At 38.1% G+C, this 135,888-nt stretch overlaps 4 protein-coding genes and 1 long non-coding RNA gene across 6 annotated transcripts; 3 read left to right on the top strand and 2 right to left on the bottom strand.

The window, feature by feature from the left end:
- The first annotated feature begins 18,761 nt into the window (after positions 1-18,761).
- On the top strand, positions 18,762-72,555 carry crim1 (cysteine rich transmembrane BMP regulator 1 (chordin-like)). 2 transcript variants are annotated; one of them, XM_038291432.1, is made up of 15 exons: positions 18,762-19,392; positions 25,140-25,301; positions 25,561-25,734; positions 40,802-41,044; positions 52,527-52,706; positions 55,708-55,911; positions 56,701-56,829; positions 56,936-57,089; positions 63,052-63,173; positions 63,380-63,598; positions 65,948-66,163; positions 67,949-68,173; positions 69,942-70,064; positions 71,421-71,599; positions 72,314-72,555. In XM_038291432.1, exons 1-15 carry the CDS (start codon positions 19,095-19,097, stop codon positions 72,506-72,508), a joined length of 2,823 nt encoding a protein of 940 aa, XP_038147360.1. In that variant the 5' UTR covers positions 18,762-19,094; the 3' UTR covers positions 72,509-72,555. The 2 variants fall into 2 exon arrangements, with proteins under 2 accessions (XP_038147360.1, XP_038147361.1); XM_038291433.1 differs by having other exon boundaries at positions 18,763-19,392; positions 67,952-68,173.
- LOC119787524 lies at positions 24,331-25,538 on the bottom strand. The gene is made up of 3 exons (XR_005281328.1): positions 25,450-25,538; positions 25,053-25,337; positions 24,331-24,874 (listed from the first exon to the last, which is right to left on the bottom strand). It is a non-coding gene; the product is annotated as an uncharacterized LOC119787524 (long non-coding RNA).
- Positions 72,556-77,437: 4,882 nt separating the features above from the next.
- On the bottom strand, positions 77,438-111,215 carry eif2ak4 (eukaryotic translation initiation factor 2 alpha kinase 4). The gene is made up of 39 exons (XM_038291443.1): positions 110,855-111,215; positions 110,622-110,737; positions 107,031-107,133; positions 106,782-106,955; positions 106,441-106,521; positions 105,678-105,814; positions 105,500-105,600; positions 105,244-105,401; positions 102,201-102,739; positions 100,214-100,329; positions 99,783-99,937; positions 99,262-99,695; positions 99,088-99,160; positions 97,710-97,802; positions 96,742-96,864; positions 96,555-96,659; positions 96,408-96,471; positions 96,228-96,307; positions 96,016-96,117; positions 95,881-95,931; positions 95,551-95,787; positions 94,343-94,418; positions 93,919-94,040; positions 93,628-93,677; positions 92,386-92,554; positions 91,732-91,848; positions 90,322-90,387; positions 90,050-90,220; positions 89,824-89,958; positions 89,502-89,609; positions 89,019-89,147; positions 84,996-85,082; positions 84,723-84,835; positions 84,572-84,630; positions 84,330-84,433; positions 82,279-82,347; positions 81,203-81,247; positions 79,876-79,991; positions 77,438-77,862 (listed from the first exon to the last, which is right to left on the bottom strand). Exons 1-39 carry the CDS (start codon positions 110,981-110,983, stop codon positions 77,805-77,807), a joined length of 4,965 nt encoding a protein of 1,654 aa, XP_038147371.1. The 5' UTR covers positions 110,984-111,215; the 3' UTR covers positions 77,438-77,804.
- A 1,466-nt stretch (positions 111,216-112,681) lies between these two features.
- Positions 112,682-116,095, top strand: LOC119787488 (actin, alpha cardiac muscle). The gene is made up of 9 exons (XM_038291380.1): positions 112,682-112,835; positions 114,094-114,244; positions 114,332-114,460; positions 114,641-114,751; positions 114,835-114,919; positions 115,060-115,221; positions 115,295-115,486; positions 115,578-115,759; positions 115,851-116,095. Exons 2-9 carry the CDS (start codon positions 114,116-114,118, stop codon positions 115,992-115,994), a joined length of 1,134 nt encoding a protein of 377 aa, XP_038147308.1. The 5' UTR covers positions 112,682-112,835; positions 114,094-114,115; the 3' UTR covers positions 115,995-116,095.
- Positions 116,096-118,065: 1,970 nt separating this feature from the next.
- On the top strand, positions 118,066-131,975 carry arhgap11a (Rho GTPase activating protein 11A). Its single transcript, XM_038291381.1, has 12 exons — positions 118,066-118,699; positions 120,306-120,373; positions 120,471-120,567; positions 120,669-120,925; positions 121,036-121,199; positions 121,291-121,431; positions 124,252-124,326; positions 124,698-124,868; positions 124,950-125,079; positions 128,813-128,921; positions 129,880-129,994; positions 130,081-131,975. Exons 1-12 carry the CDS (start codon positions 118,574-118,576, stop codon positions 131,493-131,495), a joined length of 2,868 nt encoding a protein of 955 aa, XP_038147309.1. The 5' UTR covers positions 118,066-118,573; the 3' UTR covers positions 131,496-131,975.
- Positions 131,976-135,888: the final 3,913 nt, after the last annotated feature.

Consider the following 135,888-nt stretch of genomic DNA (forward strand, 5'->3'; position numbering starts at 1 on the left):
AACAAGTCGCATAATCACACTTGTGCGAACCCCGTGGAGATTTCAGGCCCTGGAACAGCCTCTAGCCCTTCTTAGTTCATTTCCTGTTCTTGACGGAGGCAATGAAGGATAATAAGCTCTACGCTTCACTTACCAGTTTTGATGATTTGGTCATGCAGCTTTTCTTATAAGGAAAGAGAGAGAATAGGAGAGAAAAACGCAAGACACAGAGCTGTCTCTATATCCCTTCGTTTATGATTGATGTGATGGATACACAGAGCTCCCTCCAGGGACAGGATTGTGATGAAAACATGTTATCAAGACCACAAACTGTGATTCGACTGTGGGGAGATTGCTCATCATCTTGTCTGAATTGATGACTGGAGTGAAACGCAGATCCTGAATGGTGTAGTGTGGTACAGAAGCATAGTTAGATATAAAAGCAGCTTTCCCTCCTGAGGGTTATTGGCAAGACAGGCACCTCTGGAAGCAAAAATGGAGGGATCATGTTCCAAACCGGTGGGGCTCCATGGTTCTATGACAGGACTGGGATTGTTTTTGAAGAGAAATGAGAAGAACAGTGCACTGCCACTCATTGATGACTAAAGTCCCTTTTATACCACTTCTTATTTTTAGGTTCTTCACTGCACTCATGCAGCACAATGCCTTGCAAAGTAGTAATAGCTCTTAATCTTTTTCACTTCTTCTGATGTTTTATCAAGTAAGCAATAGATAGATTTACATGAAACCAATTAATCGTAAAAAAAAAAAAAAATAAGTCACGTTAACAATCAGAATGGGAATATTCTGATTCTATTTGCTTGGTTAAGAATGAAACTATAATCTGTCTGAAAGGGGTTTATCGGTCAAACCCTTCAGCATAAATGTAAACACTTGTCTGAATCAAGTTACTATGATTGGGGAAAGCTGACCAGAGTCAACATCACATAAAGCTTTTTTCCAGCGGCTTGATGCTAGTCAGAATATTCTTCCTGCCATGTTTGCATGGCACATTTTTTGTCCAATGTGCCATTTTATTCTGAATACTTATGTCCATATAAATGGTAAAATCCAATTGATTTTATTTTCATTTTTGAGTCTCAATACCTTTCAGAGAGACATTTATCAGATCAATCAGATCATATCAGTTGATATTTTAGAAAAAGCACCGAAATTGTGAATCTTACAGTATAATGAGCAGGATTTTATTTCACACTTAATGTTTCTTTAATTGCTCTGTACCATGCACTGCATTTCTATAGACCCATCGTGGTTTGGAACTTTTATTGATTATTTATTCTCCAGATACAGAGTATTTATAGAGTAACAATACTGTACAGAACAGTATTTTATTTGTTTATTTTCTTAACACTGTCACTTATTCCGTTATTTTATACCCTTTTCTAAGGTCCACATTGTGTGACCACTTCTGCTATAACCTTTTGCTGCTGCTGTAACACCACAATTTCCCCAACGTGGGACAATAAAGGGATTTTCTATTATTTTCTCTTCTATTCTATTCTGTTCTAATATTTTGAGTCCAACAGAAGTTATTAGAGCTACTTTCAGGTGTTAAAGATCTAATTTGAAGTCTGACCATCTCTGCACTAGGGGGGTCTGACAAAGTCAACTTTTCCAGGATTTAAAATTGTTATTTGATATTTTGACGTAAACTTTTATTTATTTTCATCTGAAATTATATCATCATCTTAAATCAAATAACTTTTTTATAATTTTTGTCTGTAGCACTTTGAGATTACATGTGAAATGCGCTATAGATAATCATTACTATTTTCTTGTTTTAAATTATTTTCAAATATTACTTTTAACTCTGTGGCCCACTCCCAAACTGTTAGTAGCATGAAAAATTCTCATTTAAATCAGAACCACAATGGTTTTGCATCTGTTGTACATTGCCCATTTATTGTACATACAATGGGTTTTTTGCACAAAAAATGTGGAGCTAATTATTTGGGATCTTTGACTTAAACAGTGAACTGAAAGGTGGAAAGATAAGGAGGTGGACACCAAGGCAGCAACCTTAAACAAACACCTAGAAATATAATGCAATGTCCTAAATCAAAGCATATCCACGTGTTATATACAAGTCAAGGTTCAGATTAAATCCAATTTGGAATCTGTGAAAAGATTTCCTAATACAACACTTAACACTGTTAATCCAGTTCAGTTAAGCTGGACAACTTTTTCTATTTTTCCATTCTCTTTATGAATATACATCACTTGGTCTCAAGCAATAAATCTTAATGAAATACATTGAAGTTTTTACAGTAATTGTAACTAAAGTATGAGGGGAAAATTTAAGAAATATGGAAACTTTTTGGCAGTGCTCCATGTTAGGGTTTAAGTATACCCAATAAAGGGATTACACTAAAATAAATTCAGCAGGCAGGGGAAGTGATTCAATATTGATATAGACACGTGTCTCAATATAACTGCCTTCACTTTATCTCCAGTCTCCACTTTGCACCACTTTACTTCTAAATACTGAAAAAATCTGTTTTGTTTATTACAAACCGTGCCAACACCCAAGTCATATTCGCTCCAGACTGATACCCATGACCAACCTTTTTACACACTTCCCCGATTACCCTCTAGGATTTTGCAGCTGGGCAAAAATAATGGCGAGAATAACTCATTGCATACACATATGTACCAATGTAAGGTTAACTTGAGGCTGCAGGGGTCGTCAAGTGCACAGAGTGAAAGGATACTGCACTTGCCCTGGCCTCTTCCCAGCTGGTTTCAAGCCACAATGCAGGTGTCACACGTCCCTCTTTCCAAATCATTCTCCAGCTACACTGAGTTTCTAGAACAGGTGCATAAGGTTAGACTAAAGGACCCTATATGGCAGGAAACAACCCTTCAGTGCATTTACCCCCCACCCCCCCCATATGTATACTTTTTTAAATGTTTTCTTCTTTTCATACGTTCTCCTCCTTGCAGCCCCGGGGAGCAATCGAGAGCTTCAACCTGCAAATGTGTAATCTGAGCACCGCTCATGGGTGTTGTGCAAGGTTGTTGAAAAGGGAGGGGAAGAAGTGGAGGATACGTCCAACAGCTTGGCAGTGGGTGTATGTGTGAGTTGGTGGTGTATTTTGGAACCAGCAAATAAATCCACAAAATGATAGATTTCTGACTTACTGGAATATTATATTTACAATTAAGTGTGTTTGTTGACAAAAAGGTATTGATCAATGATACTATCCATTTGCTGTGATATTGTAAAAATGCTCAAATATGAAAATGGGGCTTTCTTTCTGCACTTTTGCATGCATGTACAAGTGAAAGGAGTTTTGAAGAAAACACATTGTGCTTATACCGGTGACTGACAATCAGTGATTATTCTTGACTGTATTTTGTGCACAGAGAAGACTCTGCAGCCTGCTGCATTTCATTATGTGAAATCCAGATGTTCTTTTTGGCTGCTGGTGAACGCTTTCAGCTGTGCATGACACTGTTGTCGGCCTCTCTGCACTGAGCCCAGACAGAGAAACAACGCCTCAGGGCAAGACTTTCTGCTCCCTCTCCCTGCCATCACTTCATCCACCTTCTTCTTTGTCTGTTTTGGTTGGTCCTATTCCTCTTAATCACACTTTGCACCCTCTTCCATGTCTCACCTCTCATCTCTCTTTCTTTATCTCTCTGTCTCTATCTCTCTGTCTCATTGCCAATCATTTTACATTGTCTGTACTGAGACACAAGTTTGCTCTCACCAGTCACAGGTAGTCAGAGGGCATGGAGGAGCTGGCTCCAGAAAGTCTACCCTCTACCTACTTTTGACACTGCTTCTCCCTCATTTACACACATATGCACACACGCACACACAAACACACTAGCTGTTCACACTAAATTTGCAGCCAGTGTGGTGCAGCAGTCAAGTCAAATGTCAGATTACAAATTACTCAAAGGAGTCTATGGAGTTCAAAGAAAGCAATGTGTTGCTCATATCTCCAAGGGCTCATACTCTTTGAACTTAGTCACTTTATAAGTAAATAACCCTCATAATTGACATTTTCTCTTAGTGAATGATTTGAGAATGTCATATCCACACCCTGAATACTCTGTCCTGGACGAATATATTAGAATTAGGGTATATTAGAATGAACTCTTAGACTGTAAAGAAAGATTTAGTTGCTTTTTTTTATCTAGTTTTCAAAAAGTACATCTTATTTTAAAATTACAAACTTGGAAAAAGTGTTAAGGACATTTTCACATTTAGTGATGCTATAACCACAATCTTCGGAATATTATTTGTGAGATTTAGTGAACAAGGGTTAGGGTTAATCAGTGCAAAGTAATGTATACAGGTGCTGGTCATAAAATTAGAATATCATGAAAAAGTAGATTGATTTCAGTAATTCCATTTAAAAAGTGAAACTTGTATATTATATTCATACATTACATACAAACTCATATATTTCAGATGTTTATTTTGTTTAATTTTGATGATTACAAATGACAACAAATGAAAATCTCAAATTCATCATATCAGAAAATTTGAATATTACTGAAGACCAATAAAAACAAAGGATTTATAGAAATGTTGGCCAACTGAAAAGTATGAACATGAAAAGTATGAGCATGTACAGCACTCAGTATTTAGTTGGGCCTCCTTTGGCCTGTATTACTGCAGCAATGCGGCGTGGTATGGAGTCGATCAGTCTGTGGCACTGCTCAGGTGTTATGATAGCCCAGGTTGCTCTAATAGTGGCTTTTAGCTCTTCTGAATTGTTGGGTCTGGTGTATTATTGCATCTTCTTCTTCACAATACCCCATAGATTTTCTATGGGGTTAAGGTCAGGAGAGTTTGCTGACCAATTAAGAACAGGGATACCATGGTCCTTCAACCAGGTACTGGTAGCTTTGGCACTGTGTGCAGGTGCCAAGTCCTGTTGGAAAATGAAATCTGCATCTCCAAAAAGTTGGTCAGCTGCAGGAAGCATGAAGTGCTCTAAAACTTCCTGGTATGTGGCTGCGTTGACCCTGGACCTCAGAAAACACAATGGACCAACACCAGCAGATGACATGGCACCCCAAACCATCACTGACTGTGGAAACTTTACACTGGACTTCAAGCAACGTGGATGAAGTGCCTCTCTTCTTTTCCTCCAGACTCTGGGACCTTGATTTCCAAAGGAAATGCAAAATTTACTTTCATCAGAGAACATGACTTTGGACCACTCACCAGCAGTCCAGTCCTGTTTCTCTTTAGCCCAGGCAAGACGCTTCTGACGCTGTCTGTGGTTCAAGAGTGGCTTGACACAAGGAATGCGACAGCAGAAACCCATGTCTTTCATACGTCTGTGTGTGGTGGTTCTTGAAGCACTCACTCCAGCTGCAGTCCACTCTTTGTGAATCTCCCCCACATTTTTGAATGGGTTTTGTTTCACAATCCTCTCCAGGGTGCGGTTATCTCTCTTGCTTGTACACTTTTTTCGACCACATCTTTTCCTTCCCTTCGCCTCTCTATTAATGTGCTTGGACACTGAGCTCTGTGAACAGCCAGCCTCTTTAGCGATGACCTTTTGTGTCTTGCCCTCCTTGTGCAAGGTGTCGATGGTCGTCTTTTGGACAACTGTCAAGTCAGCAGTCTTCCCCATGATTGTGTAGCCTATAGAACTAGACTGAAAGACCATTTAAAGGCTTTTGCAGGTGGTTTGAGTTAATTAGCTGATTAGAGTGTGGCACCAGGGGCCATCAATTTTGAACCTTTTCACAATATTCTAATTTTCTGATATGATGAATTTGAGATTTTCATTTGTTGTCATTTGTAATCATCAAAATTAAACAAAATAAACATCTGAAATATATGAGTTTGTATGTAATGTATGAATATAATATACAAGTTTCACTTTTTAAATGGAATTACTGAAATCAATCTACTTTTTCATGATATTCTAATTTTATGACCAGCACCTGTAATTGTGAAGTGGGTGGAGAGTCATATATCTGCACCCAAGTGAGTACTTTGGAGAAGGATTCTTTACTGCATCTACAGCGGCAAGTGTCTGGGGGATGTGTTTCTCCCAGCTTTTTACAACTGGAAGCTGAAGCTTTTGTCCCCTCCTCTTTGCAAAATATCTCAGCTTAAGCTAGAAGGAAATCCATGGTCATCTATTTAAAAATATAGTTCTGAACAAAAAACTCATTCATGGGCTTGAACAAAAAAAAAATTCTTCTGTTGCTCTGCCTCAATGTCTTAGGTTATTCTTCTGCCAGAAAGTAGTATACCTTCTACCCAGTCTCTGGTCTTAGGTAGTTTTTTCGTTTATTTGCTCCAACCATCTTTTCATCAACATTGTTTCTTCTCCTATCACTGCTCTCCTGAAAAGCTCTAAGCCACTGTTCTGGTTGTCTTACAGTTCCCTTTAGAGTAAAATATGTGTTTTGATCATTTGTAGTTTGTCTTAAATATGATACCTGTAACAGATAGTTTTTTAGATTAGTTTAAGTATCATTCTAATTGCTGTTTGCTGTGGAGGTCTGGATTTTTGTGTGATTTTGCCCTCTACTGATAAAAAAGAGCAATTACACAACAATTTCTTGTCAAATGATGTTTAGTAACTATATTGAAAGGAAAGTCATTTTTTGGTCTGTATAACATTTAGCACATAACAGTTAATAAATCCAAGCATTGGTTCTGTCTCATTCGGTGAGCACGCTGCTAACGAGCCAATCCTGAAGATCAAAAGTCAGAAACAGCTCTTCATTTACATTAACAGACTAATTAACTCCATTTAGACAAGTCATCTGTTAAAGTTTCTGTTTTAGTAACTTTACAGGTGGCAGAGCACTGTCTAGACAAAGAGTGGAACTCTTCCTACCATTGTTGTATTGGTCAGTGGTGGGAGAAAAACAGGAAAAGCATGTGAATACAACAGTAAAAGCCATGGGCCAGGAAGAGTAAAAGCTTCCTGCCTTTAGATGTTTCTTTTAATAAGACCTAACAGCCAGACAGACAGGTTTATGGTCTCAGATACTGATGTTGTACTTGATAAAATGTTTTGGGGTGAAGCAGATAACTGCAATTCTAACCTTTCACCACTCAGTGGAGGCACTGCATCAAAAAACTAGACAGTTATGTCCAAATTGTGGTCTTTCTCTTTTTATATTTAACATTTGTTGCTTTTGGTTTTCTAATTCATTGTTCATATGTCACCTTATTTTAAGCTTTATTTGAAACTAAGATCAAAAATTGAATGTCTTAATTAGTTGTTTTTTCTTTCTGTTAATATTCATCATAACTCAGCTATATCAGTGATTTTTTTTTTTTTTTTTTTTTTTTAATACATTGTGGATTCCTAAGCACTTTTCTTAAAAATTGTCATGCCTGATAAAATATTCATATTCCTGTGAAATAATTATTGTATTCCATTTATTTATATTTGCACCAATTCACAAGACATATCATCTCAAGGCACTTTACAGAGACAATTAATCCAGATCATACAGTCAGATTTGTTCAAAGTTTTCTATCTAAAGAAAACCAGTTGATTGCATTGATTTAATGACTCGACAGCAATCCCTCACACCAAGCATACTTGTAGCGACAGTGGAGAGGAAAACTCCCATTTAACAGGGTTTATTTATTGTGAATGGACCTATCAAAAATTTGGGATTGGTGCAGCTGCACATTTTCAAAATGTTTGACTCAATGACTCAAATGGTTCCCCTTAGCCTAAAGATAAAACAGTCAGAGTAACAAGGTCCCATGTTCCAATCTGCCATAAGCACTCTGCCATTTGTATATCGACATTGAGTGAGTAATAATGACATTGTAACTAAGAAAACAAAACAAAAAAAACGTGTGAAAACAATTGTAGTTTAAATGACAATGAGAATATATAGAGGTAAACATGAAGTAATTCCACAAATGTATTATTTAGATTTTAAATACCAACATGTGTGATTTACCAACTGAGTGCAAAGAACTGCATATTATGCAATGGAGGGAGAAAAAAAGATTAACATGAAAACTTCTAAAGTCTGGTATGCATTTTGCTGCAGTTACATCTGTAAGGGTTTCGAGTTGGTACATAATGAGATTTAAACCTTTGCCCATTTTTTGTAATCAATATATTTTAAACTCAGATTATCATTTGAATTGTGATCGGGATTTCCATTGGGCCATTCTGCCAAATAATCTTAACCTCTCCATTGTAGTTCTACTAATACTTTTAAGTATTGTTGACAGTCTGCAAGACAAAACCCCTCCTAATTCTCAATAGGTTTTCTTTTGATATTGCCCTATATGTTGCTCCATCCATATTCCAATCAAACATGAGGAGTGTCTTTATGCTGAAGAAATGCATCCCCATGTAAAGATGATGCCATAATCATGCATACTGTACAGTGTCAGTTTTTCTCAACATATTTCACATATAGGCCAAAGAGTTAACATTTTAGACATATCAGATTATAGCTCACTTTCACGTGTTTTCTGGGTTCCCTACATGGATTTACAAAAACTGCAAATTGGACTTTTCACTGTTTCAGTTCCACTGTTCCAGAAAAAGCGGAAATGTGAAGAAAATGGTTATTAGTCGTTCTGTTAACAGATCTTCCCACCTTAACTACTTCCTGTATCTCTGTAGCTGTTCTAAAGTTACCAAAGGCATCTTTTTAAACTTGGAAGTTTGAAATTGTGCCTGAATTAAAATATTTAGGGGTATAGCTTGATAATACGTTGACATTTAAAATGCAGATCAAAAAGAAATTTCACATTTAGCTGGTAAAACTTTAATTATATACAGTAACAACTATCCATACAAGCAGCCAAAGTTTTTATGCATGCAATGATTTTGTCACATATTAAATATTGTATTACTACCTGGTCCAATCCAAATGTAACAGCACTCAAGTCTCTATAGTCTCTGTATACAATACGCAAACTATTATAGTAGTGGATAGAAAAGCACATCAATACCACCTCTGTGGTGTTGTGCAAAATACTAACTTCTGAAATGGCAAAACATGAATAAATATATACATTTCTGGGGGGTTTTCAAAGTAGTAAATGGTCTGTCCTCTCCTTTCCTGGAACATTTTGTCAATCTTTTACATAATGTATTTGAATCTTATATTGTATGTATTTTAACTGAACACTTGTTTTTGGAATGAAGGTTAACATCTGTCTGTTGATAGCTGATGAAAAATAATTTAAGTCTAATTGTTATTACAAAAAGTTAATAAATGTACACTGTAGCTGTCAAATAAAGAAACAAATGAATAAAAATAAATAAATTTTGCTTTCCCCTGATTTATAATCTCCTTATCCAGCCGGTCAGTTTTGGTGAAAAGTTATGTGTTAGCAGGTTAGCAACTATATCCCTTTTCTGTCTTCTGAGCTTCTATATCTATATGATCCTTTTTTTTTCTCACTAATATATCACCAAAATACTGCTGTGCCTTTACAAAGTAGCTGGATTAACACTGAGATTGATTTACTGATTAAGTGACTTCTAAAAATATTCATCGCACAATATTTTATTAAGGAGCAAAAAAATGAAGGAGACTTTATAGAGCTTCTGGTCTAACAAACTGAGAAAATTCAAAGGTTTAAAAAGTTTTAATGCCGTCTTTTTGTAGAGACGATTTAATAAGAAGGTGCCATTCTTTAAAAACATTAAAACTAAACTTTATTTCACTATTTTTCATTTGTAAGTTCCTCTTTTATTTCACATCTTGAGATACATAAAATTTATCAGATTTGTTATTGCTACAGCATGTTCTTGTCATTCTCCAACTCATTTGACCTGTTTCAACTATCCTCTGGCCCATGTGACTTCAAGTATGCACATGCCCCCCTCTGCTAATGATGTCAACTTGTTGCTTCACCTTCGTGGAGGTCAGGGAACTAACACATTTCTTACATTCTTGCTCCCGCCACGAGCCTCAAAGGACAGGAGTAAATCTATGTCCCAGACATAATATTAGGCACTGATCATTTTCCCCTCAAGAGGTGGTTGTTTCACCTTTGTGCTTGAGTAAGTGCCACTGTAATTATGAGAATTTTATAGCTGAAACACAGGCTGCAACATTCCTCAGCCAGCTGGAGGTCTGCCTGTAAACCTGGCGCCTAAACCTGAGGATCTTCCCGTCGCTGAAAGTAGGTATAAACAGCTTCAACCGTCAACAGCATGAGAGGTCACAGGTGTATGTCTGTCATGTTTTAGTTAAGTGTTTAAGCAGCAGTTTTCTCTTCTAACTCATCTTTACTATTATATAAAAAGTGTAATGACAGCTTCAACAGGAAAAAGTTTCAACAATACCACTTGTTTGGGTACATTACTTACTTACTTAAACTTACAGAAGCAACATTAAAAAAGAATAAAAAAATATTTTTGTAATGATAAAGTACGTCAAATAACAGTTGAAAACTGGGCTTTAAGGCAAAAACATCTTGCAAAACTCCGTCACCGCCTAGCCCCTTACCTAATTTCTAAAACTCAAGACATTTGATATTTATTTGTTCCATTTTCTTTGTGATCTCATCTATAAAAATGGAGGATGACTCTAGACAGGTGTTGTGAGAATGAGTCACAAGGGCTCTTTCAGGCTCCAATCGACTGAGGAATTTAGCATTATCTGAAAGATTTACAGATTAAAACTCCTGAGAGGTCCACTTAAAGTTTGATGGTGTTGAGTAGGTAGGGACCACTTTTAGCTGTCAAACAAGCTGGTGGCAGTTTGCTCCGAGGTCAAAAGATAGCTCAGTGCAAAAGTGTGACAGTATAGGAGAGAGTGAGGCCCAGATTGGGCTCAGTCTGGAGCCAGAGTAGGTGAGCCATGGTTGGAGGGAGGGTCCAAGGAGCTGAGTCACAGTGGCTCAGTGTGCCAGTCGAACCCAGAAACCTCATGTTGTCATTGCAGTTCTTTTAGGAAGTCTTGAGGTAATTACTTTATGTGTGCTGCAGACTTTAGGAACTTAGTAAAGTGCTACTGGCCATTTCTGTAGGCTCATTGTCTCTTTCCTGGAGTTGATTTCATTTATGGTGCTGTGAAAACGAATTTGACTACTCAGAGATCATTTTATTCCTAATTTGATTTGTCACATCTAATTATTTTAGATCATCAAAAACATTTTAGCATCAGTTAACCTGAGTACAAACAAAATGCAGTTTGAAGTCCTAATTGAATCAATTTGGAGAAAAACCCCTGATGCAAACCAAAATATAAAGTGAAGGTTAAACATAACGCCTGGCTATCCCATCAATAAGAGGTTTTAGGTTTCTCACACTGTTGTGTAAAAGCTCCTCCTCAGCTACGTTAAAGGGTTCTTAAGCATGAATCATCTTTATAATACCAAACAGCAGGATCTTAATAGAATCAAAGTCTACGCTTTAACTAGACCTCTCAAAACTTTCAACCTTTTCCGCTTTGATTGTAAACCATTCAAAATTCTTGATTTGCTTGTTATCTTTGGGTCATTGTTCTGCTGCATATTACAAATCTACATGGACTCAAGGTCACAAACAGCTGCCCTGATATGCTCCTTCAGGATTATCTAGTTGAAAACATATCTCATGGTACCATCAATCATTGCAAGTCTAAACAACCAAAGTCTGGTAAGAAGTTTTTCATTTTATGTGAGATGGGCCTTTTCTGGGTATTGCTTTTGGTCAGCAGGGCTTTTTGCCTTGGATTCTCCAACTGTTGTCATTTTTGCTCAGTTCTTTTCTTTTTTTTCATTACAAACACTTAACCCGACACAAGATTTGGTGACATCCTGGAGCAATTTTGGTACACTAGCATATCTGCACAACGTTCGATGTTTCTTCCATTTGTGAATTATGACTCTTGTGCATCTGCCCCTTAGACAGGCCATCAGCAAATTATGAGAATGAGTTTAAAGTGAAAGAAGCTGAAATTATGTTTCAGCTTCTAAATTAGCAAAGGAGGAAACACTTCCAATCTTGTTAAGATAGTGAACCTAAGCCTTGCTCCACAGAAGATGTGAATGATACTCCACCTGTTGGGAGCTGGAGAAATCCCATCTTTCTCCAGCAGAGTCCGCCGTGGATCCTCTGAGGGAGCCCTCTGCACAGCTGCAGCTCGTCAAGATCATCAGAGGATCCACTACTTAAGCTGTCTTCAGACCTTGCCTCAACGCCGCAGTGTTGTTCCAGTTGGTCAGCGCTAAAGCCTAGATCCTCTGAGTATCTCCATGACTTTGAATCCAGTCTGGATTCTAACTATTATCTCTGTCTTCCAGGAAACCTGTGCCTCCTCTGAGAAAGCTCTGGAAGAGCTAACCTGCCGAGCCGACCCTCTGAGCCAAACCCTGAAGATCCCTCAGAGAAACCTCAAGCAGCTCAGGACTGAGCTGGGACTTCCAAGCCTAGGTCTGTTCTAACAAGACGTGAGACGCTGAAGCAGCTAACGGACTCTGCTGATGAACCCTTCTCCAGAACCAACAGTGACTCTCCCAAAGTTAACTTCAAGAACCCTCAAGGTACAATCAGTGAACTTCTGGAAGTAAAACCCTGCCAGCAAACCGCTAACTGTGCTGTCTCTCACGCAGACTCCGGTGAACCAGTATCCAGGCCCCTAACCAGAATCAGTACATTCTGTGTGTTTGTGCTTTAATAAACTGTTGAACTCTTCATCCTTGTGTCTGTCAGTGGTGTTCTGCATAACTGGGTCGCTTTCAGTGAACCCATCATGACACCACCCAGTCTGAGTGGTCTATCCTGCTTTAATGTAGTGCTGCTGTACATGCCTGCCTGGCTTCCCACTGTTATTTTTGTATAGATATCAAACTCTGTTGCATCTTATTTTTTCATTAAACAGCATACAGCATAGTACCAAAAATTCAGCCAATGTTCCAGTATTTTGCATAGATTTTTTTTAAAATAAATGTTTTGTTGTTTAATCACAAAATAGGTACTTTGAAGCAAATAGCAAATAATTTCCTCATTAGAAGTTAGTAAAATCAGGAAACAGTGTTGATGCTAAATGGTATCTCAACATATATATAGTCATGCTATACATGGTAAGCATCTTGTACACTTTTTTTAGGGTTTTCCCAATTGCAATCATAAAGAAGTCTTTAGTTTTCATAAAAGCTACTCTTCAACTATGAGTAACGGAATCTAAAAGCGAAAATCCAGAACATCCTATTGTCATATTTATAAGCACTTGATTAGCAACTTAAAAACCAACAAACTTAGTATTTGGTATAAAACCTTTTTTTGCAATTACAGATATAAGATTTGTGTTGTAGTTCTTAATGAGGTTTGCCACAAAGCAGCAGAGATTTAATCCCACTCCTCCATACAGATTCTTAGTTTCAGTTGCCACTTTTGGGCAATATAGACTTCCTCCAAAGACTGGTTAGACCCCTTCAGGACTTTTAGATGCTCCTTATGGAGCCACTGATCTTCGGGTTGTTGTCATGCTGAAAGACCCAGTCAAAACCTTTCTGATGATTAGTGATGTACCATAATTTAAGATCTTAAATGGATGAAACAGGTGTTTTAAAGCAGAGGCATACCTAAAACATGAAGAGCAGTAAACCATATATAACATTTTTTGCACCTTTTTTATATTTTGGAGAACTGGTAAACCAACAAAAAACACAAATCTTCTAGAAAATGAGAAACATTATAAAGTGAAAAGACAACGTTTTAGATGCCTAACAAATAGCCACACCTGATTGATTAGTAATCCATTCTAATTTATTGTGATATCACATGAAATGTAATTGCTTAGGCCAGCATGTGATTTATTAAGAGGAGTTTTTATAGCTAACAGAAGTATTTGTGCTGTTACAAGAATATGAAAGTCAAGATTCTCCACTTTTAACAGTTTCACCTTTCGGTGCATAATGTAACGCTCTCTAAATGTATGTCCTCTTAACAGAAAGCAGCCATTTCACAGACTACAAAGCTAAAGGTCCGTAGCGAACCCTTAGCACTATGTGACCTCACTGAACCCTTTAAAGCTCAAGCAGCACCATTTAAAAAGCAAAACGAGAAGATTATGTATCTCTGTTGTGCAACATTGCTGCTTTGACTACTATGGGTGGGAGCCGACTGCAGGAGACCTCATGGTGTCAAGACTAGTCATTATAGGACTTGCAAGAAAAATAGCAATAGAAACAGACCTCACAGAGCAGAAAAGAAAACAAAAACAAAAGATGTTTACAAAATTAGACAATTATTCTTATTATTTAGTTATTTTGCTGGGAATATAACTGTGTTTCTCTTTATATAGACTGCCTTTATTAAATAAGGTAGTATTAAAAAAAAAATCTTCAGAATAGGAGAATCCAGTTGAGCTTTGGGTTTCCTAAATTTGAAAGATTTAAAATTGTAAAGATTGAATTTGGACAAGACTCCATTAAAAAAGACTGAAATTATCTTTAAGTTTGCATGGAAAAATTGTTGTTTGTTTTGCATCTACGACAGACTGGCGACCTGTCCAGGGTGTAGCATGTCATTTGCCTATTGAATGCTGCAGATAGGCACCAGCCCCACTGTGACCCGGATGGATGGATGGATGGATGGATGGATGGATGGATGGATGGATGGATGGATGGATGGATGGATGGATGGATGGATGGATGGATGGAGTTTCCCATTAAGTCTGATTGGACTAGGTTGCAATTCTCAGACAGCATATTTTTGTTCCATGTACCCAGTGTTGTTTTCATCAACGATGACGAAATTATTTCGTTGACACTTCTTTTTTCATGACGATAACAAAAACTAATGAGCTAAACATGGATCTATGATGACTAAAACATGAATAGTCATAGGATTGAGTTTTCGTCAACGAGATGAGACTAAATAAAAATTAGAGGGTGGTCAGTCAGACATTTAAAATGCATCATTGTGCTGTAATCTGCTAAGCAGCTGTGCTGCTGCATCTTGTTTGATCCTGCATGCGGTGCTACACATTCTGCATGACCACAGATTGATCATGGCAGCAGTGGCAGGGGAGAAAATAACCCAGAATGGTCCGGCACTGCATGCTGAACTCAGACAAATTGATCTTCTAGATGTGCTTGTGCTGAAATGCGTATTTGTGCACGCGTAGCCCAGAGTCTGCGCTTCGCACTCCACTCTGATGGTTCACTCTCAGCAATATGGCTCTTCCTGCTCTCGCTACTTAATAAACTATATGTGGCTGATCATCCTCTGCAAAGCGTAAAAAATCTCTTTGTCTAAATATCCCGATTTTATTTCTTCCAGCTCACAAGAGGTGATACTAAACATTGTTTAATTTCTGCCAAAAGGAATCCCTAAATTATATCCAAAGAAAACATTTCATTGCATACTGTTTATTGTAGGACAAAGTGCCAGTTGAAAAGGTACATAGTTCTATGAATATTCCTCTCTCATAGTTGAATATGATGTAAATGTTTTCTTGTATTTTCACAAACATTTTCTATGTTTCCTTTGAATATGTCAACATTTTAGTTAACATATTCATTCAATGTAGGTCTGGAATGCCATGGCATTACAAGGCAATTATGTAGGTTCTCTCTGTATTTTTTTTTTTTATATCAAAACCCTTTGAATTTAAATATACTTTGACCACTGAGCAGTGGTAACCAAGGGAGAAACTAAAGAAATAAAGCCAAAATTGAGACAGTAGAAAGAAGAATGTTTTTTTTTTTTTGCTTTTTTAGAAAAATTAAGATTAATGCATAATTTATAGTAGATCAGGAAGTATTTGCTTTGGGATGGAAACCTTGTATGTCAAAAACCATTCCTTTATTGTACATTTTGTTAGCTTGTCTGTATGCTATATTAACCAATATGATGTGTTAAAACTGATCCGCTAAGTCTAAGATGGCTGTCAAAAACAACACTGCATGGAGCATCCATCAATGATGCAACTCTCTTGGCAGAAAGCTATTTTTCACATTTGAAAACTCCCCACTGGATTCTAAGCAAATGAAGTCCCAAGTGTGAAAAACAAATATTGACACCTCTATCTAGAAATAGTATTGAAAAGCAAAAATAGCAATGATCATTGAATGATTTATTTACAATTTGTCATACAGCTTTTTGCAGAGACAACGCAGAGTTGCACTTATTATTACTTTGGACAAGTCTGTGACTTGTCTTTTTTTAATCCGATAACTGGTATGGTTTGAAATGTTTCGTTTTCTATTTGGATGGCTATTGCTTTTATAAAAAACAGATGATCTCCTCAGCAGTGACTTATAACCAGGCTATTCATTAGTGAGTGTGTTGCTTGGTCTCAGCAGTAAATTCTCCATACTTCCGCTATTTAGTAGACGTCCGAATTGCTTTGAAACCCTTTCAACTGTCACTATGCATTGCCATTATGGCACAAATCATCACCCGCAGCCCCACCTCCACCCGTTTCCCTGGATCAGGGAAGCATGGCTGAACCCTTGCACCATGTGCTCCTGCAGAGATAAGTTAAAGATGGCAGATAGCCAGCACAGTACTCTGGTACTGTGAAGGAAAAAAATTCAAGTGCAGGTCTTGTGGACTTGTAATCGGGTGTGCCTAACACTTCCCCCTGACATACATTCACCACTCCATCTCACACATTACATTCAGTCTTTTGTTACTATCAGTCAATCGTTGTAGCCAATAGTTAGTTCACTTCCACAACCATCATTGGCACATAGTAAAAACCCTGAAAACATATTCACACCTACACTTCTAATGCATCCGCCGAAAAATAGCTATAAGGAAAAAGAGAAGTGTGTTGCAGAAAAGAGATGTTGCCTGGAAAATAACCAACACCAATGAGTCAAAGATGTGGTCAGGGAGGATTAGACCACATTAAGCAACTGCCTGGATCTAAATCATCACAACATGGGCTCTGGTGTAGGAGAGCTGATGTCTTGTTTTTTCTCAGTGATCCTGTGATTCTGAATAGTGTTCACATACACACTACCACTATTCACGCCGTGCAAAACTCCCTTCAGAGCCTCATCTTTTCCTCTCTGATCAGCAAAGAGTTTATACTTGCACATGGTTTTGTGATTTGCTCTGTTTTAGGACACAATTGTGTTTAGAAACATGCAATTAGCCGGACCTTATGTGGCTTGGAGCTCACTGGTGAAAGTTTTAACAATGGGAAATATCATCCGAATGCCACATTCGTGAAATATTTGACACCCAATTCATGCTCAGAGAAAGTCTAATAATGGTGGAGGATCAGTAAGGGTCACCTGTAGGATAGAATAAAGTATTTGGGATGAGATATAGATACTTAGGTGCTGCTGTGACCTCTTCAGAAGCCGCCTTTATGAGCTTTCTTTAAGAGCTTGCATACGTTTTTATTGCATCTGTAAAAAATGTAAGGAGTTGGCTAGTAGTCTGCAGATCATCCCATTTGATGAGAGCTCCAAGCTGAGGATGCAGAAAAGGAGGGGCAGAGACAGAGGACAAGAGATGATCTGTGTTGCAAGGGCTGATTATGCGTGCTATGGGGCCAGTTTCCTGGTTGTTGTGTTTGTGTTGGAGCGGGTGGCTCCAGGCAGATGTTGCAAATGAAGGAGTTGCTGTTTTGCGCTGACTTAGTTGGGTAAAATAATTTATTGGACAGCTGATGAGTGTTTGGTGAGAAGAAACTTTGAGGATGACAGCAAACAATTAAAGATGTTCTTCCTCTGCATCATAGCTTCTTTGCTCCCGCAGTTCATTGAGGAAAGCATGCCATAACTGTTGGTTCACACCGTGGGGTGGGTACCAGCTTGTAGATCTTATTACACACCATATAATTTTCTCAGTTTGTTGATTTTACACGTAAAACTTCACTTGATGGACCAAAAATAAGATGTTCATAACTGGGGCAAGTGATACATTATTATAAATGATTTCTACAGATTTTTTTTTTTTTAAGTGTGGCATACATTTGTAAATTGCTTTTTTGTGTTTATTCCTTATAATGCTTTCAAGAATTTCCCATACAGAGGTGAACCTTCACTCTGGTCTTTTTATTGGATCTAACAGTTTGTTTTTTTCCCCTCTCATTGGGTTGGATTGCCATACAAAATTCTCATCTTCATTGTGGGGTTGATTCTAACCAGCTTCCCAGTGTATTATTTATAAAGAAGAGCATTGTTCTGGTGTTTTCTTGCATGTTAGGTGATGTTAAGTGTTGATCCAAAAATTCAGTTAGACCCTTCTGACCAGAGTTGACCTTTGACATGTTTGTTTTAAGACTGAATTGTTTTCTGCCTTCACTGAACATCTGTATTTATAAACGTTTACTTATCAGAGTAAAATTATAAACCTTTTTCGTTTCCTCTGCCATCTGCACATAAAATATTTATTAGACACCAAAAGCAATCACTCATTCTCATTAGACCAAGATGAAAAGGGTGTCAAAAATGAGACATATCCTCTGGAGAGGCTTTTATATCTGTAAATCATGTATAACAATTTGAAAAAGAAAAGGGCTTCAATGAGTTGAACATATTTATTTATTTATTTATTTTCCATGTCCATAATAGTACATTTTCCAGAAAATAAAACCAAAACAATAAACAGGTACTTTTTAACCCTATGAAACACTTTCAGGAGGTTTAAGTTGTATTGTAAAATGTTTTGTTGCATCTACTTAAATGGGAAGAAGATGAAAAAAGAAGACAAAAGCTACTCCAGTTGACTTTCACTTAAAACATTAAAGGTTACATTATTGCGCAACACAGAAGAAAGTTGTTTGGCAGGGAGCATCGGTTAAAATCCTCCCTCCTTTCTTTCCTTGTGACTGGTCGGTGCCTGTGTCAGTCAGGGGGGAGGGGTGCACCGCTAATTTCCACATGCCTGTATGTCAATTTAAGACCCAGACTGGATTTTTTAGTGTGTGGCTGACAGTAGCAGGGAACTCAAGCGTGCCTGCCTACATTCACTAAGCAACCGCTGTGTTGGATTTTTGCGCACAATCAGGTGAGGCGCCTGTTGGGACGCGCTTCTACCTGCGGACGCTGAGTTAGATATTTATGGTCATCTGGATGTTTGTGCCACCAAGAAAATCCATACCTTTCTATTCTCTTTCGGAGATTGTTGAAGTGTAAGAAAACTTTTTAGGAGCCCTAACAACTTTGGTGTAAATCGTTGGGAGTTTTATTGGTAGCGGATTATTCCGGAGGAAACATGTTTGAAAAACGCACCGTTATATTGGTGAATCTCCTCGTCCTGGTGCGTGCGCTCCTGGCTCACGAGTGCACGCCCTGTAACCTCCGGACTTGTCCACTCAAAGTCGCGCGCGGCTGTGAGGGTGGCCGCAGCGTGGCCAGGGATCCATGCGGGTGCTGCGACCACTGCGCGCGGCTGGAGTGGGAGCCCTGCGGCGGGAAGGACTGGGCGCACGGATACTGCGCCTTGGGGCTGACGTGCGCTACTGTCAACAGCACTGGAGCCGCCATCATACCTGAAATTGGAGTTTGTAAATGTGAGTTAAACTACTTTTAAGTGCAAACCTAGAGACTGGAGTAGAACATGTCATTGCTAAGCATAATTTCCACAGTTTGGCAATTACTCGGTTATTGTAAGCGGTTTGAAAGCATCACCGTTCATGTGTCAGTTTAGCCCAGGAAGCAGTGACCATGTCTGCTTTTGACTGCAGAAGAGAGAGGAGTCATGTTCAAACCCATATACTTTCTCTGATTAACAGACACTTATAATACCACCTAACTTTCCTAAATAACTTCATCTTTACTTTTTTTTTCTAAAGCTAAAAATTAGATAGAATTTTAGAATTTACTAGGATGCTGAAATTATTTTTCCAGTTCTACCTCTTCTAAAATAAAACAAGTTGAATAGGCTGATATTATCTGGTCTGATTTGTTAAGGTAGCCAGCCTTCTGTTGGCAGCATAGATTACTTACTAAATATATAAAACAGCTGTACTAAAATAAGAGAGCTGGGTGGTGCTTCTTCAGTTTTTATATTTGAACTGTTTTTGTTTCCAAACAGCAAAATTAATCTTTCTTACATGGAGGGAAGACTGTAACAGTTGTTTTCTTTCAGTCAACAAGAGGTGGGGAGGAATAACTCTGTGTTACTCAGTTTTTAGTGCCAGAGAAAATCCTTGGTCACTTTGGCAACTTCTCTGGCTTCTCATTAAATTCTCACTAAACTGTAGCTCCAGTATGATGTTTGTAGTTTAGATTTTTTTTTTCTTTGCACTTGTTGAAATCCACAATGCTCCTCTGTTCTGTCTACTCACCAAGCAAAGCCAAACTGTTATGAGGTGCTCATTTTATGCACCATTTGAGTTACTTTCTCTACCTCAAAGAAGCTTGTATTCCTATGAATGAAGTCAGAGGTTTTGGTCTTTCATTGAGGAACAAACAGCTCATGGACGGACCACCTCCAGCTGCACCACCTGCAATCTGTCCGGCCTGTTTGTGGATGATTGAAGGGGACTGGCAGGATTGTTTGAGAGCATAAGCAGCTCTCAGTAGGTGTTAGGATATCCCGCCCCTTCATCATCTGTAGGGGGATCCATGTCCGGCGTTTTCACAGTCCTTCATCCCCCCTGGTGTTCCCAGGAGACGCAGGTCCTGATTATGGCTCGTTTTAGGCATCTGGAGGACATCTCCTTCTGCTTCTTAACAGCTTTGGGACAATCTGGAGACCTAATGGCTCCTCTGACTTAGTCATACTGTACCTCTGTTGTTGCTTCTGACCTCTTAAATAAGATCGCTGTATGCATGCAGCCTTCATATCCCAAAGGGGTCTGGGTGGGGGTAAATCAACACCTCCCAGTGTGTTTTCAGGGGCCACAGTAGTAGGCAGACTGCTGAAGGCTGATCCCAGATTTCACTCCCTCAAGCTTGGAAGGGCCTTATGGTGATTAACCGCACAATCAAGAGTGGGGATAAATGTTTCCGCTTTTGTAAACCCCTGCTTTAGTGTTCCAAGTAAGTTTACTGGGTGGTCAAAATCTAGTTAGTGTGGAAGCTTAAAGATGACATGTTACATATTGTTTGAGTTAAACAATGGATCTGTTTTGTTTGGTTTTTCTTTTCGTTCTGCTCTCCTGCCCATTTAGATTTTAGGGAAATTGTAGTGATTTTCAATAGCTATAGTTAGACAGCTAAGCCTGGTGATTAGAGTTATACTATGAAGAAAAGCAACAGTAGAAAATGTCTATTAGAAATTATTTGGGTTTTTATTTAAGAAAAAGAGTAAAAAAATAGTAATAGAGCTTATATTTTTCTGTATATTTGGAAATTACTGCAGATACATAGTAAATGTTTATTCCCTACAGACTCCAGGCTTGGAATTTATGTCTTGTTGCAAATAACATTAAGGACATTGTCTACTAAATATGTTTATATGTTTGCATGTATAAAAACATTTGCATAATTGATGACATGAGTTACATGAGTTGTTCTACTATACAGGCGCATCGAGGATTGTGTCTCTAAAACAAGCAGAACAGCTGGCACTGTTAATTTGGTTTAACATCATTATTATACGGAACATATCCTTATCATCAAAAGATTTAAAATACTGGGTGAATGGTATATAAATATAATTAGCACTCAAAACGTGATTTATTCAACCTTGAAAGGATTTCAGATTCTGTTTCTACTTTTATACTAAACACATTTGAAATAAGGTTGCAAACTGGCAGATCATCATGCTGAAATGTCTGCAGTCATTGAGGCAAGAAGGAGCACAGAGCAGTCCTTTTTACCGGCTAGACAACCTGCTGGCTGATTTGAAGCCAGTCACAAATAGATGTGATGCCATGACTCCTAGGAATAAAGAATGCCTTGAAACTTTGTCGTTTCTTGCAGATGAATGGATCCTCCTTGCATATCATCACACTTAAGGCTTATTTATACTTCAAAACTAGGTCTTCTGCATAGGTGTTGCGGTAAACGCAGAGACGTCCCCGCCCCCTTCCACTGTCACTCTGCTGCACCTCTCCCAAATTGTAGGTGACCTCAGACAGTGCTGCAAACAGGAGACATCTGATTGGTCAGATCAACATCCGCTCTACACTTATGCATCTCCTGTTTTGTTTGTATGAGTACGATTGTGGAAAAACGACTCGTGAAGTTGGACCAGCTAGAAGAGCGAGTTGAGCAAGAACGCTGGGACCCTTTTTCCACCTGGATCCCTGCTCTTTTTCGCCTGTTGTTGGACAAACTTGCCCCCACTTCGGCCATATCTAGACCAACAGCTAGTTTGTGATTTTCCCCTTTTGCGTTGTGGCGTGAAATAAACATAGCACAGACCATGCCTCAATATTAAGCATAAATCAAAAATGTCTGCGTTATACCTGTGACAAGCTCACTGTGACACACTGCTGCAGGAGTATAACCAGCCGACTACCTTCACACTGCAGCCTGAAGTGTCCGCTTTTTTTGCTCGTATACTACCTGAATCTGATCTTTTTATGAGATCTGATTTTTTTCCAATGCAACCTAAGCCACTTGGCTACGTGGTCATGAATCTAAAATGCATCTGATCTTTTCTGTATTAATGAGTATTAGTGGCATACAGGTCAGATAAATGCAACCTGGCTGTTCAAACACAGGTTGCATTTATCCAGCCTGTAAACCATTAATATTCAACAAAGGTCCCTATTCCGCATTTAGCTACGCAGAAGCAGGAAGAAAAACAACAACCATTATTATCTGCATTATCGTCCACCATTGAAAATGCAGAGAGCTTTATTTATTTCCAACCTTCTTGAAAAGATTGTGTTGTTGATGCACTGGCTGAGGTTGGAAAAGAAATGTAAGATTTTAAGATGCGCTTCAGCACTACCATCCATGTCTACTTCCGTAAGGAAAGAGCAGGCCAGCTTGTGACGTCATTGCATCCTCTACTGCGCATGCCGGACACATTACGGTGTGTGAATGCAGTTCACACAGGAGATCACAAACAAGCTGCGTATATTTTAAAATGTGAACTATCATGCAAAAGAATTGGATTTCCCATGAAGGCCTGCATTAAGAACCTAGCCATTGTGGCGTCTACCAGAGCTGTTCTCCTGATGTGTTGTCTAGTAGTGTCAGATGGGGCTATTGTGTTTCCTTCCACTTGTCCATGTGTACTTTTTATACCGGTAACTGTCATTTGATCAAGTGGAAAAGTAGCTGGCAACAATTCTATCTTTTCACAATATTAATAGTATAGTATAATATTTTTGACGGGGCAGGGGTCAGCTACTGGAAAACCCACAGTTTTTAACTGGGAAGAGTATGCCTGCCTTTGTCAGCTATAGATATTGATTCAATTACCAAAAAACGAAAACAGACAATCTGTAATCATGCTTAAATCCCAAGAACCTAAGCTATCCCTGGTTTTTAATTTAAATGACACTCTTACTAAATCATATGTCCTTGCTCAAGAGACACTTGTCACCGCATGTCAACTGATCCCTGACATACAGGGACGCTATGTCCACTTCACTCCATCACATGCTTTTTACTTCCGCCTTCTCTGGTATTATCTAACATTTCAAAGACTTCCTTTTAAGCTTGGTATCAGCCTTAGGGCTTGGAGAGGTCAGCTTTCCCATCCTGATTCTGGGTGCCAAGACAAGCAGTCTCAGTAGCTAAGAGAGGAATACCCCTGCAATGAAGCCTTATAGTCTTTGGCAAGAGTTGTTCCAGACCGGAAAAGAGATAGCCAGAAGGGGCTATAACAGACCTGGGTTGAGCTGAACAGTCGTGGGTTGAGGCAACTAAAAACAAAAGGGCCTCAGTGGAGGGTCGAGCTAAAATTAGTGAAAACAATGTTTTAGTATCCAGCCTTTCATTGATTGTTTTGACTCCTACCTCATATCATACATGCCAGATTTAGCACCCCGCACAGACAAGCACTAAGGTTGCAGGAAAACCTCAGAATAGAAAAAAAAAATGTTTGGATCATGTTAGGGTGAAGGGGAAATTATTTCGGCTGCAGTTATTGGAAAAGCTGCATGTGCCCTGCAAGTTCACTGGCCATCTGGGAGAGCCATTAACAGAGCCGGCTGGATCAGGTTAAAGGTAATGTTACCTTCACCTCTGTCAAATGGCCAGATTTCACTATGGCTGGCACTCCTGGCATAGGAGTCATTCACATTTGTTTCTGCTGTTGTGACATTGATTCACTTAAGCTCTTTTTATTAAAGCAAGGGAGAGTTATACTCTTAGGGAAGCATATCTGGTAGTGCGGAATAATAAAATCAACATACATTGCCTTGAGAACGTATTCATACAGCTTGAACTTTTTCATTTTTTGATGTACTTTATTAGGATAGATCAACACAGTTGAATACACAGTTCTCTAAATATTGCATCATATCAAAATCTTAAACACTGGGCAGAAATACTTAATCCCCACCCCCCTCCACCCATGCTTTAACATGACACCACTAGATACAGTAAAATCCATTGCGATGGTGCAAAGAAGAGTTCGGTTACACCGAAGTGTTACATAATCAGAGAAGCAGCAAAGAAAACTCCAAGAGAGCTTCAGAAGATCCACAGCTCAGATGACTATCCCAATGGCAAAATTATAATACTTTCCTTCAGAAATCTGTTGATTTATAGATAACTCACCGTTTGTCTCACCATGTTTACCCAACAGCCATTGTTAGTATGTGATGCAATGAAGGATATATCTCTGCATGAGGTATATCTCTGCATCATTATTCATGCATGAAAGGTAAGGGAACACTAAGAGGTATGTGTACGGTGGGGCCCTTTAATCCCAAGATCCTGTTGGATATTCAGCTCACACATCTCTAACGTGACATTCCTTCATTGTTTTCTTTCCAAATGGGCCTATAAGCTGCATGGTGCCATCTTGGGGTGAGGCTCAATGAGAGACACGGCTGCAGGCAGTTGTTGTTGTGAGTGGCTTCCATTCAGAGGAGGCGTTGCTGCAGCCGCCAGAGATGCACACCCTGGGAGGGCCCCATACTGTGGAACAAAAGCAAACAAACGGGCTCAGTAGCTGTAGTAGTGTGGCACAAAGAGAAAGGAGGAGGGACTGAAACCCAGAAATACAGTGGTCACTTTAGTTAGGGCTGTGCCAAAGTACTGTCTTAAAACAAAGGGGGTGTAGATGCGTGCAATATTTATAGCTTAACCATTATACCTCTGTCCAGTCATTCTTTGTTCCTCTTACAAAATCTTGTCTGACAGTTAGTCTAATATTTTCTTTTCTCCTTGTTTTCTATGACAGTTCTCCCTGTCCAGCCAGATGCAGGCCTTGAAGATGAGCGCTGCCCTCAAATCACTGGCTGCGACAAAGCAGGAGATGAATGCGTGTGCAGTGCTCGTAACTCTTGCTTGGAAACCTTTACCTATCCAGACCAAGAGACCTGCATGAAGGCCAGCAAGTCAGGTGTGCCCTAATCTTACCAATCTCTCTTTCTGAACCCTACAAAGGGAATGGATCAGACAGTAGTATGTGAATTAGAGTGTAGAATGATCTCCACAGATAGAAGTAAATCCATAGCAGATGTTGCTTTAAGATGACTAAAGCTACTTACATTTCATAGTGATGACACACAAGTTCCGGCTTTCTGTGGTTATTCCCCATTCACTTCTAAGCTCTGCTGACATGTGTGACTCACTGATGACTTTGGTTTTATGTGTTACAGAGGGTCGAAGCCACGAGCATAGGGAGAGACGCAAAGAGAAATATGTGGGACCGTCCAATCCGACGTGCATGTTCTCAGGGTGCAACCTGACAGCCAACGGCTGCATGTGCAAGTCTCAGAGCTGCCACCACCACTTTGCATACATCAACCGCAGCCAGTGCGAGGAAGCAGCAGGTAAATCTCCAATGATCTGGTGCTGATTAATGCAAAATCCCTTCACCTCAGCTTTTTTTAAAATTATTTTTCAAAATGAATGCACAATTTTAGAGTTACATTCAAATTGTTTGGAATACTTTTACTTAGAAAAGCAAACTGAAATCTTTATAGATTCTGTTTTGCAAAATAGCTCAAGGTCAGTCACTTTAAATGCCATCTGTCATTATTACATTGTAGGTCTTGACACTAATTATCTGTTGTGTTTAACCACAGGCCTCTTGGCTGCTATCCTGGCTATTGCTCTTTTTGTATGTGGATGGCCTGTTCATGGTTGGCTTATAGTTCAGCTGTCTTTTCATATTTCTAGACAATGATCAATGCTTCATGAGTTGTTTAAATCTTTAAATATTGTTTCATAACCTCACCCTGCTTTGAGTTTCTCTGCAACCTCAGTGCTTAACCATCTGCTGTGTTCTTTGGCTAATGTGATAACGCCTGCCCACTGATGTTTTCCAACAAACCTCTGAGAGCTTTGCAGAACAGCTGTATTTATACTGAGATTAAACCACATACAGGTGGACTCTACCTCCTATGTATTTGGTTTTATGTGCTTGTTGCAGTGGATTTTATGCACCACTTTGTTTTGGTCTGTCAAAGGAAATAATAGAATTTGTTCAGGCTTTTAACTGGTTACAGTTTGAAAAAGGCAAAAAATGTTTTGCATAAAAATAAATAAATCAGAAAATAGCATTAACGTTTTTTGACAAATTTAGTGTTGGAGATCTACAGGTTGCAGCGTAAACTCACAAAGTTGGAGCATGTAAGCCAGCCTCTTCTGTACCATGGTTAAAAAGGAAAATCATCTGAATGAATCCAGGAATGTGTGTTTATCTTTGCTTATAATATCATCTTTCTTTGACTTACACAGGGAAAAGGTTTTGGCAAAGTGTCTGTAGATGACTCCTTCAGACTGTTAGTTGTTTGCTTAAACTGAGCAGCTAAGTGTTAGCTTCCTGCTGAGTGGCTTTAACAGAACAGAACTGCATCTGAACTTAAATGAATGATAAATAAATAGAATTATTCACTGCTTGAAAATTCTGTCATATCTGAATAAAAATAGTCAGGTGCCTATTTGAAGAATCTCAAATGAAAAGCAGCTCTTTCCTTGCACTGAGCCAGGAAGACACATTTGAGTTTATTTAGTCTACAGCTAATAGAGGGGTTATTACAGACATTCTCGGTTCTGTTTGTCTTGAGCCGTTTATGCAGTAAATCCCACAGGAAGCGTGTTCATCAAACATCATTTTGTGCACACATATCCAGCAGAATAACCTCTGCCTTATCTAAGAGCCCGAGCCGAATGGATAACTGTCTGATGGGACACCAAAACAACATTTTTTACCAGCTTATGGGTATTCATAGCACCACACATCTACCCCACTTTATGGCCTCTCATTAAGCTGAAAATTAGGGTTTGTGAATCTGCTAGGTTTAATGGTACATATGCTTCTGGTGCAATTTCATGTAATCTTTATATGTGTGATGAGCCTACATATATAAGCTTGAGAGCATGCATGCCTGCATGTGTTGGATGTGCAAGATAATTATCTTGTTTGTCTTGATTTTGCAGAGATTTTCCTTTGTCTGCCTGAATGGGATTCTGTGGTTAGGATCTGCACTCCCCTTTTGCTCCATGGTAACTCCCTAAATCACACCCTCTTTTTAGTATAAATGATACTCATTAAGATCAGTGTTTTTATGCTCTGCTATATACATGCTCTTAAGGTTTAAACTAAACTTGCTCTCAAGGCACAGGAGCTCCTTATAAAACCTTTTTAAACTAGGTGTTTATATAAAAGAAACTAGAGAAAGGCTTTGTGACATTTATTTATTTTTGGAGTGTCGGTAACAGTCTATACATGATTAAAAAAAAAAGAATTGTTATGTTTCAATATGTTCTTTTAAATCTTAACTTTAATATTAACAGTTTACTATTGCCTAAATTGACTTAAAACCTGTCAGCAAAATATGTTAAAATATGTATCTTTTATTATTCTGGTGCCTACAGTTTATACAACATACCTGAAAAACACTAACATCTACTTCCAGCCGCAAAGAACAGTAGCAGAAATCCCCAAGCTGCTGTTGGGGATTCTGAGTGACAACGCAAAATAATCGTAATCTTTATGAACTGACTGCACAGACAATGTTCCTGAAGTGAACTTTCTCGCTTAAAAATATATTTAAAACTACTTTTTACTAGCTTATCACAGCAAATATAGAAATGACACTCTCTACCATTGAATGCAGGAGCAGAAGAAGCATCAGATGCATCTTTACATACTTTGCTGGATGTGCTTCGGGGGTGTCAAAGATGATCCTGAAGCACGTCTCACCTTACCGTGTACAAGCTTAAAAAATGAAGCAACAGGCGCATTGTTGCTGCCCAAAGCATGTGTGATGTTACCTTAGCATTAGTTTTTTTCTACTGTTATGCTTAAGTTGGAAGTCAACCCAAATCTTCTCGACCCTCAAAAATGTATTCAGCAGTGATATGTAAAATTAATGTACACTCAATGATAAACTAAACTAAATAGATTAAAGTAGAGTGTAGCAACACCACAAAAGCTATAGAGCTTGTTTATCTAGAAACTAGCATTGACAAATATTTCTCTTTGAAATATATATATATATATATATATATATATATATATAGATATATATATATATATATATATAGATCAAGAATAGGGTTATGGATATGTTTACATCAGGTCTGGGCTATAAAACAGAAACCTGTTCGGAAGAGTGTCAAAAAAGAAAGCCAAAGGAAGTGAGCTGGTAGCAAACAACAAAGGGGCCACTAAAGATGTTGTGACTTTTTGTAAAACCCAATATGTGAAACATAGCAGTGGCAGAATCTTACTTTGGGTATACATTTCTATAGCAGACACGGGATAACTACAGGAACCTGGATGGTGCTAAATAAAGTTTAATACTTTAAGAGAATCTGTTAGAGGTTGTAAACACTGAAGACATGGATGGGGGTTCAGCTTAGAGCAGGCAAACAATCCTATAATCCTAACATACTGATGATACAGAAGTTATTCATCCGTGTAGAATCCAATCTGATATGCAAAGCTTGGGTAAAATCAGGCTAATATATAAGTATCGGTAAGATTAAACAAATTACTTGTGCCTTGAAGCATGCTTCTTTTTATGTGCTGAATTGACATGAACATTAGGTTTCAGAATTGTTTTACTAAAAATAAGGAAGTAATGTTCCTCATAGACATATGGTACTTCACATTTGATTTATCAGTCAGAGAAGTGGCGCCCGCCGTAATGTCCATGGCATCAACTGAACTTGCTCTCACAAAACTGCTAGCCTGCGTCTACCACCTCCATCCTGCCTGCTTGTGCCCTTTGAAATGACTGTTAGTTCTGCTTGGCTGCAGCCCCTTTGTGACTGAGCTATTACTGGCCAAGCCAGACCCACACAGGCTGGCGAGGGCACGAGACATCTCAGAGCTGATTGTCTATTTCCTGTCTGAGGAAGCTGTGGCCTCATCATTTCCCAGGCTTTGTTATAAAATTATATGCCTTGCAAATGTTCCTTCATTTTCATATCATGCTACAACCTTAAGTGCATTTCATTAGGAAGTTATGTGATATGCCAGAACAAAGAAGTACACAACAGAACTTTAAGGAAAATTGTACATATTTTTTTAAAAATTTTTACAAATATAAATATGAAAAGCATGCATTTAATTTGTATTCAGATGTAATTCTTTGTGACTAGTCTTCCGAACGATATATTTACACATCAAAAGATCTAAGTATTCTTTGAAAATACCCAGAGCTCAATCAGAATAGGAGATTAACTTCTGTGAACTTTAATTTCGAAGTCATCATTCCGGATTCTTTGTTTTATTCAGTCATTGCTATTTTCTGTTTTGATTTGTATACAAGTATTATGAAGATGGTCACGCACATTCAGTATTCAACATTTTTTTGTATATACCATTAGTTTGGCCTTCCCATTTCCCCATTATATACATTATTTAAAAGTTTGCCCTTTTTTCGTTTACTAGAGAATTGGGTTTGTTTTTCCATCTTCAATCATTCAGTAGTTTTGGTAAGTACCTTGGACACGGTGTTGTGATTTAATTGCCTAAGATTTGTCAGGGTTAGATAAGAGATGTGCAAGATTACAAGAAGAGACTCTATATATATCACAAACATCTATCATGATATCAAAATACAACTTTGAACTGTATTATAATCAAGCTGACACAAACAGAAATTTTGTGAATGATCTTAAGTGGAAACTTCCACCAGTTCACACCAAGAACCAATGTTATTTTATGCTTAAATGTTTTTGTTTACATGTGCCTGGGGTTATAATCACATGGCTAAGCAGGACAACAGATTTTATTTAAGTTGGTGACCTTTTTAAAAGACTCAGTCTTTAAAGTTTCTCCATGGCTGCCCAGCAGAAGGTGAGGGAAGTCAGAACTCCTTACTTGTAAATATCTAAAAACATTAAAAGGTGCAAGATTGAATTCAGGTCAATAAAAGAGCAAAAGATAATTTTTTGTTATAGAAATCTTTCAAACAATTCTTCCTTTTATCATACCAAAAGGAAAATGTGCAAACATTAAATACAGGTTTAAACACTGTATTTTTCAACAGTGGACTTAAAACAGTGAGAGCAATGAGTTTAAACAGTTTCCTAAATTGGAATCATATCTTCAGAGTTAGATTAACCACAGGCTTGCAGGTAAGGCCAGCTAAGGGATCAGACCAGCTGATAAAGCAGATAGGCCATCGTAGGTTTTCTCTAACTCTCTCATCTTGCCACCCAACAGAAAATGACTAATAATTGATTTAACTTTAAAAAAAACAAAACAGTTGGTAGCAATACTGGCAGACAATGAAACAGAAACCAGAAAATTGGCAGGACATTTATGTTTACAATTTTTACTGATTTAATCAAGGAAGGATGTAAAAAACCACATTGTTAAAAATCTGTTTTAATCTCAGCTAAAGAAAGAGGGAGCATTTAGAGTAGACAGACTTAAATGATTTGGCTGTGTTAACCCCAAGATACTTAAGCCTTTATATCCCTATATCCTCAAAAGGAGGCTGAATCTATGAAAGGAAGAAACAATGGAGGGACAGGCCTTCAATTTGATTAGTGACAGCAATATTTTAAATTTGTTGTGATTCCTAGTATTGCTATGAAAACTACAGGTGTCTCAAATCATAGACAAAGGCTCTATTCCAAGACCTAGCAACAAAGGCAGAAGGGGACAGCCCTGTGTGAAACCTCTTCTTAAGGAAAACAGCTAGTTTGAACTTTAATTGCGCTAATGCTGACACATCAAAATGTACAGAAAGGACATATGTGTGCTATAAAAGTTTAAGCAAATAGAAATTAAGCTAAAACCACAAAAATAAGAATCATTTACATGGTATTCAGGCATAAAAGTTTTTTCTTTTTTAGTATGTTATGAACATTATTATAGAACTGATGTCCCTTTTTAAAGCTGCTCTGTTTCTTAGAAATGATGGCCGGAAGAATATTCTTAGGTTGGCCTGCTAAGGACTTCGTAAGAATTTTGCATCTTTGTTAATTAAAAGAATAGTTTATAGGACGGACAAAGATTAAGACTCTTGTGCTTCTTTAGCAACACTCTGATTAAAACGTATCCAATCAAATCTTATTTGTTTAGCACATTAAAAAACAACCACAATTGAACAAAGTGCTATAAAGAAAAAATGAATAAAACAAAACATAGAACAGTACAGATAAGAAAAGCAAAACAACTTAAACATGGTTAAAAAAAACATTCACACAATCAAATCTATAAAATTGGGTAATAAATAGAAGGATTTACAGATAAAAAAATAAAAGATAAAAAATAGAATAAAGCCCACTATCCTGCTAGGTCTTAAAAGCAAAAGAGAAAAGGTGGGTTTGACAAGATATTTAAGAACAACCATTATTTCAATGTAGGAATAGAATATAATAATGATAGAATAGAATAGAATAGAACTTTGTTGATCTTACAATGGAGAAATTGACTTGTGACAAGTGAGAGAGGTTCATCATAAACTGCATAAAGTATTTGAATAAGTTTGGTATTAAATACTTAAAATATCCAACAGGAAATCCATGTTTTGTAAGACTGAGTGTAACAGATAATTAATTCTCGATTTTAAAGCGGTAAAAAAAGAAGTTAATCTAAAAACATGTGGCTGTCAGCTGTATCTGATGAGAGTTCACACTCATACAAGGACTTATAGAAACATGGAAACAGAAACAGAGTTTACAACATACAGGACCTCCTACAACTCAACCAACTGATCCTTAATGGAAGGAATTAAAGCCATCTGATGACACAGCTGGTAGGCTAGCAACCTATTACATTTGTTGCCATGTTTATAGCATCTACAGTAGAACAGGAGTGGAGTAACAGGTGTTCTGTCTCATTAGTTGTATAAAGTGGCTAAGTTTGCAAGACCACCTGACTCATCTATTGCCTCAGTTGCTCAGTAGAATTTGTATCTGGATATTGACTGGGTTGTTATGCTACCTGAACATGCTTAATTCTGAACTGTTGCCTGTTTTCTGTATGTTTAAATTGTGGTACAACTGAAAGGTAAAGCTCGCCTACAGGTTGAAGAATTAGCACATATAATCTATCATCCTGTCATCTCTGAATAACCATGTCTTGGCTCAGGGGTATGCACCCCTTATGATCCTTTACCAAGAGCCATTTTTGACCATTTTTACAGAAAAAAGGTAACTTAAATTCAATAAAAATCTACTGTATGAGATTTATTTTAAAGGGCAACAGTGTCATTTAGACTTTTAGGTTTTAAAATGAAGGAAAAAAACTTGAGTCAAGAGAATAAACGTATTTCAATGAGTTGTTTATGTTTTCGGAAAATTATGTTTGAAAAAACATGATTTCCCACTTAGACAACCTAAAAAAGATATATCTCTTCTATAATTAGTCAATTTAGACTGTGAATTGGAAAAAAAAAAAATGTATTTCACTTGAGCTTAAATAATAAAAGTCAATTAGATCAGTAACATTACATAACTCTTTTGAAAGAAGAAGAAGAAGAAAAAGATAACTAAAGGTCACGGGGGGTAGCCTATCCCAGGAATCAATTAACGAGATGGGGTACACCCTGGATAGTCCGCCAGTCCATCGCAGGGCCACACAATGACATGCAAAGATGAACAACCACACACAGTCAGTCTTAAGGGCAATTTGGACTGTCCAATTAACCTAACATGCAGGTTTTTGGACTGAGGGAGGTAGCTGTAGTAGGAGAACATCCAAGCTCCATGCAGCTAGAGCCTGGTTCACCACAGCAACTTGCCCCTCTGGAATCATAGTTTGCACACCCCTGTCCTATCTGAAGAAAAAAGCAGCCAGGCAGAATAAGGATACCAACACCATGTCTTGTAACAGGGATGTGTTATTCAGCTATTTGCAGTTTTTCACCTCACATAGTGTTTTAAATGCAGGTCTATAATATTTCAAAAAATCCCCAGCTGAGCTTCTACCATCCCATGTCACGCTCTAACCGAAATCTTTCGCCATCATTATTTTCCCTGTTTCACTACTAGGAAAAAAGATCCCATAGCCAAAATACGCACAACAAAACTGCCTCTTCCACAGTTTATCAAACAGCTGCCTGTGAGCCAAGGACTGTCTTGGAGTTGTTTTTCTACATTTGCAAAACAAAATGGAATAAGTCGGGAAAACAATGCATGTGATAGTTTTTGGTTTTGCTTTAAAGTGCTTGGTGTGCATCCTTATTGAGAAACAGTTTTGTTAATTAGATTATTTATTGAAAACACCAGCAAAATTTTGTTTTCTAAGCTATTGTTTTAAATGCTGCGCTATAGGAATAAATCAAGATTTCTGAGAGGATTTATGCTTTTTCCATCTGGAGATAGAAGAGCATGTCCTAAAATATCCTGGGTAATGGACCCTTTCCTCTTTCACACTCTTTTAAGCAGCCAAACCAAAGCTTTATGCCATACATTTTTTTGTCAGACAGAACCATACATGGAGCTGCACTTGTGTCAGGATGATGTGGTTGAAAAGTCATCACTGTGCTGATTTGTGCCATCTGACAACCAGGAGCTGTTTCTCTAGAATGTGTTCCAGGCACGCAGGTGCAAACCTTTATAAATACAGAAATGTCGAGATGTACTTCTTATTTCCATACACTCGTTTACTCAATTATTCATATTTAATGTGCTTTTATGAAAGTCTTGGCTAAGGTTAGGTTATTTTTCTGGATCAATCTTTATGTTAACTATTTGTGTATTAAATTAAAACTTTACAGGGCCTAAATAAACTGTATAAAGTAACTGTTTTCAGAATCATTTAATGCAAACAGCTTTTAAAACTAGAGCTGAAACAATTAATTGGATTAATATTGAATAGTGGATTATTAAAATAATTGTCAAATAATTTTGTAATCGATTAATCGTTAACTGGAATATAAATACTATAAGACATGCCTTTAGCTGGAAGAGCAACCCACTTAGACCATTAATTATATCAAAATTTGCATTTAAGATTTAAAAAAAAAACTGCACCAGTATGGTCTATCCAGAACTACACAAGTGGAAATGTATTAGTTTCACCTGGTTTAATTTAGTAAAAAATCTTCTTTAAGGAACATTCGGCCATTTGATTATTGATAAATTAATCGAAAAACTAATCGATTTACTGAATAATCATTGCAGCTCTAGTTGAAACATCCTTGTTTTCTAAGAAGCCAGTGTCTTTACACCAATGGTAGCTTGGTCCCCTTCTGTTACGATCCTTTATATTTGGCTCTAGGACAGGCTAATAAGGATTATATGAGGTCAGAATTCCAAGAAAATGTATATTGTGTATAAGATCTTAACTGTCTACAACCTTCATTCAGAAAGGAGGAATTTCTTTTTAAAGATGTGCTTCACATTTTGTGGTTATCCTCAACTATCAGTGTCTGTGTAATGTACCAAAGAAATCATATATGAGGCACATTAAGCGAAGCTGATACTTTTGACACATTTTAGACATGTTTTGCTGAGGTGTTTTGAGAAGAGATAGAATATTTGTTAGTTAAATGCTCTAAATGGGAGAGGTTCCAAAAATATGGCATGTTTGTCACCAACCAAATGCCATTGAGAACTGTTCTAAAGAAAACAACACCGGGAAATAGTTGATGCATTTCTTACCTTTATGCAATGCTTTTTATTCATAGACAAAATACTCCATTTATCTGGGGATCATGTATGTTTTCCATCAGCTTCAACTTTTTTTTTATTTGTGAAGCCTGTGTGTTGGAAAACCCTACACAACATTTGAGAGGTTAAAAGAAGCAGGCATAGATTTTTGGCTTGAAGGTGACTAAAGGTTATTCTAGCTGAACTTGTATTCAGGAGGCTCCCTACAAAACAACAGTGCTCTCATGCAATCAATTTAAAACTTGTGTAGGGTGTGCCCTGTCATTCTCTCATTGCCTACTAGAGACAGGCATCACGGCGCCACTGACACTGCAAATAGGTATACAGTTGCAGCCAAAAGTTTTAAGACTGATGAACTGACTGACAAATCTTTGAAGAGTTTTCAGATGAACTGTAATCTGTTGCAAAGTTGGTCAAAGTTAATCAAAAAATGGCAAAAATGTTCTCTTGCAGTGTTTTTTATTCCTGTCAGAAATTGAGCTTTTGGCATCATTTCCATTTACTCATGGTATAGTATTAATAAGGAGAGAGAAGTAGATGTCCTCTGAGTGGTTCCTGCACTGCAATAGCAGCATGCCAGTGTTTCCGCATGCACAGAAGTTGTGTGAAGAAGAGCAACAGAGACTCATCTTATCCCCAAGAAACACTTCAAGGACAGAATAACATTTTGCAAGACATAATTGGATTAGAGTGCTTAGGACTGGGTAAGGACATTTGTATACGGTAATACCACTCCTTATAGAGTGCTTGGGACATCTGGGGAATAGAATTTTTGTATAGGTAAATGCTACCATAAGTAGTCTCATGCCTGTGACATGGAAGCATCACATGATCATTAATGAGTGGGGTTTCCTTTGGTTAAAAAAGTTGGGTTCTCTCACTGTTTTCCCAAAACATTGCCATTATTAAATAATGGGATCAAGACATCTTCCAGGAGCAACTTTTCACGGTTGATCATAAGCAACATGGCTGTTAGCAATTTTTTTTTTACCAGTACAACTGATAACTAACACTCTGAAGTAATTTCCCTCTGGGATTATAAAAGTATGTCTGATTCTGATTCTGTCTGATACATTGCCCAAAACACTCGTAATTCACCTTTTCATAAACCTGATGTATTTCTAGATAGCAGTATTTGAACTTCATACATTATTCATGTTAAACTCTAGTGTACCACAGAAACATCAGAAAAGGAGTAAAGCAATGAAACAATAATAACTTCAAAAACTGTAATATTCAAATATAAAACTTCCAAAATCTATCATTTCGAACAGCAAAATAACTTCTTTGCAGGCCCTGAGAAGTCATGGAGGTGCTGAAAAGTCTTTCTGAAATTCAAACTGCTGAGTTTGCTGGGTGTGAAGTGACAACTATAAACACAAGTGGTACTAAAATAATGTAATTAATTTTGATAACTCAATTATTGCATCATCACTAACCATTAACCTTGCCATTAGTTCAGAAATGGCAAGGTTGTGTTGGAATATGCAGACTTTCAAAGAGGCAACCAGCTTAAAGAACAAGCCAGGTCAGTGATTTTGCCAAAAACTGCAAAAATACATGACTTAGATTTTGCATTAATGATGTAAAACCTTTGTCTTTAAAATGGCTTAATCTAGAATGGTATAGCAAAAGGTCCGTCTGCTTAAAATACTGTAAAGAAATATTCTATTAAACACATTTTGTGCAGTATTTCTTTATCCGTTAATCTGAAAATTAGTTATCAAATTTATCTTTAGTTGGAGCCCTACTAACAAGCACTTCTCTGTGCTACCCCAACATCTATAATCAGAAGTCATTAAAGAAGGAAATGCACAGTGGCAGCCTCTTAATGCATGCTACTGGTTTCTTTCAGCCTATCCTAGAGCTTTGAAGTCTTCACCAAGGTTTAACCTGGTAACCCTGCCCCCGCCTTTTTTTCCCCCAGCATCCCTCCAATGTTCCTCCTCGCACACCAACCAAAGCATGGGTTGAGGAAGCAGAATGTTTCAGTTTGAACTGTTGGTGGGCACCCTACAGTTTAATCTGAGAGACGGTCTGAACTGTCTCTTGTCGGGCAACTTTATAAAAAATAAAGACAGACCAGAGACCCATGGAGTGCAACTGGACTGAGAGCGGCTTTGTTCTCCATTGACTTGTTTTCAAAGTCAGAAGGTGAACAGAACTCACATTGTGCACTTTTTCCATGAGTAAATTCAGGCTGTCAACGAGGCCTCCTCTGCCCGATTGAGTTGCACTGCTTCAGGAAAATGCTTAGTTCCTTGTACCCCGAAAGAAGTAAAAGAAGCCATTGAAAGTGGAGAATTTTTGTTTCTTCAATGAGTTGTATAGATGCCAGAAATCAACCATGTTTACAGAAGATTGTTTTCCAATATTTTGTAGACTTTTGTTGCAGGTTACGTTTTCTTGCTCCCTATCCGAAAAAAGCTTTTCTTCCTAATATGCAGAGAGAAATTATTGAGCATACCTAATCTGTCCATTTACTTTTTTTGAAAGTTGGAGTTTTGCCACCATTGTAACACAAAGATTCATTATATGGTTGCTGGCTCTCTAATTACAGCCATTATGAATTGAGATAGAACACAAAAAGACTGCAGAGTAAAATCCATTTGCTGCTGACTCTTTATAACCTTTGTGTCTGCTTGTTGTGCATAAAAATGTTCCGGCTAAAAAAATATATTAATTAAACCTGCAAGGGTTGGAGCATTACCACAGAAGGATACAATTCTGTTCATTTAAATGACAATGGCATGTCTGCCAGCTGCTTTTCCCAGCGCTCTCTAACCCCGGCCATTATCACAATTGAAAGAGTAATCAGCCTCCTCTGACTCACACACTATACAGAGAAAGGTTTTTTTTTTTGTGGATTTTAAAAGCTTGGAGGTTTCTTTCTGATGTAAAGTGGTTCAACTGAGCAGCAGTGGGCTGTGTAGACTTTTTTAATGTAAAACACAGTTCCAAGTTTATTCATTTTCAGTTTAGAAAAAACCCTGTAAAGAGTTGTAGCCTAACGTTAATTCAGGGGTTTTTCCTCCATCGCTATGAAACTGTTCAGTAACAGGGTTCATCAATGAGAGCTTTGTGGGCCGCCACACTGTTCCCAGCTTGCTTGAGTAAACAGTACAGTAAAGATACTTTTCACTACTGCCATATTTATTCAGTGGCAAGAAAGCTGAATGTTTCGCCTTCTCTCAATTTCAACCGTCAGTTCCTTCTACCTACCAACCTGCGCCAATCAAAGCATCTCTTATGTATATTTACTCGAGGTCAGGCAGATAACCATGAGTATTATGTCAAATTATCTTTTTTTTTTTTATCTTTTATAGGCTTTATACATTTAGCAGATGCCAAAAAATACTGATGCTTTTAAACAATGTTTCAAAACTGCAAAAGCAAAATGTGTATTACATTTCTGCAGTTAAGAAGTTATTTAAAAGAGAGCCCAAGAAGGCCCCTCAATGATATGAGATTTGTCAGGCTGTAAGGAGAACACCTTCCCTCCACCTGTCTCTAGGCCCTGCTAGTCAGCTGGTACATTAAAGGTTCAGTGGAGGATGTTCTTTTTCTGGGTGGATCATCAAAATGAGTGGTCCACCGAGTTGTCATTCATTCTGGTCATATGTTTATTTAAGGTTGTCCTATATGCTCGTTCCTATTTTCAACTTACCACTGGTGAGTCTGACATAGTAGAAAAATTGCAAATCTTCTTTTGGAAAATAAGCTTGTATAAGTGATGCAAACAGCAACTTTTAAACAGCATGCACAAGGAGAAATGCATTTGCATACAGGCTTGTGCATGTGCATTTTTTTTTTAAATTGTGAGGGCATGTCTTTTCAAAAAAATTATGAAAATCCTCCACTATACCTTTAAGTCAAACTCCGTTTACCTATATTGAATGAAAATTACATTTGATTTAATGGTGATATGTCTAGTCTCACAAAGCTTAGAAGGACTATGATTGGAAAACAAAAGGAGCACCATTGATAACAGATACGAAAAGGTTAGTTGCAATTCATTGAGGAGACATTCAGTAACAGTTTCCTCACTTGTAGACAAATGTAAGGTTCCTGGAGTAACAAGTCAAAATAAAAAGTATATATGGGTGAATACTTAATGGTTACACTTTCACAAGATACCTTTGGTAGATGGGTTGCTGTTTGCCTTGCCAAAAAATGTTATATTGTTTGAGGCTGACACTGAAACTAACCTGTTTTATCATGTAAACAATATGATAATTGTGTCCTATCGAGCAACTGGTTGATTTAAAAATATACACTAAGATATTGCCTTCAATAAGGTTGCAGCAATGACAGCTTGTTGCAAAAAACAAAAGTTGAGTCAACGCTTGGTGGACTTTGAGCAACTCTTAGGGCTCAGCAATGCTGCTGGCAGCACTGCAGACATGCACATTTTACATTCTACAAAGGGAATGACACTGCTTTCAACAGCTTCAAAGATTACCAAACTCTATAAGATTTCTTTCGTTCCAGGTAAGAGAACTATTACTCTCTCTTGAAGTAATAAAATCCACTCGTCTTACAGTTCTCTAGGGTTTAAAGTCCCTTTTAAGAGATGCCAGAGAAAGATACTCGAGTTTTGGGCACAGATGAAGCATATCATTGGTTTACCTGTCTTTTAAAATACATCATAAAGACTTGTCTGCGAAGGGCAAACAACAAATCTCTGGAAAATTTACAGCACCAAAACCCCAAGCAGTATTACACAACCTCATGCCTGTTTAATTTCCTCTCCCCAAAAACCAGATGTATGCAAAGATTGTCAAGCATTTCACATAACAAAGTCATAAACAGTTTGTTTGGTTTTCTAATTTAACAGTGTCTTTTTTTTTTTGCAAGTTTCCCTTGACAATGTTATATACATTTTAAACAGCAGGTGCAGGAATTTGTTTATCATCATTCAACACCACAAGCCACAGGAATATTATTGGCTTTCAAGTTCCTCTGCTACTCTCCTATACTTACAGCGAATCTGGGGAGACAGAGAGTTTACAGTTGGAGCATCAGTTTGTATTCATCCACTCTTTGTGCTGTTTACATTGCAGTAATGGTGGGAACAAAAATAAGCACACCCTTTTTGGGTAAAGTAATCCCTTTTTTTGGAAGCATACAACTGTTCTTAAGCAAAATCTGAAGAAAGGATGCTCTACTTTTATTTTCTCGAAATTGCATCAACGCACACTACTGAGATTCCACCCATCCCCCCACAGGCAGATTGGGTGCTCGCCAATTTACACCCAGTTTCCAACCCAGTCCCCCAGCAAGGGCTATCAGAGCCATTTTATTGGCTCTGTAGATGGATAGACAAATGTGTCCTGGTATGCTAAGTGAAGTACAGTCTTTAAACTGGTATGAAGCAAAGCTCTGTTGAAGGTTGGCTGCTATTAATGACTAGGATATAGAGCATGAGAGGCTGTTTGGATTGCGGGCAAGACAAGCGGAGCAGAGTGGGATCAGAGTTGCGTCGACAGGATATGTGGAGGGCCATGTCCAGGGGGAGCTGCCTGCGCTCTCACTTTCCTGACAGGTTGTTGTAAAGCTGCCATGGACTGAAGTGAGGATCTGATGATTGCACGCAGAGTTTTGCAGCGGTGTTTCTCTTAAGTGACTCATCTGACACTACACGCAGGCAGCTGTCTCACAGACCTCCACTCTCACATGGGAGCGCCCTCCTAACTTTCATTTCTGAGAACAGTTTTTGCTCTGTCATACCTAAGAGCTTCATTTGATAATGTTACCCCCATTTCTAATGTTTACATAAACTAAGCGTGCATCCATGTCTTTGTTTTACAGAGGAACTGAGGTGCGCCGGCGTGATATGTCCTGCTCTACATCTGCCCTCTTGCCCCATAGGGTCTGTGCTGACCAAGAGCTACACTCCCCCTGCTGGCTGCTGCCCCTCAGTACCACCTCAGTGCACGTGCGACTTCCGATCCTGCAACAAAACCCACTGCCCAAGTGGCCAGCATGCTGTTCTGATTAAACAGGCCAGCGGCCGGCCAGGAGACTGCTGTGACGTCTTTGAGTGCCAGAAAGGTAATTGGACTTAAGTCTGTAAAACACTTGCTCTCCTTCACAGAAGCAGTTGTGCAGATGGTTGGAGGTACTTTATTGATCTAGGGGTAATATTTTTCCCATCAGGAAGCTTCCCCCTGCAGAACCAATGTAGCAGTTGCTGATTGGGTTGAAACTACTGGGAGTGCTGAGTCAATTACTCCCAAAGTTTAAAATAAAGGGTTTGCTTTTTTTGAAGTCAGGATCTTAGGTGATAAATAGTCAATAACTGCAGTAGATTAGTCATTTGACTTGTTAATTTTGTAAGAATGCAGATTTGACTGGTGTTTTCAAGCCCAACAACAGGACTGAGCGGGGCAAAGACTAAAAAGAGATTTCTGCTTTTTTTGAAATGACTTTAAACTAAAATGCAAAGGCAGTGCATTGCATTAATTCTCCTGTCTGAAACATATACTGAGAAAAGATCAGACTCGAGCATTTAGCTTGCATGTGACTTTAATGTCATCATCAGTCTCAGCCCACGAGGTTCCAACAAGACTCTGGGTGGATACCGGCGTGCAGTCCAGGTTTTACTCTGAACTTGTTGACTGTGCTTATCGACAGTGCCATGAATACTGTGTGATGCCAATACACAGCAGATTTACGTTCTACTCTTAATGACTATAAAAAGTAATTGAGTGTTAAAAGGAAGGAAAAAACATTGAGGCACTTAAAGTGAATGTGGTTTTACTGAGTTTTATGCTGTCTTGTTTTGCTTAATTCAAACTCTACTGTGCTCGATGCTGTGCATTTTCTGTTTCACACTGATGGGTCTTTGGTACCATACCACATTCTTCCTGTTTTTACAGTTTAAGACATGATTGAATGCTTTATAAATCAAATGCAAATATCTTTTTCTTTTCTTTGAGGGTGATGTTAAATGGTTCGTATGGCATAAAAAAATAAGTGAGGCTGCTGGACTTTTTTTTTTTAGTAAAGAAAAATATAAATAAGAAAAAAAGTTATTTGAGTTTAATAGCCAATAATTTCAAACTGGTCATGTTAGCAGCAGTGAGTGAGAGAGTGAGCATGAGGTAATTATCCACTAAAGGAGCTGAAAATGGACATCACGTGAGAAAATAGTTTGGACACAATATGAATAGCCTTGGACAAGAATTCATCGGAAGACTTGACAACATTGTCGCTATAATGCAAAACATCTCAGATTAAATCACATATATCCTATATGGAACAGGTGGATGAGATTGGCGTTAGGGGAACTGAGGCTTTCTGACTCCGTCTTTGGGAGCTGCGAGGTCTGCATTTCAGACTGACTTAGTGTCCTGATCCAGTCGAAACAAGATTCTCATCTTCAGCTTGCAGAAAAAGACGAGGGGAACTTCATTGAGAAGCTTATATGTTAAGAACTGCAACAACCACTTGATCTCAACCTAAAATTAACCTAAAAAAACAGCCTGGACAACAGGTCACTGGCACAGCTTTTTGGAAGCAAGTCGCAGTCCCAATCTGAGGAATTTGGCAGCAGCTTAGAGAGCAAGAGACAAGCTACAGCAGTACGGGTATCCACTAGGGCTGTTGCGCTAGTCTTTTGCTTTTTGCTACGGTACAGTATATTGACTGAGCCAATGGATCTGACGTTTTGATGCCAATGTTATAACAGAGTATCCCCCACATTGCTACCATCATCATCTTCAAAGGCGATTTCTCTTGTTGTTCACTTTAAGGGCACAGATTTTCCACACATGAGCTGTTTAGACTTTTAACTTCAGGTCTCCACTGTAGAGTGTCATTTGCAAAAAACAACCTCCACCCAGCCTACCTCTCTGAGAACAGCAAGCATCTTACAGCCTGAGTAGTCAGCTACATTGCTGTGAAACAAAATAAGCATATTTGCACTGGAGCTGAAAATAATAATCTAATTATTCGTGATTATTTAAATATTGAAATAATCAACTTATTCTGTGATGACATAATCAACAGCTGAATTATAGAGTCTAAAACATGCAAGTTACCAAAGTTAAACCCACTCAGATCAGTATTTAAGCCAAAATAAAAAATATATACATTTTGCATTTTCAGGGGACATATTATGAAAAACACTTTTTTAGCTATTAGATAACATTGTACTTTGAATCTCTGATACCCCTTTCCCACTGGCCAAAAACTTAGTTTCAACCCGGGAACGATCGGCTTTTGGTTGCAGTGGGACCAGGTCACTGACGCATGTCTACCCGGGTCAAACGATTCCGCATGCAAACAACATTAAATTCACCTTGGCTCTCCGTTGGCACGCTGTAGGAACACCTGAACCGGGTTGACCTGCTAATTTACATGATACCATTAAGTGCAATGTACAGACGTCAACACACCGCGCCAGTCGCTTCTGATCTAACAAGCCGAAACAAATCTTTTTACATTCGATAAACATGGTGCAGCTCTGGTGAGAGGGATTCGATATGAGGGGCCGTTTAGGACAGAAACTATTTTTCCTCTCACGTACACCAATAAAACCATGCACACACCTCAGTAGACACACACACACTCTCAAAAAAAACTATGTTTTCCTCTCAAACACACTAGTATGACATGCACACATCACAGTAGAAACACTCACACACTCTCAAAAAAACTGTTTTCCTCTCAAACACACTACTATGACATGCACACATCACAGTAGAAACACTCACACACAATCACAAAACTAAAATTGAATACATGTCTTATGTGTGTGTGTGCACTAATACTAGACTGTATGAGAGGGCATAAGTGTGTGTGTGTGCACTAATACTAAACTGTATGAGAGGGCATAAGTGTGTGTGTGTGCACTAATACTAAACTGTATGAGAGGGCATAAGTGTGTGTGTGTGCACTAATACTAGACTGTATGAGAGGGCATAAGTGTGTGTGTGTGCACTAATACTAGACTGTATGAGAGGGCATAAGTGTGTGTGTGTGCACTAATACTAGACTGTATGAGAGGGCATAAGTGTGTGTGTGTGTGTGCACTAATACTAAACTGTATGAGAGGGCATAAGTGTGTGTGTGTGCACTAATACTAGACTGTATGAGAGGGCATAAGTGTGTGTGTGTGCACTAATACTAGACTGTATGAGAGGGCATAAGTGTGTGTGTGTGTGTGCACTAATACTAGATTGTATGAGAGGGCATAAGTGTGTGTGTGTGCACTAATACTAAACTGTATGAGAGGGCATAAGTGTGTGTGTGTGCACTAATACTAGACTGTATGAGAGGGCATAAGTGTGTGTGTGTGTGTGCACTAATACTAAACTGTATGAGAGGGCATAAGTGTGTGTGTGTGCACTAATACTAAACTGTATGAGAGGGCATAAGTGTGTGTGTGTGCACTAATACTAAACTGTATGAGAGGGCATAAGTGTGTGTGTGTGCACTAATACTAAACTGTATGAGAGGGCATAAGTGTGTGTGTGTGCACTAATACTAGACTGTATGAGAGGGCATAAGTGTGTGTGTGTGCACTAATACTAGACTGTATGAGAGGGCATAAGTGTGTGTGTGTGAACTAATACTAGACTAAATGAGAGGATATACATATGTTTGTGTGTGCGCGCATATGTGTGTGTGTGTGTGTGTGTGTGTGTGTGTGGGTGTGAACTAATACTAGACTGAATGAGAGGCTATACATATGTGTGTGTGCGCGCGCGTGTGTGTATGTGACTGATATCGTAGCAGACTGAATGAGAGGCTTGTACTTGTGTGTGAGAGTTCAACCTGTCACGGAAGAGGCGGGGCAAATTGGCTAGCGCATGCGTGGAACCCAAACTGAGCAATATAATGTAAAACGGGGTGGGCAATAGGGGGCAGCACACAAGCCAGTTACCTGCTGAGCCAACAATAATGAGCTTCCATACAAAATTTATAACTAAACCCATCATATTTATTCTATATTGTGTCTGTTGAATTTCTATTCTGTTCTATATCTGGCCTGCTTTCTGAGTGACTATACTGCAAACTAATTAAAGATGAACTAGAATCTGAACATACACTATATTGCCAAAAGTATTTGCTCACCTGCCTTGACTCACATATGAGCTTAAGTGACATCCCGTTCCTAATCCATAGGGTTCAATATGACGTCGGTCCACCCTTTGCAGCTAGAACAGCTTCAACTCTTCTGGGAAGGCTGTCCACAAGGTTTAGGAGTGTGTTTATGGGAATTTTTGACCATTCTTCCAGAAGCGCATTTGTGAGGTCGCACACTGATGTTGGACGAGAAGGCCTGGCTCTCAGTCTCCGCTCTAATTCATCCCAAAGGTGTTCTATCGGGTTGAGGTCAGGACTCTGTGCAGGCCAGTCAAGTTCATCCACACCAGACTCTGTCATCCATGTCTTTATGGACCTTGCTTTGTGCACTGGTGCACAGTCATGTTGGAAGAGGAAGGGGCCAGCTCCAAACTGTTCCCACAAAGTTGGGAGCATGGAATTGTCCAAAATGTCTTGGTATGCTGAAGCATTCAGAGTTCCTTTCACTGGAACTAAGGGGCCAAGCCCAGCTCCTGAAAAACAACCCCACACCATAATCCCCCCTCCACCAAACTTTACACTTGGCACAATGCAGTCAGACAAGTACCGTTCTCCTGGCAACCGCCAAACCCAGACCCGTCCATCAGATTGCCAGATGGAGAAGCGCGATTCGTCACTCCAGAGAACGCGTCTCCACTGCTCTAGAGTCCAGTGGCGGCGTGCTTTACACCACCGCATCCAACGCTTTGCATTGCACTTGGTGATGTATGGCTTGGATGCAGCTGCTCGACCATGGAAACCCATTCCATGAAGCTCTCTCTGCGCACTGTTCTATAGCTAATCTGAAGGCCACATGAAGTTTGGAGGTCTGTAGTGATTGACTCTGCAGAAAGTTGGCGACCTCTTCGCACTATGCGCGTCAGCATCCGCTGACCCCGCTCCGTCAGTTTACGTGGCCTACCACTTCGTGGCTGAGTTGCTGTCGTTCCCAAACACTTCCATTTTCTTATAATACAGCTGACAGTTGACTGTGGAATATTTAGGAGCGAGGAAATTTCACGACTGGATTTGTTGCACAGGTGGCATCCTATCACAGTTCCACGCTGGAATTCACTGAGCTCCTGAGAGCGACCCATTCTTTCACAAATGTTTGTAAAAACAGTCTGCATGCCTAGGTGCTTGAATTTATACACCTGTGGCCATGGAAGTGATTGGAACACCTGATTCCAATAATTTGGATGGGTGAGCAAATACTTTTGGCAATATAGTGTATGACTGATCTTAATGGCTTAACTTCTTCCACCTATTGAACAGCTAATAATATTGCAATCATTTCTCCCGTATAAACTGAAAGTCCATCACTTATCCTTTTCCTAATTTTAACATTAAATTCTGGTACGATAAAGGCTACTCCTATTTGATTTGTTATATTTTTAGAGGCATCTGTATAAATTTACATACTAATAATAATGATTAATATAATCCTGTACTATATATGAGTTTAATATGAATTCCTTATCCTTTCTTCTTTCCAACAAAGTAAAATCTACCCTAGCATCTGTAATTATCCATGGTTGTATAACTGATAATGGAACTGTTTGGCTTATACTAATCTGATCTATTTTGAATTCTGTTATTTTTTCTTGCACAGTCCGACCAAAACTTATAATATCTTTTACTTCTTTTTCCCAACAGGGTTTTATTACTTGCAGAGTTGGGTGATCATTTCTATGACCTTTTAAATTAGCCCAATAGTTTAATGTTAATTGCTCTCTTCTAAATGCAAGTGGCATTTCTCCCATTTCTACTAACAATGCTGCTGTTGGAGTAGTTTTAATTGCTCCTGTACATAATCGCAATGCTTGATATTGAATCCAATCCAGTTTTCAAGATTTGTCTCTGCTGCTGAATTATACACAATACTATAGTCTATCACCGATCGAATTAATCCTGTATATATATTCTTTAGAGCTACTCTATCTGCTCCCCACTCCCTACCAATTAAGCATCTCATAATATTTATTACTTTCTTGCATTTGTCTAAAATTTTTTGAATGTGTATATTCCATGTTATTCTTTCGTCAAACCAAAACCCTAAAAATTTTAATTGCTTCACTCTTTCTATTTCTTGATTATATAATTTTAATTTACGATCATTAATTTTCCTCCTTGAAAAGAACATTGTTTTAGTCTTATCCACTGAGAATTTAAATCCCCATTTTAATGACCATTCTTCAACTTTAACAATTGCTTGTTGCATCTTTTTAGTAATAAATTCCAAATTCCTACCTCTCTTCCACATTGCTCCATCATCAGTAAAAAGAGAAAAACCCATTCCATTATCTATATTTTGAAATACATCATCTATCATTACCGAAAATAATAAAGGACTTATTATACTTCCCTGTGGAGTACCATTTTCAGCAATATATTTCTCAGAATGATATTTACCTATTTGAACTTATATTTGTCTTTCAGTTTGAAAATCTTTGATCCACCAATACATCCTACCAGTAATTTCCATCTTTAACATTTTTATTAATAAACCTTCTTTCCACAACATATCATTTGCCTTTTCAATATCAAAAAACACTGCTACAATACTTTCTTTACTAATTTGAGCTTTTCTGATTTCAAATTCCAAACTCAAAACTGCATCCATAGTATTCCTACCCCTCCTAAAACCACTTTGATATTTTGATAAATATCCATTAGATTCTATATAATAAATCATTCTTTCAAAATTCATTTTCTCCATTATTTTACAAATATTTGAGGTTAATCTAATTGGTCTATAATTTTCAGGTTTTGTATCAGCCATGCTACGTCTTCTTCTCGGAAGCTCATTATTGTTGGCTCAGCAGGTAACTGGCTTGTGTGCTGCCCCCTATTGCCCACCCCGTTTTACATTATATTGCTCAGTTTGGGTTCCACGCATGCGCTAGCCAATTTGCCCCGCCTCTTCCGTGACAGGTTGAACTCTCACACACAAGTACAAGCCTCTCATTCAGTCTGCTACGATATCAGTCACATACACACACGCGCGCGCGCGCGCACACACACATATGTATAGCCTCTCATTCAGTCTAGTATTAGTTCACACCCACACACACACACACCCACACACACACACACATATGCGCACACACACAAACATATGTATATCCTCTCATTTAGTCTAGTATTAGTTCACACACACACTTATGCCCTCTCATACAGTCTAGTATTAGTGCACACACACACACTTATGCCCTCTCATACAGTCTAGTATTAGTGCACACACACACACTTATGCCCTCTCATACAGTCTAGTATTAGTGCACACACACACACTTATGCCCTCTCATACAGTCTAGTATTAGTGCACACACACACACTTATGCCCTCTCATACAGTCTAGTATTAGTGCACACACACACACTTATGCCCTCTCATACAGTCTAGTATTAGTGCACACACACACATAAGACATGTATTCAATTTTAGTTTTGTGATTGTGTGTGAGTGTTTCTACTGTGATGTGTGCATGTCATAGTAGTGTGTTTGAGAGGAAAACATAGTTTTTTTTTAGAGTGTGTGTGTGTCTACTGAGGTGTGTGCATGGTTTTATTGGTGTACGTGAGAGGAAAAATAGTTTCTGTCCTAAACGGCCCCTCATAATTCGAACAATAAAGCACACTTACTACCTGACCTGGCTTCCTTCCGTTGCTCTCCATTGTTTACTTTTCTGATTTCTGTCGCACTGGTGACATGATCAACGCTTATTCAGCGTAATGTTTATAATGTAATCATCTAGTAATTAAGTGGATGATCAAAATGATAGTAAATAGATTATTAGATTAACAAAATGATAATTAGCTTTTTTTTTTACTTTTGTTGTGCAAAACAAACAAAATGTAAACATGCTGCTTGTTTATATATTCATACCAAACGTATCTATGCTGTAAGTGTGTAACAAAAGTCCAATTTCTTGATTGTGCCACAATTAAGACTAAACAAAACTGATTCAAAAATAAGACTTGTGTTTTTTACTTTAGAGAAATATGGATACACAAACAAAGAAGATATAACAACTAAAGTTGGTAAAACTTGAGTTCTGCAAAGCAGAGGGACCAGGGAGGGGACCTGTGGTACTAGCCTGTTTACTCTGCCCGCCCAACAAATATTCAGTGTTTTACCAACAGAACAAATTCCCATTCAGCCCCCTCCAGATGTATAAATGTGTGCTGTGTCCTGGAATTAATGGACTTAAAAAGCCTGGTGACCAGAAAAGTGCTTAGGCTATGAATTTTCTGAACAGGAGTGCAGTGTCAAAGGGTTCCCGTCTGGTCACACATCCAGAGGGAAAGAGGTTCAACAGTTCATTGATGGGAATGCTTTTTATGTCCTTCAGCCTGCCAATGCGAAGGGGTAATCGAGTCCAGCATACTGGCTGTCGGGGCCACAGGATCGGTGTTTTGATAACAAGTGTCCGTTGCTCTTTGGACCTGGGGCTTGATGCCTTTTGTGTTGCTTCTACTGTCTGTTAGATTCTGCATGACTGCCTGCAGGGTCAAAAAGCTCTACGGGGAAAAAACACGGGCAGGGCCCCTCTGTAGATTTTCTGAAACGATATTAAAAAAACATGTCCAAATCACTTTTAATACAAAATGAAAGACATTATAACACACCCTGTATTGTTTTTCAGTTACTTTTTAGACTGATTGGATCGGTTCCATGGCTGAGTCGAGGGGCTCCTTTTTTAGTCAGGGACAGAGTGGGCAGTTACAATATCGTCCACCTGTGCATTTTGGCTTCCATGAACTATGGAGAATGTTGTCCTATTGACTGAACAGCCAGCATGTATTTTGCAATGGCAATGCTTTTCTAAACCAAGGACAAATGATGCCACAGCTGATCCCGCTTAGATCCTGTTCTTGACACACAAGTCTACAAATATGTAGTAAATGTCTGATGATGTCAGACTTCACTGCTTTTTTATATTATGATAAGATGTAAGCTGATACAAAGCAATAAGAGATCACCGTAGATTCTTGAGTGAGATCTTAGCACCTTCTCTTAAAAGGTGCATTAGAGTTAGTTCTCAGTTAAATTTCCCATCCATTATGTATTTGTGAGAAAATCCTGTTTTCTGGCAGTCGGTTAGACTTTTCCTGTCTTTAAACTGAAGGGATATTAGTTGGAGAGCTCACTCTAACTGGTTTTGAACAAGCTTTGCTCATATATTTTTTAGAACCCATCGATCTCCACATCAAATCCTCAGCTTCATTTATGGAAGAACGAAAATCCCAAAGCATGTCTGGAATTTAAACTGTGCTACAAATTGTTCAAGGATTACCATTAACAAACGTAACAACCGCTCAGGAAATCACATGTGAACGTTCCATTGAAGCGATTTCCTATTGCTTTTGTGAGCATTAAAAAGCCACCGCCTCCTCTCTTGATTTAGCTGGACCAAAGCACGTATTGCATTTTCTCTGGTTGGTTTTGATGCACAGTAAGTGGGATAAGGGGAACAGAGAATGACAGAGGAGATAAGGGTGAAAAATGCACAGGGAGAGTAATAAAAGATGCCTTCCTTTAACTCCCACCTGCTTTATATTAGGAGCACAGCCGTGGTTCTCAGGAGGCATGGGGTCATTTGGCACGGATGCTTTTGAGTCTCTACCTAAAGGTATGGTGTACAGATGCAGGCATGACCTCTGATCTCATTTATGACTACCAAGGACCCCCACATAAGTTAAAGAAAAGCTGCCTTAGGACTACAGGCTTTCTTCTATCTGGGCATTTTTGTACATTCATGTGAATTTCAATAAATTTAAATATCTTTACAAAGTTTTAAAAGATTATTTAAATAATGCAATTCAAATTCATAGAGTCACTGCATAATATTATATATTTCAGGAATTTCTAAATTCCATTAAGGCTTAAATCTCTTAAAAACACAAAATTCACTTATTTCAAAATTGCATCCCATCAGCCTGATTTAAAAGAAGAACTTCTTATATAGCTAAATATAAACACCTGGCTTGATAATTAGCCAGCAAATAGCCAATGGCATCTAAAATAAGAAGGGTAAACTAAAACAGGCAATTTCCAAAGAAAGCTGACTGTTCACAGAATTGTATTCAGAAACAACAATTCAATGTTATTGTAAGTGGAAAGAAATAGTTCAATACAATTTTTATAGAAGAAACACAGATAACCCCAGCTTTAAAATGACCTTGAAGCAACCCCACACAAAGTATGCAGGAGATTGCATTTGTTGTACTGAGAAATTCTTTTGCTAGTGTCTTTGCTTTGAATCTGATAACTTCTCCACACCCCACAGGTTTAGGGCTGGCACCCCCAGGTGGATCAAAGACAAAAAAATGTCCTCTGCCCTGTCTGTGTCATGACCTGCGAATTGATGGGGAGCTGTAAAGAACACATGTAGCTTTTGGATTGAAAAGGATGATTTGAAAGAGGCTCAAGTTGCTTGTGACCCAGTGTTGGGTTTCTCCAGCTTTATTTAGAAGAATCACCTGCAGAATTTAGCACTCCCCCATACTGTTGCATGTACCAGTGAAACAGCATTTCTACCTGGGCCTAGGCTGCATAGCGATCTAAGTGTTTTTGCTTCCATTAAATATAAAAATTTTATGACAATATGAGTTGTCTTAATTTGCTATAGGTCAATAATCATGAAGTTTAACAAACCCCAAAGGCTTAAAATATATAATTTTTTTGTGTAATGATGACTCCTCACACCCCCACCATGGACTGTCACTGCACTCTGGGAAGAGGCTTCGCAGCATTCAATGCCGGTCCACCAGATTCCAAAACAGCTTCTTCCCCACCTCCATCAGACTGTTGAACTGTTGAGAAAACTCTAAATCATATCTTAGACTCTGCATCACACTGACAACATCAAACCAAAACAATGCATTATTGCATCATATATATTAAATGCTCTGAACTTCCATATCATTGTGGTTTTTTTGCACCATTTTTTTTCTCCCCCACTGTTTACATTTTATCACTGATGCACTTTAAAAAATGCAAATGTCATGAAAGCTGTACGAAACAAAATTTCGTTTTGTGCAAGCTTTGTGTACACAAAATAACAATAAAAGTGTAATAAATCTACATTTTGCACTTTTTATTTATTGAAATGCACTTGTACACTGATAAAAAAAAAAGCTTATGGTAAATGAACATATTGAAACCTGTTTACCGAAACAGAAGATCAGACCTTTGTTTTCCAAAGATTTTCACGTAAGATGATCATGTTTTGCAGCTAAGGGAATGCACTTATAAGAATCTCTAAATGCTTCAAATGTATTGGAGTGTTACAGACATAACCATTGATTTAGTTTCCCCGCCAACAGTAAACTCAGTTTTTTTTTTTTTTTAGTCATAACCTTGAAACATGAAGGACAATGCACTCAGTCCAAAACCCCAGCATGTTTTCATATTTGCCATTTCTACAAAAATTTCTTCTTGTGCTTCTTCTCTTTAGTTTCTCCAAAATGCGTCTTCAGTGGGAAGGAGTTCTCAGAGGGAGAGGTGTACCGCATGGACCCCTGCTGGCTGTGTCAGTGCCGTGGTGGAATCTCCTTCTGCACCAAGGCTGAGTGTGCTGAGCTGGACTGTGAAAGGTTTTACATTCCAGAGGGAGAGTGCTGCCCCGTCTGCATAGGTATACATACAAACCCTTCCTTTCCTAAAATGTGTCAACCCAGTTTATGATTTTACAGAACCCTTTCATTGTTCTACTGGACAAGTCAAAGGCCAACTTTGGTATTTTTTGCACAATAAAGATTTTCTACATTTCTGTCCAAATGCAAGCAGAGCCCTGAGATCTATAAAAAAAATTGTTTAATGTGGAGCAATATAGAATGGAATTGAATAGAACTGTAAAAAAAAAAATGAATAGAACTAGAAAGATGAAAACAATTTTGTTATTGTGCATATCACATTAATTCTGTTGGTTTTATAAATATATATAGATATTTTTATTAGTGCATATTATGGCACCTAACTCTGACTATGTTGTGACCTCAACAGTGTGAACTGTTGTTTCCTAGTTGTTACCATGTGTGGCATATAAGAGGAGCCAGTCAGAGATTCAATGACTCCCAGTAAGCAAGATCCTGTGCTGGTTTAATTTGGGAGGCATGTGCTCACAGCTAGGTAGGCAGCTTTGCTATGTCAATTTGGCTTTTGGAAAGAAAACTTCTTGCGGTGGATCTGGCAACCACATCATAGTCAGTCAGGAGCCTGTGGATGGAGATAGCAGCCAACCTTTGCCTCTGCCAGCATACCTGCTGCTAGTCAAATGCATGAGAAAGGATAGAGGACAAAGAGTTACTGTTGGAGGAAAACCTTAAAATATGGAGCCCTTTGACTGTTTTTAGTGATGCTCTAAGAGAAAAAAGATAGCATGCATCTTCCACTTAGTCAAGGTTTGTAAATAAGTAAATGATAAGAAAACAAATTGACTTATTTATCCAAGATCTTTCAGAAGTTCTTCTATGACTTTAGGCAGTGTTGTGCCTGCACGCGTTCATTGAACGAAAGTTCATGAACTCGTTCATATTTTGGGCGAACGTGAACTGAACGTACTGCATTATTGCCTGGTGAACGTTATTGTGAACTCGTTCATTCTGGCGTCTGTGAACGGCACGCTCTCTCAGTTCAAGTCCGTTTAACAGGTTGCCAGATTTCTATAAAGCCCTCCAGGCGAAACCCCGGCTAAATCACACCGTAAACAGGCCTTAATATGTAGCGGGAAAAACACCCAATCTGGCAACACCAGCTACCAGCGTCGTAGCCTACAGCCGCGTGCGTCATCAAAACAAAATGCAGCGTGGAAGCAACAGCAGCATGTAGGCGACTTAAAACAGGTTTATGACCAGGATGATGGCAACAAGTTTGCCCGCCGGCTTTCAGTAAAAAAATCCGCACTTCAGTAACCTTAAATTCCTACCTCAGCCTGGTCCCTCAGTTTGTGTTAGTAAAATGTTCTTGATCGGTCTTCAACGGGGGATCCGCGACCCCTAGGGGGTCTACGGAGGTACTGCATGAGCGTCTGCATGGTTAGTTGATATTTTTTATATTCCCCCCCTGCATTTCTTTCCCCCACTAATTGAAATGTCTTTAAATACTCATTAACATGAAATCAACACACTGTAGTAAACAGATAAATGGAGGCAGAAGATGTCTTTCAGTCATCAATGCTCACATTCAGCGACACACAGGAGCTCTTTCAAGCTGGGCACCGTTTCCTTCACAACACCTGTCCCATCAACCAGGAATCAGAATCAGAAAAACTTTTATAATCCCAGGGAGAAATTAATTTCTTTACATTACTCCATCTGTAATAGAGTACAGTATAGGACACAATTTCATACAATATATATAAATAGGGGGTCCCCGCTCCATCTCGCCATCAGTTTGGGGGTCCTTGGTCTGGAAAACATAGAAGACCCCTGTTCTTGAGGGTTTTACTATCCATGTAACTTGTTTGTTAAACCTGCCTGGTATAATTTTCCAGGATTCCTTTTTAGTATGTATTGAAATGGAATTTCAAATGGAAAAAATTATATAAAAAAAAAAAAAAAACATTTGCACCTTAAAGACTACTTTCCTATTTTTCTTTTAATAATTCCTCATAAAAAAGACCATTCAAGCAGCACATTTTTCCTGATGTTTTTGAGAATATACTGTAGGGTTGAAAGCTGCAGCTGCTACTAGTGTGAAGTGATGGACAGCAACAAAGCATTAAAGCAACAATGGGGAAATGCTGTCCCCTCAATGCTAATGTAAACCCTGGTTGGATAAGGATTCAAAACTGGATATGAAGATGAAATCTGACGCACAGTTTCAGAGTTACAACTGATAAAATAATTGCTGTCTGTGGTTCTACAGTAGGCTATGGTGTAATTGAGCAATATATGAAAAAAAAAAAAAAAAAAAGAACTATGAACTAGTTCGTTTTTTGGAATTGTGAACTATGAACTGAACTAGTTCATTTTAAAATGTGTGAACTGAACTTTGAACTAGTTCACGTAGAAAGAGAACTTTCCCAACACTGACTTTAGGGTCATAGCATTTAGGGTAAAACTATCTCATTAACATTTCTGCTGACCACATTTTTTAAAGGGTTGACATTTTAAACTCCTATTGGAAGACAGAATGGTTAGTCAGCTGCTAGTGTTGCAGCATTGCAGGGAAAATACTGGGGGGTTTCCACTCCTGGCATGGGGTCCCTCTGCATGGAGTTTGCATGTTCATGCTTGATTTCTCTCCCACTGTCTCAAATTAGATGTTAGGATAATTGTTTTCTTCTAAATTACCATCAGGGGTAACTGTATGGTTGTTTTTCTGTGTCTCTATTTGACCTGTGATAGAGTTGCAAAGCTAAGACCACAGCAGTACAGAAAACATTCATGTTTCAATTTATATTCGGCTGTCAAATTCAGCTCTGTTTTGTTCTTACCCTTGGTCAAATCAGTGGTGAAATCTTAATAACCTTTACGAGCACTATTGTTGTGCTTTTAATCTATCTCCGCTGCAGATAATAATGTGCAATTAACTCTAAAAAGGTTTGCATCTCAGACTACAACATATAATTTAACAAAATCTTATCTTAACATTTGCACCAGAATCCACAATGCATGTGTGATTTTCCTTCTCAGATGTTGAGTTGCAGTCAATGGACAGCACTAAGGCCAGTTGCTGGATGAATAACAAGTTGCGAATGCACGAGGAGCAGTGGAAAGAGGACGACTGTACATTCTGCCAGTGTGTGGATGGAGTACCACATTGCACAGCCATGGCCTGCAAACAGAGCTGCCAAAACCCTGTGAAGATTCCCGGAGAGTGCTGTCCCTTTTGTGAAGGTATCCAAGACCCTTTAAAGTAAAAACATCTTCATTTTTATTAAGTCTAATGTGAGCCGAAATCTGTAGGAGCTACCCATTAACCTGCATACCATACCATTAAGGCTCTCGTGGCCCTGCAGCTTTACTACAAAGAATATATCTGCATGAGCTCATTAAACGGGAGGCCACAAAGCATTCTTCAAGCTGTAGGGTTCTTTGTATTTCTTTATTACCCTTGCCCGCCAAAATGAGACCCACCTGTGTGGATGAGGTTACGGCATGCTTTCAAAGCAGGAGGCTACGTAATTGTAGTTGATCTTTCCTTTCTTCATAAAATTAGGTACTGCTCAATTATCTGCTCCTCCTACAGAAAGTGCTGAAAGCGGTTCAGTTCTATTCTTTTTAATAATGCAGTAAAATAAACATATACAGTAAAGTTGGCCTAAAAGCAATTAAGTCTGGAGCCATGTGTGAATCTGCTTAAAGCCAAGGTGTGTAATTGTTTATTTGATCTGTCAGCGTGGAGCTTCTGCACGTGCCATATACCTTAAAATTTTTAATGGGAGGCCATTAAGAAAATGGAGATCTACCATACTCTCTTAGAGTGCAACCCATATAATTGCCCTCCAGTTGTCCTCAATTGCTGTTTAGAGCATTGTAAATCTGTAAATAGGCAGGTATTGCAGATGAACACACAGAAGATTTTGCATCATAGTAGCTTTAAACAAATGCTGATCTATGTTTGATGAAGACATATTTTCATGCTATTATGCTACTTTTGTTTATCATCATTCTTTTGTTCTGCAGAGCCATCTTATGAAACTGTAAGTCCCTTGCTATGTCCACCGCTGGAAAACTGCTCCATCTCAGGGTTTGAATGTCCATATGGCTTCCAGCAAGACCAAAATGGGTGTCTCCTCTGCCAGTGCCTTAACAGTAAGTCTTACCTCATGAGAATGTTTTTTGTGACATGAAATTAGATGTATGTACTCTTTAGTTGTACCCATTTTAAGGTGACCTTTTTTTCTCTCCACTGTTTCAGATAACTCCTGCCCCGACTTGGGAAAATACTGTTCTCTTCAATGTCCTATGGGATATGAGAGGGACGATCTGGGCTGCGAGGTGTGTGAGTGCAGCATCCCTACTCCCAAGTGCCGACCCCTGACCTGCACAAAGACCTGCCCTTTTGGATACGTGTATGTTCACCCAATGATCCTTTGGGTTTCCTATCACCAAGCTCCAACTGCTCTCCTTTTTCGCTCACTTTTTCTGTCTGTTTCAAAAACGAGTGTTAATGTTGACTCTGTCGGACATCTTGCACCTCCGCTATTTTGTGATGTTGTAGTTTGCATTTTTTTCTACCTGAAAACCTCCATCCAACTATGCTTTTGTTTGAAGCCAGCAGAGTCCCTTTCAGCAGAGTCAATTTGCAGAAATTGTTTAAAGTAATCATCTGAATTTATTTGCAGTCTAATCTGACCAAATGCTGTTATCCGACTTTAATGAATAACATCTGTTATCAGTAGGTCACTTGGAGCTATTTTGGTCATATCTCAGAGGAGTAAACAGACCAAAAGAGGAATCAGACCAAACTTACAGAAAGTAAAACCTAAAGCTATTGGAATAAATTCTTCAAGTAAATCAAATTATACATTTGGGAATTTTTTAGATTATTTATCTCGAATATCATATGGATAAGCAAGGGTTTAAGTACAGAAATGTGAAACAATTTGACTTTAGGTATAAAGTGGAAGAAGGAGGGAGCAAACAGATGATATATGGGGGCACATTTTGCACTGCAAAAACAATCCAGAAATAAGTAAAAAATGGCTTAAATTAAGTATATTTAGCCTTAATTTGAGCAGGTAAATAAGATGATTTGCCAATGGAATGAGTATTTTTTCTCTTAAAATAAGATAGTTAGATAATATTTACTTGAAATAAGACGATAAAATAGTTTTTTCTTATTTTAAAAGGAAATTGTCTTGTTCCATTGGCAAAGTGTCTTACTTACCTGCTCAAATCAAGGAAAAACACACTTATTTTAGGAAAAAATAACTTATTGAGATTTCTATTTTTTGCAGTGTGGAAAGATGAATTGCCTACAGTGTTGCTGTGCAGGGGTCTTAAATTTTTTCTGTAGGTGTTTTTTTATTTTTATCATGCTTCTCATAAGGTCATGTTTTTTTTTGGCCTTGGTTCTGGTTTCAAGATTTTTTTCCCCAGGTTTTTCTGAAAGGGGCTTTTCTAAGGAAACTGTTGCCCCATTTGCACTACCCCTCTGAAACCGATCGGTGCCGAGTTTGGACCGAGCTTGGATCAATTAACGGTGCCGAGCTTGGTTCCTTTACGACCCTTTACACACCACACTAGCATGGTCCCTCCCCTCCTAGTGACGATCTACGGTACCACTGCTACAATTGAAGGAAGGAATATAGCAAATCAAAATGATGGTGCTCGAAACATTCAGGGAGTTATGTTTGGTTATAACTGTGACATTTTGGATTGTTGTTTCAGTTGTTGTTCTTCGTCTTCTGTTATATGGCAGTTGGCAGGGAACTTACCGATATGCATTACCGCCTACTACTCGAAGCTGACTGTAAGGAGATGACGCAGTCTGCTCATGTGCTCTTTGTTATCAGAGAACCGAGCCACAACTGAATCATGCTGAGCCCTACTGATGAACTAGTACTAGATTTAACCCGGTTCGGCTTTGTCTGGCATGGTCCAGTTCCATTTACACTCAATAGTTATCTCGCTTACTGTGCTCAGACCGCTCTCAGCCCACTTTCTAAAGGGTAGTGTAAATGGGACTAGTGTGTAACCATTAGCATCTAGGCATGCTAGACAGGTAGCCTCCAGGTTTAGTATCCCGGGAAGAATTTTGATTAAATATCAAAAAACCTTTAGAAATTACACAGAAGTCCAATTTAAGTCTTTGTAAAAATTTGTAAAAAAGAAAATCACTTTATGTTTTGGAAATTTTATAATTTTTTATAAATGCAAATTCAAAACCTTTAAGTGTTTTGGACCAAACTATCCATACCTGCTATATGCACAGCTAGTTGTTTTCATATGATAAGTTTAGTGACTGTGACATTACTTTAACATGCATTACCTTGCAGCCTGTGCCGTCTCATTAGTGAATATTAGTGAGTATATGAAAGGGCCCATCTCCCTTGGTGGTCCTTCCTGAGATACTGAATCTATGAATGAGTGTCTGTTTTTGAATTCAATTAAGTTTCAGTGAGGTCCGTATTAGCCTTCAGCTCTCTGCATCTCTTTATCCTCCTAATCCCATTTCGAAAAGATCAAACATCTGGGAATACTTTTTTCCATAATGCTTAGTCCCCAGCACCACTCTCATTCCAAAAATCGTCATGTGTCCCAATACAAAAATCAAACTTAAACCAGGATGCAGATAGAGGGTCAAATTAAACATACAGCCTTGATACATCTAGTATTCCTCCATGCTTTCTACAGTTATGGCTGAGAAAGGCTAATACAGCCGCAGAGGAGAGGATGAGGAGGATCCTGTGGGTAAGAAAGAACAGGAAGTCTTTGTTTTATCCTTCCTAAGCAGCTGTTTAGGGCTTACCTCAGAAGTCTGAGATCCATAGTTTGTGTCTCACAGTGCAGATTTGTCCTCTCACACTCCTGATTGTAGCTACCACGAATCAAAACAACAAGCTAGATATAATGATCACTTGATGATGAGAAAAATAAACCCAGGAAAAAAAATCAGAGCATGTGTTGAACATTCTGTTTTTTATTATCACTATATAGTTCTTTGCATAACCTTCATTCTCTTTGAACTCTTTCCACATTTAACCACATAAAGTAATTACCATGCACTTAAACTGATTTTATTGGGAAACACAAAGATGACAATGATGATAATGTTTCTTAAATTATAATTTTTTGAACAATCTTTGTACAATTTTTGAAATCCTTTCGCACTGACACACTTTGATCCATCCATTGTGTTCTGCTCATCCAAATAATGTTGTAAGAATTAAATAGTAGACCTCTCCCTGATGACACCTTTGGCCTTTTTTGGGATATTATTTTTACTCTTCCCAGGAGTGTCCTACATATTGTGCAAGCTTGGAAAACCTCTTAAGTGAGGTGTCCTGGAGGCGTCAGATCCACAAACCACTTCGAATGACTTCTCTCAATGCAAAGAAGCAATGGCACCTCTCTACGTTACCCATACGACAGAGCTTATAACCCTATCTTTGTGGCTGATTTTGCACTTGTATCTTGGATCTCACTCTTTATATCATATGTGATCCAAATCTCCTGACCACAGTTGAGGATTGGAACTTAGACTGGCCAAGCTCTTTCTTCACCAGAACAGACTGTAGCATTACTGCAGACAAAGCTGAAGCTAGTCTGTACACCTCCTATTGACTTCTAACATAACTCATGAATAAGACACAAAAGCCTTGGATAAATGCCGATTTTTTCAATGCCAGCTGCAGCACCAGACTTCTCTACTTCGCTAGGTTTGTCCCTACTTCAGACTGAACCAAACATTTGCATGTATCCACAGACGGCAGCAGCTGTGGCTTTAACCCCTGGCTCCTCTCGTCAGTACTGTGGCTGTGCCTTGATTAACCTTATTCTGAGACATTACCAAATTAAAGAAATCTATACCGAATAAAAGTAATAATAGTTCTGTAAATATCTGAATCACAGATCTGCCTGAACTAATAAAGTAAGCCACAGCTGCTGTCTGCTCGGTATGAAGGGGTGACAAACCCAGAGGGGGTAGAAGTGGTTCTGATCTGCTCCTTATTTTGCCAAAAGCAGTTGAAATTTAGGATTTTATGTGAAGGTTTTAGCTTTAGCCATGGCAGGACTTGATTGGATTTTACATATTTGCTTTGCTCTGGACACATTTGGTGGCAGTGTTTTGCTTACAGGGAGCGTTTCTCTGCCCGTCCACAGGGCTTTATATCGAGGTGGTAAATGCATTTTTGAACCAAACACTCTTTAGAAAACACAAATGGGAAGCTTTCAGTGTTTGTTACCCAGTGAAACAAAACTAATGTTGGATAATTGTACGAGAATATTGGAAACATCGTGTTTTATCTGATCTTTAGATCATGGCTCCCATGTGCAGGAGGAAGAGAGTGGCTGATAGCTGAATGATCAGCTGAATCTGTCAAGCCAATTTGCTAATTTTTTCCATGAGCTGATTTAGCAGATTTTGGTTATTGAATACAGTCAGCACCTGCATGTAATTCAGACAGTTTCTTTTCTTTTTTTTGTGGTTTGTAAATAGTAAAAAAATTATAGATCTGTTTCACCCGCTCCATCAATGGTGCTCCTTAATATTAATATAAATCATATAGGAATGCTGCATGCACAATCCAATATTTCTTGCACAAAGTAATATGTACAAAAGTAAACATAAAATTAAAGTGTGAGTTAATCCACTGCAAACATTTCACCTGCCTTAAAAATGTGTGGGAGCCACTTGAACTTTTTCCATTGACGGTACCAGTCTAGACCTAAAACGTATCTAAATAGGCAGAAATATGACTTCATTCAGTTTAAATTAACTTGAAGAGCAATGAGCTGTGGCTTGGGGGTTTTATCATAAAGATTCACAATTGTCTAATTGTCCTTTGCAAGAAAATGTTGTGTAATGTTTTTGTCAATTAATGTACTACGTTATGTGCCTATCGTATATATTTTTAAATGGATTAAAACTGTTAACAATACATTAATCTAATTAGGGTTTTTTTTAGAGAACATCCTCAGAGTCATAAGAGAGGCCAAAGTTGTGTGGGTTTTTTTCTGTTCTAGCTCTGAATCTAAACACTGGGATACAAACTTTGCCTTTTTTTCTTGACACCACAATGGACATTTTGCTGACCCAGCAGTTCATTAGTAGATCCCTCCATGAATTCCCAAGAGTCTATATCCCCCTAGAGCCCAAAGCACTGCTTGGCATTTCACATACCGTATCCAAACAAAGCATTGCTGTCAGGTTGCTGGACTCTCTCAGTATTTGTAGAGGGAGAGGCTGGTCAGCTGCTCACAGAGTTGTTTCCACCGCCATTATTGCTGCTTCAGCATACATTGATTCCTCACTGATTTTTCTAGACGTGAGTTTATTTTCCCTTCATTGGGCCAGATAATTGAGACAATTTTCAAATGGAATAAAATGTGTTACATTTAAAAGGAGAAAATAAAAACAACTCTTTTCTTATTTCAAGTATATTATTTTTAACCATCTCATTTCAAGGTTAATAAACTTAACCTAAAGTTAAATTATTTACTAGCTTAAATTAATGGCACATATACTTATTTTTACATATTTTAAGATCTGCATTTGCAGCGTATGTATTTGAGAGCTTGTTTACCATTGGCAGATACAGATTAGAGTGATTAATTGAATTTGATCAGGTATTAGCATGACTTTGAAATCATGGCGTAAAGGGAGATAACGGAAAAGATAAAGGCTGGGTCAATCATAAAGGTGGGGATTTTTTTAATGCTTTCATCTGCAATTCGACAGTTTCTCAACCCTTATGTTATCCATCTTTATTGAGCAGATAACTGAATCCAACTGGCCTCTGAATTTTATTCTGCTCCCTCTGCTTGAAGGCTGCACTTATAACTTTCCTCACAATATTTATATTCCTTCCTGTTTAAGTAAAACTGTCCACTTGACCACCAAAATGCTTCTTCTTGAGGCCATCTTTTTCTGCAATGTTAACAACAAATCTTTGTTAACTCTCACCAGTCCAGTGCTAACTCATCATTTTATACACCAACCTAAGACTTTTAGGAGGTAATAAAAATGGCAACAGGCAGAATTTAAAGCATGTGAATTGGCTTTAAATTGCCCCTTTCAGAGTCTTTAGGATCGGTATCATGTGCAAACCACAGGCAGCTCACATGTTGGCCTTTTATTTGACGTTCTTCAAAGGCAGCAAGTATAAAGAGAGAAAAGCTGGTCCAGATGTTGATTCTTTTTGACTATAGAATGCTTCTTTCTTGTCACAAGACCACATTTCTCTGAAGGTCTTAAAGAAATCCTCTTTGAAACAATGATAGGCTCTGTTGGTGACATCACAGCTTACACACACAGTGGAAATATCCGAAGTTTGCTTCAACATGCGTTTGTTTCTCACCCTGCAGGAGGAACAAGCATGGCTGTGAAATGTGTCGATGTGTCAAATGCCCCCCCTTTACCTGCGACAAGCACTGCAGCAATGGCTATCAACAAAACAGGAAGGGCTGCAACATATGCATGTGTAAAGGTAACAAAATTATGTTTTTGAATCGCAATCTTAGCACTGGAAAAACAGAACATCTTTGAGTCGGTGTAAACATCAGAAGGTCTACTTAAATGCAAATTAGAGGGTTGTTTATTTGTTTTCCCTTTCAAGACTGAATGCCTCGTATTCTATATATGAAATATGCATATGGTATTAGCATATGATATTATCCATATTTGCTTTTTTAGAAAGTGATCAAGTCCTAAGCACGACTGTCCCAGCCCCTACATCCAGTTTCTGCCTCACCTCCAATGGGCGGCAGTATGAGGAAGGAGATAGCTGGCATGATGGCTGCCGTGACTGCTACTGCCACTCTGGACGGGAGATGTGCGTGCTCATTTCATGCCCCATGCCCAGCTGCTCTCATCCTGTTGTCAAGTCTGACCAGTGTTGTCCTACATGTGAAGGTAAGACGTCCCAATGTGGGAGCACTGTAAGTCTAATGCTTGGAGCCTATACTGGTCGATTGTTGAGTTTGTAGTCCCATAATATTGCAATAATCAAAAAAAGATTTGACTTTTGAAAGATCTTATACTGTGTTTTAAAAGGTAAGAGATAGTTCAGGATTTAGAGAGGTTAGGAACTATTTTAATTTCTGGAATATAAACAGTTATTCAGATAAGACCTTGGCATTATTTAGCAACTTCTGCTAGGTTTAGATTTGCTTAGAAATGGCCTGTATAAGAGTTTGCAGCGGTGCCCATTTCCCTTGCAAATAATCAATAACATCGTCGTTGCAACCATCAGGTTGAACCATGAGCACCATTTTAAGATTCCTAAAACAGCTGTAGAATAAACCTCTATGGGACTTTTATAAATAGTAAATAGAGTTGCTTTCAGATTATAGAATTAAGGTTTAGTTTCAGCTGACAAGCTGTTAGCTCACTGTTACACTTTTACTTACAGCAGCAGTAGCTACCTGAACATTTTCTTCAGTAAGGATCATCATAATCTAGCTTTCACATGTTTAACTTCCTGGGCTCTCAGATATGCACAATCACACTCTTTATGCATTTCCTTAGAGCTGGAAGGCACACTGATCCCCACCCACTCTTTTGTCTCCAAAGTTCTCCCACTTGTAAGGGATATTTATGGTGGGGTGACTCAGCTGGCTGTTCAAATATTTAGAAATGAAAGACTGTCATCTACTTTCAGCTAAGCACTCTTTTCAGTCAGAGGACAAAAGTCTAACTCTTTGCAGATGTGTTCTACCCTGCTAGACACTAAAGATGTTTTCAGCTGAGTGTTTGAACAAACAGACTTTTGAATAGTTCCTGAGGCTTCCTTTTATTATAGTGCACTGCTCACTTAACTTTTGGCCCGTATTTGCTTTTTGAAAGAGGTATTTTACTTTATCCTGTCAAGATTAAATTTATTGTTAATACACTGAATGGATTGTGATTTCCAAAACAAAATACGATGAAATCTTCAATTAAAAATTTAGCTGCCAAGATGACTGCTTCCAGCGATGTTAATAGATATAAATAAGCATCATTTGTCAACATCTCTTGTTTTGTTTTTAGTTTTTTTATCCCTGAAGAGAAGTTTCCATTCCAAATCTAAAATTAGGTCTGGGAGGACATAGAAAAAAGGGGAAATTTAAAGGGGAGAGAGTCCCTGGGTTGGTCACCTTCTGACGTCAGAAATCCCACAATAGAACAGGGGCAGAGAGTTCCTACTTGGGTCAGATCAGGCCTGTCACTTCTCTTCCTCTCTTTTCTGAGCCTCCAGCTCTAACAGAAGTTATGTCTACCCAGAGTCGAGGGATAAGATCCCTCAGAGGGTTTCCTGGTCCGCATTCACATGTTGAATGACTCGGGTGCTTTCACACTGTGGATCACTCCTCATCTGAATGTGAAGTATGCTCTTCAGAAAGTCACTGAGTGATGCTAAGATGGGAAGGAAAGGCCAGACATAGTGACGTTTTTAGTATCTTCTCACAATATACAGACTTTCATCATATCAGAAATCCTGAAATTTATTCAGGTTTTAAATCCAGTTGGATTTTTGTTTTGCTGGTTTTGTTTCACCGCCTCACTGCACAAATCTAACAATGATCCACATGATCTGGATGGAGATTTGCCAATGAGTTATAGCGCTATATAGACCAGTAAGGAAACTGAAATCAAATGTTTTTCCTAGCAATAATTAGAAAATAGATTGAGAACTTCAAGAAACAATCAGCTGAACATTTTGTCCGGAAAATTCAGTCTTTAGACATTAGAAGCAAGGACCTCATTCATAAAAGTTTATTGTGGCTAACTGCTGCTGCATTAATTTTTCTGATTTTTTTTCCGCTTGTAAACGTGCTACCACATCCTACCCTTTTTCCTGAGCTGTCCAAAAGCATACATTTTTTTCAATGCAAGCTAGTTATTTTCCTCCAGCTTCTGCATAATATTGTCTTCATAAAAATCTACTAAAAAACATTTTTTTTTATTTGACACTAAGGGAGGATAAGAAGTTTCTGTTTTGTTTGCACCTGCAGACTGCTTTATACTATATCAAACTCATTCCAGAATCATGTTTTATTCAATTATGATTAGGATATCTGTGTTTTATAGTACCATTGAAAGGTCCTCAATCCATGTTAGCACCCTTCAGTTAATTGTGTGCATTAACAAATGTGTATGTTAAATGTAAATAAATTAACTGAGAGAGACTGAAGAGGTGGTTAAAGGTGTGGTAATGGTCAGTAAGGGATTTGTGAACTCTATAAAGGAAAATAAATAAATAATGTGTAATTTCTCCATCAGACGAGTCTGGCAGTGGCCAGCCTGAGGGGATGGACATGGTGGTGTGCCGAGCACCTGGAGGGGAACTTTATGTGGAGGGGGAGACTTGGAACCTGGATGAATGCACGCGTTGCACCTGCAGGAAGGGACGCGTCCTGTGTGACACTGAAGGTTGTCCACCAGCTCTCTGCCAAACCCCCATCAGAAACAAGGACACCTGTTGCCATGTGTGCCCAGGTAATAAAACAAAGGGAAAAGGATGGGTTCCCTTCAGGAAAATAACAAGGCCTGACAGCTTTAAGTGAGGCAATGTGACGTTGGAAAGGGTAGATCGCTGATGATTTGATGTGGTTTCAGAGGGGCTTTGCATGTTGCTTTTTGTGGGCAGTTTTGTATCAACTACAGAGGCTCATAAAGAAACCAACCAAGACCGGTTGAGTTTACGTAGAGCTCCCCCAGGCAGCCAGAGGGACATGTGGTCTGCTTTCACCCAGCAGTCCACATCAGAAACTCATCTAACTCTCTGATTGCTAAAGTGACAAGACTGTAATCATTCTGCATCTGTACACCACCACTGGAGAGCCAAACATAAAACCATACGCACACATTTTATTTACAACTGGAGCCAAACATTTCAGAATGTCGCACACGTTAATAAACATGCAAACATTTCCCATGCACTCCTTAGAATGGGAACCTCAAATCATCTGTGCATGACTGCGCCTGAGAACTGCTCCTTCAGAATGCCGGTCCGCCTTATCGCTGCATCACCCCACATAAACACGGACTGTCAGAGGCCACGCTTTGATATATGTAACGCCCTGGTCACCAGGAATGTAGGAATAATATACATCTCCCTGTACACATCCATCTTAATCTGTTATGGATGTGTAAAATGAAGCTTTGTAGTGTTTACATGCTGAACGAGTCCCACGGTCATTAAACGACCATTGATCTCAGCCCAAAGAAATCAGGTCAAAGATGCAGAACTAACTGACAGCTGCCCGATAGAGTTAGAAAGCTGCCTCTAATGCTAAGTTGACACTGAACGCGCTTTGCAAAGCGATAAAAAAAACGACTGCTACTAAATTTTTGTTGCTTGTCCACATTAAGGTCAGACGTGCATCAAGAGCATCCTTGATGCTCCTGAAGGGCGTCCAGTAAATTTTGTCCAGATGCATCTGATGCTTCTACTGCTCCTGTGTTCAATGGTAGAGAGCGGCTTTGCTATATTTGCTGTGATAAGCTGGTAAAAGGTAGTTTTAATACATTTATAAGCAATAAAGTCCACCTCAAAACATTGTCTGTGAAGTCAATTCATCAAGATTATGAACCTGCCTTCCAATATTATTTAAGAGCTGCTCAGATCCCATCATACCGGCGGCGCACCTTCACTGGGAATCCCCAGGAGCAGGTTGGGGGTTTGCGCTGCAAGTACCAGAATGATAAAAGCAAACATATTTTGCTGGCAGGTTTGGACATTTTAAGTTAATTTAGACATTGATTAACAATTCCAGAGGATTGATCATAGCGCTCTGCATCAGCAGCACTGTGTGTCTCCCTGCTCCGCTTCTCTGATTGGTTTATATGGCACGTTGAGCAAGAAAAATTCAGTTTTACAAACTCCCGCAGCTGCTTTTTGTGAAGTGCATCCTGCGCCTCAGATGCTCAGAAGCTCATGAGGCACTGCTTCAGCTGCTCAGATGCATCAAGATGCACTGCTCCTGCTGCTCAAGACACGTTGCAGGACCTTTTGATGCACCTTGATCAGCGTCAACCATTGACTTTGCATGTATACCAGCTGCTTCTTCTGCCTCAATCGTGTGCAGTGTGAATGTTGCGTAATGCTTACTAACACTTGTGGATTAAAATTCTCTGTATCACAAGTAACTTAGAAGCATTAATAGCATTCTGTGTTAGCTGTTCACACATTTCTGCCTTCACTTAAGCGATGTCATTGGATTTAATATTACGGGCTTCTATGGTTGTTCTTTACTGACCAGATTTACATGTCTCCACCAGCAGAAGAGACAGACATCAACTTGCTGCCAGTGAACCGCAACCAGCAGCAGTTCTGCATAACCATTGAAGGAGACATTCTTCAAGCTGGGGACTCGTGGAAGGCCAACGCTTGTACAAGCTGCACCTGCATCAACGGCACCATTCAGTGTTTCTCTCAGCGCTGTCCAGTAGCCAGCTGTAGGGTGCCAGTTTTACGCAAGGGCCAATGCTGCCCATATTGCCTCGGTACGTTTTTGGGTGGGTGAGAAATAGAGAAAAGAGAAAGCTGTCTTCTTTGTAGGAAAAATATTTTTAGTCTAAACCATCTTAATGTGTAAATTAAATGTACATTGCCTTGAAAATGTAATGGACCTTAATTATTTTTTCACACTTTCTCCTTGCAATTACAAATTCCATTCATTTTACTGGCCTTTTAATTGATAGAATGGTACTAAAAGGAATATAAATGTGAGATAGAAGAAAAAAAGATTTTAATTTTGCAATTAAAACTTTGAAATAAAATCTCCCTTACAACATCTTGCCCAAGTACATGGCTTATAAGAAGACATTTAAGATCAGGATAAACGTAGCTGTTGTAACAATCATGGACAGCTTTAAAAGTAGGGCGAGGATATAAAACCATACCTCAAGCTCCAGTTCATTCCATCAGATGAAAAAGCCATGAAAACGGCAATTTTTAACAGGGGAGCTAGTGCCCAGATTTACTTTTAACTCAGATTTACTCCTTAAACATTATCCTTTTAAACAAGGGTAAAGGAAGATTTGTTGACCAGGAAAAGCAGTGTCTTAAAGTATTCTAAAAGTCATGCAGATCATAATCTGGAAGAACATGCTCTGGAGGATCAGAGTATTTTGCATGAAGGCCCAGTTTTGAAAGCCAATTTGTTCAAAACATAACTCTTTGCATCCTTAAAAACACACCAATCTAACTGTGGAGGCAGCATCGTGCCTTCCAGATTATATTTTTGAGAAGGGACAGAGAAGCTGATCAGTCTTGCTAAATAAAAAGCAGTCCAGTCAAATCAAGTTTTTTTATTTGCCATTTGTGTGTAACTTGCAGTCAAGCACACTGGAGTACTTGTGCAATTCTTGCAGGATAAAAACCTGTTAGAGGCAGCAAAAGACCAGTTGTTGGGGCTGAGCTTTCAACATACTACAAAAGCCACTCTGATAGTTTAAATATTAAGTCACATTTATGTGCCAGACTTCCCTTGTCAAAGTACAGGCATATATCCAATTGCAAGCATTGACAGGATTTGAAAGTTTGCCATAAAAATTTAAGAAAAACATATCAGTCCCCATATGTGCAAAGCTGATTGATATTCCCATAAATGCATTCTTCATTTTTCAAGATACAAAGATGTTGGAAGGCAAGTTTGAATTTTCTTCCACTTTATAGTCACACACTACTTCATCACTTCTCTTTATGTCAGAATAATACATACTTAATGTTTTTAGGTGTAAAGTTACTAGTAGGGATGTAACATGTCTAAAAAAGGGAATAACAGATGGTTTGCCTCGGTTTAAACTAAGTGTGGGAGCATTTACTGGACCTAGCCACTTAAACAGTAAATAGGCAAACAGGATTGCTTAGAAAACAATCCATTTGCCCTACCAACACAGTCCCCTCAGAACGAAAACATTCCTTGAGCATCCGCACATTCACACGTGCTTCCTGTCCCCTGGCTGCAAGCGCCCAAAAAGCTTTCGCCTACTTTCACCACAGGAAAGCAAAGTCCCATGTCAGCTTTTCCTATAGAGGAAGAACTAAGCATGGTCCTCTATTGTTCCTGCCGATACGTTGGGTTTTGTTATTTGGCTGATGGAAAAAAGCTTTTTATGTAATATCCGCCGAAAGCTGCCCAGTTGAATTTGAGATGATAAATTCAATAAACACAGCTTATCAGCTGAAACACCAGGGAGTTTAAGCACCAACTGGCTTTAAGGAAGCTCTGCAGAATTTTAAATATGTTGGTATCCTGTTTCTGAACAGAATCAACCACATCAGCACCTGTCACTCTGTCAACCAGCAAACCAAAGGCAGGGGTCACCACCACAGGGCAGAGAGGACGTTGGATTACGACTGTGACCATCCCACTTGTCATCACTGATACAGGTAGCCGTTTGTCCATCATCATCCACCAGAACTGATCCGTCCTGTTGGAAATTTAGCATCTTGCCGAATTGTTCCTGTTGGCCCCTGCTAGTGTTTATACCATTATGGTCTTTTGGGAATGGTTTAATAAATGAATGAAATGTGTATTAAAACAATAGTGATAAATGGAGTAACTTGAGTAACTTTTCCTTATTATGGACTGGACCTGGTTATCTGCCCAGGGATATCTCATTAATACAAGATGTTTCCAATTTACATGTAGTAAAAGTTGCTGCTACAGTACTGAAAACATTTTCTGTGGGATAATACAGCTTAAAGGTATAGTGGCGGATGTTCTTTTTCTGGGTGGATCATCAAAATATGTGGTCCTCCTAATTGTCAATCATTTTAGTGAGATGTTTATGGAAGGCCATCCTACATACCAGAGATGGGGGATCTGGAGTCAACAAGTCATCTCTTTGTCATGTATTTGTTCTACCCAGCCACTGAACCAGGTGAGTCCAATCTGGTTTAACCTGTACAGATTGGACTCATCTGGTCAGAACAAATACATTACATAGAGATGACTTGATGACTCTAGATCCCCCATCTCTGCTACATACTCATGCCCATTTTCACTTACCGGTTTTGAGTCTGACATAGTGGAAAAATTGCAAATCTTCCTATGGAAAGTAAGCTTGTGTGAGTGATGCAAACAGCAACTTTTAAATGGAGCGTGCATGAGGAGAACTGGGCTTGTGCATGCGTTTAATAAGTGTTCCCTCTCGGGAGCGGGTGCAGGGTTGTGCATGTGCCTTTTTTTAAGTGGAGAGGTTGAGTCTTCAAAAATTTGTGAAAATCCTCCATTATACCTTTAAAAATGGATGTTATCAGTATTTCCAGGTCAGAATTAGTGTGGGGAAAAAAAGTATTTATAAATATTTGTAATTCCTGACATGTTTCTGTAATAAAATGTTGTCCATACGTATCCGGGATTGAAGTACGGAAAACTTAAATATTTAAAATAATTTGTATGTAGAGGTTTTGTTTTTTAAATAGTTTATTTAAGTCTGTCTGTTCATCTCTCTTTTCAGCCATACCTTACTCCATCCCTTTATCTATACGTTTTTTAAGTACATTTAAAAATTATCCTTCCGTTGCTATGATTATTTTTCATTCTATTAGTCTAAACCACATCCATCACCAAGCAATCTTTACATACTATCTTTGAATTCAAAGGACTACAGCAATATCTGCATTATTTTTACAGGGAATTTTGATATTAATAAAGAATTTGTGAAAATAGTCAGAATCCAGGATGTGAAATAATTAGAAGCTGGTATTAATAAAAACATTTTTAATTTCTGTCCTACGTAGACCAGCCGCGATTGGCTGAAAACAACCCGGGCCATATGGAGATGGCCCTTGTCTACCAATCAGCAGCATGGATCCTTGCAGGGCTGCTTTTGGCCATAGTCATCTTTCTCATTGTGGCTTTGATCATCAACATGAAAAAGAAATGGGTGCAGATGTCCTGCTACAGCGCACCAAAGAAGGTGAGCAGTTAACTATAATTCAAGAAAATACTTTAGATGTTCAGAGAAACCGGCTGGTCACTAGGGATTATTTTTAGATTGATTGGATTCAGTGGTTGACTCCCATCTATTCTCAGCCTGACAGCTACTTTATATCAAGCACAATCTGGGCGGTTGCTATTACTGAGGAAAGGAGACTCAGAAGCTATTTAAAATCAAAATTTTAATTTTAAAACATGTCTGGAGTTGATTTAGGCTACATCAGAACCAGAAAGAACAAGACGTAGCAGGGTTGTCAATATGCTCTCCAGAAATCCCAAAGTGGAAATGTTTTAGTTTCACCTGGTTTGATTTCGTAAAAAATGTTCTTTAATGAATTTTTTGCTATTCGTTTATTAATTAATTAATTGAAAAATTAATTAACAGATTTATTGATTTGCAAAATCATCCTTAGCTGCAGCCCTACTCTCAGCAGAGATTGTAATCATGAAATATTACTCTAAGACGGGTTAATTTTCCCTGATTTTTAAGTTTCTTGCTCAGTCCGTTGCTCAGACCTATTGATAAATGATCACTTTAAGATTGAAAAGGGTCATGTCACTCATAAATCTTTAAAAATTATCTTTTCTTTTTCCTTAGACAAACAAGTGCAAGCTAAAACAAATTATGATTCTGTCATTGAAGTTCTAACCAAATCAGAGCCTGAATGAGTCGTCTCCTTTCCTCTCCACACAGACCGTGATCCTGAAGAAACATGTGAACAAGAATTCTGTCATCTACATGGAGCCCTCAAAAGAGAACAAGTTTCAGAACAAGAGCAACTGTGGAATCATCCACTTTTCCCCTGAGATGAGCTCGCCTCCCTGCATGGAGAAGATGAACATCCCCAGGGCCAAGCTGAGCACGGGCAGTGACTGGATGCCACGCTAAAAAGGGATTTATAACACCATCTTATGCAAAAAATCCACAATGTTGTCCTTTTTCGTGACAGATAAACTACAGATACTCAGCGCAAACAGCAACACAATACAGTTGCTGTATTTTTTTTTGTCATTGTTTGCCCATCATCCTCCTGTTTGGACGTTCAGGTTGAGCGGCAAACTTAGAGGGGGATTGACATGTGGACGCAGTAATGATACAGCCATTGAAAGGAGCATCCAGAGAAACTCTGTCAGAATCGGACTCTGTAACATACTCGCTTCTTACGGTTTCATATGAAACTAAAACTTTGCAGATAAAAAAGGAAGAGGAAAAGCTTTTGGACAGGGGTTTGGGTGATGGCATAAAGGGAAGATAAAGAATGCTAACCCTTCACAAAGAGCACCCGTGCATTGTGGATGTAACCATCATGAGCAGCCACTTTTAAACCCTGGCATTAGAATGTGTGGTTTTCAGTTTAGTCATTGTATATTTTTATTTTTACAGGATTTGTATAGTATGTTGTCTTGTCTTTTATTTCCCTCTGTACAGCCATTTTAAAGTTTTGTTTTTTATAGCCAATCACAACATTCCCACACATTTAAAGAAACAGTTTGTCTACCTTTAACTGATCAGTCATTCCTTTTATAAAGAATACCGTACCTTTCGCCAAAGCAGCTAGAAGTGCATTGCTCAAGTATTTATTTCTATTGAACTTTTTCACATTTTGTCGCTCAACCAAAACAAAAAAAGTATTTGATTCAGATTTTAAGGGACTAAGATAAATCAGAGCATAATTGTGAAGTAAAAGGATACATGGTTTTCAAAATATTGGGGTTTTTTTATAAATGAAAAGCTGAATTGTAAATAAGTGATGGTGTAGTTACAGCTAAAGTATTTTGGAGTTTATCTCTGCCGGCTTAAAACCTCCAAAGCAGAAGTCTTCAATTCCAGTCCTTCAGGTTGGCTGTCCTTCATGTTTTAGACGCGTCTCTGCTTCCACATACCTAAAATATCTTCTCTTCATGCAAGATCACGTTTGGACCGCGAACAAGCCTGACTGATAAATGGACGGCATAGAACCAGAGACAATGTATGCATTCTGCATCTGTTTTTTTTTTTTTATCAAGTTCTCCAGAGTCCTGCTAATGAGCTTATCATCTGACTTAGGTGTGTTGAAGCAGAGATGCATCTTAAAACTGCAAGACATCAGACCACAAGGCCCATCTTTGAAGAACCCTAATCTACAGATTAAAATGTTAGACTATTTACTTGTAGAAAATAAGTATAGCTCCCTCAAATTAAAAGAGACCACTCATGAAAAGCAGTCATTTTTAATTTGTGGTTCTGGTCTTATCTGAGCAGAACAAAACTTTGTCCATGTTTGCCATTTCCCCTAGACAAGGGGTGTCAGAGTTGTTCCAGAAAGGGCCGTGTGGCTGCTGGTTTACTTTCCACCTAAGCAGTAGCACACCAGACTCTCTTCATCCCATCAGGTTAAGACTAGACTCACCTTGATGAGATGAATGGAGTCTGGTGTGCTACTGCTTGGGTGAAAAGAAAACCAGCAGCCACACGGCCCTTTCTGGAACTAGTTTGACACCTGTGCCCAAGACGGTAAGCAGCTAATGTGTTTTCTTTAATTAATGATTTCCTTTTGGCCACTCTTCCATAAAGACCAAACTTATGAAGTTTGTAATTAATTCCTGTCCTATCAACTGATTTGTCCACCTAACCTGTGGATCTTTGCATCTCCAATAGTTAGCCTTACACCATAAGAGTAATACATTATACATGCAAGGTACTGGTTTAGGTTTTGTTCTTATTTTTGGTCTAAACCATATAATTCACAAAAGACGAATGTGAAAAGGTTCAAGGGATATTACGTTTTCTGCAAGCCACTTGGGGTGAATCCAGTCTAAAACACACCTTCCAGTCATCATCCTCTTTCAGTTAGACCTCTGTAACTCCTCTAAAAGCTATTAGAGCTGAAGCTGCTTGATGTTTCTTCAAGTCGTGTCATGTTATGGCCGGCAAAGGAACAAAAATGGATCAACGAAGAATGTCTTTGATACTAGGCTCCACTACTTTCAATTAGTCAGTGCAGAGCTGCTGTTTACATTTGCCAACGATTGCTTGGGATTTTATCTGTAAAGCATTAATTCTGCAGCTTTAGGGTTTTTTTCTTCACATCATTTTTTGAATTAACATTTAGCTGTTGTTAAGATAAAAAAAAATCATAGAGAGGATAAGAGTTCTGGATCATCCACTGTTTATATTTGGGGGAATAATGTGAAGGGTTGTCATTATAGGAGTTAAGCATGTGTAGATATTAAAACATACATTTCCACAGTGTTTAGAGACACATGACTGTTCTCCACAATTAGTAAGATGAAAAATATACCTCTGTACAGAATTCCTTTGTATTTAAATAACCAGGAATTATTTAAGTACACAGAGATATGGAACCACCAGAGATGAAGTTTCTGGATCTATCTGGTCCATAAAATGAGGGGCTGATTCTGAGAAGAATTGCACAACAAACACCCAGGCAGTTTCTGGATCACAGTTATCAGTCCTTTGCCAATATCTCCTAACAGAAACAGTTGTAATGCCAAAATAGGTCAGAAACCAATTTATACTAAAGTGTTTGCAGTATGTGTCTGTCTGAATCATAAGCTTTAAAACAAAGAGGTAGACTGTAAAAGCTTACACAATTCTGTTCTGTGTAAAAAGAAAAACTTTGTTTAAATTAGTAGTCAAGAGAATCTTATTTATTTTTTCGAATAGCTTTATTTATTAATACTAAAGTATAGCTAGAGATTTTTTTCTTTATTGAAAATAGCTTTAAGTAACCAAATCTGATGTACATTGTAGACTGTTTACCTTTTCTATCTGCTATATTCTGTACCTTATTTATTTCAGTGTTTGCAAATCTTGTGAATATATTTCTAGATTAGAAAATGTAACATGTATGCCTATTCTACAAAAAATAAATGTGTGAACCAGAGCAGCTTGTGCTGATAAACTCTAATTTCCCAAGCAACAGTGACGTCATCCAAGATGGTAGCGGTTAGGGGTTTTCCTTAACTTGCGTGCCCACACACATCTGGCCTTAGTGCTGCAATGTGAATTAGGATTCCTTAACTTTCTTTTTATGACATTATTTTCTAGTTATGCAAATCTATCAGTTTCACATGGATTTAACAAAGATGGGTGTGTGTGGTGTGAAGTAAAAATTAAGAGCAATAAGAACTCTTGTGGACAACAATGCTGCAACAAGAGACATTTCCAGATCAGGGAATTTGGAATATCTTTGTCCTGAAAAAAATGTTTTATGTTTGATATATGCTGTAACTGGACTATAAGTGTGTATGAACTCAAGCAAAATAATGAAAGTTACATTGTAACTATAGTTCTGTTAATCTGCTGATGATTGCCAAAGGGAGTAATCAAAGTGGATTTGTCTTCTCTGGTCAGTGCAGATAGAGATTAAATGTAAAGAAAGTCAAATATGGGACACGTAACGCACCTGCATGTGCGTTCACAAAAAGCACGTGGAAGGCTACATTCGGTCTCCTCGGATCTACTCACTGGGGGAGAACTGTGTGACTGGCGGTGGTCCAGGAACCATAGTTACAACGTAACTTCCATACTCATCGTCATTTCTTCCTGACTGCCAGTGGCAGTAAACAAAGTGGAAGACTTTTATGCCAGCAATTTCATTAGCAACGCAGTACCCAACCACCTCTCAAGAGGTAAAAGAATCCAAAGGCATGATTACCGAAGCCAGTGTGGACCCTGAGGCAGTAGGAGAACCTTCAGGGTTGACGATCTTCATTGGAGAGTGGGCAGAAGCAGTGGAAAGGCATACAACAGTTGGTCATGCGTTTGCAAGGGCATCCAACCCAGGTGTGACGTTGGCCTCCACCAGGGAAAACCATGTTAGGATTATTTTTATAATTAATTTATGTGCTTGTTAAACCATTAAAATACCTCCTGTTATACGTTAAGGCTCAACTTTTCCTAAGCAGTTCATCTAATTAATCTAAGATTTGGAAATGAAATGAGAGTAGAGTGGATTATTCTGTGCATTGGAGTTGTCCTTGATCTAAGAACACTGGGTAATATTTTGATATGGCTGGGGCCAGTGAAATCTCATGTAGAAATGTGTGTATGATGTGAGATGTGATGATGTGGCAGGCTGTGTGTATAAAATGATTCTTTAATTGGTATTCTGGGCCGACTTTCTGAAGAAGAACGTCCAGTGGTAAGGCTTCCTTCTGTGACATGAGCCATTTCTCTTGTCTGAGTAAGATTATAATTTCTGTCAAAATCTGTTGTCATGGCCAATCACAAATGGTTCACAAAAGGCGAAATCAACCGTCTTTCTTAGTTGTTTCAGTACCCAGACCTGCGAAATAAATAAAAAAACCTGTGGGTTCTGTAAACGGGAGACCTTAGCAGTTCTGTAAGTTCCACACTTTTAAAATTTTATGGATGTAGATCGGGAGGTGACTAAAGAAGGTGGAATATGTTATTAACAGAAGGGGCAGCAGCCACAGGGGTTCACTCCCAACTGAGCAAGTGTACACAAATTAAAAGGTTGAAATTATTACACCCTCCAGAGAGATCAAACTTAGGTGAAGTGTATTTTAATGGCTCTTTACACGTCTTTACCAGAGATGCTAATGACTTTTTCTATAAAACGTAAAAGTTTTATTTTTAGAGATTTTGAAATATTTGAAACACTTTATTTAGGATGAATAATTGAATTTCTATTTATTTTCTTATTTGGTAATAGAATATATTGGCAAATGTACCCGGATTCAAAAATGTTGAGTACCCTGACATCATGTGTTCACAGAAAGTTTAACATGACAAAAAAATTCTATTCATGCTCTGCAGTCTTCTGCATGGACACACAATGACCAAGCCAAGGCATGTGGAAAAAAGATTTATTCCTTCTAGAATATATTTATGTCACATTATCTGCAGCAAATAGCCCTTTTGTTGTCAAAATATACAATTTGTATTAAGGCAACACATTTGGTGAACCTCTTTTCAATAACAGAAGATATTCAAAGGTTTTTGGGAAATATGCAAAGTTTGGCTCAGAAGCTGAAAAACTATTTAAGATGATAAAAGGAGAGTGATTTGTTCCTTGAGGTTTGCCAGTTCCCCTAAATGGAAAACCTTTTCAATTCTTGAGCAATCTCTGCAGATCCAAGGATAAATTAGTCTTTGAAAACCTGCTACACCTACAGCAAAATGAAATCCTTCTCTTGGCCGGTAGTCGTTTTGGTTCTCACAAAAGGATCTTGTAGTAGTCGTCTTTATAGCTGTACAAGACCACCACAGCCACCCTAAAAGAGGACAACATGTGTTTGTTATATGAAGAAAAAAAAAAATCAAATCATACTCGACATCCAAATAGAACATCTCTAAAACAGAACAAGGAAAATCAGCCAGGAGGGTTTCTGGGAACTTTATTAGGTAGCCCTGTTTAGCAAGAGCTTGCAACTCTGCCAGGAGCACATCTGAAGAAAAGGAGTCTTGTAAGTTAGAGAAAATGTGAACAAAACCCCTTTGTGAATCATAAAAATAACCCCCGAGTTTACAGAGCTGAGTTAATCAGAAACTAAAAGAGAGGAACTTTACTAATGCTTCTTTTTCTCTTTACACACCAATAATATGCTAATTGTCACCGGAAATTATTCCAGAGCTGGGTAGGTTGAACGGGGGTGAAAATGAAGTTTTACAAGCAACAGTTTTGACTCAAAGGAAAGGTCACTGCCCGCAAAGCCTCTGAAATAAGTTTAGTTTATGATTTTGTTGCAGAAAGGTGACTGCTTCCAAAGCCCTTTACCCTGCTCATCTGGCCTCAGCTGCCTGCGCCTCACATTCAATGAAAGCATGAACATGCAAGGATAAAAAACAGATGCAGAATGTATACATCGTCTCTGGTTCTATGCCGTCCGTTTATCAGTCAGCCCTTGTGCGCGGTCCAAACGGCAACACAAACACAAAGCAGGGATGGGAAATTGAAACCAACTGTGTTGGAGAGGCTTTGATTTTTTTTCCCCCTTTTTGCCAACTAATTCATGAAGCCCCCCCCCCACTCGGCAGATGGTTTGCGTCGCTCAGCTGAGATGTTTATGATCCAGACGTCAAAAGACCAAACATGGTGAATCCTTTTCCAGATTTCCCCTCAGGAAATGGGATCAACTAGGGATTAAGTGTTCATGAAGGTGGTGGTTATCTGTCTAACAGCCCCTTTTGAAGCTCTGGCCGTCATTGTTACACCTGGAGTACTGTAGAGGAGTGGAAATTGTCTCCAAAAGGAAGGGTTTTTGTTTTCTTCAAATTTGTTTTTTAACCTTCTGGGTTATGGCTTCTGTTTAAAGAGACGGCTTCAGTTCTTAATGTAAAGGATGTTTAATATATCCTAGTGCAAAAAAACATCAAAGCCTATTTTTACCAAAAAAAAATCAGTATTGAAAAGGGGTAATGGGGGGATATTGCGTAAGTGAATCAAAACTAAAGTAATGACCTACTTCAGTTTTTTACATTTAGCTGAAATGTGTGAATTTGATCCAATGCCTGAATTCACCCAGCAAACATCCGATCACACAACAAAGACAGTAATCAGAGGCACATGCATTACAAGGTGAATAAGTGATTGAAGCTGGATGGTAATCAAGTAATAGTTTTGAAAGGTGTAAAACATTAGCTGAGGGGAAACAGCTGATCTCTACTCTATTTGCTCTGACTGCATCCCAGGCTTTCTGGATGAGGCAGCTGGAGCTGCCTGTGACTGCGAGGATGAACTTTGGGAAGTATTGAGAGACTCACAGCATCTCTGGCTGCTGCCCTCAGACGGTAATGGTTAGAATAAGTGTGCAAAAATACAGTTTGCTATATCATGTGCTGTACATTGTTTTAGCATATGTTTTTAATCACTGAAGTTGTGGTGGTACGCCACGATCAATTACATGTAGTTCAAACCATGAAAATCATTGTGAAGGAAACTTTGCTGAGCCTGTTTTTTATACAGGGTTAGTCATTTAGAAAACACAGCTATGGAGAATGGATTTTAACCAATAGACCAGAAATAATCTGTCAAGAACAGAACAAAGAAAGACACTTGATCTTAGATTCAAGAGAAGCTACAAACCAAATGTAAGAGAGGTTGAAAACACAGTATATGCAACCTCCAAACACCTTCTTTATTTGCTCTAAACATTTCCATGTTATTACTGATTCAAAGCATCGTGAAACAGTCAAGATTTTGGATTAGCAAGAGAGAATGAAAATCTGTTCAGGGAGCATCTTTGGCCCCTTATTTAAAATTTTTTGAACCAATATAGGCAGTATACCTTTTTGTAATCTTAAAGTGGTGGATCTCATCACAGATAGACTTCAGGTAGCGCTGCTTCGGGAGGCGAGACAGTAGAGTCTTGACGCTGCTGTTGAACTGTTCTTCACTGTCAAACTAGAAAAGAAGAATAAAAATAAAAGGTGTCAAAAACACCAGATTTGAAGCAGTTTTGGTCTTAAAGAAGAAACAGCCACAAAAACTCACAGAAGTAAACTAAAACAGATTAAATACAATGAACTGCTAAACAAAGCTCTGAAAAGTGGTCTGTGCGTTTGTTTTCACCTCCTCCTACATTGATGCTGCTTAAACAACCAATACAAGAAATTGAAATCCCTAAAATTGACTCCATATGTGTGCAAGTAAATCTCAGTATCAATGCATCAGTTCTGCAAAGACCTGTTAGAAAAACAGAAAATAATGGAGGAATAAACCCATGAAAAATGCTTAACACATTGGGGAGAAACTAGTAAACAATGTTAGGTAATAAAATGACATCCGCTGTTAGGAACATCTCATAAAACACTGTCCACTTCATTATCTGTAAATTGAAATCAGCACATCTGCAAAGCTAGCCAGATGTGAATACCCTCATAAACTGACTGATATTTGAGCTTGTAATATGATAAAGTGCATAAAAGTTAAAGAAAAATTATTAATTTTGTAGGGCATTTGGACTTAGTGAAACTTCATGTACAGAATCTATCTTTCCATGAGAAGGGTTTCTATATTATATATTCTCAAGCCATCACATATGCATGACTGTGAAGATTATAGTGAGCTTTTGTTTGAATTGAGCTCATTTTCCATATGAACAAAATACTGCCAATGATCAACCCAATGCACATCCATGTAAGTCATATACATTGCCTGTTGCCTTCAACATGTGATGTTAAGGAAAGTCTGCATAGGTGACCGGTTCATGCTTTTCCTTATATAACCACTGTATTTCCTAACATTCCTTGTGTTTTGTCACTTTATAAATGGACCTCACGGAAAGGAAACTGAAACTTTATGAGCCAAAAGTCCCAGTAAGTATTTTGGAATGTGAACATTAACACCTCCTAACAGAGTGTTTTGTTTAATTCAGCACGTCTCTCACCAGTGTTGCCAAATTAGACTTTTTCCGTCTGTGGAAACATGTAGGGGAGTTTCCTCACATCGCTCCACATGAGACTCCATTGTTAAGGAAGGAGACGGGATTCCCTTTTCCTGTCTAGGATTCTGGAACTTTACTGGTTGTCCTTTCCTTCCCCACCCTCCCTAACAGCCATCCAAGAATTTTATGAACTGTGCTGTGCTTTTGATGAAGCTAGTAGAGAACCCACCTCCAGGGACAGGAAGTTTATCAGCGTTTCCTTCTGCAGATCCACCTGCGGGATAAAAACAAGTGAAGTTTCAAAACAGATCCTTATCTTAAACTCCACGTAAACATCAAACTCCAAAGAACATCATGTTTTACAAGTTTAGATGGACACATTATTCTAAAAAGCATAACAACAGACAGAATTTCTTTTTGCTGCATTCCAAAATAACAATGGATTACCATATTCGGCACTTTTCAATTGCTTATTCCATTTCAATTTTTTCTCAAAGTATAAATATAAAATAGCAGATTTTAATTGCAAAGTACGGATATATGAAGTGAGTTATGGGTAGATAAAAGTACAAATGGACTAAAATCAGATATAAAGATGATGGAAGAACAGAAAAAAAGGACAAACACGTGGCGGGCGGGCGGACGGACGGACGGACGGATGGACCGATGGGTGGATGGATGGATGGAACACAAGACAGCGGATAAAGCTCTAAAAAAACGTGCACTATTCTATAGCTTTTTTTCACAAGTATTCGAAGTGGAAATTACTTAAATCAAGATCAAAGTTCTCCAAATTGTGTAGGAACTCTGTTGAAGTGCAAAAGCTAAGAATCAAAAAGCTTCTTACACCATCAAGGTCATTAAACCTGTAATGTTCATTCAACTCCTGTTAAGTGCGGGGGGCAAAGATGCAGTCCACATACAAAAAGGGCTCAAAATGTATATCAAACATATTGCATTACAATTAAGGCAAGCAGAAACAGTTATTCCTATTGTATCTGGCCGTGATCTATAATAAAACAGTAAATAAAGTCAACATTGCAGCCCACCACACCATTCACACATCTGGAGAGGTGAGGCAGACAGCCTTCTTTTCTAGCGTACATTGTTCGGCAGCAACTGGAATACTTTCACAGCCATCCTTCACCAGCAGGGGATCGGAGAAGGATTATAAAAGGGGGCTGTTCTCAATGAAGATTGTTGTTTAAACATCCAAAGCCCATTCCCCAGTCTGTGATTTTCACACAATGATTCAGCAAACTTGGTGTTAGAGAGAGCAACACAGTAAACAAACAGCAGACTTACTGCAAGGACCTCGATGTCATTACTTTTGTTCTGCAAATTGCTCCCCAGATTCTGCAATCTGGTCTGAATCTGAAATATATAAAGAAAAAAAAAGAAGGAAACAAATATGAAATAATTAAGAGTAAAGGAAAATCAAAGACTTTGTTCTCATGAAACAAAATAGCTAAAACACTATTTTCACATGCAATTATTTCCAAAAAAAATCTCTTGAATAGACACGGGATTTTTTTTTCACTACTAGAAGAGTGACACACTTTCAACAAATTCACAGAAACATGAAATGAGAGCAGAACGCACAGCTGTGTATTTCCTTAACTAGATGTTTAAAAATCATCTCATCTGCAGATATGTCATATTAAAATTGCAATCTGTATTACAAAGTCAATCAATGGAGGCCTTAATTTACTCAAAATGTCTCCTTTCTATGACAAAAGCAATTAAGTGGTGTATAAAAGCAGCTGTTTTAGGAAATGGGCTATTATTAAAATGCAATTAAATGTACAAGAGAGAATGAAACTTATGTTTATAAACATGTAAAGGACTTGTTACTAAAAGTGTGTGAGGAAATCTGATATTTTGATCAATGATATCAACACAACCCAAACATACATATTTATTCCTCCTACTTTAATTCAGACATGTCAATAGATACAAACAGTTCATGCTGAAGTTTTAACCTTAATTGTGAATGTTAAGGGGTGAAGTATTAACATGAAATCCTAAGACTCTAAGACTTAATTGCTACAATAGATGATCGTTATTTAATCACACAGCAGTAAATTAGTCTATAAATAGTCTATAATCTCAGACAATGCATATATTTGCTTTGAATGGATCTTGTAGAAAAAAAATTATATATTTTTAGGTTTTTGTTAGAGATGCTACAGTGTTACTGTTATCCAATGTTTCCTTCAAATCAATATACTTTTGGTAAGCCTCAAGTAACTCAGGTTTTGGAATCAGGAGCAGTTAGGGCCAAGTATATTTTTGCCATGAAAAGTGTAAATGAAAGGATGTGGGAATCCAGAACCTACCAATTACTGTATCAAAACAATCCTTGATAGCAAATATTGATATTTAGTCTGTGAGGCAGACACCCAGTCTACTTTAAAGGGTAGGCTCAAAACTTTTCTTTTTGATAAAGCTTATAGAGTTGAGTGGCTCGGGTATTTCAGAGCCATCTCTATAGTTATGCTGCTATAGACTTAGACTGCTGGAGGACAATAGGACTCTTTTTCCATCATTCTGCTTTATTCTATTTCTATTCTCCCATTCTGCAGAATTTGTTGGTTCAATCTTTAACATTATACTCTCTCTACTTTTTCTCATAGTAGCTTCATCTGGTCTGTTCCTGTTTGCCTGTGACGCCCTCCTGGAGAGAAATATCAGCTGTGCTTCTGCCAGTAACACCTTTTTTTATAGATGTTGGAGCTGTGATTAACATTAAGAGGAACTGGCTCTGAGCTCGTCTGTCTGGCTGTGCGTTTCTTGGACGAGGCCGCCTGTGGAGCTGGTTGACAGTTGCCTTTTGTATTTCTGCTTCTTTTTCCTATGTCTGCTTCTGTCTCCTTGAACCCCAGTTGGCCTCGGCAGATTGCCGCTCACACTGAGCATGTTTCTGCATGAGGTTTCTTCCTGTTTCCTCTCCACTGTCGTTTCAAGCATGAGTTGATGCAATCAGCTGGTTTTCCTTAGATAGAAAACTGAACCAATCTGACTGTATGATCTTTTAATTGTCTCTGTAAAGTGCCTTGAGATGACATGACATGAATTTGCGCTATATAAATAATACGAATTGAACTGAATTGTTAAAAAATACAGTTTTACAGATATGCTGTACTTAATTTTGGCTTTCTTTTTTGCATACCGTAACCTACTGTAAAGGATTTTTTTCAAAGTAAATATTTCTTTGAGATAAATATGAAATTATTAAAGAAAAGAGCTCTGAAATCTCTGAGTGGTGCATCTAAATAGAAGGTCATATGTTAGATAAACTAAGAGAAATCGATTCAAAGGCCAAAGTGACTGGGTGTTGTTTGTGCATCACTAACCTGAGTCTCATATCGTCTTCTTGTGCTCGCAGAAACTTTCTCTGGGCTGATGACGTACACATTCATGTTGGTGTTGCTGCTGCTGCCATGTTGCTCCAAAGAGCCTGAAAACAGGTTTCCATATGAACCATATTATTAGAGGACTGTTTATGTGGGCTTTTATCCAAGTCACATCCTAACTATATGAGAACAGTAAATGGTTTGTGTTATGGTGCTGTGAGACCGTTGAGGTTACACTGTACCAGTGTTGTTTAGCTGTGATCCTTTAGGATTCTGGAGGTTCATGCTCTCAGAGATTTCTCTGTAAAGAAACAAGAAGAGTATTCATGAGACGGATAAGCCCATAAATCCTTCAAGAGAAATCTAAGGTGCACGTTACACAGATTTCTTAACCTGATGCTTCTCTCGTCAAAGAATTTGGTCCGACATTTCTGAATGATGTGGTCCACCAAGTCCGACTCTGGAATTCTCTTCTCAGACTGTCGGTCCTTCTCAAAGGATTTCACCTGGGAACACAAAATCATTTAAGCAGCTTTTCAAAATATTCAATGAAAAACTATTTAGTGTAGTTATGCAAAGAACTGTTTTTGTTTTAAGAACACCCCCCAAAAACACCCCCCCAGAAAAGAAGCATACAGCAAAATACAGCTTAGATGTTACACAAACCTTAACGTAGTTTCCATCTTTGTCACAAACCAGAGCCATGCATGTAATACCAGCCAGTCTGCAGTGCTCCATAAGTGTCTCCTGGGACTGAACAAAAAGTGACAAAGAGATTAATTTCAATTTCTAAAGATGCTTCACAGTAGACCTTCATTTCTGTATTTCAAAAACATTCTTAAGGTCTTATATTACATTATAGGCAGACAGACAGACCTATAGGTCTTTTGCATCAGCTTCAGTGTTATTATCTCATTAAACTTCCGTTATTAGTGGTTATTGGTCCCATAGAATAGCTTTAGATTGTGCCTCTTACCTACCAATAGGCTCAGTAGGTTATCACTGAATTAATCCTAATAGTAACCCTAATGTAATAACCTTTTTGGCCGCAGTATTAACTTATCTATTTATGTGCAATCTGAACATAAATGTAGTAGTTACTGTAAAAAAGAAAAAGCTGATAGGCATGTCACTCATATCAAACAACCCCTCCCAAAAAAATCTAATATCCTGTCAACTGAGTTGTTTTTAAACACCACATTAAATCCGTTAGATTGAAAGATTTGGAATTCACTCCAAGTAAAGCTTTAAAAAGCATTTTTTTAAAGAAAGAAAATAAGTGTAAATAAATTAGAAAAAAAATGTATAAAGTAAGTAAATATAAAGTTTCTTAACATAAGAAACTTTCTAGAAGGTCAATGATGCGAAGACTGCGGCCATTCTATGGAACTGATAACAGCTAGAAATTGCCATTTAATGGTTAATTAAATCTAAAGCGGGTGGATTCTTTCTTTCATTTCTTTCCAGCTATTTATTGTCATTACACTGTCACAAGTACAGAGCAATGAAATTCACTCTCTGCATTAAACCCATCCCCTTGGGGAGCAGTGGGCTGCCATTGTGCAGCGCTGGGGAGCAGTTTGGGGTTAAGGTTCTTTTCTCACGGACACAGAGCTGCAGTTTGTGGGAGTGGGGCTTGAACTCAGAACCTCTGGACCCCAAGCGTAATGCCCAACCACTAGGATTTTGATGCCTCCTCTTTTCTCACACCTTTCTCTGTCTGACTGCATTAAGTTAAAGTATCCTCTGACGAATGTTAGCTGGCAGCATGTAAGAGAGTTTGCCATATTAGGCAAATGAGGGAAACCATCAGCAGAGGATTAACACAAGTCGTTGATTCTCTGAGTAAATATGACGCCATGTGAATGGTTTTAACAAAACTCAGCTAAGAAGGGATTTATGGCTGAGACGTCTACAAAATGGTTTTGTTAAAAGCTTTCTCCTTGTGTATGCATAACAAACAAAAAAACATTATGATCTGGAATGTCTGTGTTTTAAGCTAGACTCATATTTTCCTCATTTCCTCTAAAGACTCCTACGCCACTCCAGAGGACAATGAAAACAATTAAAAGACATTAGCGACACTATTGGAAAGTTCAGACAACAATATCTTATACTGCATAGAGGGGGAAAAAACAAAGGAAGGATTAACATGTTGGTACTGGGTGTTGGCTGTTTAGTGACAGAAACATGGGACCAGAACTGCTGGCTGTCATAATAAACACCTTCATTTTTTTAAGTACTGATCTCAGTTTGGCCAAACCCTCTAACTTCCATCAAATTACTGCAAGCCAGAACTCAAACAAAACAGAACCATTTTTTTTAAAGTGCGTCAGATAAAACACTGGCACATTCATGCCGGTGAGATAAATGACTCTGTCACCTGGGTGTGACCCTTTTTTGCCAAACCTCAGCAAAACTTGCAGGTGAAGAAAAAACTTCCTACTGGAAGTCAGGTGTGTGTCTTATGTAGACAGGTTTTACTGTATTAAAGAAACTAACAGCCACTATTTAAACATAAATATCAAAAAGATCTTTAGTAGGGTATGGGCAAACCAGGTCACTGAATGTGATTGGAGGTTTAAATGAACAGAAAAGAAAGTTGAAATTAGGTCAAATGTAGCTTTAATCTCTGTGACTTTAGTTTAGATTTAAACAGTATCTTTACTTTCACTACCAAGGTTCTCCACATTTTATTTCTTTCTTTTTGCCTTTTTGTCAGCATTTCTGCTTTTATTGGATTGGTGCAGCAAAGAGACGGACAGGATATGGGGGGAAAGATTGCAGGGGTATTAAATCCTGCAAAGGTTTGGCTGTCTATGAAAGTATTTTATGCACATGTGGTATTCGGCTAAACCGCTGAGCTATTTGGTTGTAAAATGAAACACTTTTCCAACAACAGCATCAAATCATTGCTCAGCCTTGAATGTGATGAGACTGTAGGGCAAGAACCAACTAAACAGAGAACAAAAACTTAAAATCTGCAGACAGTAAAGAAAAGAAAGGTCATACATTTCTTTTATGTATTGAAAACTTCTGGAACATCCCAATTTTCTCACCTCCGATCTAGTATTATCGCTTTTTAGTAGGTGGTAGAATCATAGATGTTACACACATAATTTTAGCTCCAATCCGTTCATACAATAAAATTTGAGAACTTATGGAAGGTGTTTTTTTTTTCTTTTATTAGCTACAGAAAGTAAAGAAAGTAGATGAAAAATACAGAATTTGAATCCTTTTGCATTTTTGAAACATGCCAGTATTGTGGTTTTGGCCTTTCTGCAACAAACATATAATATACTTACATTATATTATATCATATTATGTTATATTATATTATATATCATAAGGAAAACTGTAAAGAATTTTTGAAAACAAATGTTATCCCATCTTTTAAACATGTTTGTTTGGAAATCTTAGCAAGGACAGCTGCCAATCCCTGTTGTGCTTTAATGCCCGTTTTAGAGCAGACAAAAAGGTGCATTTAGTGAAGTGGTGGCCTATTGGTTAGGGCATTGTGCTTGGGTCTCAGAGGTTCTGAGTTCAAGTCCTACACACTTCCATGGGTCGCCACTCTGGGCACAATGGCAGTCCACTGCTCCCCAAGGGGATGAGTTAAATACAGAAAGTGATTTTTTTTTTGCTCTGAACTTGACAGTGTAATCACAATAAGAATTTTTTTTTTTTAAATCTAGAATATTTATTTCACTACAAATGTAAGAACAACTGATCAATCAAAAGGCTTCACTAAATCATTTGGAATAAAGCTGCGTTCACACCGAACGCAGCAAAAACGCATCTGCTGCTTCATTTTTGCTGCTTGTACCAGTTTGTTCTGACGTGCGGCTGAAGCAGCTTTGCTGCTCTGGCTGCGCGGTGCTAAAGTGGGTCTGACGTGCGTTGGGCGGAGCTACCCTATCCTTTCTTTAACTTGCAGCTATATTTGCTGTGATCAGTGGGAATAAAGTAGTTTTAATATGTTTTTAGGTGGGAAATCCACCTGAAAACTTAATCTGTGCAGTCAGTTCATCTAGATTACAATCCTGCCTTCCAATATTATTTCTCTGTTGGAGCCGTTCAGACCCCCACATACAGACGGTGCGCTGTCAGTAGGAATCCCTTCAACAGCAGCCTCTGGCCCTGTTGCCTCCTCGCGGTTCACCGCGGCAGCTGGAAGGCGGTTTTCATGTAAGTAATCCAAACTGCAGGCAGCAGGATAATAAAAGCGAACATATTCTGCCGGCAGGTTTCGGCATTTTAAGTTAATTTAGGCATTAATAAACTGTTTCAGAGGAGTGATCATAGCGCTCTGAATCAGCAGTGCCGTGTCTGTCTCCCTGCCAGCTCCCAGATCAGCTTCTCTAATTGGTTGATGCGGCGCATCGAGCAGCAAAAGTTAAATTTTTCCATCTTGAGCAGCAGCGCGTTTGCGGCGTGTCGCGCATTTGTGGCACGTCACATGCTTAAACACTCCCATCACGCTGTTTCAGCTGCTCAGACGCGCTGTGCCTGCTGCTCAAAACGCGCTGCAGGACATTTTGCTGCGCCTTGACTTTGCATGTAAACTCGCTGCTCCTGCTGCTTTCGGTACGCATAAGGTAATGACCATAGAGGTCCAACCAACACATTTTAGTTTAAAACCACATCCTTTCAAATTTAAATGTGCTTTATAAAAGCCAACCAGTTTACCTGTAATACATCATAAGCAATGTCTGCAGAAACCCCAGTGCTCCACAGCTTCTGGACAACACTGATGGCCTTGGACATTGAGGACTGTCCCACTGGGACCACCAGAACATCGCAGGAACTCGCTGTCACCTAAAACAAGAGGAAAATATGAATAATCATAGCCATAAAACAAAACAAAAAAACTAAAGCTAAGCATTATAAATTATATATGATTTGGGTTAATAAAAACAAAAAAATAAAAAATGAGTCCCAGATAGGTTCCTGTCTGAATTAAAAATAAATACAAGGCTGTGCCTCTTAAAATATCCCAAAGGGAGTGAAGACGTGCACTGATCATAGTTATTAACAGGTTTCTAAATGCGGCACCATGGCGACCGACGGCTGCAAAAAGGTGTCATTAAATATGCAGCTCTGCTGGTGCTCCTCCATTATAATAATTAGGAATGTCAGAATTCAGTGTGTATATGTGTCTGTCTCTCTTACTGGCTCCTCCGAATTGGCCATTGCTGCGTAGACTTTATCCAGAGCAATGCTGGCCCCCACAGCACTGGGGACAGGCACATTTGAAGCTGGTCCACGAAACTCCAGGATCTAAGCGCAAGAATAAGACAAAAAAATAAGTCATGTCAAAAAAAAATAAATAAATAAATAAATAAAAAAAAAAAAAAAAAAAAATATATATATATATATATATATATATATATATATATATATATATATATATATATATATATATATATATATATATAATTAAACTGGATCATGGGAATTCACTGTTTTTGGATTAGGAAAACTATAAACCTACTAAATGATCATAGCGTCCTCCGGCAGCTACAATATCGGGTACAGTTCGCTTGCGTTTCTTTATAAAAGCAACAAACTGGAAGATGACTCCAGAGTGATGCTGGACCTTATACACCAAACCCAAGTTGACCACCACCTATAAAGTAAAAAAAAAAGAACTAAATTTAAAAACAAAAAACAAATATATCATGTTGTTTCTTTTCCTGCTTTAAAGCTGATAAAATCACCCTAAGTTTAACGCCCAGCCTCCTCAGGAGGACGCTGATCTCTTCCAGGTCTTTGATGCCCTGCTTTGCCAGCTGAGTGACGGCTGTCTTCTGTTTGGTCAGCGATGTCAGCAGCGGCGCCAGCTCCTGCAGACTGCCCTTTTGCTCTATATACTTATACAGTGTATGGAGCTGAAAACACAACAAAACAAAGTTTTTTATCTGTCTGGATGTGCAAAAAATGTTACCTCTTGAAAGCTGAACATATTTAAATGCACCAAGTAAACACTTACACTGTTGGTCGAGAGAGAGAAGTTGCAGAACTTTGCTTCCACTTCACCTCTGGTCAGCTTTTCATTCTATAGCAAATATGGACAGAAGAGGCAAATCAGTTACTGTTACTATATTTGCATTGACATATTCCACTTTGAACATATAAATGTATACTAAGATTTATTTGTCCATCTAACAAAATTAAAATGAATTTCAAATGTTTAGTTAAATGGGGCGTCTGTAGCAGTTTGTTTATGGACAGCTCTGTTAAGGCCAAACAACCCCATCTTAGTTTGGTAGAGAGCTTGCCTCTAAATAGACAACAACAAAACCTTTGTATTCGGCTATTTTCCCTATTGCAAGGCGTCAGGTTAAGCTCAAACCCCCAAGCCCTCCATATTTAAACAAAGATATGCTTGTCCCAACTTTCTTTTTACCACATCATCATAAAAGTTTAAAATTAAAATGGGTTCCAACAGATTATACATTTTAGTTCTTAAGTTTTGGCTCAATAAGGATCTTAAAAATACTACCCTGAAACTGATTCACAGGGTGTTTTATTTAAGTTTAATTTAGATAAGCCAAAAATTAAATACCTGGGGTGGAGAAAAGCGAACACTCCATCCTTATGCTAAAATATATAAGTGGTATCATCATGTTGTGGGAACGCATGTGCTAAATGATGGATGGAGCTAAATGCAGAAATCCTATGAGAAGAGCTGTCAGAAGCAGCAGAAAAATTACATTTTAGTCTAGACAACGGTCTTAAAAATGATGCAACCATAGTTACAATAGCACGGTTTGTATAAAGCATAATTATGAAAAATGCTCCTCATAAAATGCTTTCCACCCAACTTGACTAAGCAAAGAAGAAAAAAGGAAAATGACAGCATCTTGATTTGTAAATCTGGTAGAGCCCTACTACAGACCTTTAAATGTGGATGTAGACATAATCAATCAGGGAAGGGAATTCAAGACCATCCCACAAGTTTTTGGAAACCAACCTTCTACTGTACAACTGTTTGAACTTTGCTGTTTTCATGATTTAAATACCTTTGCAAGCCACTGTATCTCTGAGTTTTGCATAGATCTATTTGTAGGGATTTTCACATCAAACACCTCTAGAGAAACTGTCTTACGTTGGTATTACTTTGTATGATTTACTCATTAATGATTATTAGACTCCTAAATGCTGCATAATATTTTAAAGATAATAAACTAAAAACAATATTTTCACAAAAATTATCAGTCTCCAGATCACTACCACATATATAAATGTATGAATTGGATTATAGAGACGATTTACCTTGTATTCCTAGTATTAAAAGAGAGTAATTTGTGGTCTATCTTAAGTTTATTAAAAAGACAGATAATTTTTGCTGTTATCATTTTAAAAAGGAGATCTAATATGTAATATAAGTCGGACAAACCATAGCATCACAGAGTATGTTGGATGCCTGGCTCAGTTTGTCCTCTGGGACACCGCTGTGGAGCAGGACGGCCTTCAGCAGGCTGGTGTGGTTCAGATAGATGTTATAGTTCCTCTCCTGAAAATACATAGACACCTTTTAACCTCTTAGCCACAATTACAGTCAGCCTTCATGCAATGAGCACCTTGGAGAATAATAACTGCTGTGTCCGGCAGCAAACATTCTTTAAGGCTGTCACACAAAGACCAGGACAGTGAAGCGGATCAGAAACAGGATGCATGAGGGATGTAATAGAGGCTAGACACGAGGCTGTCTGGGTTTATAAGGTGTGGGAAAAGAGCTGCGGCTGGAGATTGACGCAGCGCTGTGATGGATGCGGACAGGAAATGGATTGGACTGGAAGGGAGGGAAGGAAGCGGACGAAGCTACGCATACCAGATTTACAACATAAACAATAAATACAATGTAAATCAGTCATGCTTACACGTGCTTTGGTATGATAGGAATGTAAGTGGGAAGTGAGGAGGAAAAAACACAAGTTTGAAGCTGACCTAATGGCATTTGGAGGAGGATATAGAAGAATGACAAAAAGGTGCATAAACTATTACTTCAAAGACAGCAAAGCTAACAGGATTAAAATGGTAAAAAAATAACCTGAAGAGCAGGAAACTCCTGGACTACTTCAGAGATGGTGTAAATGGTCTCTGCATCAGGGAGCAGGCTGTTGGTGACTGGTGTGATGATGTCAAAGGCGCACTCCAGAAGCTCCCTCGGATGGGCGCGGTCCAGCTTTCTGGGTCGGAACACACGTTCAATGCAGTACCTGGACAGAAATTGAGAAACACTCAGTAACTTTGCCTCCACTTTTCACATTTCTAGATGCACTGTTGTTTGCTAATATTTAAACTATCTGGAGCAGGTTTTTTGATCGAAGTAGGACTCAAACAAAAATAAACGAATAAACTGATTCTGTACGTATGCAAATGTCTCAAAACCAGGACATGTTGAACCCAATTACCTAAAGCTGATGCACAAAAAGATGGTGAAGATTGTTTTTATTATTTTGTTGAAGGTGATCTGACCTTCAACAGGGGAAATAAGCTGATTACAACCTCTGGTCAGATTTTTTTAAAAGCATTTTACCACAGAATGCAGTAAATATTCTATTCCAAAAAAAAAAGGCAACTACTGTGCAGGATACATTTTAAAGTTTTAATAGCAAATTATAAATCAAAACAATAGAGACATAATATAAACTTCTAAAACAGAGACCTTATTAAAATAATAACACCTTTTGGAATCATTTCGGGCAAAATGTGGTAAGCTTTAAAGAACTGATGTTGTGCCTTTAGTATTATTATGCATTAATTCATGTAACGGAGACAAAACCAAGTATTAAGACAAATACCACAGCATTAAAAATCTATATTTCTTAGTCTTATGTAATATTCAATTTAATAGGTGACATTAATTTTAGGTTTTCATTACGCTGTAAACCATAATTATTAAAATCATTTGAAAAGAAAATGATGGTGATGATGATGTATCATTAGGTGTAATTAACCTGTAAAACTGCTAATTTTTTTATTTGAATCATCTTGATAAGCAAATAGTTGATTTTATTCATTTATATGCACGCGCACCTTCTTCAATATTCCATATAATTCAGTTTTATTTATGTTTCAAACCATAAAAAAACAAAAAAGGTTTTAGTGATTTCTGTTGAGTAATTACTAATCGCCCCCCTTATTCTGTTGCTAATAAATCAAAATGACCAAAATGAGCTACAGAACATATTACACATGAAACAATGGCAATAGCATATAAAAAAAATATTTCACTTTGCATTTACAATTTCAGGAAGTGTTTAGCATTATAACTAGATACCAACTTTACCTCTTCAGTTGTGTTATATTGTTTCGGGCAACAAATCTTGCAAACGCCATCTGAGGGGAAGAAAGAATTGAGAATCTGTGTGCCGTAACCATGACAGTAAATTCAGAGCATTCTTAGATGTAATCAATCACAGTATGCCGCCATCATTTAGTCCTCAGGGTTTCCTGAGGCTGCTGCTGATTGCAGCCTCAACCTGTGGACATTTGCATTTTCTTTGAAAGGCTGCATAATTAGTGAGCAAGCATGGATATCCGCACATGTGAATGTGTGTGGTATGTTTGTAGAGCTCACACGAAGGTCAATGGGCAGAGTGACCAGCATTCCACTGTGGTCCATGAAGCAGGCCAGCTCACTGCCATCATACAACTTCCTGTTTCTGGGCAGAAGCAGTGGCGTATGAAGACGTACCGCACCTGAGGACACATTACGCATTATGTCTAAAACACAAAACCTAAACCCAAGGGGAGCTGATGTGTACAAACAGATAAGAATAAGCACAGCATGAAGATGAAAAGCAACACAAACACATGCACAGAATCTCTGCTGCCCAACAATGAGCCCATTGTTTAGCAGACTCACACTGGACCAGATGTTGGGCTCTTCAAAACAGACTAACAGGAGGTCAAGGGGTGCAAGAAGTCTGGGATGGAGAGTAAACACGGAATCATGTTCTCACACACACAAACACACACGTTAACAGGCCTGGTCTGCTCACCGTGCTTCTTAAAGATTCTGGTGACGCTTTCGTACACATGCTGCTGCAATTTGGCGCTGCCAAAGTTGAAGCTGCCCTGAAGGGAGAACAAACAAATAACCTTTGTTAGAGAGGTCTTTGTGGCATAAACTGAATGTTTGCAAGTATGGGATAAAGGTGAGGGGACGCTGAAAACAATGGCTCTGCACTGACATCTACAGGTAGAAAGGAGAAAAACACATAGGAGGGAAATAGATTTGCTCTGGTTATATTAATAATGAAGGAACAACTTTAGCAAAGGTCAAAAATAATATTTCTTTTAAACCAAAATAATTAGACAGATTTTAGGTTATTTAGGTAATATTTACAATGATTTACTTAATTGTCAAAATCCCCTTACAGGAAGGAGAGTTTGGAACTAAAATCTGTTCCTACGCTGTAGCCATTTTAAAAGTGACCCTTTCAGGAGAAATAGAAACATTTAATAAGAATAATTATGTTATAACAAAGTGATGGACTGGCAACCTATTCAAGGAGCCCAAAGACAAATAAAAGTCATCTGCAGCAACGGTGGAATGCTCTACAAAACATTGGCTTTCATTTGACAAACCCTCAAAAAAAGGGATGTTTCTGCATTTTCTAGCTAGTTTGGGTCTGATCAGTTTCGACAGATAAAGTAGGATCCAGTGCCAAGTGAAGTTTTAGATCATTTCCACATGTTAAAATGACAATGAAATGCAGCATAGAATATCAGTCTGTCCCAAGAGAATTCTAGGATCTCTATACAGGATCAAAACAAAATATTTCAGTGAGATTTGAAATGATGTATTGTGGGCTACATTGGTTTATGTACGGTACTTTGAGTAATACAAAATCCAGCTGGCTATACAATGTCCTGCCATTGCAACAGCCTGGATATTATCGGAGATTCAAGAAGAAAATAATATAAAATATTTAGATCTAAAATAAGAATATTTTTTAACAGTAGAGATTTTTTTGGTCTCTAGTCACTGGACTATGAAACGAATAAAGGAATTGATTTATGTATTATCTGACTATAAAATCTTTGTTTCCTATTAATTTAATATTAGTGTGTGCAACATTCATATGGCAGATAACCGATTTTATAGAGTGTTTAGTCTATAAATTCTGTGATTGGTCAACAGCTCAACCTTTGTATAGATTTCTTGAATGAGAATGTAAAACATTATTTTGGGAAGCATACATACCTTGTGCATGTCCATGTCATAAGCATAATCCATGACTGGTGAGGTGTTTTGTGAAAACAACTGTCCAACCATGGTGCGGTAGGCCTTGCCGTTGATATTAGCCATGGTGTGCTGCAGCACCTCATGCAGCTCGGACTCCTCCATTTGAGGCGGCGGCAGCAGCTCGCTCTTCAGCAACTCCTGAGCGGTGGGTCGAAGGGCCGGGTCGTGCTTCAGCAGCCACTCTATTACCTTCCTCTAACAGTGGAAAATGAAAACACGACTTAAAACTGCAACTTTAAAAGTATTGAGATTAGAGAATGAAACTAGAATCTGTGAAGCAGTTCTGACCAGGGTTCCTTGCTCATGTTCAGGAAAATCTTCTGGGAAAGAAATTGACTCCTAAAGTGTTAAAAAGGGGTAAAAGTGAATAAGAAGTCCAATTTGGATCACAGCCTTTAGCTTAATTTGCTCATCATGACGTACCATCCGTAGCTGGCTCAGGACGGAGATGCGCTCTGCACCGGTCACAAATGGCCTGTAGGACATCTCAAAGAGTATGATACCCAGGCTAAACAGGTCAACTTTCTGTTGGGAGAAAAAAAAAAAGACAATTAAGAAGACATTAAATTGTAAGGAAAGAAAATAAAAACAAACTGATGGATTGTGGTTGGGCAATGAAAGTTAGATTGTCTTACCTGGTTATATGTGGCTTTGGTGTTACCCTGGACCTCTGGACTGACGTACAGAGCTGTTCCAACCATCCCTGTCATGTTACCTAAAGGAAATCATACAAACCCAACAGCAGGTGTTAGGGTGGGGCATTAACCTGCACAGATATCGGAGCTTTACAAGTTTTTGTTAAAACAAAACTGCACCTGAAGGGTCTGGTTTGGGCGCCCCAACAGAGCCGCTATCTTCCAGCTCAAATTTACCTGCTGCCTGAAAAAACACATTTTTAAAAAGCTCAGACTGTGACTATATTTTTTTCTTTACTTTCAATTAGATAAATATTTACTACGTACAACATTAGCAGGATGATCTGTGGCCAGGCCGAAGTCTCCGATTTTCACATGATCCTGGGAATCAAGGAAGATGTTCACAGGCTTCAAGTCCCTATGAATCATACCCTGAAAAAGAACAAAGAACTTAAGAAAAAAATAAAATTATGATTTAAGAAGTATGCTAGAGTTCATTTAGAAAGTTCCAAACCTGCTCATGAATGTAAGCAAGACCATCCAGGATCTCCCTGAACAACCTCCATAACCGATTCCTGTCCAGGTACAAACTTTGATCTATTGTGTCTCTTAAAGTGCTCTTTTCACAGTATTCCATCTGTCAGGGCCACAATCGATAAATTAGCATTTAATTAAAAACACTTTCATATACAGAAACAAAAACAAAGTGCTTTAAATCAGACAAAACAACTAAGGGGTTTAGAAACACAGCTGTGTTTTTAACAATAATTATTAGGAGAAAAACAAAATATAAGAAGCGAGTCTGCGACAGTAATGAGCTATAAATCTAAAACAGATAGGAAAAATGAAAAGGAAAAAAACAAATACCAAAGGTAAACTACAATCTGTGTATTATAATAGTAAAATATATAAATGAAACATAAAATATAATTCAAAACCAGGCAACAAAGTACATTAAAACGAGAAAGAAAGTTATCTCCTAGTTAATAATCTAAAATGCTTAAACTAAGCTAAAAGGCCATTTAAAAACACACATCTTATATACAAATCTATTAAAACATTAATAATCTCCGCTGAGAAAGTTTGCGGTAAGAAAATGATGCCTTCTTTCTTATCATTCAAGTACCTTCTTAAAAGAACACGGGACCTTGTTGGGTTATATGGTAAAAACTAATTTTTGTAGGACTAACTATTCTAAAAGTCTTTTTTAATTAAGTCACTCTCTATTTCATAAGTGACTTTTAACTGGATCAATGGGAGTCCCCTGATCTGCAACTCATTAATACCAGTATTGATAAAATGTACAATATGTTATCAAAATTAGGTCTTTAAACAATTGAATCTCTATGCAATGAATGGATCTGAAACCTATGAGTAATGCTTAAATGTTCTATAAAGGCTCTCTTAGATGTTTCAAACAAGCTTCCCTCGACTTTATTGTTACAAAATATCAATCAGAAGAAAAGAAACAAAAAAATGTACCTGTATGTACAAGTAATGCGCTATAGAAAGATGGCGATCAGAGTCTGAGGTCCCAGTTGTGTCGGTTGTCGCCGGCGTTTCTCTTGGCTCCATCTGGAGATAAAAAAACATTATGTCAATGGCTCCAGCCTGTAGAGTAGCCTCCAGAGTAGAGTAGCGGTGAATATTAGGTGTGGCTAGCAAAAAGACAAGAAAGGCAAGGTTTATTGATCATAAAAAACAGGATAGGAGTTGATTCAATGGGAATAGTATTGATATTGCAGTCTGAAAACTGGGTTTAAATCCATCTTCCATTTCTGTTATCTGATGTGCTTCTGGGCAAGGCATTTGTCCCAAGTGTGGATTATTGCTGCAAAGCCTGCATGTCACTCAAATGATGCATGAATCTACCAATGGTAGAAATTCTCAAAATATAAATATGTCAGCTTTGTGTGTGTGTTTTTTTATCCATCCCTATTATAAGCTGATCTATATCCAGGGTTCCCAAATCTGGTTAAACTAAAATTAAATGTAAGTTTTAAGGACTTTCCAGGACCCATTTCCTGCAGTTTAAGGACTGTGTCTCGTGACGTGTGTGACATTTTCCTACTGCTACCACTGAACAAAACAACGCAAAAATAATTTTACAAGAAAACTAAATGTCATAAAGGTTATTAAATCATCAATGAGAAAAGTGGATTTAATATATAGCCTACATTCATATTGGATATGGAGAGTGTTAAGTCATTTGAAGTATTGTTGAAGCCATGAAGTTCCTCAGCAAATGAGTTAAAAAATTGTACTTTTTTAGAGACTTTTATGAATTTCTTTTGCTCACCAAGGCAATCTAATGGAAAGTAAAATACTTATTTGACAGCAAAAATGCACGTGTCTTAATTGTGCGTAATAAACGACATGAAAGGAATTATTTCAGCACTCAATGTGAAGCGCAATCCCAGTTGTAGCTGCAAAAAGATTGCCTGTACCAATGCATGCTCTGTTACAAACACATGAATCGTGCCGACTGGAGGAAACACAAGAAAGAAGTGTCACCCAAGCAATAAAAGAATGACATGTTGACAGCGGTAATCATCTATCCATGATACAATTTCAAAGAACAGAAAAACACTGAAGGGCTTTTGAGGACAAGTGTCATTATATGACAAATTTAGTTAATTTACTATTTATCTAAAAAGGAAACACATGGTTTCAGATTGTTCTTACTACAGAATTTTTTTGACGTTCTACACAGAGTTTATTTATAGATTCCACTGTCAGCTTTCACTTAATTAATATAACTAAATTATTAACTCGCTATAGATGCATAAAAATGACAAACTGTTTTATAAAAGACATTAAAACACAGACGAATTCATGAACATGAAGAAAATGTTCAGACCTGGGACATCTCATCTGTGCTGTCATCCCCATTTTCAAAGATGATGTCACTCCTTGATTCGCTATCTGAAGGCCTGAAAAGAGATTAAAATAGAAGAAAAGAAACATTAGGAATGTGTCAAAATTTTGTTGAAAAGAAACAACTTTTTACCAAAACTCTAACCCTGAAACTTACAAAAACGATGCACCAAATACATCGTCATCATAGTCATCTTCGTCCTCGTCACTCGACTGGTGTCCGCTGCACTTGGCACTGGAGGACCTCTCAATGGAGGTGGACCACTCCACAGAGCTCGACAGAGCTGAGGGCGGGGCGAGGTCCTCTACGTTGTCAGGCAGGCCGAGCTCGTTGAGGCGCCGCGGTGGATCACAGCGCTGCACATGTTTACATGGAGTGCTCTGAGGCTCTGAGCTGTCACTGTTGCTCAGCACTCCCGTGGAGGGCAACTCGTGCCGCTCGATCCAGGCGTTGTAATAGCGGACAATGTTTTCATGGTTCAGACGGGAGAGCAGTGTCACCTCCCCTTTGATTCGCCTGAACTGTTTACTGGCTGGATTGACCTGGATTCGCTTGACAGCATAGTAACAACCATCCAGTTTGTTTTGAACCTGTGCATCAAAACAGAAGAAAATGCAGATTTATTGTCAAGTTAAAGCTTGCTTAAATTTTATTTGAAAAAAAAGGGTGCAGTTTACCTTAATTACTGCTCCAAAGGCTCCTTTTCCCAGAAGCTGCAGTTCCTCAAACTCATCAAAGTAGCGAGAAAACTGCCTCTGTAGCCCTGAGCTGAAGGGAGCATCGAGGATGTGGCTACGGGGAACAACAGTCGACCCAAAGTCCACTGCCAGATCTGGGCCAAATGAAAAATATTACGTAATGCAAGATTTAAATGGTCACCTATCACCAAAAATCTTTCAGAACATAATATTTTTACAATAACACAGAGTTTTATATACTTCTTTTGTATGTTACCAGCCAAAAATAATCGTATTTTGTGTGTTAATCCAGAAATTTCCACATTGAAACTAGTTGTCATTAAACTGTCTATTTATGGGTTGTTTCAATTAAATTTGCTCTGTTTAACGTCTTCGATCAATGTCAGAAGCTGTCATTTCGCCTCACTCACCATCTGGGCTGTTGTCCTGGTACTGAGGTAGGTTTTTAGGTGAAGGAGGCTTAAGGAAAGAGTGCTCCAAAAGCTGTTGGGTTGTCCAGCGGTCAGCATCATTCAAGCAGATACATCTAAAACAAAATACAGTGGCCATCAAGCATTTTAATGAAGACTGAAAGTCTTTGATTCTAGTTAAAACATCACATCGACATTTCAAAGTTAGAAATACTATCAAATACCTTTTTGAAATAAATTATATTAAGGATTTCTCATTAGGATATTAGGATTTCTGGAGGTGAGTTTTGTCTCAAAATGTCTTGACGTGTGTTTTTTCAAACAGCCCTTTATCTATCTACAGAAGATCCTTTACAAAATTAAACCAGGTGAAACAAAAACTTTACGACTTGATATAAAATACTGACAAACTAAAACATTTTTAAAAATCTTAAATATAAAATGTTTATATACATTTTTTTTTTACAATTTTGATATAATTACTGCTCTAAGTGGGTCGCTCTGTCTCTGTTTTATAGTCTCTATAATCCAGTTAACGATTAATCGATTAATTAAGATTAATCAGATCAATGGTTTCAGCCCTACCTTTATGTTGTTATCATTGTGGGTTTACAAGGAGCTGTAAATAACATTAAAACTCACCTGCTCAAATCCTTCCAAAAGTCAGTATGTCTATCACTAAGAGATAATATTGTCTCCTTGAGAGATAATAGTATCTTTATGGCAAAACCAGTGTTATTACTGTATAAAAACAGTACCAGAAAGCATGACCACATTACCCCAGTTCTAACAAAATGTCACTGTCTGCCTGCACATCTTCATATCCCCTTTTTAGACATGAGCACCTAATTATACTTAAAATGTAAATATAAATATATTTAGATAATTATACACAATGTTTGCATGTGTTACATTTTTAATTTCACAATTCACCAGCCTTCTTCCATCTCCTATTTATTTAACAGAACCAGATTGAACCTTCTCCTAAACAGTCTTATGCGTCCAGCAAGGTATTTTTATTATATGAAAAACTTCATTTGTATTATTACGCAATTAACGTACAATAACAGTTTTTGGAGTCCGCTTGACATTCAGATCTCTATCCTCACTGTGCCAGAGTTCACTTCAACCGAGGCAGTAGCTGCTCAGTTTTAAGGCAAACCCGAGTCCATTTTTTTGGTCCACATCAGAGTTCCATTTTAAATGAACCGAACCTTCTGGCCAAACAAATGATGGTCCGATTAAAGCAGACTGAACAGGGCTGGTGTGAATACACCCTTAAACATTAAGGAAAACTGGTCAGGTGGATAAGGATTATAGACAGACCAATACATTTTAAATTAATCAGGTCTAAGTGGACATCTGGCAAAAAAAAAAACTTACTTTTTTTTAAATTTTAACTTATTTTATTCTGTTTTATTTTCATTATATTATATTGCATTCTTTATGTAGCTTAGCGATTAAGTCTTTACCTTATTTCCTGCAACTGTAATATCAGTACAGCACTTGGTTTTTTTAATGTGCTTTATAAATAAAGTTTGAGTTCAGTTGAGTTGATAAACAGCTGGAACATTTTTTTTCTTCATTTTTATCATGTTAATGTAGAAAAAATAGCAAAATCAGCTTCAAGAATAGGCTCATAAAACTGGCAGCACATATCAGGTATTGATTAGACTGATGTCAAAATAATGGGCAGTGGCCTTGAAAAAACTGTATCAGTCTATCTCTAATAAGGACAGAGTTTTTCTTTTGCTCGGTGAATGCCTAAAAATGTATCCCTCCTCAAAGACAAAAATCTTTTTCATGGCCTAAAGGTTTATCTTCTAACATTGCAGATACAACCATGAGCTTGTCACTGCATGGCTGAAATTAATTGAGCAACCTTAAATGTCTTCATCCACAGAGAAGATTTTTTTTTTTTCTTTTTTAGGACCAGTAGCTTTTAACATTAATATGATAATAGTTTAAACAAAAAATGTATACACACCTGTTGAGGAAATCCTGAAAATCAGCAGGCAGGCTGCTTGGTACAGTAACTGGAAACTCCTTCACCTCTTTGCCCTGACTCAGCGCCAGCAGCATCAGCCCCAGGTTCCACACATCCCCTTTCTTCCCAGTTTTTGTTGGCAATGCTGTATCTTCCGAAAAACGGACCCGGGCTTGTTCGAAAATGTCTTCTTTGCAGATATCAGCAAAGCGTTTGGATAGGCTATAGTCAGTCAGTCTAATGGTTCCCTCTGAGTCTACCAGGACGCTGGAGGCCCCCAGCTGTTTGTGGACCACAGAGTTAGAGTGAAGGTAGTTGAGGGCAGCCAACAGCTGAGCCGTATAATGGCAGAGTTTATCCAGAGGAACTGGGGTCTGGCTTGCCAGGCTTTGGTTCAGGTTGATCCCAGGCACGTGCTCAACCAGTAGGTTCACATCTATGCAGTCCTCCTTTTCAATGGAGCTCAGCGCTAAATAGTGCACCAAGTTTGGGTGATCTAGGCGCAGGAGGGAGTTGAACTCATTCTCTGCTGCATGAATCTACAAGTAATTTAACGAAAAGAAAATCAGTACTTCTGGCTAGCAGCTTTCATAATCCAGTTAATCCAACATAGGTCATTTTTAAAGCTGTTTTCAGGTGCCTAGACATTTTAATATAAACATTTCATATAAAGAAAGGAATGACGACAAAATAAAAAAAGGTGCATTGAGGAGGAAAGAGGAAGAAAGGAAGTAAAGTAAAACGAGGGGTAATAGCTTAGGTGCTGATGGAGGGAGAAAAGAAAGAATACAAAAAAGAAAAAAAGGGAAATAAAGAATACACGAGAAGTGGATAAGAGCTCGTCTGCTTGGCTGTGTCTTTACTGCAAGGGGCCGCCTGTGGAGCTGGTTAAAGTCACCTTTTGTATATCTACTTCCTTTTCTATGTCTGCTTCTGTCTCCTTGAACCCCAGTCAGCCTCAGCAGATGACCGCTCACACTGACCCTGGTTCTGCTGGAGGTTTCTTCCTGATAAAAGGGAGTTTTCCTCTCTACTGTTGCTGCATGCATGCAGGGATTGCTGATAAGTAAACATTTAAATGCAAGCCAAAATTGTAGCCCCATTCAGTCAACTCATTCTCCTTGACAGAAACTTAAACCAATCTGACTGCATTAGTTCTGTAAAGTGCCTTGCGATGACATGTGAAAACAGAATTTAAATGACAAGGATTATGAAGGACCAACTCTGCCATATTTAAAAATAAATACAGAAATAAATAAATGCTCAATAAATGTATGAGCATACAATTAATTGCCAACAAAAAAGTGAGACATAAATGTATATAACTCTTAATTAGCTTCTTTATTTATTTGCCTTTGTAATATTTACCTTATTTATTTTTCTGTCCTTTATAATCTTCAACTTTATTTTTTAATTACTTATATTTTTAAGTATTTATTTATGTGCATGTTATAATATTTTTGTCTGTTTTATTCTTCCTTTGTATTTTTTTATCTTAGTTATTTCTTCGCCGCTGTTTATTTCTCTCTGCCCTTTTTACATTTCTCTATGCATTTCTGGGGGTGTGTCCTAGAGAGTCAACTTCTGCTCATTGGTTGGCTTGGCGGCCCATCTTCTTAACTCACAGAGCTCAGAGTACTAAGTTAAATGTTCTCTTTTCTGTTGCTGTTGTTCGATAAAAGTACGTTTTAAGATCATTTGAGGCGAGAACCTTATACTTTTAAGCATCACCATATGGCCCATTCACAGATTTAATGCGTAATTTAAAAGAAAATGTGACGAACTTGAGAGGACCGTGGCAACCAGCGGAGCTCCGAAGTTGACGGCAGCCAGGTCTAACCACAGCCCATCTGCAGCGGCCCTCTCTCAGAATAGCCGTGTGTGAAGAATCGCTGGTGATGATGGCGATTTTTTGTTGCAGCGGCCCTCTCTCGGCATAGCCGTGTGTGAAGCGTGTTGGTTAGCATTTTACTACATCGGTCGAATCTACAGGAGGAGAGTCTGATGTCGAGTCTGAAGTCATTAGAACTTGAGTAGGGACTTTGCCAAACTTTGCCAAATACAACAAAAAATCGGCATCATAGCCTGGCTATACTGTAGACCTGGCTGCCGTCAGCTTCGGAGCTCCGCTGGTTGCCACGGTCCTCTCAAGTTCGTCACATTTTCTTTTAAATTATGCATTAAATCTGTGAATGGGCCATATGGTGATGCTTAAAAGTATAAGGTTCTCGCCTCAAATGATCTTAAAACATACTTTAATTGAACAACAGCAACAAAAAAGAGAACATTTAACTTAGTACTCTGAGCTCTGTGAGTTAAGAAGATGGGCCGCCAAGCCAACCAATGAGCAGAAGTTGACTCTCTAGGACACACCCCCTGCTCATTTGCATAATGAGGCAGAAATGCAGAGAGAAATGTAAAAAGGGCAGAGAGAAATAAACAGCGGCGAAGAAATAACTAAGGTAAAAAAATACAAAGGAAGAATAAAACAGACAAAAATATTATAACATGCACATAAATAAATACTTAAAAATATAAGTAATTAAAAAATAAAGTTAAAGATTATAAAGGACAGAAAAATAAATAAGGTAAATATTACAAAGGCAAATAAATAAAGAAGCTAATTAAGAGTTATATACATTTATGTCTCACTTTATAATTTAATTTCTACTTACATTTATTTGTTTATTGTATTTTTGTTGGCAATTAATTGTATGCTTATACATTTATTGAGCATTTATTTATTTCTGTATTTATTTTTAAATATGGCAGAGTTGGTCCTCCATAGAGTTGGTCCTTCATATCAGTGAGCTGAGTGAGAGGGAAACAATAACAGCACTAATTTAGACAAAGTAATACTATGTGGACTACGATTTGGAAATGATAAACCTGAATACAGTTGGAAACAAACAAAATCAGTACAAGACTAGTCTTAATTACTGGGGTTAAAATGTTTGATCAAAAGTTTTGATCGGGACATCTTCACCAAATACATTATTAAAATGCTAACTTTCGTAATAGAAACAACAGACTGTTTACTTGCCTGCTTTTTACAGGCCTCAATCTTTCCTTTCTCCTGGCTGGTAAAGAACTTCCCCATCTTCTTGCTCCAGTGCAGCGACCACTCATAGATCACAGAAAACTCTCCAGAATTTACTTCAAAACCGCAATAAACGCTGCGTCCAAGTCGCTCGCTTTCACCTGTCCAAAAACAAGCATTCAGGTTCTGTTATGGCTTACTTTGCAAAATATGCAGGATAGGAGAAAATACTTCTTGTACTAATTCTGCATGGTCTCACCTAAACTCTTCCCCTTATGGACAACAAGTTCTCCAAAAACACTGCTGTTAAAATGAAGAAGCTCCTGGCTGCGGTGGTTATCTTCATTAACTGTGTCTCGTCTTAAAAAAACAAAGAGACTTCAAGGTCATATTGTGGTAAAAGTGACAGCAGGGTATTATTTGGGAAGGTGCTATACCTGTGGCGTGTATTAGAGGTGGTGCGACGACGGTTGGCAACGCCTTTCTTGGCCTCGGTCAGCTCAGCTGTTGGTCCAACAGGGCTGGGTGGACTCCCTAACACGGAGGATGGGTGCTCTACGATCTCTAGTCGCTCCTGTGAACATAAATAAATTGAACCAGCAGTGTCAACACAGCAGTGTTTATTTATGAACCATTCCATTGTAGATTTTGCTTTATGTTTTAGATCATTGTCTTGTTGGAAGATAAATCTTCGTCCCAGTCACAGGTCTTTTCCAGACTCCAACAGGTTTTCTTCCAGAGTGGTCCTGTATTAGGCTCCATCCATCTTCCCATCAATTTTAACTGCCTTCTCTATCCCTGCTGAAGAATAGAAGGCCCAAACCATGTTGCTGCCACCACCATGTTTGACGGTGGGAAGGTGTGTTCAGGGTGATGAGCTGGGTTGCTTTTATGCCAAACAAAGTTTTGCATCGTTGTCAGAAAGTTAGATTTTGGTTTCATCTGATCAGAGCACCTTCTTCCACATGTCTGCTGTGTCTCCCAGGTGATTGTAGCAAACGTTAAACAAGACTTATGTATTACATTAAGAAATGGCTTTTTTCCATAAAGGCCAGATTTGTGCAGTATACGACTGATTTTTGTCCTATGGACAGAGTCTCCCACCTCAGCTGTAAATCAATGAAATATCCCCATAAATCATGAAAGCAAAGCTGTGTGTGTTTGATAATGTGTGTTTTGCTGTGTTTATATGAAAAACACCTGTTTTGCCATTTCTTTTCTTCTCTTTTCCTCTCGTTTCTCCTCTTCTCTCCTTTGGATTACAGCCATGATCTCTTTTTCCTACAAGAATGAACAATAAACTCAACTTAATGGACACAAAATACAGTGAAAGCAGACAAGTGTGGAGGTCTGGATTATTTCAATCTGAAATCAGAATAAGATTCTCTGCCTTTTATCTAGAGTGCCAATGTTTAAAAACTTCACAGAGAAGCTACCTAAAAAAAACAGATTATGCTTTAGCTGTTACTAAAGAGACAAGACAAATCACTTCAGAGTCCCATCTTGGATGTGAAAGGGTGTCACTTTTCCCTTTCCCTCACCATCTCCTCCTCCTGCTTCCGCTGCTGGTCCATCCTGCGTTGCTCCTCCTGGGCCCTTTTCTCCTGCTCCCTTCTTTGGTTCTTTAGCATCTCTTCATGAAAGGATCGGGGCGGGGGTTTGTTGTGCTCGCTAAGGAAACCCTGGATATGGTCCGCTAGTTCATAAATCATCACCTGTTAGAGCAAGAAAACAATTTAACAACCAGAAAACATAACATTTTGAAACTGCGTGTTTCGGTGCGTTCTCACCTCTCCGCATCTTGATGCTGCCAGCTTGGTCAGCTGGCTCTGGAGGTTTAGGAGGTTCTCGTTTGAAAGACCTTTGGCATTTTTTAGCTCCAACTCCGGAGACCTGTTGGTGTCAGACGGTATTGAGATTCCTCACCTTAAGATGGGACTCAACCTCAACAATGGATTATTTTAAATTCTTTCAGCCAAAACACAAACAGGGATGTGGGAGGCTCCCTAATGATTGAGGCTCCCTAAAATTTTCTAATTGTTGTGCTTAACATTACTAAAAATTATAATTCACTTCTCTTATCAAGCACTGCGCTTGATGTATGTGTAACTTTTCAGTCATCAAAGCCATGGCAAACACATAACTGGCTTTAATTAGAGGCAACCAGATTGTACGCTATCAATGCTTTTAACCATAGGTTTAGAGTCAAATCCTGCTTCTGTCAACAACTTAAAAAACACAATGATCAAATACGCTGGCTAATGGGTGTGCAGGTGGCGCAGTGGTTAGTGCGCACGACCCATCTATGGAGGCTTTAGTCCTCGATGTGCTCGAATCTGACCTGTGGTCCTTTGCTGCATGTCTCTTCCCCTCTCTCATACCTACTTTCCTGTCAGCCTACTGTCACAAAAACGAGCCACTAGTGCAGTAAAAAAAATTACACTGGATAATAAAAACTATGATTTTGAAAATGAAAACCATACGATGTAATTCAGATAAAAAAAAAGAAAAAAAATCGAATCTCTTCCCTATTTGCTTACAATATTTAAATGTAAGATTAGCAAAAAACTAAATATTGCCCCATATATGTTTTGCATACGTGGAGTTTTTAATAGAAAAACATAGTTAGCTATGTGTCTTTTTGCTTTTACCTATTTGATCATACTGATGAAAACAGCCTGAAATGACCATATAAATGCACATCAATTAACCAGAATGACCATTAAAAAGGTGTTTTGTTGAGTGGAAACGAAAAATAATGTGGTAGATTACTAAAAAAATTCCTTTTTTTAGTAATCATTTGTTGCCATGTCTCCGCATTACTAAACTCCACACACAATCCTTAAAAACTGTATTTTGTCTAATTGGATATGTATCTTGCTTATTAAGTATGTACATATCTTTAGTAACAACAATTTTTATTTCCTGCATTTTCAGTGTCAAAACTATGTTCTATGTTATATAAGAGAAGATTTTTATACAATAAAAAAAAAAAAGCAATACCTTTGTTGATTTATTCTCGTAATTTTAAGGGATTTTAGGATAACTCACCAAGGTCAAGTTAAAAAAAGAACAAAGAAACCAGATAAACCAACCAGGCACAGTCGAAAGAAACCATATGATTACATGAAGTACTGAATATCAGCTGTTCAGCCATTAAATGCATTAACCTGAATGATGCACATTTAAAATTCTATTCAAAAACGCACTATTAATCCCAAAGGGAGATTAAATATACATTATACCAATGTAACACCTCAAAAGGTTAAAGACACGGTTTGATGCATTAATAGAAACAATCTTTGAACTCAATGAAGAACTGAAAGCACATTATCTCCTATATAATGTAGCCCATAGTTAAAAAATAAATATATATATATATATATATATATATATATGTATATGTTTCTTTGGATAGAACATTTCTAAACCAATTCTATCTGAATGATTTAATCTCATTGCATCTGTGAAGGGCCTGGAAATTATATGTGTTATGAATTAGGGTTATACAAATAAAATGAAGTGAATTCAATCAATGCATCAGTCAATCAAAGATTAACATTAATCACACAAATATGTTAGACAGGGAAGAACAATATTATAAAATGATACGACAGCATTGTAAATTCATCGAATTCCAGACCAGTTCAGAGCTTTTTAAAGAACATCGACAGGTAGGCCTGTAACCTTTCTGATCATTACCTATGTAGCTATTTTTAACTGTGTTTTCCTGTTATGTAAAGCACTTTTAATTGTCTTGCTAAAGAATTCAGCATTATGATTAACCTTTGTCTGCCCATGTTGGTCAGTTTTAACAGCAGTTATGATAAGTTTTACAAAGATGGATTCTTAACCCTACAAATGCATCCCAAAAGTAAGAATATATATTGTGTGATTTCTTATCTAGGGCTGCAACTAATGATTAGTTTGCAAATTGATTCATCTGTAGATTATATATATGTCGATATATATACGTATATTAATAATCAGATAGGGAAAGGTTCCTTAAAGAAGACTTTTTACGAAACTAAACCAGGTGAAACTAAAACTTTTCCACTTAAGTTGGAGTTCTGGATAGAGCATACTACTTTTTTTTTTTTTTTTATCTTAACTGCAAAATGTTTATATAGATTTTTTTTACAACTTTGATGTAATTACTGCTCTGGGCCACTCTGTCCGTAACAGGTATAATTTAAAGTCTCTATACTCCAGTAAACAACTAATCGATTATTTATAAATTATTTGGTGAGTTTTTTCAATAATCGATTAATCACAATTATTCCAATAATTATTTCAGCCCTATTCTTATCAATTATCTGAAAATGTGTGAACTATGTTTTGTTCAATCAGCTGCTTTGATAAAAGCGATCATAAATTATTTTTCTAGTCATCAGCAAAACAAATGAGAAAAAAACAAGAACTTGTTTTTCATACTATTTATGTATCTGGGTTAGGGCTGAAACAATTAATCTTGATTGATCTATTATTGGAATAATCGACAACTAATTTAGTAATCGATTGTTAACTGGAGTATAGAGACTATAAAACATACCATTAGCTGATAGTGATCCAATTAGAGCAGTAATTATACCAACATTTAAAACAAATATGTAAATATTTTGCATTCAAAATACTGGTAATAAAAAAAAAAAAAAAAAAAAAAAAAATGTCATCTGTCAATATGCTCTATCCAGAACTCCTCATGTGGAAAACTTTTACTGCTAAACTTGTGAAAGTAAAATCTGTTGGGCTCTTTTGGCATCAAGACAATTATTCTTATTGCCACATTGCCAGACAGGACACTGTAAAAAAAACTTTTACTGTCACCTGGATTAATTTAATAAAAAAGCTTATTTAAGGAACCTTTGGATACCTGATTATTGATCAATTACTTGAAAAAATAATTTTAAGATTTGCAAAATAATCATTAGTTGCAGCACTAATCTGGGTTTAGAAAAGAGTAGAATGAAATAGACTATCTGGTGTTTACAGCAGCAAAAGGATTATAGACAAAATTTTCACACAAATGTGGACATTAGGAAAATATAAAAGAATAACATAATAGTGATCAAGATAAACATACTGTTCTGTAAAGTGATTTAGCAATATAAAAACTGTGCACCTGGATAATAAACGATCATTATACAGCTATGGATATCTTTACAGTAATGGACATTAGAAAATAGCAGCAAGATGTGCAAAATGATAGCAGCATGTTATTTAACTAAGATAGAAACTGTGCAAAATCTGCATGAATGTAACAACTTATTAAGGTGTATATGTGGAGGATATCTTTTTGTTTAGGTTTTCTTTGGAGCAGCTGGTCACAGATGGTAAGAAGGCCTTGGAGCCAAAAAAAAAAAGCTCAGAAGTGAACTCACACGTCCGGATAAGTGGGAGGGCATTTCACCAACAGCTCCACAGTCACGTAGCATTCCTCTCCATTATTCAGACCATTGGGCCGCAGGCAGAGGTGCACCTCTGGAGGCCTTTTAACCTGGAAATGATTTATGGTTATTACTGCTGCTTATCATACTCAAAAGAAGATGAATACTAAGTTTAGCTCATAATTTTGAGCTCAAACCAATGTAATCAGGTAAACCCCCTCAGTTACCTTCCAAGGGTCCTGGTTTCGCAGATCCTGGAAATCATCTCCAAAGATAGAAGCAAGAGCTTCTAGTTCATGCTCCTGCTGCACAGTGTAGTCCTCTGTCCGATCTGTAGGAGTGTGCTGACCGCTCATTCTCCTGCCTCTACAACTACATGGCAGCGACCGTCAGAAAGAGGAAGACCAGGAGCTACCGAAGCACGCGCTAAAATACTTCAGAAAGCTCCAACTTTAGCGCTTTAAACACTCGACGTAGCGAAAGGAAGTTGCGTTAGTTTTTAATCTGCAGTTCAAAACTGTTGAGGACCAACCATAACAACAGTGAACCTGGCGCATGGCTGATGCAAACTGCTGCGTGTGTCGCAGGAAAAACGTCACCAAGTTGTTTTTCCAAAAATGGCCTCTAGAGGGCGCCAATCAGTGCTCTACCTCTTCTGCGGTTCGTGGTGGACTATCTACCTATCTACTACTATATAAATTCTAAAGAAGGGGGGGGAAACTGTGTGCATATATATATATATATATATATATATATATATTTTTTTTTTTTATATATATATTATACATATATATTTTTTATGATAGATAGATAGATAGATAGATAGATAGATAGATAGATAGATAGATAGATAGATAGATAGATAGATAGATAGATAGATAGATAGATAGATAGATAGATAGATAGATAGATAGATAGATAGATAGATAGATAGATAGATAGATAGATAGATAGATAGATAGATAGATAGATAGATAGATAGAAAATCTTGGTGTTTCTAGTCAATAAAAGGCCTCTGCATGGAAGCTTACGTACCACACATCATATGCTGTGTCAAAAATCATGCATCAAAAAGTCAATTTATTCAAGTCACGTTAATCTTCCTGTAAAATAAAAAAAAATACAGTTCCTTGCTGCAATCTGCTGAAAAGCATTTTAAAACAAAAAAAAATATATGGTGAGGCAGTTTGGTGCAAAGAAATGTCACTTAATTCTTTCTAACAGCACTGCAACCGAATGTGCTACACTTTTTTACACAGGTGCAAGTTTGATAAATGTTTTTAAAATCAAAAAATTTTACATTTTGTAATATTGGCCAATGCAAAAATTGTATTTTTACTAACAACTGAAATATTACAACATTTTCTGCAAATGATAATATTCCATCTTATGGTACTTAACACAACATGAAAAATATTTTTCAACTTGTGGCTTTCACAAATATGGAGCTGCTCTATTCAAACTCGCTGCCTGCTCATAAATGACTCGGCCTCTTCCAATCACCCTACAAGGAAAAGGCTAAGCCAATCAGGAATGAGGACCACTCAGACGGTCAGATAAGACACACACACCCCAGCTGGTGTTACCATCAGCTGTTCCACACACTGAGAAGGTTCAGCGCACACACTGGCGGGATGATTTACAGACATATACAGTGTTCTCATTTTCCTTATAAGACACCAGTGACGCTGCATTTATTCAGTTCAATTCGTGGGCCTCCTTGGTGTCATCAAGGGCCATGATACATCCAAGGGTTATAATGTGGGCTTTCAGCCTTACACAGAGTTTAATAAACATTTAGAATTAGCAGAAAATCAAACAATTATAATTGGGATTTTTTTTGCCTGATGCAGACACATAAGAAAAAGATATAAAAAAAATTATACACCATCTTAAAGTCAGTTGGTTGTTTTTTAAATAGTGTTAAATAAAAACACAAACAGTCCTCAATTTATTTTTTACCCAATGATCTAAAGAGACATTCCAGTCATTTAGTGGTTTCATTGTGAAGAGCAAAGCCCATCCATATATGTTAAAGACACTTTTCCTGAGGCTTGCTGGTGTCTGCTGGAAGTTCTTATTTGGGCTTGTTAGAAGCCTAGGTTCCACCCCCCTGATTCCAGGATCCAATGTGGGGGGCTATATAAAGGACTCTCCATACCATGAACCTTTGTCCCAGAGGAAGCATCTATCTGCCAGCGTACCTTGGTAAGTACATGTCACAGACTGTCTCTCTGATATATGTTGCTTCTTGTGTTTTTATTGCAAGTCTGATGCTATAAGTTCAAATTAACAATTAAATAATGAACTGATGCAATGATATGAGTATTGACTGGTGATACTGTATATGTATTCCTGTCAATGTGGCTGAATTACAAAGTGATGCTCAAATTATTTACACAAAATTAGATTAAAATAAAATCTTTTGAAAGTAAACAGTCTTCAAAAGAACATTTAACATGTGTCCTTGTTAAAATACTTGGAGCAGTGCAGTGTGTGAGGATAATCAGTAAATATCTTAGAATCCGAGGGAGTAAATATAGGCAGCAGCTAAGGAATGTTGTTAAATAGTGAAACAAAAGTGTCACAGTCCAGACAGATTGCTGCCAGCCAGCCACTTCTGATCTGGCATAGCTGGAAATCCACAGGTCATTTGTTTTACTCGATTTAGCACAGTTGTGGGGGGGTTGAGCCTAAAATAGATCTCAGTTTTCTATTTTATGCCCCTCTTTGGTGCAGCCTAAGTGTATTCTAGAGATTATTGTTGCGAAGGAGATATGTTATCAAAGGTTAAATGACAAGTTAAGCAGCCAAAAAAACACATTGATTAACACTTCATATATGCTCTGTTGCTGTGAGTTGTTCTTGCAGTTATCAACACCCAACAGTTATAATATTATGAGATAATGCTTACAGGGTTAACAGCTTACATCTGACATTATCTAGTATTCATGTGCAGACAATACTTAAGGGGTTTTATCAACTCTTAATGATAATATGTAGATTTTTAAGGTGTCCTCCGCTGGCACCTTATTTAAAGTTTATCTTGGATTATATTACCTTACAGCGTTGGGTCAGGAAGTCCTTTGAGAATAGCACACTTTTTTTCTATGCAATTGGGGCCTAAAAGAATAACAATTATACAGAAAAATTCAGTCATACGGATTCAAGGACTGTCTTGAGGACAGACTCATATCAGTCTGCAAATACACACAGTTTTCCTTCTAAAACCAAATAATGCTCCCAACGGAATATATATATATATATATATATATATATATATATATATATATATATATATATATATATATATATATATATATATATATATATATATATATATATATATATATATATATATATATATATATATATATATATATATATATATATATATATATATACATATATATTTTTATTCAAAGCCTCTTAAATCTTCTATCAATCTTTTACACTTAAATTTCAGACCACCAGAATAAACTGTAATCATGTGTGATGATGATGAGACTACCGCACTTGTGTGCGACAATGGCTCTGGCTTGGTTAAGGCTGGATTTGCTGGAGATGATGCTCCCCGAGCTGTCTTCCCTTCCATTGTTGGAAGGCCCCGCCACCAGGTACAGTGAATATAAATGCTATCCTAATAAAAAAAATGCATCATTTTTAATCTTTGTAAAATATATATACATATATTTGTTTTTTAGGGTGTGATGGTGGGAATGGGTCAGAAAGACAGCTACGTGGGTGATGAGGCCCAGAGCAAAAGGGGTATCCTGACTCTGAAATACCCGATTGAGCATGGTATCATCACCAACTGGGACGACATGGAGAAGGTGTGTGTTTGTTGATAAAGAGATTACTTAAAGCTTGAATAACAGCTGAGCTTTTACGTCCCTTAAAATTTACAGCCAAATCCACCCCATTTAAAACAAGAGGCTTTATTTTTAGATTCTCAGCCAGCAGTTGTTGCCGATCCAATGTCAGCTGCTTGTTTTTTCCCCCCTCTTTGTCAGATCTGGCATCACACTTTTTACAATGAACTGCGTGTAGCTCCTGAAGAGCACCCCACCCTCCTCACTGAAGCCCCACTGAACCCCAAAGCCAACAGGGAGAAGATGACTCAGGTAATTAGAGTTCTGTCCAAATATTTTGCTCACTCTAGTCCTCTAGTTGAGACATTTTTTCCTCTGATCAATTAACTCTGCAGATTATGTTTGAGACCTTCAACGTTCCTGCCATGTATGTGGCCATCCAGGCTGTCCTCTCTCTGTATGCTTCTGGTCGTACCACTGGTTAGTAATTTTTTTCACATGTTCCAGCCTTCTGCTATATGGTTGGGAGTTTTTTAAACAGCACTTCAATATGCAAGTCTTACTTGATTAAAGGAAGCATGCATCCTTCACTTATTGTTGCTCTTCTTGTCCTGCTTAAGGTATTGTACTGGACTCTGGTGATGGTGTGACCCACAATGTCCCGATCTATGAGGGTTATGCTCTGCCCCATGCCATCATGCGTCTTGATCTGGCTGGCCGTGACTTGACTGACTACTTGATGAAGATCCTGACCGAGCGTGGCTACTCCTTCGTCACAACCGGTAGGGAGATATAATGCATTTGTTAGAGAGGATGATGTTGTTTTCCTCACAACTCAAACTATATTTCTCTTAGCTGAGCGTGAGATCGTGCGAGACATTAAGGAGAAGTTGTGCTACGTGGCTCTTGACTTTGAGAATGAGATGGCCACCGCTGCCTCCTCTTCCTCCCTGGAAAAGAGCTATGAACTGCCTGATGGTCAGGTCATTACCATTGGTAATGAACGCTTCCGTTGCCCAGAGACCCTCTTTCAGCCCTCTTTTATTGGTGAGTTTGTATGGGTGCATTGTCAATGCATGTATACTATTTCAATATTTGCTTATCCTAAAAAATGTTATACACTTTTTTTCCCCTCAAGGCATGGAGTCTGCTGGAATACATGAAACTGCATACAATAGCATCATGAAATGTGACATTGACATCCGTAAGGACTTGTATGCCAACAACGTGCTGTCTGGTGGTACCACAATGTATCCTGGTATTGCTGACCGTATGCAGAAGGAGATCACAGCCCTTGCCCCTAGCACAATGAAAATCAAGGTGAGAGAAGCATGAAGGTTTTCAATTAACCACACAATCGTGGTGCAATTACAACTTCAGTGAGACTCAAGATTATCTATATCCCACCTAGATCATTGCTCCCCCTGAGAGGAAGTACTCTGTCTGGATTGGTGGATCCATCCTGGCTTCCTTGTCCACTTTCCAGCAGATGTGGATCAGCAAACAGGAATACGATGAAGCTGGCCCTTCAATTGTCCACAGGAAATGCTTTTAAACCAGTAGTCACCCGCTTCCATCCATACATTTGTACGTCATGCCGTGTTGTATATACATGTCTATGCAATGTTGTAATAAAGACAAGCTTTTGAGAGAGTACCTGAATTATTAAATGACCAAATCCAACATAAAAAAAGCTAGATCCCTAGTCTTGCCCTTTCTGCTGATATACAGTATGTACATTATACAGTGCTCAACAAAACTTTCCATAACTCTTGAAGGTTTTTACTTTTTTTTCAAGTTACAAACCCAAATTTGACAGTTTTGTGATGTTATATGAAAGTCAATAGCAAAGTGCCCATTTGCGACAGTCTATGGGTGAGAGGCGGGGTACATCCTGGACAGGTCGGCAGTCTGTCGCAGGGCAACACAGAGACATCCTAATAATAAAATGTCGGAGTGAAATGAAAGTGGTGGGGGGTTAGCCAACTGGCCCAACTGGTCTTTGATTAATTTGTTTAGAAAATAGAAAATGACATGCCCTATAAAGTACCTGACTTTATTATGTCAGTTCCATAATAATACAGAAATATATTTGTACGCCATTTCATGGGGCATTTTGTTTTTTGTTATATTATTATTGTTATAAAGATAAATACATATATGTATTAAAATATAACAGTCTTAAGAAAGAGTTTGTGAATTAAACTCCTATATGTTTACATTAATGTTAAAGCATACCTGTACTACGCATACATTTTTATATAATAGAAAATCCCTTTATTGTCCCACAATGGGGGGAAATCTGGTGTTTACAGCAGCAAAAAGATTATAGAAAAAATGGTCACACAATTGTTGACCTTATAAAAATTATTAAGTAGCCTACAACATATTAGTAAAGAATTAAAAAATAAACAATAAAATACTGCACTGTAAAGTGTTTTAACAATATAAATGCTGTGCACCTGGATAATAAATTACCAACATACAACTATGGACATTTTTACAGTAATGGATATTTGAAAATAGCAGCAACATCAGAGATGTGCAAAATGACAGCAGCATGTTATTGAACTGATTACGATACGAAGTGAGAAGTTCATTATTTTCATCAACAAATTATATTTTGCAGGCGCAAGTTATAATTCCCTGTGAAAAGTATGCCTAGTTTGAGCTACAGCATAAACCGGATTTACAGTTATGATTGCTCTAACAACATTCCATTAGAAATATTTCATACATTATTCAGAATAAAAAAATATGGGTTTGATTCTTATATTTGTGTGGGTTCACATACATCACATATTGGAGTAGTACGAAACGAGAGGGCAGATAAAATGGCAAAAGAGGGCAATTCAAAATCCTATTAGTTTTACAGTTAAAACAAGTAAATCGGAGGGAAAGAGTATTATTAAAGAAAAACTGATGGAAAATAGCAAAAAAGGTGGGATGAAGAAAAAACAGGAAGGTGGTTTTATAAAATTCAGAAGCTAGTAGGAAAAGAAGAAATTAAAGAGGCAATAGAAAGGAGAGAGCGATAACAAGGTTAAGATTTGGGCATACAGGACTTAATTATACACTTTTCAAAATTCAAAAGCATGCTAAAAATATGAAACAATAGAATATGTTATACTGTAATGTCATAAATATGAAAGTGAGAGAAGATATATGAGGAGAGTTTGAATGTATTAAGGAAATTATTAATTTATTAAATATTTTGAGGAAGAATCTGGGGAGTAAACATATACAAATAATTATTCGATTTTTAAAGAAAGCGAAATTATTTAATAGAATTTGATTATAGAGAGGGTGAATTTGTGTATGATATAGACAGATGGAATACAAAGTTATATATAAGTATGTAGTGTTTTTTCTTTCCTTAGAAATTATATACATGTTTGTTAGTAGATAGTCCATCACGAACCACACTCCATACCAGTAAGTGGCGGTAATGCTACTAAATGTTTGTTACCAACCACCAATAAATTCAATAAGAAGAATGTTATTGCTCTAGTGCTGTCCTATTGCACCGCCCAGCCAAGGAGACCCAGGATGATAAAACACACATCCAGAAGGATAAACTATTTGAATGGTTTCCGTCCAATCAGAGTGCAGAGCCCAAAGCACAGTGCCGTTTGAATGTATTCAGGAAATGAGCAGCCAGTTTCGCAACCGGTCTTGAGGATGGTATTATTTTACTGTTAGCTTATTGAGGCTTTTAAATAGCTCTAACTTGATTCTCTAAGTTCTTGTTAAAATATATATTTTTTAAAGGTTTGTTTGTAACTTAAAGCTATGTTTAATCGCTTGGACTCTCTGAAAAACGAACATTACTTATAAGATATGTAGCTAGCGTTTGTTGGTTAGCTTGACGACTGCAACGTATGCGGAATCTAGCCTCTATAGATACTTATCATTATGTAAAATTTGTGACACTTTTTGTTTCGTGTTGAGCTTTTGGATGATTACTAGTTTTTATACGTTCAACTTTACATTAATTGAGAGATCCGAGGAAGCGATTCTGTTGGAAAAACTGTGTTTTTAGGTGGAGCTGGATCCCGTTTGCTTTTTTTTCCGCAACGGGGGAGAAAGTGAACAGCTGCACAGAGCATTTATTTGAGTAATCGCTTGAAAAACATGAAAGTCATGGAGAAAAATGTGATGCGTTTAGCGGCTGTTCAGCATCTCCGCGCTGCTTATGGGATAAAAATAAAGAACTGGAACAAAAACAAAGCAGCAAGCTGTAAGACGACAGCCAATTCGGTAAGATAACATTTAATCGTTATTTATTATGAGGAATATGCATTAGATTTGCAGTGGTTACGGTTTGTTTGACACTTTGGATAACTTTAGCCTTCATTATTCTTTTGTATGCGATCAATTAGCATTTGTAAGGGGAAAAAAAAGGAGCAGATGTTTTCACACGACACTCACTGCTCTTGTTGATTACAAGCAGCATTGATTTTTGGATCCAGCAATATAAATAAATAAAAATAACGTCGCACCAACAATCACCAATAATTAAATTCATATTTTGCTGAGCTTTTAGACACTTTCGAAATGTATAGAACGGAAGTCATCACCGCATGACCTACTTCTTAAAAACCTTTAGCTATGTATCAGCAGGGAGTTAAGCAATGACTGCCTCAATTTTAGAAATGAATGGTATCTGGAATCAGTAGAGGCACAAAAAGGAAAAAAAAAATCAAAGAATTTAAAGATTTTAGATGTTAAAAAAAACAGCATCTCCTTCTCTTTTTAAATCACCTTGTACAGTATTTTACAACAATCTGTTACATTTTGTTCCTGTAAATCAGGTTTTTCAACCCTGCTCATCAAGACACACTGCTCTGCATGTTTTGGATGTTTCTGAGCTTCAGCCCACCTGATTCAGATGATTGCAGTTCAGCAAAGCCTGATAATCTGCTATCAATTGATAACAGGTATGTGAAAGCTGGGAAACATCTAAAACATGCAGAGCAGTGTGCCTTGAGGACCAGGGTTGAAAAACACTGTAAATCACCCACCAATCAGGATGTGAAAAGCTCTAAAACAGGGGTCCTCAAGAGCTACCATCCTCTAACTCTTACATGCATCTCTTCTCTAACACACCTGAATCTAAAGGCTCAATCCCAACATTTAGCTCTGCAGAGGCATGGTAGAACCACTCTTTTGATTCAGGTGTGTTAAAATGGGGTGCATCAAAAAAGCTGCAGTTTAGCAGATCTTAAGGACAGTACTTGACCACCCCTACTCTTAAATAATTATCTTTCTCTGGTTGCAAATCCCTTTTTAAAAGATGACAAAGAAAAATATTGAGTTTTCTCCCCTGTGGATGAATTTCACAGTGCATTGCCAGTCAGCTGGCTTAAAGAAGTTCTTTACTCTTATCCTTTGCAGGAGAGACGCTGCAGAACACACAGTCCTCATGAATAATTAGGATGGCTAAACGGTCAATCTATAGAAAGAAAACATGAATCGGTTTAATAAGAGTATTTTATGACTACTACCAACTTAAATTCTTTTTTCACCTTTATGTGCATGTATTCAAATGATAAATGAAACTTATACATGGCATTAGGGTGAATATTCATTCTTTGATGCAGTTGTACTGATATTACTTGATTTTCTGTGTCAACTTGCTGCAAAGGAATCATGTCAGGTTTTTGTGGGAAATCTAATGCTGTAAAAGCATAACCTGAGGTGCTAATATAAGCCTAATGCATGTATAAAGTGTGGTAGATGAATAATAACACTTGACAGCAAACTATTTCTACAGCAAGATGTTTTTTGATCTTTTATAGATCTTTTTTTATTTAAATCTGATAAGTAGATAAGTAATTCTGATTTCTTTAAATCACTTCCAAAGCAAAAAGTTTTTGGCGTACCCCTGGACAGTTTGCCGTACTACAACATGGAATGTGGAAGTGTGCCAAGGTAAGGAGACCTCACTTATGCTGGAACTGGACTTGCGTGTTTTCACTCGTCGTCTTGTAAATGTAAGGCAATTTTTTTTTTTCCACCATACTTAAAGCTTTCTGGTTGATGCTTGCATGAAACTGCTTGCACACGTTGAAACAGAGGGTCTATTCAGGAAACCAGGCTCAGTAGTTCGCCTAAGAGAACTCGGGGTGAGTGCTGACCAAGGATGCACTTTGGCTTCTTTTACAAATTGAACTTTGTGTTCTGTTGGAACTGACTTTCACAACAAAACTGTGTTTCATGTCTGCAGGCTAAGCTTGATGCAGGAGAAGAGTGTTTGGCAACAGCTCTTCCTTGTGACGTGGCATGTTTGGTAAAGCAGTTCTTCAAGGAGCTCCCAGAGCCCATTTTGCCCACAGAGCTTCAGGATGCCTTTTTCAAGGCCCAGCAGCTCCCCTCTGAAGAGGACAGAACCTCTGCTACCATGCTGCTGTCCTGCGTGCTGCCAGACAAAAACATTAGTGTGCTGCGTCACTTTTTTGATTTCCTTTCCAGTGTTTCCCTGAGGTATTGAAGATTTTACGATTAGACTGTTTTTTTTTTTTCTTTCAATTTACTTGAATTTATATGTCTTAATGCAGGTGTTTTTTTTTTTACATCTTATTTCCTAATTACAGAAGTGCAGATAATAAAATGGATAGCAGTAATTTATCTCTCATGTTGACCCCAAACCTCCTTCACTCTGTGGACGGAAAGGAGAAGATGAACGCCAACACACACAAGCGCGTTAAATCGAAGGCAGCCATTGTGCAGTGCTTCATAGAGAATGCCAACAGCTTTGGTTAGACTTGAGGCATGCTTGAACGGAATTCCTCTTAGTTTTTGCGTTTGGCTTCTTGTATTAAATATTGTGCTCATCTTGTGTGTTTCAGGTGTCCTACCTCAGTTTCTTCGAGAGAAAGTTCCTGCCATGATGGGCTGTGAACCAGGCACCACATCTCCCACTCAGGATGAAGCAGAAGAGATGGAGCTAAACTCAGGGGTGAAGAAGAAAAAGAGACACAGCTTTGGAGGTATGGTATAACTGATTTATTATATTTCATTTGTTTGGGGAATATTTTATCATGGGCGTCTTTGAAGGAGACCTTAAACTGAACAGCGGAAACAACTAAACTGCAGCTTTGTTACCAAGCGACCAATAATAGGTGTTAATAGGGTTCCTACTCTGTCCAGAAAAGTGGAAAAGTTTGTGATATAATTATGATTGTCTGTGTCTAGGTGTATTGAAAGGCTCAGGGAAAAAAACACTAATTTAATTACTCAGCTTTAGTCCATATCTTAGCGTTATAAAACTGATTTCATCCATCTGTCTTTTCTTTCCATCAGTTTGTCTTCCTGTCCTTCCATTTGTCTGTAAGAAATTCTTTCATTTTGTCCATTCATCTGTTAGTTTCTTTCTGTCTGTTTATCCTTCTGTCTGTCCTTCCATTTTTGCTGTCCTTTTAGTTTGTTTGTCCATTCATCTGTCCACAGTCCTTGTCTCCTTCTTTATTCTTTGCTATTCATTCAACCCTTAATGGTAAAAACTTTGCTCAAAATCCTATTGTACACAATCAGATATACCTGATAACAGAGGGCAGAAGACTACCGTATTTTCACGACTATAAGGCGCACTTAAAAGTCTTTTTTTCCCCTCAAAATGTGCGGTGCGCCCTTTGGTGCGGTGCGCCTTATGTGTGTTGTAACTGCGACTTTTGAGACCACCTCATTGAGGAGATGATGAAAGAGTGGCTGAATGTAAGGAGACCAGGTGTTTTTTTTCCACCCCTCACCATCGCTGTCAATATGTAACTCCATGCGTGCCCATCTCACAGCTGATGTGAAAAACATGGTGAAACAAATTAACGCTGTGCTCGCTGTTCAACCGCTCGTCATCGGTGTGAACCGGACCCAGCAGGTGCAGCAGAAGCAGCGAGTTTACATGCAAAGTCAATGGTTGACGCGCGTATAGGTGCAGCAAAAGGTCCCGCAGCGCGTTTTGAGCAGCAGGAGCGTTTAAGCATCTGCCAACGCGCTGCTGCTGCTCGAGATGAAAAAATTGAAGTTTTGCTGCTGGACCCGCCGCATCAACCAATCAGAGAAGCTGATCTGGGAGCTGACAGCGAGACAGACACAGCGCTCTGATGACATATGAACGCAAAGGAAAAGGGCTGGATGGATGAGGAGATGATGAAAGCGTGGCAGAGGCAGGTGTAGCCTATGTGAGGAGAACAGGTGTTTTTTTCCACGCATCACCATCACCAGTTAATCTGTGACTCCATGCGTGCCCATCTCACAGCTGATGAGAAAAACATGGTGAATCAAATGAACGCTGTGCTCGCCGTTATCCCGGGGGTCTGACAAAGGAACTTCCACCGCTCGACATCGGTGTGAAGCGGCCGTTCAAAGTAAGGCTGCGAGCGGCGTGGGAGCGATGGATGACAGACGGAGACCACAGTTTCAGGATAAGTGGAAGGCAGCGCCGGGCAAGTTACGCCACCGTTTGCGGATGGATTGTAGATGCTTGGACTAACGTGTCTGCTGGAACTGTTGTTCAAGCTTTTGCAAAAGCCGGCATTATTTCTGAGGAGCTGCGCTGCACGGAAAGTGACTGACAGCGAAGAAGGGGAAATTGGCATGTCTGATTTAGCGCAGCTGTTTAATTCAGAAACAGAGGATGATGACTTTGATGGGTTTGATTAATACTTTGTAATAAATACATGAATAAAGCACAATCATACTCAGTTTTGCTCCCGCTCTATTTTTCTACCTGAAAACTTAATTCAACAGCTGCCTCTGGTCTCCTCCTCCTCTTCAGCGCGGTGGCTGGCAGGTGTTTTTTCATCTAAATAATCTAAATCTTGCAGCTATATTTGCTGTGATCAGTGGGAATAAAGTAGTTTTAATATGTTTTTAAGTGAGAAAGTCCACCTGAAAACTTCATAATTGCAGTCAGTTCATCCAGATTATCTATTTCTGTCGGAGCCGCTCAGACCCCCACATACCAGCGGTGCACCGACAGCTGAAATCCCTTCAACAGCAGCCTCTAGGCCGGGCAGCCTCCAGGTTCACCGCGGCTGCTGGCAGGTGTTTTTCATCTAAATAATTGAAACTGCAGGCACCAGGATACCGGTAATAAAAGCGAACAAATTCCGTCGGCAGGTTTCAGGATTTTAAGTTAATTTAGGAGTGATCACAGCGCTGTGTCATCTGCGATGTGTCTGTCTCACGGCCAGCACCCAGGTTTGATTAATAGTTTGTAATAAATACATGAATAAAGCACAGTCATACTCAGTTTTGCCCCCGCTGTATTTTTAAATACGCAGTAGAGGTATTTAAAGGTAGTAGAGGACATGTACCTGTATATAAAAAACACGCCCTATAGTCCGGTGCGCCTTATGTGTGTGTTAAATACAGAAATGGGACACATAACTGAGAGTGCGCCTTTTAGTACGGTGCGCCTTATGGTCGTGAAAATACGGTACACAAAAAATAATCTTGACTTATCGCATAGTAATAAATTATTAATATCAAAAATTTATTTCTGTTTTTTCTTTTTACATATTTTGTTAAAAGGCCAAATAAGGACTTTAAACCAAAAAAAAGTAATTTTCTGTTTTGTTTTATTCTTGGATCGGGCTTTAAAGGGTTAAAAATGATCTAACTTCAAAGACTATTCACTGTAGAAAAGGTAATATGGCTTCATATTTGTGCTTAATAAATAAAAAAATCGAAATCTGAGTAATGAGTTGAATTTTGATGTAAACAATCGATAGAGCACCTGGTGTTAAGTTGTCCCCTCTTTTCTAAGGACTTCCTATTTATTTGGCTGGGTTTGTTGTTTCATGTTTCAGATATGGTCTGTGGTGCACTGAATAAAATAAAAACTAATAGAACTCCAACAAAAATCACCAAACCAAACAGTCTTGGTAGGTAAAGTTCCCACATGAGATAAGATTTGCATCAGAAAGCATGAAGATGCGGAATTAATCTATCTCTTGTGCAAATCAGATGAAAACCCTTGTCTTGATTAAATGCTGATAGTTCTTTGTTCGATTTTTATTATGCTGTAATTCTCATTCTAATCTGCTTCTCTAGCACCTTTCATCCTAAGATTTCAGAAATGGCTGTTTTACGTTTTTTTGCTTGTTTTGTTTGCATACGATCACCTACACATATCAGCTGGCTGACCCTTTTTGCTTTGGTTCAGAATAATGTTAATTAATTAATTTTTTTTACTTTCTTGAAACAAATTCTAAGACTGAAGAAATGTTTATCTGAAGTTTCCCTTGTTTTCCAGTCTTTCCTTCAATGACTCCTGTAACAACGCCGTCCTCAAAGAGAAAGCTCCCTTTCGACCCTCGTCCTTCGTTTGGCTTTTCAAACAAGAAGCGTAGATCTGTTAAAAAGAACCTTGGGATAGAACTGCTCCCCAGCACTTTCTCCAGCGGGACCTCCACTCCTGGTTCTGGTACTGTTCAAAGCTTGAACACTTTTTCTAATGCACTTTCAAATTGTTGGTAAGATTATATACATTTAGCATATATTTCAGCCTGCAGTGCTTCAGGAGTCCTGGAATCGTCCCAGCATGTTTTGTCGCCGGCAGGAAGGTCTATAAGGCTCCCATCTACCTCTATAAGAAGAAAGAGCAAACGGTTTAGCAACAGGCATGTTGTCAATAGGTAGGTTTTAACACTTTGTTTTACCATGTCTGCTACTGTTTTCTGAATTGTTTGCAGATGCTTTAAGTTTCTCTTCTCTGTGCTTTAACACAGAAGGTCCATGTCATACTTCCTCAATAGTCCCATCCTAATATAGTCCCATCCTAATTCCTCTAACAAAGAGAGCGAAAGCTGCTGAAAACTTAAAACTATCACCCATATGCAAGTTCATTTAATGTATTTGATCTGCATTTTCATTTCTCTAAAAAAAGAAAAATGGCCCCTGTGATCTTTAATCCTGTGGGTGATGTTGAGATATAACAGGTTGTAATAATAAGCTGAAATAGCCTAGATACATGCAGTACTGAATAATAGAATAGCTAAAATTATATACTGGTGCTGGTCATAAAATTAGAATATCATGAAAAAGTAGATTGATTTCAGTAATTCCATTTAAAAAGTGAAACTTGTATATTATATTCATACATTACATACAAACTCATATATTTCAGATGTTTATTTTGTTTAATTTTGATGATTACAAATGACAACAAATGAAAATCTCAAATTCATCATATCAGAAAATTAGAATATTACTGAAGACCAATAAAAACAAAGGATTTATAGAAATGTTGGCCAACTGAAAAGTATGAACATGAAAAGTATGAGCATGTACAGCACTCAGTATTTAGTTGGGCCTCCTTTGGCCTGTATTACTGCAGCAATGCGGCGTGGCATGGAGTCGATCAGTCTGTGGCACTGCTCAGGTGTTATGATAGCCCAGGTTGCTCTAATAGTGGCTTTTAGCTCTTCTGAATTGTTGGGTCTGGTGTATTGCATCTTCTTCTTCACAATACCCCATAGATTTTCTATGGGGTTAAGGTCAGGAGAGTTTGCTGGCCAATTAAGAACAGGGATACCATGGTCCTTCAACCAGGTACTGGTAGCTTTGGCACTGTGTGCAGGTGCCAAGTCCTGTTGGAAAATGAAATCTGCATCTCCAAAAAGTTGGTCAGCTGCAGGAAGCATGAAGTGCTCTAAAACTTCCTGGTATGTGGCTGCGTTGACCCTGGACCTCAGAAAACACAATGGACCAACACCAGCAGATGACATGGCACCCCAAACCATCACTGACTGTGGAAACTTTACACTGGACTTCAAGCAACGTGGATGAAGTGCCTCTCTTCTTTTCCTCCAGACTCTGGGACCTTGATTTCCAAAGGAAATGCAAAATTTACTTTCATCAGAGAACATGACTTTGGACCACTCACCAGCAGTCCAGTCCTGTTTCTCTTTAGCCCAGGCAAGACGCTTCTGACGCTGTCTGTGGTTCAAGAGTGGCTTGACACAAGGAATGCGACAGCAGAAACCCATGTCTTTCATACGTCTGTGTGTGGTGGTTCTTGAAGCACTCACTCCAGCTGCAGTCCACTCTTTGTGAAACTCCCCCACATTTTTGAAGGGGTTTTGTTTCACAATCCTCTCCAGGGTGCGGTTATCTCTCTTGCTTGTACACTTTTTTCGACCACATCTTTTCCTTCCCTTCGCCTCTCTATTAATGTGCTTGGACACTGAGCTCTGTGAACAGCCAGCCTCTTTAGCGATGACCTTTTGTGTCTTGCCCTCCTTGTGCAAGGTGTCGATGGTCGTCTTTTGGACAACTGTCAAGTCAGCAGTCTTCCCCATGATTGTGTAGCCTATAGAACTAGACTGAAAGACCATTTAAAGGCTTTTGCAGGTGGTTTGAGTTAGTTAGCTGATTAGAGTGTGGCACCAGGGGCCATCAATTTTGAACCTTTTCACAATATTCTAATTTTCTGATATGATGAATTTGAGATTTTCATTTGTTGTCATTTGTAATCATCAAAATTAAACAAAATAAACATCTGAAATATATGAGTTTGTATGTAATGTATGAATATAATATACAAGTTTCACTTTTTAAATGGAATTACTGAAATCAATCTACTTTTTCATGATATTCTAATTTTATGACCAGCACCTGTACAGCTTATTTATCTCCACTTCTGTGAAATTATATTTGATGTCCTGATCCACTAGCTGTTTTACTGCAATATATAGATATTGCAAATATGCAGTGAGAGGCTTGCATAAACCTGGCCAGCTAGACTGATTTACACCATATAAACGGCATTTGAGCCTGAAAAGGAGCGAGTAGAGCCTGATTTCAAAGGTGGGGTTCATGGAGTCTGCTTTTTTTCTTTTTTAAAAGAAAAGCTCTGACAGCAGCCAGTGATTGAAACTTTAATCATATAAACAGTTCTTCCGAGACATTAGAAAGGTCATCATTAAAATATCACTCCGTTGCAGCTTCAATCTTGAAGTTGGCAGATAATTGCGGCTGCATTATTGGCCCGCCTCCCATGTTCTGATTGGTCCGGTTTATTTGTTTTGTTGGAAATAGTGATTATTATTAGTAGGGATTAGGGGTGTGCAAAATAATCGTCATGATGATGCATCGTGATTCTAATTTTCGTGATCTACTGCATCGATTCTTGACGGCAAGTATCGATTATTAATTTAGAAAAATGAATAAATAAAATTGCATGAATGGTTGGCGAACATCAGCCAAAAACAAGTGTAATACAACTTCCAGTCCAGTAGATGTCGCTGCAAATGTGTTGACGCACGCTGCCTTGTGTCACAACCATTTCCGGCCGCGGGATACTGTGCAGAGTCATTCAAAAACAAAACATGGAGGAGAAAATATTGCAATGCATCGCAATAATTCAAGTATCGTGATGCATCGTGATAGAATCGCATCGTGGCCTGTGAATCGTGATTCGAATCGAATCGTGACTTCTTTATCAATACCCACCCCTAGTAGGGATGCACGATATAATCGGCCTTAAACCTGATTATCGGACATCGGCCACCCCACCGATATTTAACCCGATATTTGATCAGCTTCTGAGTTTCTAAAGTCTAAAAAAAGAAAAAAAAATACTACTTCTTCTTCTTCCTCAAAAACTTCTTTTTTACAGACTTCTAAAGACGAGGGAAAAAATATTGATACATTAAAATATCACAATATCTTCATATGCTGATATATTGCCATTTAAAAACACCATATCAATCTCTTTTACTAATGAAATATTGCTATGTCATCGTTATGCTACGAAATCCCCCGAAAATTCACGAAATTTTGCCATATTTTTATATGTTGATATATTGACGCAGTATCCATCTATTTTACTAACAGAATCTCACAAGAATTTGCAAAATATCACGAGAGTTTGTAACAGAAGGATGAAATTTCACGAGATTTTGAAAGTAAAATGGATCGATACCGCGTTTTTAAAAATCTATTTGATATCAGCATATGAAAATATATTCGAGTTTATTATTTTTCAAAGTGTCAGAAATGGATAACAAAACTGCTATTTTCAATGACTACTTATTGTTGTCCAGCTTTAACATTGGTATCGATATCGGTTATCGGCTACATGAGTTTTAAAATATCGGCATATCGGATATCGGCCAAAATCCCAATATCGTGCATCCCTAATTATTAGTAATATTAGCATATTTAATGGCAGATTGGTGTGCAGGGCAGAGGTATGGTATATTTATTCATCTAATTAATGGCTGTTTAGTTCTGATCATTCATCTTAGTTGGTCCATTATGTCTTACCAAGTAGACTTGTTATCTGTCAGTTTCATTGATTTATATTTCTTAATTTAGCTTAAGGCTTGTTTTTCTAACAGCTGTTTGAACCCATATCTTTCTCAGGATTGAATCTGGAAGAGCTGGCTGCTTTTCTCCAAAAGTCACCAAGAAAGAAGCCCCCCTTAAATCTCTGCGCTCGCGTTTCAGCCTGGGAAAGGGAAACAAAGATGCTGTAAGTGTGGCAGACCAGTAGAATCTGTGCCTGGACGCATCAGTGTTCACTATCAAAATATGTTTAAATCCACAGTAATATGCTAAGAAATCTGGGCACATGAGCTTTTTTTTCTTTTTTTTTTTAATTATACGGTGGCAGTGCAATCCCAGAAAATGTTTCACATGATCTGGATGGTATATTAGGACACAAATATAGACAGTATTCAGAGATTATTAATATATTTTTTGTTATGGAAGGTTAACAACTAAAACATTTTAAATGTTCTGATGATTAACCAGCAGAAGTGATGTCGATGTAGAATCTTGTCTTCTAGAATATTCACAACAATGAAAGAGATTAACAATGCATTGCTTATTTCTTTACATAAAATGTGGTTTTTATATCGAGAGAAAAAAAGTTTACGGGAAGCTTCCTGGTTTGTTCTCACCCAGAATACCAGTGCTTGCTTTTTGCTTCATGTCTGACTTCCTGACATTCCCTGGCATTAAAGGAATGGAGATAAATGATCCACTCACCATCTGTAACTCATGCAGCAGTTAGATCTGATAATTAATCTTTAGTTGTGAAAACATTTAAATCTTAATATTGCGGGGATTTTTGAGACAATATGTGTTTGAACCTTTAATGTTGTAATATTAAGGAATACATATTTGTGCCAAAAACATAATAATAAGGTTAAAATCTTTGGGTTTACTAGGTGCAGTGTAGAATATTTTTTTTACCCCCAAAGTTATGTATTTTATGATAAAATAAATTAATAAAAAGTTGATCCAAGCAATCAAAGTATCTGATTTCTGTCTTCAAACGAAGAGCTTACTCTTAAACCTGTCATTAATTTTTTTTTAACACAATTCCTAACTTGGGTAACCTCTGTTGGGTCTTTTTAACAACTTAACTTCTAGCTTAACCCTCCTTTAAGGCTCTTTCCTTACTTTCTCCTTTCATGGTGACGAAGGGGTCTGAGTCCATTGGCATGCGGCTTGCCACTCAGGAGAGCACCACGGGTTTCCTTTTCAACAACGAGTTGGAGTTTACTCCATCAAATCCTGGCAGAAAAACTGAATCAAGGGGTGAGTACTAGAAAGTATAATGTACTTCTGATATTTTCCTTAAAATTTAACGCTCTACTAATATTAAACTGTTTTCTCTAATCTAGGTTCCAAATACATTAGTAAGTCAGAAGATAACCTGCTGACCCCCCAGTGTAAATCGAGTACTCACCAGGCCTCATGGATTGTGGAGACCCCTGTTGCAGCACATGCTTTAAACAGATTGCCATTCACAGATACTCCGCTAAACACATGTCTTAAGGGCAGTTACATGTCTGAGCCCGCCATTGATTCCAAGCAGTCACCGGTGAACATTCTTCCCAAGAAGCTGTGCTGCGCATCCAGTTCAGAGAGCCTGGAAAGTGCGCGCTCGCTTACTGAACTGCTGGGACGTGATCCAGCTATAAATATCCAGAATGATGCCAAAGAGCTGGAGAGTGACCTCCAAGCTTCAAAATGGGATTTCAACAGCCCAGCTGGAGAAATTGGGATTAAATCATCAACAAAGGTTCTTGGAACTCCATCTTTGGCCTTTGACATTAATACCTCTTCCCCCTCAAGTCAGGCAGATGAAAATGTTACTTTTGGTCAATTCAATATTGAGGCACTCACTCCTTTGCATATTGATAGTGGAGTTTTTGACTATAATGAACCATTCAGTCCAGTCACTAACAAATGTTCATCCCCTTCGTTCGGTCGCTGTAGCAAATTAGGGTCAGTGGAAGGAGTGCCACAGTTGAACTGCAGCAGGCTGATTGACGCTTTGGACATGCAGAGTCCTGCTCATTTCACACTCAGTGTCTCTTCTGGGCTCCAATCGACTCCATACAAGCATGGTGTTGAACTCAAAGAAGAACCAAACACGCCAAAGACACCTGAAACTTTGGAAAGCAAACCACAGCAGGAGCTAAAAATGTCCCCAGAGGCTGGAGCTGAAGACCAACACCAACCGTCCACCTCACCAGATGGCCAGAAGACCAACAAACGCCGAGTGGTAGATCACATTCAACACTTCAACAAGCTCACCCTTTACTCTCCTCCAAACTCAAAGAGCAATCAAGTGAAATCTCCAATCAAGTTCCAGCGCACCCCTGTACGAGTGACTGTACGCAGGATCAACTCACTGACAGGAGAGGACAGGAGACCCAATAAACTAACAGATCACGCTGACCCCGTGTCAAAGGCTGTGAGTTTAGAAAGTGGCCTGTCACCTCACCCAAAGCTGCGGCCTCATGTAGGGCGGTCTAATAGCACGGTTCCTGTAAAGAAACCCCCACCTGTCCCACCAAAAAGGCTTAGCACTTTGCCTCGAAAACTCAAGCCCTGCGCTCTGGGTGACATGACCAATAAAGTTCAACCAAAAGCCAAAGAGGAATGCATTGCCTCTGATCCACCAGCAGCCCAGAAACCTCTTGTTGTACAGCAGGTTAAAGAGAATAACAGGAGCCATTACAGAGGATCTCCAAGAAACCCTCTCAACCATGGTGGACTTCTGTCTGCTACAAAACCTGTCAACTTATAGGAGATACCCATCTTTCAGATGTTTTTTTTTTTTTTCTTTCTTTGTTTTTGCAATGTGGGATAATAAATATTCTCCCATATTTTTCCTCTTATTTATTTTGCATTTGTTTTTTTTTTCTGAGCTTTTTGGGAGATACTCAGATGCCTTATGTTAAATAACATATCATTCTGTGAGGTTGTTGAGATCACAATGTGCAGGATAACTGATGTAAAATGATAATAGTTGGTGGTATGACTGCAGATGTGTGAGCGTGATGCCTTTATTTAAAAGAACTCTTGACTTGGCATCTTAGGAGGAAATATTTTTGAAGATTTTTTTCGTTCTTGGTCATGAACTGAAAAGAAGCAAAACAATCTGGATTTATGGATGAGAGAAAAGCCAAACAGTGTTGGTAAATCTACATCTATTCTTCATTTTTTTTCTTTTCTTTTTCAAGTGCTGTGAAATGCTTTGGACAAATAAAAATGGCTTCATACTTCTGCAGTTTTAGTGAAATCTCTCCCTTCTGATGATTAGATCAAATTATTGTGTAACCACAAGGGGGCAGCATTTAGTTACTTCTCTGCTTCGGTAATTATTCCAGACCTCAGATCAAACCAGACTCAGGAATTCATTCTGTCAACGGGACCCTTGGATTACACCTAACTGGCAGTATTAATATTTCTTTGGCTTTTGAGAAATGTTTTTTTCAGTTCACAAGAAGTCTTAAAGTTCTTGTGCAAGATCAGAAAACATTTCTAGATTCCCAATCTGAGCCAAAAACTTGTAAGTAAAAACTTGAGAGCTTTAAAAAAATATTTTAATTATATCTGACGCATTACATTTTAATCTGACAAGTTTGCAAGAGATTTATTCTGCCCTGTCTAACAGAAGCTTTGCGTGCCTTTCGTGTTTAGCATGATAAATTGGACTAGGATGGAGTCTCCTGGTAGGGTTTCTGTAGCCGCAGTGATGGGAGAACACTTTCTGTGTTTAGTTTGGATTGATGAAGTGTGAGGGTTTTATGATGAAGGATGCTTTACTGGCTTTTCTCTGAAAATGGCATTTTTTTGGGGGTCTTATTTGAACTTCACTAAATTATTTTTAAATGCTGACGTTTAAAGTAGGGAAAGAGATTTTTCTTTTTTAATGGTTAGGTATAAAAAATGACAAAATCCTCTCAATTAGATGGTACAAATTATGCTTAGGGTTTTTGTCAGTTGAATATACAAGCTCTCAAAGCTTTTATAAAAAGTAAATGATAAGATTTTCCTCTACAAATATATATAAAAACAGGTGAAAGGGTTGAATATTTTAAGGTTGAGCTGAGTAATATAATCACTAAAAGTAGTTTACTCATTTGCACTGTTTGACAGAAGGCATATTCAAATAAATGTTTCATTTTTACACACATTCCTATAAAGGTCTATAGATGTCATAGCTCTGGGAAAGGCAGGGCTTTACTAATGATGACCTCAAAATCCAGTATGGCCGCCTTCAATAAGAAAAGAAAGGGTATCTTCCAAACCATAGTAAAAAACTTCAGTTTCATGTTTCAGTTTGGACATGCTGGTCACATTTATTTATGTTTTTTGTTGTAGCTAAGGCTGCAACTAATGATAATTTTGCAAATCGATTAATCTGTTGATTATTGTTTTGATTAATCAATTACTAATTGGATAGTAAAACGTTTCTTAAATAAGACTGCAAAATTTATTGAGGTGAATCAGTAAACATAAAAAAAAAAACAATCCACTGGACTTTGTTTACCCAGTAGATTGTTATTTTTGGAATGACTATGACCTGGATAACAGAATCCTCACTAGCATAAATGAGGTAAGGAGTTCTGGATGGAGCGTATTGAAAGACGAAAAAGACTTTAATCTAAACATGTTTATTATTTTTAAAATTTTGGTATAATTGCTACTTGAAGTGGGTCACTGTCAGCTAAAGGCACGTTTTAGAGTCTCTACACTCCAGTTAAAGATTAATCGGTTACAAAATTAGTTGACGATTATTTCAATAATCGATTAATTACGATTAGTTGTTTCAGCCCTAGTTGTAGCTGCATGTACCTAGTGTTTATTGTCAGCTGTTTAGGTCTGACATAACAGCACCATCCAAACACTCCCGGCTTAATACTGAAGTGTCTATTGTTGCTATGTAGTGTACATACCCTTGTAAACTTTTTTCTAAGCCATTTATGAAGATGCTCTCTTTTTAAATGTGGATTAAGGCTGATTCTGAATGCATCAAATTTGATCACTTTGCTCCTGCTCCTTTACTTTTCGCAGAATCAACAGTAAAGACACAATTGATTTTATCTGTGGCACTTTGAGATTTTTTCTTAAATGTAAAGTGCATTACAAATAAAATGTTCTATTATTGTGGGCAGGAAAATAATTCAGAACTGCTGTAAAGAATCCGATCAGTCTTGAGCTTTTGGACCAACAGAAATGCACATGGAAGGTGCTGTAGTCAAAATTGGATAACAGCATTTGAAAAAAAAAAGTTCTACAAATGTAGCATATGGCTGAAGCTCTGTTCCAAAACATTTGACATGTGTCTTAAACTGATTGTGAAGCAGCAACGTATTTTGATAAATTCTATGGTTTATGGATTCCTGTGCAAAATGAACTATGATAGGAGGCATACTACTGGCTCCTTTCCTACTCTTTCCTTACTGCCTACACTGATCATGCTAACCACTTTTGCTTTGGTTTAAGTCTTAAGAGCACACTAAAAATTAGATTTTAATGAAAAGTGATTAATGTTAAAAAATGCCAAATTACATTCAATGAAAGTGGAGGAAATTGTGTGGAAACCATGCATTTTCTGTAAACTCAGCTCAGGAGTTTTAGTGTTTATTTAAGATAAATCCCTGCAGTTTAAAAATAGCGCATTTTCACTTCTGCCACTTTGTACTGTATTCAGTCTAATACATGGCACTATGCATCCATTGATCCATTTTCCCGACCCTATTATCAGGATTGCAGGGAGGCTGGTGCCTAACTCCAGAAAGCAACAGGATACACCTTGAATAGGATTCAGTCCATCACAGGGCAACACAGAGACAAACGGGACAAACAACCTTGCATGCAGACTCCTAACTTACTCCCAAAGAGCAATTTAGAGAAAGCAAATAAGAAAATATGCATATTTTGTCTGTGGGAGGAAAAATACATATTTTAGAAAGGCCCTGGGTGGTATTAAACCAAGGATCTACTTTCTGCAAAGAAACAGTGAATCACCTCTACTGCACAATCTTCTCTATATGAACATGTTCTAATGGTTTAAAGAGAAAAAGTGACAGATATTTTTGTTAGATTGTAAACAGATCAGATCAAACCATTGGTTTTCTAAATTGTAATAGAGTCGAATTTGTTGTGCCAACAGATCTTCTTTTTTTATGTGTTTAATGTTTGTTTAGCGTGATTCAATTATGTATTCTAAAGATGCCGTAGGATTTTCTCACCAACCTCAAGACTTGGTTTTGTTACAAATAAATCAACTAATTCATGTTTCCCCCCCCGCTCAGTAGTTTATTCCACACCTCAAAATGCTTTATAGAACAAAATGCAGGAAAGATAAAACACAATTTTCAGTTAGCAATTTCCTACTACCTCAAACATGTTCACATTAACTTTTACATTCAAAATATTTTAAGTAAGTTGATATTCTAAATGGGGTTTCACTGTTAAAGAAAAAGGTTGGAAAATATATGAATTTCAACTCTATTTCCTATAAAATTCCCTGTGAAACTTCCTAATTGTTCAATTAATGTATACTCTCTCCATTCCCCTTGTTCTTCCATCTCTTAAACATCCGTCCCCGATTCTTTCTATATTTTCATAATTTATTACTCAAGTCTTTCCCACATTATTTTCTTTAGCCCCTGTCCTTCACTCTTACAACAATTCCTCACTGTTTCCTTGAATCGTTTGTTCTTTTCTGTTGCATTCTCCATTTAAACAAAGTGAGCTCAGATATCTCATTTAACCACAGAGTGACCATTACAGGCAAAAAAAAAAAAAAAAAAGGTTCAGATTTTTAAAATTTTGAGCCTGGAGAAATGTGGATATTTGACATGTATAAAGGTTAGATACCTGGCATTGATCTAACATAAAAAACCTTTAAATTCCATAAATTACATTTGCATGAACATATTTATTAAGTTTAAACAAATACTTAAAATAAGAATCCAATTTTTATTCTCATATTTCCTAGACATGTTGTTAAAAAAAAAAGATTAGTTCAATTTGTATTTGAATTTATCAATGTCTCTTTTGATGCAGATAAAAGCTTAAAATAGCAGCAAAGAACAAATCAGAAAGGTGAATCTTATAATTTGACTTAATGTTATTTAAAATGTAAAGCTGAAATGAAACAAACCTTTATATAATAATGCTTAAAA

The sequence above is a fragment of the Cyprinodon tularosa genome, unplaced genomic scaffold (assembly GCF_016077235.1).
Source record: "Cyprinodon tularosa strain WSP-4 unplaced genomic scaffold, ASM1607723v1 ctg3, whole genome shotgun sequence".
In the NCBI taxonomy this organism is placed as follows: Eukaryota; Metazoa; Chordata; class Actinopteri; order Cyprinodontiformes; family Cyprinodontidae; genus Cyprinodon; species Cyprinodon tularosa.

Excerpts from the sequence above, each read along its gene's own strand:
- arhgap11a (XM_038291381.1), top strand. The coding sequence starts at position 118,574 with ATGAAAGTCATGGAGAAAAATGTGATGCGTTTAGCGGCTGTTCAGCAT. Across the intron at positions 120,568-120,668 it reads TTCGCCTAAGAGAACTCGGG|GCTAAGCTTGATGCAGGAGA; the intron begins GTGAGTGCTGAC and ends TCATGTCTGCAG. Across the intron at positions 121,432-124,251 it reads AAAGAGACACAGCTTTGGAG|ATATGGTCTGTGGTGCACTG; the intron begins GTATGGTATAAC and ends TTCATGTTTCAG.
- crim1 (XM_038291432.1), top strand. The coding sequence starts at position 19,095 with ATGTTTGAAAAACGCACCGTTATATTGGTGAATCTCCTCGTCCTGGTG. Across the intron at positions 63,599-65,947 it reads GTGTTGTCCTACATGTGAAG|ACGAGTCTGGCAGTGGCCAG; the intron begins GTAAGACGTCCC and ends TTTCTCCATCAG. Across the intron at positions 70,065-71,420 it reads ACTTGTCATCACTGATACAG|ACCAGCCGCGATTGGCTGAA; the intron begins GTAGCCGTTTGT and ends TGTCCTACGTAG.
- eif2ak4 (XM_038291443.1), bottom strand. The coding sequence starts at position 110,983 with ATGAGCGGTCAGCACACTCCTACAGATCGGACAGAGGACTACACTGTG. Across the intron at positions 105,815-106,440 it reads GAAAAGAAATGGCAAAACAG|GAGCGACTAGAGATCGTAGA; the intron begins GTGTTTTTCATA and ends TTATGTTCACAG. Across the intron at positions 91,849-92,385 it reads AGGAGTTTCCTGCTCTTCAG|GAGAGGAACTATAACATCTA; the intron begins GTTATTTTTTTA and ends ATGTATTTTCAG.
- LOC119787488 (XM_038291380.1), top strand. The coding sequence starts at position 114,116 with ATGTGTGATGATGATGAGACTACCGCACTTGTGTGCGACAATGGCTCT. Across the intron at positions 114,461-114,640 it reads ACTGGGACGACATGGAGAAG|ATCTGGCATCACACTTTTTA; the intron begins GTGTGTGTTTGT and ends CCTCTTTGTCAG. Across the intron at positions 115,222-115,294 it reads CTACTCCTTCGTCACAACCG|CTGAGCGTGAGATCGTGCGA; the intron begins GTAGGGAGATAT and ends TATTTCTCTTAG.